This window comes from Esox lucius, chromosome 1 (assembly GCF_011004845.1).
Source record: "Esox lucius isolate fEsoLuc1 chromosome 1, fEsoLuc1.pri, whole genome shotgun sequence".
Taxonomy (NCBI): Eukaryota; Metazoa; Chordata; class Actinopteri; order Esociformes; family Esocidae; genus Esox; species Esox lucius.
This window is the reverse complement of record NC_047569.1, coordinates 33,975,096-34,105,587: the sequence shown is the minus strand read 5'-3', so window position 1 is coordinate 34,105,587 and position 130,492 is coordinate 33,975,096. Positions and strand designations below refer to the sequence as shown.

The 130,492-nt window shown below is 44.7% G+C and overlaps 6 protein-coding genes across 15 annotated transcripts; 1 reads left to right on the top strand and 5 right to left on the bottom strand.

Moving 5' to 3' along the window:
• Positions 1–9,048: 9,048 nt before the first annotated feature.
• rnf26 (ring finger protein 26) lies at positions 9,049–10,077 on the top strand. The gene has a single exon (XM_020045563.1). The coding sequence runs from the start codon at positions 9,049–9,051 to the stop codon at positions 10,075–10,077; it is 1,029 nt and encodes a 342-aa protein (XP_019901122.1).
• A 6,968-nt stretch (positions 10,078–17,045) lies between these two features.
• Positions 17,046–21,000, bottom strand: c1qtnf5 (C1q and TNF related 5). Of its 2 annotated transcripts, none has more exons than XM_020046874.2 (3): positions 20,887–21,000; positions 18,527–18,759; positions 17,046–18,354 (listed from the first exon to the last, which is right to left on the bottom strand). In XM_020046874.2, exons 2-3 carry the CDS (start codon positions 18,750–18,752, stop codon positions 17,819–17,821), a joined length of 762 nt encoding a protein of 253 aa, XP_019902433.1. In that variant the 5' UTR covers positions 18,753–18,759; positions 20,887–21,000; the 3' UTR covers positions 17,046–17,818. The 2 variants fall into 2 exon arrangements, with proteins under 2 accessions (XP_019902433.1, XP_012989448.1); XM_013133994.3 differs by having other exon boundaries at positions 18,527–18,764; positions 20,887–20,980.
• Positions 21,001–26,774: 5,774 nt separating this feature from the next.
• kmt2a (lysine (K)-specific methyltransferase 2A) lies at positions 26,775–62,216 on the bottom strand. 5 transcript variants are annotated; one of them, XM_034292813.1, is made up of 35 exons: positions 61,951–62,038; positions 56,945–57,107; positions 51,972–52,044; positions 48,458–51,885; positions 47,580–47,760; positions 47,153–47,387; positions 46,997–47,061; positions 46,457–46,912; positions 46,219–46,295; positions 45,860–46,102; positions 43,879–44,025; positions 43,346–43,444; positions 42,734–42,854; positions 42,323–42,436; positions 41,843–42,027; positions 41,551–41,724; positions 41,326–41,436; positions 41,044–41,117; positions 40,036–40,250; positions 39,849–39,949; positions 39,577–39,714; positions 39,152–39,310; positions 38,776–38,893; positions 38,230–38,308; positions 37,973–38,130; positions 37,636–37,857; positions 32,933–37,541; positions 32,433–32,501; positions 32,139–32,344; positions 31,886–31,960; positions 31,559–31,733; positions 30,617–30,724; positions 30,321–30,404; positions 30,045–30,174; positions 26,775–29,293 (listed from the first exon to the last, which is right to left on the bottom strand). In XM_034292813.1, the coding sequence occupies exons 2-35, from the start codon at positions 56,945–56,947 to the stop codon at positions 29,018–29,020; spliced, it is 12,708 nt and encodes a 4,235-aa protein (XP_034148704.1). In that variant the 5' UTR covers positions 56,948–57,107; positions 61,951–62,038; the 3' UTR covers positions 26,775–29,017. The 5 variants fall into 5 exon arrangements, with proteins under 5 accessions (XP_034148704.1, XP_010870258.2, XP_019902413.2 ...); XM_010871956.5 differs by lacking the exon at positions 56,945–57,107 and having other exon boundaries at positions 61,951–62,216; XM_020046854.3 differs by lacking the exon at positions 56,945–57,107 and having other exon boundaries at positions 43,346–43,441; positions 61,951–62,216.
• A 4,823-nt stretch (positions 62,217–67,039) lies between these two features.
• ube4a (ubiquitination factor E4A (UFD2 homolog, yeast)) lies at positions 67,040–85,076 on the bottom strand. 2 transcript variants are annotated; one of them, XM_010871989.5, is made up of 20 exons: positions 84,931–85,076; positions 83,851–84,022; positions 81,832–82,002; positions 80,991–81,103; positions 78,947–79,099; positions 78,580–78,739; positions 78,180–78,382; positions 77,391–77,582; positions 76,362–76,695; positions 75,107–75,233; positions 73,328–73,635; positions 72,140–72,272; positions 71,250–71,440; positions 71,033–71,133; positions 70,759–70,872; positions 69,819–69,993; positions 69,425–69,605; positions 68,767–68,914; positions 68,517–68,674; positions 67,040–68,300 (listed from the first exon to the last, which is right to left on the bottom strand). In XM_010871989.5, the coding sequence occupies exons 2-20, from the start codon at positions 83,978–83,980 to the stop codon at positions 68,165–68,167; spliced, it is 3,228 nt and encodes a 1,075-aa protein (XP_010870291.1). In that variant the 5' UTR covers positions 83,981–84,022; positions 84,931–85,076; the 3' UTR covers positions 67,040–68,164. The 2 variants fall into 2 exon arrangements, with proteins under 2 accessions (XP_010870291.1, XP_010870300.1); XM_010871998.5 differs by lacking the exon at positions 84,931–85,076 and adding an exon at positions 84,574–84,718.
• Positions 85,077–85,815: 739 nt separating this feature from the next.
• On the bottom strand, positions 85,816–96,404 carry pdzd3a (PDZ domain containing 3a). Of its 2 annotated transcripts, none has more exons than XM_010872011.3 (11): positions 96,290–96,404; positions 91,901–91,928; positions 91,697–91,758; positions 91,324–91,535; positions 90,485–90,689; positions 90,095–90,231; positions 89,747–89,951; positions 88,210–88,406; positions 87,851–88,069; positions 87,120–87,344; positions 85,816–86,485 (listed from the first exon to the last, which is right to left on the bottom strand). In XM_010872011.3, the coding sequence occupies exons 1-11, from the start codon at positions 96,303–96,305 to the stop codon at positions 86,453–86,455; spliced, it is 1,539 nt and encodes a 512-aa protein (XP_010870313.2). In that variant the 5' UTR covers positions 96,306–96,404; the 3' UTR covers positions 85,816–86,452. The 2 variants fall into 2 exon arrangements, with proteins under 2 accessions (XP_010870313.2, XP_019900998.2); XM_020045439.2 differs by lacking the exon at positions 96,290–96,404 and adding an exon at positions 94,064–94,169.
• Positions 96,405–98,053: 1,649 nt separating this feature from the next.
• On the bottom strand, positions 98,054–110,089 carry LOC105011746 (NLR family member X1). Of its 3 annotated transcripts, XM_034295707.1 has the most exons (9): positions 110,068–110,089; positions 109,801–109,959; positions 109,272–109,339; positions 107,223–107,329; positions 104,171–104,814; positions 102,529–103,958; positions 101,070–101,156; positions 99,142–99,393; positions 98,054–98,896 (listed from the first exon to the last, which is right to left on the bottom strand). In XM_034295707.1, the coding sequence occupies exons 3-9, from the start codon at positions 109,292–109,294 to the stop codon at positions 98,521–98,523; spliced, it is 2,919 nt and encodes a 972-aa protein (XP_034151598.1). In that variant the 5' UTR covers positions 109,295–109,339; positions 109,801–109,959; positions 110,068–110,089; the 3' UTR covers positions 98,054–98,520. The 3 variants fall into 3 exon arrangements, with proteins under 3 accessions (XP_034151598.1, XP_034151596.1, XP_034151604.1); XM_034295705.1 differs by lacking the exon at positions 110,068–110,089 and having other exon boundaries at positions 109,801–109,986; XM_034295713.1 differs by lacking the exon at positions 110,068–110,089 and having other exon boundaries at positions 104,171–104,799; positions 109,801–109,986.
• Positions 110,090–130,492: the final 20,403 nt, after the last annotated feature.

The following is a 130,492-nucleotide window of genomic DNA, read 5'->3' as shown; positions in this document are numbered from 1 at the left end:
GCCTCTTGGGGTATGCATCTGCCAGCTTTGCTCACATGGATTTGCTCATACTTCCTTATAGATTCTCTCTAGCTTTTTTGAAGCAAGTTTTGTCAGCGATATTTGGTGAACTTTGCAAATGTTATATGTGGAGGAAATTGCTATATAAAGTGAATTAGACAGCATTTTTGTTAATGTTTTCATACAGGGAAATCAAGGAAAACCAAGATCTCTTTTAGTGCAGTGTAAAATAATATAATATATAGAGAGAGAGACAAAAGAAAGAACAAAAAACATCCAAACACATGTATAGGAAGCCCACACATTAAGAAAATCATAGTTCACAGTGAAACAGTCTTTTATCAGACATTTGATGTGCCTTATAAACACCAATGCTTTGGATTTAAGTTGACTCTGCAAGGCATTCCATGGTAGTCTGCCGAAGTGGCAATAAAAGTGTATAGTAGACAATGTGTCTGAATGTTTGGTAATAACACACAGAGCTGCATGACATAATGAAACCAGCTTTTCAATATAAAAGCGGAAGCGTACATCTATAGCATGTCACCATAATCTAATACTGATAAAAAGGAGCCTGCACTTTTCTATGCTGAGATGACAGGCAATTTGTTTCTATAAAATAAACCAGCTTTTGCCTTTCATTTCTTAATTAGAAAGGAAGTCGTCCTACAACAGAACTATCCAGTAATATTGAGATTTTTTTTTTTTGACCTGCTGAATAGCATTTACTTTGCTTTATTAGCATTTAGCACCGACCTTAGATCAAGTGAATTTTTTAGGAACTGAAAAACAGACTGTTGATTAGAAAATGTTTGTGCAAGAGAGTTAGCAAACATGTACACTACTGCATCATCAGAATATATAATATATCATATTATGATATTAATAATATAATTAATATAATAATATTAATAAATCTGTTTGTTTAATTAATATATTATATTAATTAAACCAACAGATATTATTTAACATTAATTGACATGAAGATGAATCCTGGGGAATTCCTTCGTCAACTGTAAAAACCATGCTACGGACGGGAAAGTCCTTTATGAAGCTCCAAGCATCCTATAATCAAGCCAAGCCAAACTGTTTCATGAACCATTGACCCTATTGCTAACAATGGACAACCATCTCTTTTCCTTCCATGGACATTTGGAACTCCCTTCCTGACAGTCCCAAGGCTGTTCAGAATGTTTTGGCTTTTAGCAGGCCTTAAGATATTTATTAAACTGGCTTAACCTACTTTTATCACAATATACATATTATTAAGATTTATTAGTATTATTTATTATGATGCACTTTGAGTCTTTAGTCTTTTATAATTAAAGGGGCTTCAAAGGTGTAATAAATTATTATTTATATTATTATATTAATATTATTTTATCTTTACTGCACTTAAAATAAATACAAGCGTATATGACCAGAAGACATCTGCAAGTACTTTTTTGTCTATACAATTGTGTTTTTTAGGCTCTGGCTGTTGCCAGCAATTATAAAGCAGGCTGTCATAAGCTATATCTTGTCTGGCCATGACCATCTCGCAGATCATCGCAGTACAGCACTGTCATTGTGGCCAGAGGTTCAAATCCAGCGTGCAGCATTCTATAAATTGGTTCAATGTGGTGCAAATTGGTTCATTCATGTATGTGTTACCCCAGTGGGGTTGCTGGTCAAGTAGACTTAGTTCAGGGGATTTTGTGTGGGTTTGTGGCATCTGTTGGCTTTTCCCATGCAACCGTCATACACCCACAGACAATTTGGGGGACAGGGACTCAAGCCAAAAAAGGGTCTTTAATTCCAGGGTGTGACCTCTGTCCCAGCCTGGAATTAGCACTATTGGTATTGTGAATTGGTGAATTGATACTGTGCCTCCCAAGCAGCAAAAGATGTATTGCAGTTGGAAAACAAACTAAAAAACTTCCGTGATCTTTCATGCTAGCATCACTTTTTTGGACTGCATACTGGCTGAAGAGCTGGCGGAATTTTGATGACTTCAAAAGGGCACTATGCAAACTATTCTCTGTAGCCACCACACACACAGCCTATGTTATTTCAGTGAACAAAACTGATCGGTAAACATAGGAAGTATCAGTTCAGTTGAACATTTTATTTTTATAACAACAATGAAAACTATATTTTGAGGAATACACCATTGACAGGTATCTTGAAGTAAACAACGTGACTATTCTTAGTGGGAGTGGTTTGGAGTAGGTTTCAACTCTGGGAAAGAGTTGAATAATGGCTTGTTGTGAAAAATGACTACATGGGCCTTCAAGAACTCCAGGTAAGTTTCAAGTCACCCAAATATGTTTCTAGGTCAAATTAGCCCTTTAACCAGATCTCTTGATGTGTGCATCAAGAGAGACATGATCATCTAATGAAATCTCAAGGTACTTATAGGTTTGAGTCCGATCTAAAACAGATCTATCAAGTGTAATCATTTTAAGCTCAACCAACTGTACACTTTGGGAATTTGAGAATACATATACAGTGGGGAAGAACAAGTATTTGATACACTGCCGATTTTGCAAGTTTTCCCACTTACAAAGCCTGTAGAAGTCTGTAATGTTTATCAAAGGTACACTTCAACTGTGAGTGACGGAATCTAAAACAAAAATCCAGAAGTAATTAATTTGCATTTTACTGCATGACATAAGTATTTGATACATCAGAAAAGCAGAACTTAATATTTGGTACAGAAACCTTTGTTTGCAATTACACAGATCATATGTTTCCTGTAGTTCTTGACCAGGTTTGCACACACTGCAGCAGGGATCTTGGCCCACTCCTCTATACAGACCTTCTCCAGATCCTTCAAGTTTCGGGGCTGTCACTGGGCAATATGGACTTTCAGCTCCCTCCAAAGATTTTCTATTGGGTTCAGGTCTGGAGACTGGCTAGGCCACTCCAGGACCTTGAGATGCTTCTTACGGAGCCACTCCTTAGTTGCCCTGGCTGTGTGTTTCGGGTCATTGTCATGCTGGAAGACCCAGCCACAACCCATCTTCAATGCTCTTACGGAGTGAAGGAGGTTTTTGGCCATGATCTCGCGATACATGGCCACATCCCTCCTCCCCTCAATACGGTGCAGTCGTCCTGTCCCCTTTGCAGAAAAATATCCCCAAAGAATGATTTTTCCACCTCCATGCTTCACAGTTGGGATGGTGTTCTTGCGTGTGCTGCAGGATTTTAATCCATGACGGCGTAGTGTGTTACTAATGGTTTTCTTTGAGACTGTGGTCCCAGCTCTCTTCAGGTCATTGACCAGGTCCTGCCATGTAGTTCTGGGCTGATCACTCACCTTCCTCATGATCATTGATGCCCCACGACGTGAGATCTTGCATGGAGCCCCAGACCGAGGGAGATTGATTGTCATCTTGAACATCTTCCATTTTCTAATAATTGCGATGAGAAGGCAACAGTTGTTGCAATAAAATGCAAATCAATTATTTAAAAATCTGGATTTTTGTCAAACCTTAGGAATGACTCCTACAATTTTTGTGAGACAAAAAATATGTGTGAGAGCGACAGATGGTGCAGCCCCGATCAGCAGAGATGGGTCCAGTCGGTCAGCCCCTGTGGATTTCTAGCAACAATTAGCCAGACTTGGAAATACAAAATAAGCTCTGAGGTCAGACAGCCCAAACTCTTTATTTGTTCTGTTTATAGCAGAAGGAGAGGTGTGACTGTACACTGGTAGTGTCTATCTGTTTCCTGGCATACACTTGGTTTTTAAGCAGTTTCTAAAGGAGATAAAATGGAGTAGGGTGAGGTCAGTCAGCAGAAGGAGAAGCAAGATAATAAGAACATACATTTGCCGCCTAAAGTTGAATATTCGTCTGTAAAGGGATTAACTACATCCTCAATTAAACATGCCCATTCTAAAGCAAGTTTTAGCTAGGCTTCCTGTGTTTTGTGGGCCTCAATTCCGCTACCTCGGTACAATTTCATGTCACACCTATTCTAGCTTGACAGACTATTTCCCTCCTCCTCTAAAACACTTACACAGTAATGTGTTTTATTAATAGAAGACAGTTGAGAAGTGGCATTCAAATCCGGCCCTTTCGAAGCAAGTCCGGAGACATTCTTCCACTGCAATCCTCAAATCACGGACGGAGCCTCATGTTCTACCTCAACATTAACCACACCCACATGGGGGCCGGTTTTTGCAGACACGGATTCAGCCTAGTCAGGCACTTAAAAATCAAGTTCAATTGAAAGCTCGCTTTTTAAGTCCTAGGTCAGGCTTAATCTGTGTCTGCGAAACCGGCCCGTGGTGTCCCAGGTCAAAATAAGGCCCAGATTAGGGGGGTTACAATTAAACAATTGAGTGTAACTGGCTCCGAGTGCCAGATTTGAACACCACTGCATTAGTGATAATACAGACATGCATGTGTCAGGAGGTGACAAAGTGGCCGATTGGCTTTCACCTGTGTTTGATTAGTCGCTGATTTCAGAGAGGAGGCATCATCTGGTTGGTAGGGGAGGGAAGAAAACAGGAATGAAGAGGTTGTGATGAGGAACACTGGATTTTGTCCTGTTTGCTGTGGTGGCTGGTGACGTCTCTCAGTCGGTTGCTTTTTTTGGGAGAAGGATCTTTTCCACAAGTGGGATGTGGAGAAGAGACAGCATCCTGATTTTTTTCTGGTCTGTGTTACATCAGGCCTGCTGATTCTGGGCCAACTCTTTTCACTCTTTCCATTATACCTGTTTGCCGTGGGCTGGGGTCAGTAGGAACTTGGATTGGACATGATTTCATTATCCGAATAGTGTGTGTAATTGTTTGAATAGTAAGTGTAATTGTTTGAATGGAATGTGTAATTATTTGAATAGTATGTGTAATTGTTTGAATAGTATGTGTAATTGCTTGAATAGTATATGTAATTGTTTGATTAGTATGTGTAATTGTTTGAATAGTATGTGTTATTGTTTGAATAGTATTCGGTTAACCCAAATACATGTTTTTATAAACTGCCCATATCACATGAGCGCTACTACATAACACGTGTCGTAGTGGGCGCCATTCTCATCAAACAACAGCTCGATGGCTCAACAAGAGCGAGTGCGCATATGGAGGAAGCAGGGAAGAAGATCGTATTTATCAACATAACTCTGAGTTTATTGGATGGAAGAATCTAGAGAACCTAGTTAGCTACAGTCAGCTAGCCTGCTATACGCTATTTGCTTATCTCACCGTTGTCTGCACTCTCAACTGCCTTTAGATTCCACAGCCTGACTTAAACGTTGCGTTTTATGGCCTAATAATTTTTCTGTAGCTAACATGCATTCCGTAAATGCATTCCATCTTCCCCTTGAATAAGTTAACTTCTATCCACTTGCTAACAGCAGGCTATACGGTATGGGTGGTTGATGTGACATGGCTTTTTGTGGTTGCGAATGTCAAACACAAATACAATTTAAATTTGTCAAATAACTGTGTCATGTGAACATACTGAACATTCATAAAATTCATAACTTTTTCAAAAATGTTCAACCCAACATGAAAAAGCTCAAAGTGTGACTTTCCCAAACATGATAAACTTGAATAAAACTAAGTTAAATAAAATCTAAGGAAATAAAGAAATGGTATGCCTGGACTATTTCCCAACAATTTGTCCAGGCATGCTTAACAATTTATTCTTGTATTTCATAACTAATAGCTACACCAACTTGTGTTGCTGGCATCAAATATTTCTAGAAACAATAACATTCCTCAGTTTCAACATTGGATATGTTGACTTTGTATTATTTCCTATTGAATAAAGGGTTTCAATGCATCATTGCATTCTGTTTTTCTTTACATTTTACGCAGCGGCCCAACTTTTTTGGAAACGGGGTTGTACTTGTGCTACTATTCTTTATTAGTGTGTTCCTCAATAGAAATAAGGTTCTTCACTAGTGCTTTACAATGTTTAGTGGCACAACGTTTCACACTGTTGTTTGAATGTTCTTAAACTGTTGTTTGAATGTTAAATGCATAGAATACAGGTTTTTCCACTGACACATTGTAGTGTGGTTTGGTTCATCCTGTGGTGTGACATTATAATATTTCATTTGACATTCAGAATTGTGACCAAAAAAAGGCTTTGTTAGTGATAAATTATTAAAAAAATCTTGTACACACGAAATGTTGAAGAGACAAGTATTTTGTTAGATCTATAACAGTGTTTGTTGGAATTAATTTAAAATATATTGAAAGATTGAGAACAGATGTCTGACTTTGCACAATAATTAAGAAAAATATACAAAATGTAATGAATTTTCACAAGGATCTCAAGATAGTAATGATAAAGAACTATGGTAAAGTGAGTTTCTTAAGAAAAGTATACCGCATTTTCATGTTATATACAATAACTTTCATGTCACACCATATGACAATTTTAAACACTAATAGAACAAATTGGTGAATAAATTCAGATTCCAAACAAAATCTTAAAGACCACATATATATTTGAATCAGTATGACACAACTCAATTTTCATGTCTAATATTTGAATGAATAAAACAAAACCTTTTTTCAGACTTATATGCCAACCACCCATATATTGCGTTATTTTTACTGGGTAGGTGACCACAAAAAATAAAAAAATAAAATAATAGCATTTTTGTTTTGGTTAGAAAAATATTTTGAAAAATCTAAGTTCAGGTGTATTCATTTCAACCAAAAAAATACATAAATGTAAAAAACCTTTGGGGGGCAAAAATGAATACACACACGGGTACTCGAATACTAACTTAATTTCGGTTATTCGAATATTCGCCAATCCCTACTTTTCAGGGCTTGTCATTAAAACCTCAACAGTTTCTTCTTTATTTTTAGAATGTTTGTATCTAGTATAGTGCATATCTAGAATGGTGCATATCTAGTATAGTGCATATCTAGTATAGTGCATATCTAGAATGGTGCATTTCTAGTATAATGCATATCTAGTATAGTGCATATCTAGAATGGTGCATATCTAGTATAATGCATATCTAGTATAGTGCATATCTAGAATAGTGCATATCTATTATCATGCATATCTAGTATGGTGCATAGCCTAGCAAGATAGTACTTACTAGGAAGGGGAGGGTGGCAGCAGTGGAGGGCAAGCCAGGGGCTAATACTATATATAGATATAATATTAGTATTGGCTGAACAATTTATTTGCCCGTACTTGTCATAGCAAACCATACATGGCCGTACCCTTTGTTGTCCTGAGTTTCTGTAAAGACCTAAGCACTGGCAAATGCTCTAGGCTATAGTGACAGGAGCTAGACCCACTTTGGCCCTGTAACACATTAATTTCCCATGTCACACAAAATAAGTATTTTTCCCAACAGTTCTGTGCTTCTAGCTTAAACGGTTTACGTTTTACTGTATAACTTCTACCTAAGAGATGTATCCAGTAGGGGGCAGTATAGGGTCTAAGAAGGATTGGAGAAATCGACAGCTCGGGAGCATTGAGTGAGGGATGTGTTTTCCCAACACTCAACTCCAGTCACATCCTCTGATCTTATCACAGTTCCTTTCATACATCTTCTCTCCTTCCACACTTCAAGAGGCTTAACCTCAGCTGGAGAGGATGACCAACAGGCAAGGAAGGAAACTTGCTTACACGTTATTGTTCTGAAACACAGAGATTTATTTTATGGTCATATTATATCAGGTAAGGTAATGGGAGGGTTCACACAAAATGGAAAGGGTGTATGAGTCATCCTAATAGCATGAATTACACCAGTGGTTCCTAACCAGGGGTACTAGGACCCCTGGGGGTACTTGGCCTCTCCACAGGGGGTACTTGAAAACACTCATGACACCATAGACTTACTAGTGAAATTAACATGAGGGGGTACTGAAAGCAGTGCAAAAACATTTTGGGGGTACAGTAACTGAAAAAGGTTGGGAGACACTGAATTACACGATGATGGTTGTAAAATGTGTGATTATAGCAACCGATAATATAAATATATAACCCTAAGCTATCATCACAACCATCTAAATTAAATTAAGCTATTACTGTAAACTACTTGTATTTTATTCACTATAGTCTAATCAAAGGAGTAGCGCACTGACCGCTTTGCTTGCATTTTGAAGACGTTTGTGATTCAGCCTTTATATGAACCTCATTGGATGCAGCTCTGAGCAAAATCTTGCGGACGTGACATTTATTGGAGGAAGACCATGTGACCCAAACCGGAACAATAATGGCGGCCGCCTTGTACAGTTCGTAGCTAGTGGCTTGTGTTGTGACTTTTTGTCGTAACTTTGTCTTGCGTTGTTGCCGACTCCCCCCCCCCCCCCCCCCCCCCCCCAAAGGAGGATGCATATTTGAAGTCGGAACATGATGACGGTTTTCATCTTGTGTGCGCGATTCATACATTTATTCAACTAGCAAGTTAGACGTAGGAAAGATTTGTGTGTGTTAGCTACATAACAGGAGAGTTAGATACCAACCTGCCCTCGAGTTTGAAAGTAAACATCCGGTGAGTGAAGTAACAACGGTTGAAGGGCTGTTTACAGATATTATACATTACTTCTAAGTGTAATGGGCCCGACTAATGTGTTCTGCTGGCTTACTAACCAGCTGGCCAGCAAGTGGAGCAAGCTTTGTTGTTCTAATTTAATATGCTTTTTGAACCTAAGGAAAGTGGGCAACGCATCTTGAATTACAACTGCATAGCCATGTAATCTTTGCTGTGGAAATTAACCGAATACGGACAATTCAAGGAAATGTCTAAACAAGAGTGAAAACTTTGAAGATTCAGGTTATCATGGGTCTGGTAAACGCAGTCTTTTGTGCTATTGGGAAATGTTTCAACTTCATAACTTTCCTCCTCGACCTAAATTTCTTAATAGTCCATTCAGTGATACGGGTCCTGGCAGCATGTCTCACCTTTTTGAATAACTTACCTGTGTTACTGACTAACTCAATAGTGGACGGATGGAACCTCACTCTGTTCTTTGTGGTCGCCACGTTCGATGGCTTATCACTTCTGGCTGAAGGCACCGCCAGCATGTTCTGGCGCGGGCTGCATCTCCTAGCAGGTGTTCTGGACAGTTTAAAAATGGTTGGCTACTTTTCATCACATGTTCTCCTGCGTGTGAGGGATTTTTTTCACCGTGGACTGCTGTGTTGCCAAGGCTTACTGCGACAGGTGTGGGAGGGCTGTGGCGTTGCGGTTAGCTTAGCGCTTTACCTAGTCAACACAGTCATTAACCTGCTGCTCATTGGGACACAGAACCTCTACTCAGTAGTGGTCAGCGCGTGGGAAACGGTCTCCTTCCCCCTGCAGAAAGCTGTTGAGCTCATCCTGACACTCCTCACCTTCCTGTACAGCAGCCTGGTTGGAACCTCAGTCGTCCTCTGGACTCCCTTCAGACTAGCCCTGGAGTTCCTGGGCTTGCTTGGACACACCTTCCTCAATGTGTTCTTGCTTAACATCTACGGCCTTATCCTCATGGCGGCTGTTGTTTTGGCCGTCATCTACATGAACCCAGTGTTAACCCGCCATGCCGTCGATTACGTCAACTCTCTTCCCGCCCTGCAGCGCCTAAAAACCATACTCCGTCGCTTTTACCTGCTGGAGAGAGGCCTGTGGCAGAGGCTTCAGCAGCGGGTCAGTCGCCTGCACCAGACAATAACGCCAGTCTATAGGAGCATGGGAGTCAGAGCTGACCGCGCAAGGCAACCTGAGCCCAGGCTCCGAGAGCAGAGGGCTCCCCCAGACGGCAGGGCGGGCGACGCAGCGCTACACGCCGGTCAGCCACACCAGCTGATGGACGACCTGTGGGAGCTGGTGTTCCCCAGCTCCAGCAGCACGGACCGCCCTTTACAGAAGCAGTCCCCGGGGGAGGGGGGTTCAGGCTCCAAGGGACGCCCGGCCGACAGCTTGCTAACTTTGCTCAAGGAGCAGGAGGAGAGGAAGAAGTGTGTGATCTGCCAGGACAGTGCCAAGACCGTAGTGCTGTTGCCCTGTCGCCACCTGTGCCTCTGTCGGGGCTGCACCACGATACTGCTGCGCCAGCCCGTTTACCAGCAGAACTGCCCGCTCTGCCGTCACATGATCCTGAACACTATGGACGTGTATCTCTGAGGGGACGGCCGTGGGAGGGGCTTGTTGAGTCTCAGGGTTAGGGTGACTCAGGGTTTGGATGTGTGGGGACTGCAGGCTAGGTCTTGGCGTTCTACTATCCGAGACCGGGGCTCGTTGCCCACGGCTGATGTCTTAAACTGTGCCTTGTGTTTTGTCCAGACAACCGTGATGGTGCTTGCCTACATTTTTATACCGATTTACTGTTCCTGAACTGTGTGTGGACCTTTATTTTGCCCGTATGCTGATATTTTGTTGTAACTTTACCAACTTGTTTTGTTCTAGTGATGATTCCATCAATTCAGTCACTATGACCAATTCATTCCATTATGCTGGCATAGGAACACTACCTTATTTGTGCTCTGCACATTCCAGAAATGTATTCTATTTTTATTTTGTGTCAAAAACATTGAACAATAGTAATGGCTTTTCAAAGACCTTCTATTTTGTGTGTTTTCCAAAAAAAAGTATTGATCATACCTCTTTAAAATATCCATATAGAGGTTTACACCACACACTATCCATAGTTATTGAATTATTGTGCAATTGTTGGAGAAAGTGAAAATGTGTGTAATGGGCTGGTGAGTCATCATTGATATTCCTTTTTCTGGGGTGCCATTTTGAAATGAATTTTATGGATAGGCTCTGCATGTGAATGCTTTTGTGATCTAAATGGACCGATACAGCGGAATATTGTGAATATTACGTTTCCCTTGGGAAGCAGCCTGCTGCTGCATGAATATAGGAGTGACCCTTGGGACAGCAGAACTTTAAGGTGAACCAGAGTCACTGATGTCCTATGTTTGGCCATGGTCAGAACTACTCCAGATGAACGCTGACCTGCAGATCACCATGTGTCATAACACAGGCTCGTTATTCTATGAGATCGATCACAATTTGCCCATTACACCTTGCGAATTGGATCCTCTCGAACGTTGCGTTTGTGTAAGATTGACACTGTGTAGAATAATTACAGCTTTTGTTCCAGTCATATACATTTCCCTATATTCAGTTAGTGCTAAACATCCCATGTCAAACATTTTATTACATTCTGTATGATGAGAAATTACAGTAAATTGATTAAAATATGCATACATGAAACCTAAGCTATATTCTTAATGTTCCTTATTTCCTCCCAGGTCACCCCAAAGCCCTTTAAGCTTGTGTGACAGTCCTGTGCAAAGATACAGACAAATCCTAGGACACTCATGTTGCCATTCATATGGCTAGGTTTGTGTAGGATGACCTTTGGACTGTATGTCAGGTTAACAGCACATAGTGATGGGCATTGCAATAAGCCGAATATTGTGAATGTATGTGGCCATATTGGTTAAAGAAAATGACAAGCTTGCAATAAAACACTTTTTCTGTGTGTTTAAAGAAGTAGAATTGATGTATTTTCAAATATGATTGAGAAAATACACCAGCAAAGGGAAAGCTAGGTTTCTTTGAACTGATCAGGGCCGTGACAATCCTCCACAAAGGGAACAGCACTACAGCCAGTTCCACTTTACAGGATGCTGTGGTCATCATACTAGATCAAATCCACACTAGACAGCATCTTTTCAAGTAAGGCCGTTATTTCTTTTTTGATTAGGCATTTATAACTTATTCTGGTCCTCTTGAGAGAGATCCTGTAATCTCTTTCACATGAAATCCACTATTTCCTCTGACCATTACTGTTAATATTTAGACTTTAGAGACAAAAATATAGGGCAATGTTTCCAACAGTATTTTCATCTTGAAATAATTTCACACCATAGATGATGTTCAAGATTATATAACCTTTTTACCAAATTATAGGGATGTTTTCGTTTTTGGACATGAATTCAAAATTCAGTGTTTTCTGAAATATGAATGTCTCCAAATAGCTCAACATTTTATTAATGGTAGAAATGTTGTGTTGGGGACACAGTAAGAGATGTTTATCTAGCAGCAATGATAGGCATGCAAGCCCTTGTAATAGCATCTCTGAACGTGAGAAAGTAACCTTCCCCTGTGGTAGAATTCCCCATCTGTGACAGACTTGCAGAGAGCAGCTGGACGTGATGTGTGTAGGAGGAGGTCAGGATCGGGCTCTCTGGATCCCGGGGTCCACTTCCTGCAGAGACTGATTATTCACTGGAGGTTCAGAGTGGAGGTTTACTAGAGTTTACAACCTAGGGGAAATCTATCCCAAAGTAACTTCTAAGCATAAGCTACCGTTATAAAGTTTGGGGTCCCTTAGAAGTTACTTTGTGATAGATGTCAATGTTTTCGAAAGAAAAGCAATTTTTTTGTCCAGTAAAATAACATCAAATTGATCAGAATTACATTGTTAATAACTTGCTTCAGAAAGTCTTCAGACTATTCTTGTTCTGTTAAATCAAGGCTATTCCATATAGTACTTGCCAAGAAACTGAAGTACTTGTACAACGCTATGTACTACTTTCATAAAACTGCAAACTGGATCTAACCAGAATAGAAAAGAGGAGTGGGAGGCTCCAGTGCACAAATGAGCAAGAGAAAAAATACTTTGACAAACATTTGAAGGACACAATTATTATTTCAATTAAAAATAATTATTTCTAACATTGACAACGACAATATTTCCTATTGAAACTCATTTCAGGCATGTTTTCATGTAAAACAAGGACACTGTTAAGTGACCCCATAGTTTTGAATGGCAGTGTATGTGAACTCACTCAAGGTTTTCATATTTGCTTGTGACACCTGTCATAATTGTGTTACTGTTAAGAAAACTAAGCCAAAGCCTAGGCATTAGGGAAGGTTACTCATCTAGCGAGCATGTTTGCCAATCACCTTTGTAACACATGGGTTAAGTTGGAATTGCATCCAGCTTAGCAAAGTTGGTAGAGAGAAACCTGAAACCCCAGGGATATGAGTGTTTCCCGTAGGGGGCCAGAAAAAAAAGCACTCAATACTGTAACTTGCTCTGGATAAGAATGTCTGCTTAATACAGTACCTTGAATACTACATCATCTTTTCTCTAGATTGGAAGAGATGGAGAGGATCAATATGTGTGGTATTGCCTGGCAAGGTATTCATTACAGACAACAACAATCAGCAGTTTACATGCTTTAAAGGGGTACATGCATTTCTCAGTGCAGTGAAGCAGAGAGAAATTTGAAATTTGGTGTGTGTCAGTTCACCACGGTCTTCTTGGTTGAATGTGAGTGACCTGTTCACATGGTCCATGTTCTTCTACATTAAGTCTAACTGTTCTTTTCACCAAACCAAACAACCATTAAGCCTAAGCTGGTTCACTATATATACATTTTTTCTTAATCAGGATTTGTCAGGACTTGATCAGCAGTTGTTGGAGAACGGAATTGTTAGGCTTAATGGTTGTTTGATTTGGCGAATAGAACAGTTAAGCTTAATGGTTGTTTGATTTGGCAAATAGAACAGTTAGGCTTAATGGTTGTTTGGTTTGGCAAATAGAACAGTTAGGCTTAATGGTTGTTTGGTTTGGTGAAAAGAACAGTTAGACTTAATGTAGAAGAACATGGACCATGTGAACAGGTCACTCACATTCAACCAAGAAGACCGTGGTGAACTGACACACACCAAATTTCAAATTTCTCTCTGCTTCACTGCACTGAGAAATGCATGTACCCCTTTAAAGCATGTAAACTGCTGATTGTTGTTGTCTGTAATGAATACCTTAAAATAGACAACAGCAATTAGGCAGCTCCCAATGGAAAAGTTCATACAGTGCATTCTGAAGTTGGTGAAACACAGCTGTAAACAAACTGGACTAAAATACAAAATATGCAAAGTTGTCAGTACAGTATTTCATGAGCTGATGTAAAAGATCCCAGAAATGTTCTGTATGCACAAAAAGTAAATTTATCTCAGATGTTAAGCACAAATGTGGTTTAGACCCTTGTAAGGGAGCATTTTGCCTCATGCCAAGGTAATCCATCCACCTGACAGCTGCTGCATAGTTACCGAGGACAGTAAAAGGTGACACGTTATTTGACACGCAACACATTGTTGAGAGAGGCATGCTGACTAATTTCTCTACCATGAGATGCCTCCAATGTCATTTTAGAGAATTTGGCAGTAGCTTTACATCCACATGTAACCAGGCAAGTCCAGGACCTCTGCATCAAGCTTCTGAAGGCAAACCGAGACAGGCAATGAATTTGTGGGTTTGCATAAACAAAGGATTTTCCCACAAACTGTGAGAAACCTTCTTGGGGGGGGATCTCTGCATGTTCAATGTCCTCACTGCGGTCTTCCCCTGACTGCAGTTCAGCCATGTTACTGACTTCAGTGGGCAACAGCTCACCTGACTATTGGCAAGCTGGAGAACTATGTTGTTCTCCGCTGACACGTATATGATATTTGGGCAAGCGGTTTGTTGTGGTCAAGAATTGTTCTCAAATGAATGAAGCCACTGCTTTTGCCAATAGATGGACACCCTTTATTTTTCTTATTTTTTTGCCAAATGTAAATTTGACATGTTTTAAAAAATATTTTAAACTCTCATATACATATGCACCCTCACTTTTTAATACTGTGTTTTGTGTTTCCTATTACTTCTGAAATTGTGAAGAACTTTTAGGTTTTCCCTCACATGGCCAAGGACTAGTCTCACCGACTTGTTTGAAATGTTGATACAACACTGCCATCTTGTGGAGAAAGTAACTCTCCTCCCTTTATGTTTAAAAGTGCAACTGGTGGGAAAATACCATAATCAATATACGGCATATAAGAGGGTTTTGGAGATGCAGAAAGCACCAAACAAAGCAACAAATACCATGGGATGTTAATATGACTTGGATTTTTCCAGGTCAATGAAAGAAAATGTAAACCAATAGAGCATAAGAATATAATGCTGGTAAATGGCATGTCATGAAGTAATTATAAATTAATTGTAAAGTGATCTGACCATCTTAAAACAAGTGCATAAGTTGATGTGGCGCTAAATAGAATTTAATAGAAGCATGATGACATTTACCTCTATCTTTGAGTTGAGTACGTTGACAGTGTCAAACCTTCAATAGAGTCAGATTAATGCGGCCTTTTAGAAGCCAGTATCAGAATGTGTTGGGATCTAGTGTCTTAAAATATTTATTTAATTCCTTATTAAGTATTGAAACTCAGGCAAACCTCAGAGGCTGTCCCTTTGCCCATCTTCTTTTCTGTTTCCTTTTCCCCCCAGACGTTCACCCATACGCGTTATGTCAGCAAATTACATCACTGTCTCATTCATTGTTGTTTGGCATTCATACAGTCAGACAGAGATTCATTTCACAGGGCCTGAATTCTTCAAAATGAGTTTATACTGAGGGAAAGATTATCTCTATATTAATTTCATTTCTTCAGGGTAAAACATTTTTTTATGTACATTTTGAGACAAAGTAATTTCAACCAAATGTTTATGGCAAAGGGGAAACAGTGCCGTGTAGACCATGATGTTGTTAAGTGTCTTTCAATGTACTTTAAGAGACAAGCCCGTGTTTGGTGAAATCATTAACTTGGAGACAACATGGGGCCCCAGTGGAAAATAAATCAAAATTTTCTCTTCAGGCCTGTTGGATATTCAGAAATATAACTGCTAGAAAATGATAAAATATTGCTGGATTATAAATCAAGCTGTCTGACATGCACCGGGCCTGAATTCCACCCAAATGACCATACTGTAATAGCTTGAACATAGTACATTACATCACTTCTCTTGGCGTTGTTAGTTTCATTATCTGGATATAAATACCTTTAACCTAGGGCACCACCATATTTCCTGTAGACTGAATGGTGTCCATCAGATCTCCCAGCAACACCCAGATAACCGTGACACACAGCAACACTCCTGTGTGTCACCCACGACGGACAATACCAGAATACCAGTGCTAATGGGGTTGAGGTTAGGGTTATATTCTTTTTGTAGCAAGGATTCTACTAAATCGTTTGAATTAAAAGGTGTAGGTTTGAAGTGTCAATTGTTCTTCTAAATATTAATACATACAACCAGTGGCCTGGTACTGGAGCATCAAAGCATCTGTTCCCAAATGATTTGAATTGCATGTGGCATAGCCGTCCAACTTTTAGACCTTAAGTGACCCGGATACATGACTCGATTTATCCTAGTCATTTTGTTCCATGCCTGGTTGTTGTCTTGATGGAAGATCTACTACATATTTTGTAGTAGAGCAGCATTGAGATGGTTCGTTTTGAATACATCTCTGTGCAATGACGTTAATAGTTTGTGAATCACAATTTGTTCAGAAACCTAATGCCTCCCTTTCCACATTTTCTTTATCTTATCAGTACATTAGAGTTCAGCCCTATCCTGTTCCCTAATATTTGCTTCTCCTTTTAAAATGTAATTGGATTTGTAACCACCTCTTCATAACTTCTTTGATAAAAAGATGATACTTTGAGCAAAGATAGTGTCCGAAAAGGCATGGAAAGGCATTGTTGTCTCTCCCACCAACACACTCATTAAGTTCATTTCCTTCTGGAGTAGATTTGAAAATGAATTAACAAGGGGGCATCTATTCAGTCAGCTACTGGTGAAATCTATCCCCCCCCTCCCCCTCGTTAATTAAAAAGGATTGTTAAAAACTTACAAACCCTGTACTGTGTTTGTGTCTCTCTCCCACCCACACATTCAATAGGATCATTTCATTCTGGAGAAGATTTCAATTAACATAACTTTGGAAAATGAAAATATTCTTGAACACTGGTGATGCTTACAAGTGTTATATCAACAAAAAATCTGTAACATTTTGGTCAAAGACCTTTGTCAGGCATAGGATCACCATCACTCTTTGTTCAAAACATTGCAGTTTTTTTATAAACTATAACACTTATGCATAACAAGTGTGCCAGAATATTGTCCCACATATTTTTAGACCTAGATCACACAAACTCTAAAAGACACATGCTAACATATTTTACACACAGAGTAAAAGCCAGACACAGAGACACACAGAAATGACAAATTCTTTGTTGTATGTTTTAGTTGTGTGTTTGTATTTTTTTATTTATATTTCAGTTCATTTTAGTACATTATATACTTGTGTCTCTAAATTCTAAAGTGTTTACTAAATGTATGCAAATTGTGAAGTTTAGTTTGCCTGTAATGTTGTATTCGTTAGAAGCTGGAACCCATCAAAGACTAAATGTTGCTATAGTGTCATCTTATGGGAATCCAAATACAAAAAATAAAAAGAAACGTACAAGCACAGAAACAGTGTAAAAGGGACATTCCCTATTTAACAATTCCAACCAACTGAAGGAACCCACCCTACTAGTTTCAAAATCATATACTCTGTTTTAATGGTGGGCAAAATATATTTAATTGAACAATGATACATATAGGCCCAAAACTATGCTGAGTTCAGGGCCTACTGTATTGTTGTACAACAGCAGTCAAATGGCAAACCTGAAGCACAGTTGAACACAGGAATATACAGTAGTTCCCTTGATGAATCATGATAATACATCATTATGGTGCCGTAGATATTTCCCAAGTGCATTTTGACACCCTCCTTGAATTTTTTTATCTCTTTATATTTATCTTATTTTACCAGGTTGACTAAGAACACATCCCCATTTACGGCAACGACCTGGGGGGAGCAAGTAGGCCTTGCTCTGGGACAACAGATTCTCATTAACTACAATATATTTGTTTTATCATATTGCACCACCGCCGACTCATATTTTGTGTATTTCGCTGAGTTTCCTTACAACCTCACAGAGACCGTGAAGAGCGTGGTCCTTCTGTTATCTATACCACTTCTCCCTTGGCAAAGACCGCAGAATTCTTCCAGTCTGAGTGCACAAGGAAACCGCTGAAGGTGCTGTCAGTCTTAGAGCTGGAGTAGAAACCACTGTACTCCCCCAACGCCATCTGCACCCACACCTGGTCCCCGGGGATGAGATGGAGCAGCGATCCCCCGGTCAGAGACACAGGCTTGGGCCAGTTCCCGTAGAACTGGAAGTAAGACGCCGCCGTCTGTCCGTTCTTCATCAGGTCGAACTGCAAGCTGGCGCGGTAGACGGTCGCGTGCACCGCGAAGTAGTAGACTCCGGGCACCTTGCAGGTGAAGCGGCCTGTCTCCGCGCTGTAGTCGCCCTGCTCGTTGAGCGTCACCGCGTCGAAGCGCACGGCGTCCTCCGCCGCCACCGGCGTGGTGCGGCCCTCGGACAACCTGGCGCTGAACGCCGATTTGGGAGCAACGGCGCACTCACCCGACTGGCCCCTGTCTCCTTTATCCCCGGGGTCCCCCTTGTCTCCAGTGAGGCCCCGAAATCCTGACTCGCCTGTGAGCAGAACCGCGCAAAAAACTCAATGCTGTTACCCCTGTTGACCATTCAATAGCCACTTAATAAAGAGCTCGCTGAAACTGTAGGATGCCCACTGTTCTATTCAGTGAAATTGGTCCCTACAATGTTGTGGAAATAGATTTATGGTGCACGTTGCCCGTCACAGTACCTGGGTCTCCAATGTCTCCCTTTTCACCCTTCTCTCCGGGGAGGGCATCTCGCCCATCTCTCCCGTCTCTTCCGGGTTGGCCGGCACCACCATGCATCCCCGGGGTCCCTGGGATTCCCGGGTGTCCTGTACAGAGACTGGGTGGGATCTTGTTGTCATCCAGTTGGTGGGAGTAGTGGACCAGTAGAATGGAGAGGAGGCAGGGACATAGTTGCAGCGGTGTCATTTCAAAGCTGCTCTGGAGGGGACAGAAACATTCTCTGTGTATGTGAAGGAATGGGTGTTCTGATGTTCTGTTATCTAGAATGACCTCTCCAGGTGTCCATCCAAGAGATTATGTAACTCTTGTAGTCTCATATCGTCGGCAGAATAAAATCTAAATAGCTCTAGCTATCTAATACTCCGAAATCAATAGATATATAATTTAAAGAATGATAATATGAAATGAGGGCATATAAGAACCGGTCACAAGTAGAATTCAAAACGTTTGTATAGTGCCACTTTAAAAATGTTTTATTGTGATGGTTAGGGAAATAAGGGGGAGGGGAGATCAGAGGACTCCATATTGCATGGAGCCAAAGGTTTGGGAATATTGTACCTCCAGTACATTTAATGACAGTATACATAGCGGATGCAAGTATGGCTGATAGGCATTAAAACTGTAAAAGTATGGTCCTGTGTGTCTCAGTTGGTAGAGCATGGCTCTTGCAACATCAGATGTTTTGGGTTTGATTCCCAAGGGGGACCAGGTCAGAAATGTGTGCACTCACTACTGTAAGTCTCACTGTATGAGGCTGTCAGCTAAATAACTAAAATACAGAAGTCTAGAATGGAAATCCGAGTATGGCCCTACTGGCTTCTGCGTTCGTTGGCTTCAGCAGACTAACCCAGTTTTCAAAACAGCTGTTTCGCATTAAACGTCAATGAGAGCAGCACTGCCATATTGGAAAGCAATCCTTGTTTACACTGATCAAAACAAAAAGCTCAGCATTCATTCCGGCCTTCCTTTGGCATAGGATCAAGCTGGTCTGTCTGTACCGGAGTCTGAGGGTGTTGAAATTAGGGAGGGACGGCCCCTCCTCTTGCAGTGCTGGGAAACAGCAGCCAGCTGTGAGAGACTGAAAGACAGCGTGTCTGCCTACCGTCGGTTACCATGGGACTGCAGCACAGTCTGACAGAGCTGTAAACACACCGACACAGGGAATGACAGGGCACGTCTGCAGGCAGGCTGAGACTACAATCACTGAAGGCACCAAGGTCACCATGTGGTAGGCAACTGTGCAGCTTGATTATAAAAGACTCACAAAGGACTGATGACATTGAACCATGAAAGTCATAACCACAGTCAACCCATTTAATTGTTGTCAGATGTCTGATAGAATTGTCTACCGGTATATTTGCTGTTTGTTGTTTATTTGCTTCTATGGTGTTTGTTTGCATTTCTTTTTTCCCCCATAACTTACATGGTTCTAAGTATTGATTTTGCAGTTGAATGCTTTCAGCCGGATCGTCGTTGAAAATAAAAAATGGTTCAAAAACTAACCAAAATAAAAAAGAAATCTCTGTGAAACAACTTCAAGCATCTTACTGAATGGCCAGTAAAGGTCTTTGATAAAAGCTGAAATCCTGAAGAGACTGTCTTCCAGGGTAAAAGCAGCCTACTGAAGCCATGGTGAGTGGTACATTTCAAACACAGCTGACATGTTCTTTATGAGAGCATAAGTCCTGCACCACAGGACTGCACAGTGGAGAAACCAGCCAAAATCTTCTTCAGCATTCTGAGGAAGAACAAACAGTACTAACCTAGGAATCTGTAGACCATTTTCCTAAAGTCAGCAAGTCGAAAAAATCTGTTGTTCTGTGCTTGATCAAGAACGTTATCCCTAACCTGCTACTCCTGGTAATCAAACTGGATGAAAGTGTTTACTAAAAGTATAGTGCTGCCTATTTTTCTCTATGCTTGGCATCTTTTTGGGAAATTTTTCATCCGGTGAAATGCAGAGGTAGCATGTAAGCAGTACAACACAGAATGATAGTATTACACATTCCTGTTAATATAATGAGCAGCTGGATCACTTGGTAGATTAATTATTGATATTTAAACAGTCAATAGTCAATTATAGTCAATTATTTCCTAATTACAATAACAATTTATCAATGCAACTGCAAAACTAAAAACAGTGGCCGGTTGAAACAATAATCTATTATTTTTACTGTTACTTTGGCAGCAGAAGCTTCTCATCACAAAAAAACTTTTTTTTTTAATCATGGGTGGTTTGACCTTTCTTAATGTAGATAATGTTTAAACACAGCCAAAGTCATACATTTAGAAATGGATTCATGAGAAGTTTAAAGTTTACCAGTTACTGTCCAGTAGTCCTGAAGAGCAGACGTCTGCCTGGAGCTGAAGTGAAAACAGTAAAGGCAGCCTTCGGTACAGCCAACCAGGCTGGGAAAAAATGAGAACTCCCAGTCTTAAAAGGAAATGGTAATGAGAGCCAATTAGAAAGAGGGAGGGTGGGACAGCAGGACGGGGGCAGAGGGCAAAGGGCAGTGAGAATGAAAACGTTACAAGTCTCTCCAGAACAAACAAAAAAGGAAGAAAATAAGTCTTCAATATTGAAACCCCCCCCAAAAAAAGAGATAGAGGTTCAGAGCTTAGGAAAGCAGGAGAGAGTGGGGGAAAATGATGTACAATAAGGAACGTTGGCAGATTACACACAACTTGACGCTTAGAGAGTGGAGGAATTTCCCTCAAAACATAACCAGTAAATCTGAGGGCTGTGGTCAGGGAAATGGATCATTCTTGAGTTGTAGTGGTAAATACTGTCCTTAGACATTTGCAAAATGTAAAATAACATTTTAAATGTTTTTAAGACTCTTTATTACTGTTTATATTAAATAAGAAGATTTGTTAATAACACTGTTTTAGTGTGTCATATTGTTATAGTTTTCATCGATAATTTGGAGTCTAAGTCCAAAGTGTCACTAGGTGTTATGTCAACTGATATTTACAAAACAGCACCTGAACCCCTTTTTTGCTTTTTCACTTTATCACAATGATCATTAATCACATTAAATAAATATCTTTACAAATTACTATCAAAGCAACTAAAAAGCATGGGCTTCACAATGATGATGAGACTAGGATTTTTGGGGCAATAAATAAGATAGAAATGTTTATGGGAGAAACATTTGCTGGAAGGACAATTCAGAGTAACTGAAGGGACGCAAAAGACACTTATTTTATGGAACAACCCAACTGCTTCCAGAGACTTTGAAGAGTACTGTGAACTCTTCACAAATCATGAAATCCTAGGAATCTGAGGGTTTTTAATTATTTTCCTTAACACTAAGACAGTTAGTCAATTTCCAAGAGTGAAGATACAGGAAGTGACCTGAAACACGTTATCTTAGAGCAATGTTTTTCTTTCCAACGATTGTCTTTCGAAATTGTAACAAGAAACTTCAGCTGGAATTTAGTCCTTTTCTCCGGGACTGATTGAAGAACGTAATAGTCAAGAAAAACATTCCACGTCCCGTCTAACTATTTGCAGCCAACCATGAAGAGGTGGCTTGTCTCTGAACAATCACTCAGGATGATCACTGTTTTTCACACCAGCGTGCCTAAATCAGGCCACAGCATCAACACAACCTTGAGCCAGGAATCCATCCCTGCTGAGATGACAGAGCTACAGGTTCAGGTTGTAATAAACACACTAATGAGGCTTGTTCCCTTCCAAAGTATGCCCTTCACATTTCCACACATGGGTTTGGTTAAGTGTTTTACACAACAGTAATTAGAAACATTGGCCCCAAGAAGGGGGCTCTTTGAAACCTCTGACCATCACTTTTTGTTTTAAAACTCACCTTAGGCCAATTCACAGTTGCACAGAGGACTTCAAAAGACCCCTACAGAGAACTGCATTCATAACACCCAATGAGGTGGAGCAAAGTCAGTCATTGTTTCAATTCGCCTGTTAGACAATAATCACAATTTGGGCCCTGTTAAATAAACTGGTTAATTAAAAGATAAATATGCCACAGCAACACCTGTTGCTGTGGCATTTTTAGGTACAGTATTCATGGATAATTCTGACCTAATATGTCAACTTAACTTCAATGTTAGTCAACCAATTTAATTAGTCAACCAATTGGGATGAGGAATCTACACCTAAGGATTATCCTAAAGGATTATTAGGAACACCATACTAATACTGTGTTTGACCCCCTTTCGCCGTCAGAACTGCCTTAATTCTACGTGGCATTGATTCAACAAGGTGCTGAAAGCATTCTTTAGAAATGTTGGCCCATATTGATAGGATAGCATCTTGCAGTTGATGGAGATTTGTGGGATGCACATCCAGGGCACGAAGCTCCCGTTCCACCACATCCCAAATATGCTCTATTGGGTTGAGATCTGGTGACTGTGGGGGCCATTTCAGTACAGTGAACTCATTGTCATGTTCAAGAAACCAAGTTGAAATGATTCAAGCTTTGTCACATAGTGCATTATCCTGCTGGAAGTAGCCATCAGAGGATGGGTACATGGTGGTCATAAAGGGATGGACATGGTCAGAAACAATGCTCAGGTAGGCCGTGGCATTTAAACGATGCCCAATTGGCACTAAGGGGCCTAAAGTGTGCCAAGAAAACATCCCCCACCATTACACCACCACCACCACCAGCCTGCACAGTGGTAACAAGGCATGATGGATCCATGTTCTCATTCTGTTTACGGCAAATTCTGACTCTACCATCTGAATGTCTCAACAGAAATCCAGACTCATCAGACCAGGCAACATTCTTCCAGTCTTCAACTGTCCAATTTTGGTGAGCTCGTGCAAATTGTAGCCTCTTTTTCCTATTTGTAGTGGAGATGAGTGGTACCCGGTGGGGTCTTCTGCTGTTGTAGCCCATCCGCCTCAAGGTTGTGCGTGTAGTGGCTTCACAAATGCTTTGCTGCATACCTCGGTTGTAACGAGTGGTTATTTCAGTCAAAGTTGCTCATCTATCAGCTTGAATCAGTCGGCCCATTCTCCTCTGACCTCTAGCATCAACAAGGCATTTTCGCCCACAGGACTGCCGCATACTGGATGTTTTTCCCTTTTCACACCATTCTTTGTAAACCCTAGAAATGGTTGTGCGTGAAAATTCAAGTAACTGAGCAGATTGTGAAATACTCAGACCGGCCCGTCTGGCACCAACAACCATGCCACGCTCATAATTGCTTAAATCACCTTTCTTTCCCATTCTGACATTCAGTTTGGAGTTCAGTTTGTCTTGACCAGGACCACACCCCTAGATGCATTGAAGCAACTGCCATGTGATTGGTTGATTAGATAATTGCATTAATGAGAAATTGAACAGGTGTTCCTAATAATCCTTTAGGTAAGTGTAAGTTGTAGCTCTGCAAGAAGCCTGCTCCATTTGATGTTATTTTGCTCCCCTTTTACTGTTCAGGCCCACAGTCCACAATGGAATAATGTCTGAAAGAAACGAAATCTGTGCTTTGCTTTCAGCAAACATACACACAGCTCTGCATGTTATTCACATTTCACACTGTAGTCATTTAGCAGACATTCCTATCCAGAAAGTTTACTGCTGTCACCAATCTAAGGACTGCTGAACACACTGGGCGGACAGTTTAAAAAAGAAAAGGAGACAGAGTCTGAAGAGTAAACGAGACATGTTTATTATTTAAACTATCACTTAAATAAAAAAAGTGCATAGAAAATAAACATGATTAGAAACTTTTCTTTTTACAGTTATGTACAATTTTATTTCCTAATTATACATTCAACCTTAAGTAGTTTGTGGTTTACTATTGTGGTTTAACTTTCCTTCATTTCTGTGATACATGAGAGAACACTGATGAGCGACAAATAGGGAAAAATATTATAATTTTCAAGGAGCGTTGAGGAAGATTTGTTTGTAAGACAAAGACAAACCATTAAAATTTTCCAAGTCCTACAGCCCACTCCCCTTGATTTCACATCCCATGTGAGGCTGACAAGTTTTATACACAAGGAACAATTATAAAATTACAAATACAGTTATGTATTTTTTTTCCTCCAACTTCTCTCAAATCAGGTAACGACCTTGACCTGTAAATAAATTCAAGGATGTTTCCGATACACAAATAAATAAATAAAACTTATTTTCACCATCATTATTACTTTCTATGAAACAGTACATGATAAGTACAACCAAAGCTTCCGATGAGAATAGGTGGTAAGGGACAGGTGGGAGTAAAGAGTAAAATAACATTTTGGTGGGATTCATTTTTTTCCTGTTCTCCACAAACTCAAAACAATTATACCACATCAAGTAAGCAGTCTAAAATCCCTGTTAAAAATTTACAAAGAATAAAAACGAAAACATTCACTAGGACAATCAAACACAAAACAAAATGGCTGACCTCAAGAAGTTCACAACCACGTTTTACATTTACTTTTCTCATTACATAAACACCTTTTCTTTTTGCCCGGAAAAAAAAAACTGCAACGCTCCTGCCAAAGGAACGTACACAGGCACAGAAAAACTGGTACTGAATATCAATATACAAAAATGATGTACGTTAGTTATTTTAAATTGATACTGTAACACAAAACCATTATAGAGTTGAACATTGAACATTGCTATTCACCATTATAGATCTGCTGTTTGCTACTGTAACTAAGTTTGTCAGTCCATTCCGTATATTGTATAGATACTGAAGTACATGTCACTATTTATGTTGTTTCGGTATATGTTATGTATATATAGTATAATTACATGTGAAGGGCCACTGCTGTGGCATGGTACAATGAAATCCAAGCAACAACGGAGTCTACCTACCATTTAAAACGCTTGACTATTGAGTTGCTGTAATTCACCAAAGTATTGAAACATCTGAAGCTTTACTACCATGGATCTGTAGAGGAGCCCTTAAGGATTAGTAAAAGGATTACCGATGTTATCGTTGAAGTTTGTCAGGCTATTCAGTGTGACCGTTTGACGTTATTAAAATGCATTCCTTCCACACTCTTTTTCCCTCCGTAATGAAAATGAACAACTGTCCTATGAGGTCACCTTCCCTGTCTTTTCGTGGTTTTCGTAACTCAAAAACAAAAAACGCGATCGATACCAGAAACTCGTTTTTTTTGTTTCTACATTCATTAAAGACCTAGCAGCCGAATTCGGCGTGACTCTGTGCCGCTCACCCCAAGGTTAGTCAGGGCTGTGGAACGACAGAAAGCTGAACCAAAACTGGATCCCTGAATGAGCTGGCGAAGCCCAGGCTGCCATGTGGTGTTGGAGGGTGTTGAGGGTCGGCCTCTAAGTCGGTCCCTGTGTCCTCCCGTGCCAACTTTCAGTCCCAAACACACTTTGGGGGGGGGGGGGTTAGGGCAAGCAGAAGAACAACACTTTGCTGGGTGGACACAGTTCCCGAGGGAGTGTACAAACAGTATCTGTGCTTGTGGTTTTTAAACATAGGAACCCACTGGGTGTTCCGGGAGTACAGAGTTGTTTCCTATGTTAGATCAGTGCCTCTGTCACAGTGCAATGTGTTGGTAATGTTAAGGGTCCACCCAACAGCCTGGGCAAGGTCAGGGTCGGAAAGATTCTGCGATGGCCTTACAAGATATAAAGTCTAGAGTACAAGGCATAACGGATATACAAAAACCAATAAAACAAGAAACGGGACAAATAAAGTCACTGGCCTGAAGTGGCTCACTTACAGGACAACGTGAGCCAAAGATGCACAAAGCAGCAATTTAGTGAGCTTCGTTCGAGGTACGCAAGGAAACACATGCCTGTCATCAACCTATCCACTTCCTGCAAAATGATGTAGCCATGTTCTACTAGTCAGTGTTCTCTAAATGAAGCATGCTCAGTTACAACAAAGGCAAAGACAGATCTAGCAGGAAGTTAAAGAACTTAACTTCTTTTCCTCTTTCCTATATTTATCAGCTATGACGGAGGTTCTGAAAAGCTTTATGTGTAGGCCTATGTCTCATTTAAATACTCTAAAACAAGTTTTGTTTTTGGCTGCAAAGGTGTTTGTTATTTGGTTTTAAAAAAACAAAACATTGTTGAACGTTTCCCAATAATAAAATCAGAAACAAGATTGTATCTCAATGTAATCAAGGTATAGAACCACTGTCATTTTCTAATTCAATCTCTTTTTGGGCTTAGTTGTGCTCTATTTGCAGAGTAGCATTTCTTTTAATAATGACATCTGGCTCCTCGATCCTCTGTCTGCAAAAAAAAAAAAGAAAAATCCCTCCACTGATGAAGCTAGTTGTCTACCCTTGCTCAAAAACAAATGCGGTACTTAACAAGGGAGTCAAGTAAAAAAAAAGAAAAGATAAACGTTAACAATATCAATAAAGGCACCACCTTCTGACAGAAGAACCCAGCGGGGGACACATTTATGGGGCATGTTGGAGCACTGATTTGGCTATAAGGGTTAACCATGTTACAGCTAACTTCAGTCACGGAAGGGAGAAAGTCAAACATACAACGCAATACACCGAAAAAAAGCTTAACGCGAACAAATGACGTTTGCAGAGAAAACCAGATCTCAATGACCGGCCTAGGGATTGCGTGACATGTGGAATTAAGGCTGGAAAAAGGAGATAGAAGACAGCTATTCTAAAAGATCAGCAACCCTCAAGTGCATATAATAACAACAGCATGCTGTTAACCGTCATTGGAAATGTCCTTGATTGACTCAGATTGGCGAACAGAGCTACTGGTGGACTGGTGCTTGGCGGGAAGCAACAACGAAAGCTTCAGTCTTTGGAATTAAAAAGAAACATTCAGGCTACAAATAAAATGACAGAAAAAAAAATTGGCTTTAAAAAGGCAGCTCGAATAAAATGTAGAGACCAAGCATTAGTGTTTGTAAACCTCTATTTCCTACAAAAATGGCAATAAAATAAATACGATTTTTAAAAAATATAAATACCATCATTAAGTGCTATTCACTAGTGAGTGCTTTTCAGTCGTTTGTATAGAAAAATATACATATTATATACATTTTTTCAAAGCAAGCATGATATTTCTTTGCCTGAAGCAAAAGAGAGGGTGACAAGACTTCAAATAACTCAGTAAAAAAAACAAAAAAAAAACATTTCAACGCAATGAAATACACTAAGATAGGAACAATCTCAGTCTTCAAATGGGATCAGGGAAAATCTGATTCAGGGGATGAAATTTGGTTCTCATTGCTGAAGCCCAATTCCAGACTCTGTTCTAACCAACATTTCCAAAGACATAACATTCCACATACCTGTGTTATAAATCGAAGGCTCTGCCTTTGTCATTTTCCAATACAAAACCAACAGTATTAACCTAGCAAAAAAACAAATAAAAAAAAAGACCTCGTCCCACAGCTGTCAGTCCACCAGAATCTCAGCCGAGCTTGCTAGTCACGGCCAGGACTTTATCTGACGACCACCAACCAATACTTTGTCCGACAACAACTCAGCAGAAGTACACTCGTTACCAATGACAACACAGGAAAAGAATCTACGGGCTTCTTTCCTTCTATCACTTTGACGTCGGCTCCCTCTAGTGCTTCACTTCCTAACATCCTGCAACGTGTTGCTCTGGACAGGCATAAGAACTATTTACAGTGGCTTCAAACACACAGCGAAAAGTAAAAAAAAAAAAAATCCAAAGTAGTCCAAGCAAAGCATTATGTCAGGCCTAGGCAACCATAGTCCTAGAGTGTCGCAGGCCATCTATCCTTTGTTTGTTTAAACTGACCGTCACATTTTTCGGGAGGGGGAATTTAAACAATTCCTTTACTGATCGATTAGCTGGGTCAGTTGTGGTATCCTAGTTGGAAAACATTTCTGAAACACTTGTGGCAGTCCAGGAGAGGTTGCCTAGCCCTCACTTGCCTTGGATACTCTGAACGCTGCAAACAATGCACATTCCAACCGGAAGATGTGTATTAACAAATGAGGCCAAGAGAAAAGTGTCCTCTAATCAATTATATTACGTCCTCATTCTTTCGTCTAAAATGCGGAGAAACTTCCCTTCCCCAAATTGCACTTTGGTGTGTAAAATGGAACTCTAACCAGGTGGCAATTATTTTCTTTTTCTCTGAACATAATGAATGGATTCTATGCTCACAGACTTCAGATATCAACTCTATAAAAATAAGGTGAGGTGATATTAAAATCCAGAATGAAACTTCCCCCCTTTAGACAGTTACCATTTCCTCTCACTTCTAACGGTCTAAATCCATCCGATTCAAAAGAAAACTAAAGAACCGAAGAGGCACAATAACAACGTGTTCTCTTTCAGAAATGTCCCTTCCAAAAAACAGAGACCTGCCCATTTATACCTCAGCCTGTATCCCACCCTCTGCCTGCTGAAAACCAGAGAGGAAGGTACTGGAAGCGTCACTATGGTCTTAAACTAGGCAGTGCATGGTGGGCCCTGCTTCGCCAAAGTGCTAGAAGAACCACACGCCACATGGCGGTGCGGCGTCTAGTTTAGGAACTTGCGGCATTTCTTGGCTCCGCAGTTGCACGGAAGCTTATTGCCCGGCTCCTCGATGGGGAACTTGTAGTCATAGGTGAGCTCCTCGCCGCGGTAGATCTTGCGCATGGCGAAGATGACGATATGCTTCTGGCCTTCCACACTGATGACACGCGAGTAACAGTTGGGCTCGCACGAGTGGTTAATGAAGCGGGCAGCGTTGCCGTGCACGGTGGCGTCCACCACCTGGTAGTCGTCGATGCGGAACATGTAGCAGCCAACGCCCTTCACAGAGAGGGACATGGTGAGGAGAGTGAGTGAACATAACCGAATACCACAGAACAAGAACAATGGACCACAGGGTGGTGGTTGAGAAGTGAAATTAAGGAGCAATTTAGCTTTCAGCAATGCACAACATCATAACTTTCAGAAATGACTACATTATATAGAACAAACCTCCATCTCTGACAAGCGGAATACAGAATGAAGTCTGTTCTATTAATTAAATAGTGTGTTTCTCTGCCCAATTCTGTGTTGTCCAATTCACAATTAAGACCCTGATTTATTGCAGTAAAGCCCAGCAGACTAAGGACAGTCAAAATCGATATGTTTTCTGAAGCCCATCAGATGCCGTTGGGGTTCCAATAACGCTGCTCACTCAATGGGAGGTCAAGACTGGAATCCTTCCGTGAACTATCTGGTCCTCTCCCTCTATTGAGCTCACAGGCCCCCAAGGCATCGCCACAAGGAGTTTTGAGAGTATGATGAGACAAGGCAACTGTATTTTGTTCCTAACTCCCACCAAACCCGGATGGTGCAGGCCATCTGCACCGCCCCCTTCAAGACCCCTGTGCTAATCCGCCAGCAATATTCAAACCCTGGTCTCGCTACGATGCAGCGAAGTGTACGGCAGTGTCTTTAGAGCTGCACCATTCAGGGGCCTCCCCACAAAAACGGACGTTAGCAGCTCCGTTCAGACAAAAAGTGAATGAGTAGAGCCGACTGCACACCGAGGCGCGGACTCTCCTGCCCTTACCTTGCTATCGTAGTATTTCTCCCGCTTGTCGGTGAGGACCGAACGAATAACGTTGCCGGAGTACTCGATAACCATCTCACCCCCATCAATGTTCCTCTTGCAGAACAGACCTCGGCCATGTATGGCTGACCTGTGACGGGGAAGACGCACTGGATCAGTGACTGGCTGGTTTACCATAGGGTTTCACAGTTAAACCCAACAAAGACCACTGCACATTGACAAATTCCTTTTGTATTTGTGTCACTTGAACAACACATGGGCATATTCCGTCCTCACCTGTAGACCCCCACGGCCTCTTTGGATGTTCTGATCAGGTGGCGGAACCTCATAGCCATGGGCAGGTCCATGCTGGTGGCGCGGCTGGAACAAAAGAGTGGTTTGTGTTAGAACAAGACTGAAGGAAATACATTACATGGCCACTGTGAGCACACAGAACCAGGCAGAAAGGCTATCGTCAAGACTGAAGTAAACTGTATTTATAAAATGGGGGAAAACTCCATAGTACTCCTGAGTTTTGGAAGCAAAAATACAATGAAAACTAGAAGCATGACAAACAAAATGGAGTGACTCACCGAGCCGACTTGAGGCGTACCTCCTCCTCGTCCTCCTCGTGGGGGTTGTACTCAGGAGGCTGGCGGTGCTTGGAGGCCAGGAAGTTGAACATGTCAAACACAGACCTCCTGCAGAGGCAAACAGATGGAGAAGACACACGGGTCACATGACGAAAGCAAATACAACTCAACCGTCCAAACTCTTAACAATCGGAAAGGATCCCAGATGGTGACTCCAGACTCGTAAGCATAGAAAAGACGTTTGCCAGTAATCAGCTATGATCCATATTTAATAAAAAAAATAGTAAAGTATGTAAATTTTTTATGATTGGTGTGGGAAGCATCTTAACAGATTGGTGTGGGGGGCGTACCTTAAAAAACTAATTGGTGTGGGGGGCGTACCTTAAAAAACAGATTGGTGTGGGGGCGTACCTTAAAAAACAGATTGGTGTGGGGGGCGTACCTTAAAAAACAGATTGGTGTGGGGGACGTACCTTAAAAAACAGATTGGTGTGGGGGGCGTACCTTAAAAAACAGATTGGTGTGGGGGGCGTACCTTAAAAAACAGATTGGTGTGGGGGGCGTACCTTAAAAAACAGATTGGTGTGGGGGGCGTACCTTAAAAAACAGATTGGTTTGGGGGCGTAACTTAAAGGTACACCCCCAGACCAATCTGTTACCAATCTCTTAACCTTAAACAGATTGGGCTTGTTGTGGTCATAAAAAAAATATGAATGCTAGTACTTTAGGTATCAGCTTGCAACTGAATGTCATGTTTGTTGAGTTTGGACATACACAAGCAGAAGTGAATGAGAGAAATAACGCTATGATCAAATGTCTCCCTATCGAATGTAACTGTCTAGTGTTTCAATATTTTCATAAAACAAGGTACACAATTTCCAATGTGACAGTTCCTCCAAATAGGGTTCACTGGGTAAAAGCAGAGCGTAGTCTGGCCAATACCTGTGGTGGAGCTCAGCACGGGCCGAGCCGTGGGGGTTGATCGGGGGCTCCTCCGCCTCCTCTGGTTTGTGGAAGCGGAAGCGGTAGTTACGACAGTGTCTGGAGCCGCACAGCTGCTCCAGGAGGTAGACCACAGCGTCATGGAGGACACCGAGCATCCGGAGGCCGTTCACTCCTGAACGGGAGAAGAGGGGAAAGAAGAAAAGAAAGAATGAGGTAGAGACAGGACTCATGTGGAGTCCCTGTTAATTTTGAGCCTTGAAATGCGGTTGGATCTGTACGCAATGGAATATAATTAGAAGACAACTAATATTTTCAGTTTCTTACCTTCAAATGAGAGCTCTTTGAGTCTGGCATTGGAGCGGGCCTCCTGGACTTTATCGGTGAGGGACTTCCAGGCCTCTGAGTAGGACGAAGAAGAAAAGACGGGTAAGCTCAATTGAACCTCTGTATTAGTAACATTGAGTTAACTTAATCTGTGCAATGATTTTAACACATTCAACAGTCAACATCTGGCATCTACCTGCAACCGTACAACATGGAAACACACAAGAGCACACGGTCAGGATCTTAAATATACCTTCAATACTCTCACAGCGGATCTGGAAGCCGTCGTCGCTGCAAATTTCAAAGATGAGTCCTTTCTTGGGTTTGCTGTCCAGCGAGGACTCCCTGTGGCCAGCCTCCTGGTCGGGGTTGGCCACCACCAGAGACCCGGGGTTGGTCTTGTATTTCTCCTCAGCGAGCTCGCCGCTTTTTCTCGTTAGTGCGGGAGGTTCGCCAGATCTGGCAGTGTAAACACTGCAATTAAAATACACGTGCACTGACAAATCAACTGTGCGCAAAATGTGGGTGACCAGCCGGCATTACTCACCTCTTGTTGGTGCTCCTGTCACCGGATTTGCCTGTGTCCATGGGTTCGGGGGAGACTGGCTCTCTAGACCTGTAGTGGCAGAGGACATTCAAACATGGAATCATAGTGAAATGGTCATCCGGGAACACAGCCCCGTGAAAATATACATGCCCCATCAGATATTCTGCATTTTATGAATAGCTCCGGATTGAATGTCAGATATTAGTAGTATAAAGGTCTACATTTGGTGAGTCTTCAATTTGCTTGGTGTTATCAGTAGCCCCCCCCCCCCCCCCCCCGAATTAACCCAACCCAAAGAAAGGTATGGTTATTTGTCTGTTAAAATTCTACCATTAGGGAAAGAAATGTCAGTGTTGTAGTTACTGATACCAAAGGTTGGGTGACCAGTTAGAGTCTAAGCGGTCCAATACATTTTAGGTGTCACAACAAAAATCAGACGGGGGCTGCGCAGCAGGTGATGATTTCATTCATTTATTTGCTCTGTTATGTGAGAGTCTCACCCCGGCGTGGAGGGCCCCTGATCCCTCTGCTCTGTCTGCCAGCCCTTGTGCTTCTTTCCGCTGGCCTTGTCCGGACTCTGCCTACTCCGCTTCACTTTCTGCTTGCCTTTCCCCACGCCGGCAGATGATGTTGCTGCTGCAGCAGACTGCTCCGAGGAGGACCTGGATATAGGCACGGTCCGTGAGCTTTGAGAGTGGGAGCTCTGGGTCAGCAGCCCGACAAGCGGTCCACTACCAGAGTCCTGTGGGACTGTGCTGGGGGCCAGAGCCACAGGTGGCCTGGGGGCGTTTGGGCTGGCCTCGAGGGGGGCGGCCTTGTCTGTCAACATGCGGCCAACTGGACTCCGCTGCAGTTGGAAGGCGCCGCCCTCTGGGTCCACTGGTTGGCTGACGGACATGCTGATGGTCGGATGGGAGGGAAGCACGCAAATGCTGCTGGCGATGGAGGTCTGAACGGGGCCAGCCAGCTGAGACATCAGAGGGGCTCCCGGGTGGAGGACCATCTGTTGGTCTGGAAGGCTCAGGTTGTGCGGACCGGCCTTGAAGAGAAGGCTGCTGATGGGTCCTGTGATCTCAGTGGAACTAAGCATGGGGTTGCCAAGGGAGACGGAGCCTTGAGCAATAAGGCCCCCAGGCCGACTGGGCGGAGCCATGGACACCACGTTCAGCACGGCTGGCTGGTTGGTGTTGAGCCCTGAGACGGTGCAGGGCAGCAGGTGGGCGGACTCATGGCCGAGAATGCCAGGCTGCCCGCTGGTGACAGGCAACCTCTTCTGCAGCAGCGTGGTGGGCTCAAAGTACATGACTCCTGGTTTGGGTCTCTTGATTATGTTAGGGACTTTACGGTGAGACGTGGTGGTGGCCGCCGTGGTCACGGTGCCAAGCTCGACCAGTCCAGACTGAGACATTTGGGGCGAGGACAGGTTGATCAGAGTCATGTTGGTTCCCACTTCAGACGGGGCCAGGGTGGGCTGGCTCCTGGAGCGGGCCAGTTTCTTGGTTTTCCGCGGCTGAAGACGGGAGATGGGTCGCTTTTTGCCGTGCCCAGAAGCGAGGGCTGCCGACGACGTCGAGATGGAGGACGTGCTTGACACAATGGTCACATTGGGGGCCAGGTCGTGCCTCCGCCCGGCCTCCGTCACCAGGATCTGGGGCTCATGGGAGGGCACCCCGATCAGGAGGCCGGAGGTGGTGCTGGGAATGCCGGACTGGAAGCCGGTCTGAGTGGTGCTGGTGAAGGCGTGTATCTGAGGGTGATGGGGCATAGTGCCCAAAACTTTTCCCCCAGCTGGAAAGATTGTCTGGGAGGTAGTAATCCCGGGGGTGAGTCCTGTGGTGCTGACCGACGGGGCAATCTGGATCTTCTGAGTGACACCATTGGAAAGAGTCTGTAGGACGTAGAGGGGCTGCAGATGCTGGTTGACCACTATGAGCTTATCAGGGCCTGGTTTTAAATGAGAGGCGGTCTGCACAGTCGTGCTGGCCATCTGCGAGGGTCCGGGGCTGGCTGAAGCTGCAGCAGGTATGTATGTCTGTCCCTGGAGAGGCAGGGTGGGGGAGCTGGGCAGACCGGGGGTCCCTGAGCTCCTGGTCATATCCTGGTTACCCGTTTCTACCACCTGGCCCATGGCAGGACTGGTGATGCGTTCAAACTGCTCCGGAGTCATGTGACCTTCTCTCCCTTGTGACTCTTGGCTCCCGCCCGGTCCTTCCTGCTGGGTCTCCGGGGACACGCTGGCCCCGCCCCTCCGCTGCTTGTGCTCCCCTCCTTTCTCCGTGGCGGTCTCTTCCGAGGCTGCCATTGACAGCATGCTGCGCTCCGAGCCCTCCGAGATAAGCCCGGCGTGGTTCTGGTTGTTGACTGTGGGGCTGCGCGTGGTCAGGACCGATAGGTCAGAGGGCAACTCCAGGGGTAGGCCGTAGGGCTCTTCCACAGAGATGGAAGTGCTTGCCCCGCTCTCCACAGGTTCAGCGCTGGGTAGCGGCTGGGGGAAGTCCTCAAAGAGGATGTCTTTGCGGCGGTTCACATCCACCCCATAGCCCTCGTCCGGAGAGAGGAACTCTGAGGAGGCTGTCTCCGGCTGTTGCCCCAGGGCCTGCATGGAGGGCGTGTTGAGGACAAACTCCATGATGTCAGAGGGAAGGATGTTGCCGCAGTCGTCGCTGTTGTTGTTGTCCGAGTCCGACTTCAGCAGGTCGGTGCTGAGAGACAGCTGGGCTTCCAGGGGATCGGGCCCCTGGGATGACTTCACCCCGACCAGAGGGAGGGAGTTGTCCTTCTGGCTCTTCCTGCCATCTCGGCTGTTACCGCCGGTACCGCCACTCCCGCCACTCCCGCCACCCCCACTGCTGCCACTGTCCCCCTCCTTCCCAGAGTCATGCTCCAGCTTCTCCGCGTGCCTCTCCCTGCCCTTCCGCTTCCCTGTGCCCTTGTGGGAGGAGGAAGCTGCGGTGGCCGTGGCAGTGGTGCTCGTGGTGCTGGCGCTGGCGTCGCTCTCTGAGCTGTCGTCAACGCCGTCCAGTTGGCCGATCTGCTGGTGCCCCAGGAGGCTTAGAGAGGGAACCCCTTCAACGTCAACAACCCTCTCCTCCTCCTCCGCATTGTCCTTCAGGAAGCGCTGGAGCTGGGAGCCCCTGCCGAGGCACTGGTCGATCCCCTCTATGGAGGGCAGCCCGGGGCCAGGGTTGATGACGGTCCGGGTGAAGTTGTAATAATATGGATCTTTATTAGAGCACTGATTGTTCCTGCCATCCTCTTCTGCTCCACTGTCCCCCGAGGAGGAGGTACTCATGTCATCCGCGCCGTCCACCTGGCCTTCGGCAGAGCGCCTGCTCCCCCCTGCCCGCCTCTTGCTGGGCCCGTCTCCGCTGCTGCTGTAGAAGGGGATGTCCTCCTCGCCGTAGGAGCGCACCCCATAGAAAGGCGTCAGCCCGAAGAACATGTTAGAGCGTGCCCTGGCACTGCGCCTCGGGTAGCGCCGCTTGGCCGAGCCCGAGCCGTCGCTGTCGTCCTCGTGCTGTTTGTCCCCGTCTCGTCCCTCGTCCTCCAGCAGGGCTTGGTCGTCCCTGTCGCTAGTCCCCTCATCCTCTCTGCAGCGAGGGGGCAGGCGCTCCTCCCCGCAGCCCTCCGGGTGTGGCGGAGGGCTATCCGACTCAGAGCTCTCCGAGCTGGCTGACGGGGAGGAAAACAGTGCCGAGCTGGAGGACCTGCAGTGGGGGGGCCTCACCTTGCCGGCTGGACAAATGGAAGAGGTGGTGTTGGAGTCTGAGGAGGTGCCTACTGCTGTGGTCCCGTTGGGGTCGCTCTTCAGCGGCGCCAGGGCCGCCTTGACTATAGCCCGCTTTTTGTCTCTGGCAGCGGCGGCTTCGCTGGCTGTCGCTCTTGCTTGAACCTGCGACGCCCTTAGGCTTCTCTCAGAGGCTAGCCCGGGCTGCTGGAGGGCCTCCAAGCTAGAGCGGTTTGTCTTCTCAGGACTGGAAAACGGCTCGTTGTTCTTTGAGGATCTCTCTCTTCCTTGATTCTCCAGCTTTTCCCCGTCCACTTTGCCAGAGGCTTTGGTGCTGTTGCCAGTGGCGACAGGCTTGCTGTTGCTATTCTGAGAGGTTGGGATTTGACAGTGAGCGCTTCCACCAGTGCCTTTAGAGTTGTTACTGTTGAGCGTGGGATGTTTGCTACTGTTCTGGGGAGTCTTCTCCCTATCTTTAGAAGCCTCTCGGCTACTAATGTTACGGACTTTGGAGTGTTTGTCTTTGGTAGCGGGGGCAGTGTGACTGGAGGGGACTGCTGGGGTGGCTTGGGAGCCCCGTTTAATTATGTCCTCCTCGGCGGAGGCCCCCGAAGACCACAGGGGCTTCATGGCAGCAGCGGGGACTGGCCCAGACAGATAGTCTTGGGACTTCCTCCCACTACTTTTGAGGAACGGGGGCTGGGGAGACCCCGATTTACCAGAGTCTTTAAAGACCGGCACAGAGGCCACGCTGCCCTCCTTGGCTGTGCTGCTATTAGTTCGATCCTTGGACAGCGTGGTGGTGACACGGTGCCGGGACAGGAGAGTGATGCCAGCTGAAAGGTCAGGGTCCTTCACAGCCTGTTTCCCCTTCTCCAACTGGGAGCCGCTGCCCCTCTGGTGTCCAGTCAGGACAGCGGTACCTGGCTGTGGGGAGGACTGACTCGCTCCTGCCATCCCCGGGGACACTGGGGCAAGTTTGGAGTTCTCTCCCGCCGCCGGCTTCCCAGGCGTTCCTTCTTTACCACTGTCCATCTTCTTCTCAGAGACACTGTGGTGGTGTCGGCTGTGTTGAGGGCTGAGAGAGCTAGTCCATCGGCTCTGGGTTCGAACACTGGCAGGGGGCCTTCCCTGCTCAGTGTCCCTCAGGGCCAGATCTCTAGAGGCAGAGGAGAGGGGCGGCGTAGGGGTGGCGGAAGAGAGCAGGGCCAGCTGGTTCGTGGCGGCTGCTGACCCGGCCTGTGGAGGCGAGACTACCTTAGGACGGGGCTGGGGAGAGATAGAGGAGGTGCTGTGGCGCCGCAAGCCGATGCTCCTCAGGCCAGAGTTCAGAAGGGGGTCCCCCACGGTCACCACCTCATGGGAGGACTGGGAGGAGCCGCCTGCAGAAATACACAAAGAAATGTCAATGCATGTCTCCATGTGTCCATTAGAGCCCAAAACCACAGTCTGAGGAAAATGGGGTTGGGAGGGTACCTGGAGATGGGAGTGGCCTGGAGCCCGGGGAGCGCTGGCACGGAGGGGAGCGCTGGCACGGAGGGGAGCGCTGGCACGGAGGGGAGCGCTGGCACGGAGGGTAGCTGGGGTGCCGGTTCCTCGTGTATACCTTGGGAGGCTTGGGACTGGAGGGAAGCAGGGACAGGCGGTCCGAAGGTGTCGGGGAGTCAAACGGATCCAGCGCCGGGGACAGGACTTTGTCTGCCGGTGAAAAATCGATTGCCAACATCATCATTTAACAACCTACGGCAGGTAAACACTTGACCAAATCGTAACAATAAGTAATGCATCGATGCTGTGGTCCGGGCCCACACACCTGAGGACGGAGGAGGACTGTGGGAGATGGTACGGTTCTCCTCTGGAAGAGCGCTCTTCGTGTCTGGTTCTACCCCAGTGGGGCGGCACACCAGGATCCGGCAGGTGTAGACACAGCGCTTGCGGGCATCTAGTGTGCTCCAGTAAACCCTTGAACACCTGTGTCGGAAAAGAAAATCGATAAAAGAATCTTTCAAATCTGTCTTCAGTCATGTCACATTAAATCCTTCGCCTGAGGCTGGTGCACCGTGTTCTTACTGGTAGCCGATGGGGTAGAGTTTGTGCTTGCAATCCGAGAGCTCGGTCAGTATTCCAAGGCAGTCGATAGTCATTGAGCCTGCGAAAGAGAAGAAATGGTTACAATCCATCATACAGTGTTTCTCAAACTAGGGGTTGCAACCCTTCGTGTGATCACCTGATATGAAAAGGGGATTGTGAGAATCTGAGGGGTGAAAAAACAACAACACTGTGCCTGGCAATCTTAACTAGCACAAAGAACGGCCAACTGGGCCCTGGTAAAAAATAATGCACTATTGACTTAAGGTGATCCAGCACTCTGGTCACAGCCTTAGGGGCAAATGTACTGTTGAGGCATGGGTCAAAATCTAGCCCACTACTCTCTCAGCAGAAACTCTCTCCACCATATTTCTCCATTGTATTATCAAAATGAAGTATAGGGATGGCCAAGAAACCAAGTCATGTGTTAAAATAAGGGAGTATGGTGCCATTTGGGCCAAAGTCTATATGTGTCTCGCTTACAAAGGCTCAGTGTGTGGAACCCATAGAGACGATAAACACAAACACCTATCATCATGTGGATGTTATCGGGCTCAAGGCCGGTCAAAAACTTCCTCCGTAGGCTGATCCCCTCCAGGTCCACGAGCACCCTCCTGGACACCTCGAAGCCGGACTCAGACACCACCTGGGGGAAGGAATTCAGCACTTCAACCCTACAGCTCCACCACTGGTCCGCTGTGACCTCCGTTTGGCCCACCACAGCTACGACATTCGGAGGTCACGTGTCACTGCTAACAGAGTAATTGAATGTGCCGCATCTCCACCTTGACGCGTCCTATTCTCTACTCGCCAGGCGGTTTGTGAAACCGCAGGTAGATTTAGTCAAGTGGTCAGAGGGTAGGTGGGGGCCCTGAGACGATGAGAGATGCACTCCGAGTCTCACCTCCCCTTTGATGAGGTCCCGGTGGCGTTGGCAGTAGACCTTCTTGTCCTCCAGGAAGACACAGTGCCTCTGCCGGGCGCACATGAAGTGGTAGTTGCTTGTGCAGGAGGTCAGGCAGCAGCCCACTGTGGCCCCGGGTCGCTGGCAGTTCTCACAGCGCTGCCACACAAGCAGGATGTCACCGTTAGGACAACGACACATTTTCAACCAAACCCGTAAGCATGACAAGAATTCCAACGCACTCTCACGGACGGCACGCCGACGCCTAAACCCTTCACACGACAGCACCAGAACGGCGACATGCACTTGCAAGGGCAAAACTGATTCAGTGCGAACACGCACTCCGTGCCCGCTTTGTTATGCACGCCGATCGGCTTCGGGATTACCCGAAACCCCATTTTGACGTCTATCGTCGAAAGCCTCACCAACTGTTTGCCCCGGATCACAGCCATGTGGACGTTTTTCAGGGCGCCGTCATCATCCTCAAACACCTCTGCCGACCACAGGGCACAGTTGACATGGGTCCAGTCGTTCTGGCCGATGTACAGCAGCCGTCCGCCCTCCTGAAACCAGACATGCGCGCGCACACAGAGACACAGGCGCCTTAGAGGGCACGGGCGAAGGCTTCGGCAAAAACACGTCGTGATTGCAGGACGAACCGCAGGCAAAGTGGCGTTCAGCAAAACGCCAGACTTACGTTGGTGTTCTCGTCGCCGTACTTGAGACACAGCACACACTGGCGGTTGTCGTTGACGCCGGGTGGCGGGAGCAGCTCGGGGCTGTCCTCACGGCTCAAGTCTGGCGGAAAGAGAGACGCAGAAACATTGCGTTTAGCTACTTCTCTCACTGGGCGCTGCCCTCAAGTTGCATTGACCAACACTCACCATGGAGCAGAAGGGGTGGCGGAGGAAGTAGAGGGGAAGGCGGAGGGAGGGAGGTGGGGGAGTCAGGCTCCCCTGGGATCTTGGGCCGAGGGGCTGGGATGATTTTCTTCATGAGCAGGGGCTGTTCGGCACGGGCGATCTCCTCACGCTTCTGCCACTGGGCGTAGTTGTGGTCCAGGGAGGGGGGCAGCACGGCGTTGGGGAGGAGTCCACCGCTGTCAAGACAAACAGCTGTACTCAGGCCCTGGTGGAAGCTAGGCATTCCACTGAACTTCACCAACTACTCATTTACAACAGTGAACACTTTTATTCAAGGACAGTAAGACTATTGGATAGTGTCTAACACATGTTCTTCTCATTAGCTAAAAAATACTGTGCAATGACTGCACTAGTTTGTCACCCACACCCTCTCAACCCACACACACACCCACACATTTAGTTAATATTACAGCATTCAGTCAATAATACAGCATTCAGTCAATATTCCAGAGCATGAAAGATTAAAACAAACAGCCTTTTCTAAACCTCAATGTTTATTTTCAGCTTGACGGACTAATTGGGTTTACAAATTTAATAAGCCAAAACAGCAACCCCTTCTCTTAAATATTTAAATGAACTAATGGGAGATGAGAGGCAAAAACCACAGGCTGACCGCAGAGGTTCCATCAAAACAGAGTATGTGAGAGAGGACACAGGAGCGGGCCCCTTCTCACAATGGCCCGAGGGAGGACGCAGAATGCATGAGCGCTGGAAAGCTGATAGCCAACTAATAGATGGGACTTGGCTCAATGAGTGCTATCCGGTCCCTAGGGACCCTAATGCATCACAGAAACAGTGTTGAAAAGGTAGAGAACTTCTGGAACCTTCCCTAAGGGGGCTTGAAACCTTACATCTTCATCAAATCCTCCACATAATTTTCAACATGAGTGATTAATTTGACAGACTGCATGTTGACCCATCTGCTAGTGCCTTGACTAGTCCCATAGACACACGTCGCCATTCACCCACCTGCTGGAGACCTTGTGGGTTTCCCAGAACCTGGACTCCTTGACTTTGAACCAGGGAAACACGCGCTCCATTTGCTGCAATAGAGTCCGGGGATAAAGGCAAGTTAAAGATGCAGTCTGATATCTTGGAATTTGTTCTGTGTTGGATCAAGAGCTTTTCGCCATTTTCCTTCCATAAGTTAAAAAAATTAAATGGCAACAAATTGATGGGACAGCTGAAGCCAACTGAAACCGTAGTCAGGGTGTATGGTAGCAGTCCTGTGAGACAGGTCAATGTCCTCACCCGGATGAAGAAGGACTTGACCATGCTATTGGCCTTTCTGCTCTCTGGCTGCCCTCCGTCTGAGTTCATGGCTGTCTGGATGATCTTCACCATGTCGTCACTGAACTCCAGCTGAAAAAGAAATGCAGAGTGAGTGACACTGCCCTCCCAAGCGGAGTACCCCCCCCCCGAACGTGAAGGCGGGAGGTTGAGAAGGAACACAAAATGTGTTTTTTATCGACTCACCACAGACTTGTACCGACCGGCGTCCATCTTCTTCTCTACTGACTCCAGGTCAAGGGGGGAGTCGTTCGGAGGCTTGACCTCGGTCAGGACAGGGGGGTCTGGCCCCTCGGGGGAGCGGCGTGAGGGTAAGCTTTCCTCCGTCTCGGGGTTCAACTCAGGCGGCTTCATCACAGCCTGCGGGGAAGGGAGGGACAGACAGCCTAGATCAGGCTCCGCTGACCGGCCGCTAGACCCTGACCGGGTCATGTCCTGCCACACAACAAGGCCTCAGGGACGGCCATCCGACCCTCACCTGTCTGTAGCGGAGCAGGTGTGTGGAGGTGCGGGAGTTGAGGAGGGCGGTGAGGACCTGGCGCACGGAGCCCTGGAGCTCCTTCTCCAGGGCCGTCCTCCACTCGGCCGGCTGGCGCTCGGTGCACAGGGTGCAGGTGTAGGCCACGCTCTCCGGGAGACTGGACAGCAGCTCGTACATATCGTCTGGTGGCGGAACGCGAGAGAGGCACGGGTGGACGACTTTTCACGTGAGACCAAACACGTGACTCGGCAAAGCCGTAAAATTTTTTATAATAATACAAATAAAACCCCCCGCTGATAATTAACGACCTCTGAACTGATGGACACACTTAGCACGTTCAAATTGCTTTTTGAAGTCAGAGATTGAAGTGCAAAAGCTCCGAAGTGGTGCACGCTGAGCGGCTGAACCGGCCGACATGCCAACAGACAGCATGGTCCCCAGTGAGTACGGAGCTGTGAAACGAGAGGGCCTGCTCACCAGTGAGGTCTTCACACCTGGCATGGACCCAGTGTTCACATCGGCCACACTGCATCATCTTGCTCTCATAGTCATCGTCGTCGTAGCATTTATCGCAAAGGGGGCAGAAATTACCTGCAAAAAAACACAACGCACCCCACATCCCTATTCAACAGTCGCCGAAGGAGGAGTCAGATGTCATGTTCATTGGACCCCCAACGCAACAAAACCGGCCAAAGCCAGAATGGACCGTTGGGACTTCTCCAACTGTGCTGTTTTACCTCACGAAACATTTCAACACACTAACCCCAAATGAAACGCGACCAAGGTGGTAAGAGGTTCGGCGCTTTTGACTTTTTTGTGTGTTCAATAACAGATGTAGCCAGGGAGAGCACAGCCTTCTGGGTAGCGCAGCGTTTAATCACAACTCACCTTTAGCAAAGAGTTTGGCACAGTCGTGACAGAGGGAGAAGTCATGTGACCACTGTGCGTCCCAGGCCTTTCCGGGTTTCGTGGCCCCACAACTGTTACAGCGGACACACTTGGTGCATATCTGGACACAACAAGAACACAGGAAGTAAAGAAGGATTGACAAAATACAGAGCCAACACTGGTCAAACAATACAGTGGAGGTACAACATACAGGATTTCAACCAAGGGCGACTGTTCCTCTAACCCCTAGACCAGAAACACAACCCCAAGTCAACCTCCCCGTCCGGGCCACTAAACCTAAACACAACCCCAAGTCAACCTCCCCGTCCGGGCCACTAAACCTAAACACAACCCCAAGTCAACCTCCCCGTCCGGGCCACTAAACCTAAACACAACCCCAAGTCAACCTCCCCGTCCGGGCCACTAAACCTAAACACAACCCCAAGTCAACCTCCCCGTCCGGGCCACTAAACCTAAACACAACCCCAAGTCAACCTCCCCGTCCGGGCCACTAAACCTAAACACAACCCCAAGTCAACCTCATGGTTTGCCGGCCGATTACAGGCCGATGCAACCCAACTCCTGGGAAAAGGAAGACGGCGTGATGCGTACCCATACTCGTTTCTTCTTGCTGGGTCTGTTGGGATGGCTGGGTCCGAGGCACTCGGGGTGATAGCTGTTTCGGCACTTGTCACACTCAAGCAGCGGCTGCTGTGGAGAGAAAGAGGTCGACAGAAGCCAGTTGGCAACCTCATTCCTATGCATCTCTGCATATTGTCCTTACAAAGGAAATGATTCCATAACTTCTTTATTGGTGGAAGACACTGCGCATATGAAAAGGCCTTCATATTGATATTGGAACACATACCACAAAGCATCCTATACAATATTTGGTGCACATTTTGGTGCATGAGATCAGAAAGCAGGAGTGCAAAAAGTCATCTGTTTAAGGTATAGCCATTTGAACATGTACATCAGTGCTACAAGGTCACGTGGTGTAGCAGTATATTCCCTCCCAATCCTCTAACCCTGGGAAATTGTTTAGACAAGCAGTTGAGAGCCACAGCCACAGACGTTACTAATCGACCAATACGTTGCAGCGTGTGTCACTACCAGCTCAAACTGCTCCGACGGCAGAGCCTTACTTTAGTTGTATGGTGCTGGCGTCCACAGGTCTGACAGAAGCGGCAGCGGCGACAACACCAGTTCTCCCACTGCTCCTCCAGGGGGCGCTCCGTCTCACCCAGGCAGAAAAGATGGAAGGGCTCGCAGCACACCTGACAGAAGACAAACTGGGGAAGGAGGGAACAGTCAGGGATACACACAAACACACTAGCAGGTCTTAATATAAAGGTGAGGGCCAGCAATTTAATACCATCAAAAAAAATCAAAAAATCGTACTGAACCCCTAACCCTAAAACTTAACCTTTATGCCTGAACCTAACCCCTTTAACTTAACCCTTAATGCCTAAACGTAGTTCTAATTTCTACCTAACCCTAAACTTAAACCCAAGTCAGATAAAGCCTTGTCAGTGAGGATCGGTCAAACATTCGCACTTTGCATGATGTTCCTTTTTTCGCTACACTGACGACAGAAACGCATACGGTCTGTGTGGTTGGTTTGGTCAGTGAGGCTCAAGTAAGTGCATGGAGAGCACTAGCTACAGTTCTTAATGTCAGCCCCGGGTCTGACAGGAAGTGATGAAATGTCACAGGAGCTGGAGGGTGAAGAAGGTGATGACGAGGTGACAAAATACACCACACAGAATAATGTGATGGTACGTGACAGATCTGTTGGGCTGGTGGAAACTGAACAGCGCAACATATCCACTGCAAGCCAACTTAGCAAAACATGTGCTCTGTTGCCCAGCCAGGACCCAGCAACTGCAGCGAAGGGGTTTTTAGCATGGCAGGCTACACCACTGACCAGGGCAACAATGCTGCAACCCTTCAAGGTGGACACATGCCTTTTACATGATAATATAAGTAAAATGTGTGGAAGGCATGGATTATTGATTTCTAGAACACTGTTAAGATAACATAAAATTGTAGCTCAATATTTTGTATTCAGGGCATATCACACCTTTCAAGAAAAAGAAAAGAAATGGGGTCACGAAAGTCAGTTCCAACCATTTTAATGTCGGCATTTTAAAACGAGACCTACTAATGGCGATACCCAATGTGATATTAATTCGACCAACAAGACAATAAAGATTAACAAGAGTACTAAGCAAGCTGTGTGTTAATCATGTAGAATTACAATAAATAATATATATTTATATATATTTATAAACACACATTTTCTGAAGAATATACAACAAACAACACTCAATGAATGACCAAAGTCCACAGATAAATATAATTACAGCGTAGCCTGTATTATTAAAATGAGTTATTACAACATGGTGAAAGAAATTAAATTGAAATGGCATTTTTTGGTTTGGGGTAGGCAGCTGGACCAAGGGGTTCCCCCAAATATGAAGAAAAGCCAGGCCACCACATCCACTTGCAGATATGCATGACACAGACGTTCTATAGTCCTAAAACCTCCAACATTTACATCATTATACTGAAGTCAGTTGTCCCTCACTCACAGTTCAATTCAAAGCATGAGCCCTTTCTCCTGACTGGTGCACCGACGTCTCATAAAGGAATAGCCTTTTCCAGGGAACAGACTGGACAGAACATCTGTCACTGTAGGGTTTGGGCTCATTCAATTCCTGCAATGTTGGACCAGGCCCGATGACAACTCTCAACACCAGGTGCTGCCCTCTAAAAAGTGCTACCCTCAACTAAGGCAGTGAGTGGGCAGTCCAGTGGGACACATGGGTTCAGAAGGCTGTGAGAGATGGGTACCGCTCTGCCACTAGCCTGTCTGTAGAAGACTGCTATGGCTCTGAAAACACGGCCTGTGGGCTTTGACGTCATAATGCGCCGATGCCTGAAGAACAGGTTTCGGCTTCCTCAGCAGGGTTCAACCACCATGTTAGATTACACGAGTACCCCACTTGGGTCAATCTTCACTTTGAGAAAAAATAAGCTCTTCTTTCCCCTCATTTTTCTAGATGCAAGCAAGAGAAGGACACAGAGTGAGGTGGACAGACAGACAGACAGCTCGCAGCTCACCTCAACATTGCCACTGCTGGCACAGAGGAAGCAGACGACCCGCGGAGCGATCGGCACCGACGTGAGGACGCTAAGGCCTCCGGTGGCCCACACATTCTCCACATCATGGTCCTTCTTGAAATCCACTCTGATTCTGTGCACTCCGTCGCAGGGCGCTTTCTGCGTGGCAGTGCCCCCAGTCGAGGGAGTGCTCAGCAAGTTTAAAGTACTGCTCTCAGGTTTGGTGGCCAGCGGTTTCTCATGCTGGGCAGGAGGACAGGGAGAAATACAAAGGGGTCAGGGATGAATGGGGGGGGGGGGGGGGTGCAACGTGCGTACAGAATATCATTAATTAAAATGTGCTTTGGGAGCAGCCTTACCTTGTCTTTTGGTTTGGATTTAGATGGTGCCAGGACAGTGCGAGAAGTCTGCTTCTTCACGTGTTTCCCTTCAGGCGCTGAGGGCAAAGGTTACAAAAGCCTGACGGTTAGATGGGATCCTGTCTAGAGCAACTCAGTGCTTCAAACTTACTTCAATTATTCCTATCCCCCCCCCGGTATGGATCCTAAACGGTTTCCAAGCCGGTAGACATCCCAACGCCACGCGCAGGGCTCCTACCTGCAGCGCTAATGGCCGTGGCCAAGATCTGCTGCGGCGGCTTCTTCCTGGTCTCCGTGAGCAGGAGCCCCTGTGAGGGCTGCTGCAAGGGCTGCTGGGATTGGGGTGGGGAGGACACACACTGGGACGAGGAGGACGAGGAAGATGGGGGGGCGGGCTGCGGTGGTTTGCGCTCCTTCCTACTGGCCGACCCAGTGGACGTGTTTGCGGGCGGAGCGGAGTCTTGCCCAGGGACGAGGACACAACCAGGGGCTTCTGGGAGCTGGTCGTTTGCGAGGGTGGGGTCTTCCGACGGAAGGGTCTGTGGCAGCAGCTGTTTTTGTTTCTCCTCGACTGTCCTCGGGGGTGGCGTTTCGCTCTTTTTGCGAGGGGGCTCCTCCTTCAAAGGGGGCGGGCTCGGTTTGACACTGGACTCCGAGCTTGTTGGACCCTTGTTCTTCTTTTTGTCTTTCTTGCCTATAAAAGTCAGTGGTAAACCGGTGTGAATGACCAAAGCATCTCAGGTATTATGGCAGAGACTATACACAAAAAGCCACTGACCTTTCGCCGTCTTCTGGAGAAACATCTTGGACGGCATCCACTGCAAGTTCTGACACTTTCGGACCCTGCGACAAAGTACAGAAAACACAGAGGATCACACACCAAAACACTGAGGGAGTTTGAAGAGCTCCAAGACTGGGAGGACGTCCTGCTCACTTGCAGCACTGCTTCTTGATATTGCGGCCTCCAAACTTGGGCTTGTCCAGGCAGTTGGTGCAGACGCCGCAGTCCTCAGGGACCTGGCAGCCGGGACACTGCCCGCAGCGCCGCGACCGCCGGCCCTTCCTGGGTGCTGTCCCTCCCTCCTGAATGGTCTTGGTGTGCCTGGCAACCGGCTTGATGGGCGGGGACTGGGGCTCCGCCTCTTCCGAGCCCGCTACCGATGATTTGTCTGAGACAGAGAGGTAAGCATTCACAGCGCGTCATGGCGAGTACTCACAAGGCTTAAGAAACTGTCTCCGGAGAGAATATTCTGTTAACAAATAATGTTGGAGGAAGCATCCGACGCTTTCATTTCAGGCCATACGTGTGTGTGTGTGTGTGTGTGTTTGGGGGGGGGGGGGGGGGGGTTGACTTGACTCACCATCGTTCCCCATGGAAGACAGAATCTTTTCTCTTTCCTCCCACGGCAAGGCACTGAGAGTGGGCATGTCGTCTGGGAACACGGCACGGTTGCGGCCCAGGGCCACGGCGGCGCGGCGACAAACGTGTTTGATGCGTGGCCCGCGGACCGACGTCTCTGACGAGTCACTCTCTTGGCTCTGCTGAAGCGAAACACCATTCAATTCAACACAGCAGAACAGGACTTTGAATCAAAGTGCTCAAATGGAAGTGAAAGTAACGTAACGAAACAAACTCGCTATAAAAATCTGAATGAAAGGACTACTTTGTAACAGGGTTCTCCAGATACCACTACCACAGTGGCATCTTGACAAAAACATGTAAATCACATGTTTACTTTCCAACTTATAGCAAGGACTGTTCATACATAGAAGTTTTTTTTCCCCCCCAAACTATTGTCCGCTTCAGCAAAGATGGGTCTGTGTCAAGTTATTTCTGTGGAAAATCGATTATCACGATAATGCAGTACTGGTACTGTGACAGTAATGTAAACCGTCATTCTGCTGGACAGTATAAACATATAAACATGTATATAAACATGTATTTGATGTGTTTCTATGAAAGACAATGCTTCAACAGTATTTCTGCCCTCCTGTCGGCATTGTCTGGCAGAGAGGCAGCGAGGCAGAATTCCCCTTTTCAGGGACTCTCATGCTATCAAGTTTCAGTCTTTGTTCAAACACCCCGAATGCTATTTATGCACCAAAAAAAAAACTCCTGTCAAATGACTTTCTTCTGGTTGTGATAATACAGCGATGAGAGAGACCAAAACCTTCCTGTGGTAAAGATCAACAGAGCTGAGGGGGTGAGGGAAAGACAAGGGAGAAGAGGCCCACCAACCTGAACTTTAGGCTGGTCCGGAGACTTGAGTGACTTGCTCTTCTCAATCTTGAACAGCTGTGCTTTGGCCTTCTTCAGCAGGCCCACCACTCGCTTGTCAGCCACGGGCTGCTTCTCGGCTTGTGCCAGCATGGAGCCCAGGGACGGGGCCGCTGGGGCCTGCCTGTTGCCCGTCTGCCCCGACGGAACGCCCGTCTGTGGAGCGGCGGCACTCGTCTTCTCCTTCTCCGCGAGCTCAGCCTCTGATCCCCTCTCCAAGGGCCGGCCCTTTTTGGACAGACGGCTCTTGGTCAGGATTGGGGACGTAGAAGACTGAACTGAAGGCCTGTCAGCAGGAGCATTTTCGGCGCCCGAGTCCACCGACACAGACTTCTTCCTCCCGGGTGTCTTTTTAGGAGCGAGAGAGGCCAGAGCCTCCTCACCGTCCCTCCTCTCCACAGCAAACAGGCTGGGGGTCGTATTGGGAGACGCGTCCGGAGTGGACACCTTCCCCCTCCTCTCCCAATCCTTCCGCCCTTCCCTTTTGTTCTCCTTCTCACGCTCTCTGCTTTTCTCCGTCTCCCGTTCTTTTTCCTTGATGGGAGCGGGGTCCTGGGAAGCAGGGGCCATCCTATCCCTCCCAGCTTTCCCGGCACTACGGCCAGGCTCCTGGGGGCTGGAAGCCAACAGAGGGAAGCGTTGGGAAGAGGAGGACGAGGAGGCGGAGCTGCCACCCACGTTCCCGGCCGCCCTGCGTCCGTCGGGGGAAGGCCCGTGGGTGGGGAGCCCAAGGGCGCCGGGTGTGAAGGTGCTGAAAGGAGCGGGAGTTAAGGCACTAGTGGACAGAGAGCTGACCGACACCCCAGGCAGAGAGCTGGACGAGTTACTGGTGCTGCTGGCGGAGGCCGAGCCCGTCGGGACAGGTGCTTCAGAGGAGCCTTTCCCCTGAGGCACGCCTGGCTGGCTGCTCCGTGTGGTCATGGAGTGCGAGGGGGAGCGGGGATGACCGCGCAGAGGCCCCGGCGTGCGCCTCCTCCTGCGCCTCAGTGACCGGCCCGACTTCGGGGAGGACTGGAGGGGCGACAGCGAGCCCGGGCTACTGCCTGACGAGGACTGCAGTGTGACCGACTCGAAGATGCGCGAGTGCGCCTCGCTGGGAGTGAAGCGCGGGGCGCGCAGCAGGGGGCTTCGCTTCTGCAGGGGCGTCTCAAAGCGGGAAGAGTGGTGCTGCGGGTGGTGGTGATGGAGTGGCGAGAACAGACAAGTACCTGCCCCCGACCCGCCGCCCCCGCCGCCTGCCGCGGGGTAACCCGCCGGGGCGACCCCTCCAGCTCCATGGGGCATTAAGCCCACGTCTTGGGCCGTGAGAGGCGGAGGGCGGAAGTTGTCGAAGACGGGCTTGCGGATGAGGCCCTCCTTGGCGTACTTGGCGGAGGAGAAGTATTGCTGCTCGGTGCGTGACAGAGACGTCCAGCGGAAGGTGGGCTCTCTCAGGATGGACCGGCGCTTGTCCGGCACGTTTGACAGCACCGGCGACGGGCCCTGCAGGAACGGGGTGATCGTGTGGGGCAGGATCCAGGGGGAGTGGCCGTGATGCTCCCCGGTGTTGGAGCCCGACTGGGCCTGTTGTGGGGGGCTGAGGAGCGGGGGAGGCGGAGGGGAGGAGGACGAGGAGGCGGTGGAGGAGGCCTGTTGAGATCCAGCCAGGGTGGAGTTTGACATTAGCACTCCCGTGGCCGGGCTGATGATGGCCTTCTTCCCTCCGGCGGCCAGGCCTCCTCGGCCCCTGACCCCCAGACCGCCCCTTCTCATGCCCTGCCCCCTCCGACCTCCACGCCCTCTCTTCATTAGCACCACGTGCTCTGGCTCTGTCTCCGACAGCGGTGACGGGGGCCTGGAAGAGTACAGCATGCCCCCCTCCCTGTCTCCCTGAGAGGAGGGGGAGTGGTCGCGCTCGTCGTCACGCTCGTCCTCGGGCTCCGACAGGGCCTGCGTGCCCTCCGAAGCCTGGGAGTCGCAGGACGAGTCGTCCAGGCTGGGGCTACTGGAGCGGGAGGACTCGCCCGACGAGAGCTGCGAGGAGTGCTGGGACACGGCGCTGGAGCCACACGAGGCAGCGCTGCTGCTGAAGCGGCCGTTGCTAGCGCGGTTGTTGCTGAGAAGGCTGGCCGACGTGGCCGTGGCGCCCCCGGGGGTGACGGGGGCCGGGGGCGGCGGCGGCGGCAGGGCGTCGGCCGAAGCCGCGGCAGTAGCTGAGACAGCGGCTGTGGATGCCCGCATGGGGGAGGAGGCTGCCGAGGCAGGCTGGGTGGCTGCAGGAGCAGGCGGGGGGGTGTCCAACCGCGCCATCTTCATGTGAGGGGGCGGGGCGCCGAAGCTGCCCTCATCCTCGATGAAGCGCTTGGGGGTTTTGATGATGCGCAGTGAGACGGTGCTGACCACAGGCATTATGAACTGCCTGATGTTCTTCAGCTGTGTCCTCCGTCTCCTCCGGATGCCCGCCTCCACACCCACCGCCCCCGGGCCACCGATGGCCACCGCCTCCTTCTCCAGCAGTTTCTTTTTCTGAGCCCCTTTCTTGGCGCGCTGCAGCAGCTGCTTGGCGATTGCCGCGTCGGTGCGCTTCGAGGGCGGGACGATCCGCACGGGCTTGACGTGGCGAGGGCTGGTTCTCAGGCCCAGCGGCCTTCCCAGCTTGGAGGGAGAGGCCGAGGCAGGGGGCGTGGAGGGCGGCGAGGCACCGTGCACGTCGGGGCCGACGTCCTCCTCAGACGCCCTGAGCTCAGACCTCTGTTGAGGAGAACGGGGGCCCGTGTCCCTCTCCCGACGGGCCCTGAAAGCCTTCTGTTTGGTTTCCTCGGAGACGGAAGCTTGGGCGGCGGCGGCCTGGGCTTTGAGGCGCTCGGCCGACGGAGGCCTTCCTCTCCTGCGTCGGGGCACGCCAGGTACCGGAGCATTCTTCCTGGCGATGGCCTTGAGCCGCGACTTGAGCGGGCCAAGCTTGACCTCACGTAGCCGCTTCAGTTTGGTTACCTTGGACTCGCGGCCGGCTCTGGGAAGCTTGACGTCTGCTTCCTGCTGCTGCACAGAGCCCAGGGGCGTTCTCTTGGAGCCCTTCCTCTCGGTCTCCTCCTCGGCCATGTCCTTGCGGTGAGCAGCTGTGGGGCAGAGCTCCGGCCCCACCTGCTCGCTGTCATTGTCGTTGGCTGCATGACTACCGGGCTGCCAACTCTTCTGGGTGCCAGAGGCTGGAGGACGTCCCCTCCTCTTCTCTCCGGAGCCAGGCGGCCTCCCAGGTAGCCGCTTTGCCTTCTCCACAGGCCGTACCAGGCCCTCGGGTTTCCCATGAGCAGGAGAGAAGGACGAGGGTGGGGTGCCGGTGGCCCCTCTCTGTGCAGTCAGGGCCCGCGGGGGTCGACCTCTGGGCTTCTTCTGTGGTGTGGGATAAACTGGGACCAACACAATGGGTTTAATTATGTGGGGCTTAGCAAAATAAAACAAAGGCCACTTAGTCTTTACCAAAATCAAAACTCACCTTCCAATGTCCTTGGAGGACTCTGTATTCTCCTGTGCTCTGTGGCTGTACCAAACCCTCCAAATGTTTCTTCCTATGGAGGGGATAGAAACATCATTTTTGGGGAGATATACGTAAAGATTCAAAGTTCAAAGAGTCTGTGGCTTATGGTGGTCCGGCAGCTAAATTGCTGCCTTCGGTGCAAATGCACTGCTGCAGCACGAGTTCAAATCCAGCCCACTGCTCTGCCACATAAAACGTTAAAATATATTCTAAACATTCAGCAATGCCAGTGTCTAGGGCCATCTCAGCACTTGAGTCATCTGAGAACTGAAATCTTTTTAACTAACGCCCAATCTCACTTTGGCCTGGCTACTGACTCACTCCTCTCAGGTTCTAGAGCTTCCCTTCCTGTACGCTTTCCTGATTAGATGCAGTAAGCTGCTGGAGGCTCAGTCAGAAAGTTAAGCAGTCTCAATTTGAAACTGAGTAACAGACAGCGCTGCCAAAATTACAAGTAAGCCACGCCTTTTCAGCCCAAACCATAATTCAGTCAATGAAGCCATTTCCTGTTTTAGGTGAATGCTACTAATTAGTTATGCTCAGGTCATGCTTAGACCAAAAACAAATATTCCACCAACTTTTGTAAGTCTCTGTGGAGAACAGTATCTGCTAAATTACTTAAATGTGAATGGTAAAAGCTAAGACAAGCAGCTAATCACAAAGTTGATTATTAGTTGAAAAATTGCTAGAAATTAACCCATGGGATTGGTAAAAACAACATAAATTTAGCCTATGATAGTCACCGACAGTCATGAGGCTGCGTAAATCAAATTCAACCAACGGTTGAGCATGACATTAGTCTCTTTCTTTCCATGACGTGGTGTCCCATCAAGCACAGCAAATGCATCCTTAGTTGCTAGGCTGCCTGACATCAGTGGTGATGTCACCTACTCAGTCAGGTCTTCTAATGTGACAGAGGATGACAGGACTATTCAGCTTCTGAAATAACGCACTAGGTTAGAGATTTACTCCACTTTGCTCAAAACACTTCACTGTCAATGACAGTCCCAGCTTTCCGGAGGAAGCCCGTGTAGACATCAGAAGGCTGTGTCACTACAACAATCCAGCCAGTGTATGTACAAAATGCCTAATAGTGAGTTCAACAGAATCCAATGGCGATGTCAGTGGACTTGGATGGAAACCTTTTCCAGGTACAATGCAATCCTTTTGACCAGACTCTGTACAATATATACAGTCATGGGAAAAATAGTCAACAACATTGGCATAAAAACATTTGAATCCATTTATTTTGTACATTTATGTCTATGTCTCCATTACCATAAAGTGGGGATAACTTACACATCCTCTGTAGGGTTCTTCTAATACAGTTGTGCTCAGAAGTTTGCATAGCCTGGCAGAAATTGTGAAATTATGGCACTGATGTTGAACATATGACTGATCATGCAGAAAACTTTTATTGATGGATAGTGATCATATGTAGCCATTTATCTTCACAGGGTTGTTTGGCTCCTTTTTAAATCATAATGATAACAGAAATCCCCCAAATGGCCCTGAGCAAAAGTTTACATACCCTTGAATGTTTAGCCTTGAGCAGGCTAGACATTGGGCCATGGGGAGCAGACAGCAGAACTGTCAAAAGACCTGCGTAACTAGGAATGGAACTTTATAAAGATGGAAAAGGATATAAAAAGTTATCCAAAGCCTTGCAAATGCCAGTCAGTACTGTTCAATCACAAAATTCAGGGATCTCCTGATACCAAGCCAAGGTCAGGTAGACCAAGAAAGATTTCAGCCAAAACTGCTAGAGGAATTGTTTGGGATACAAAGAAAAACCCAAAGGTAACCTCAGGAGAAATACAGGCTGCTCTGGAAAAAGACGATGTGGTTGTTTCAGGAGCACAATATGACGATACTTGAAAAAAAATGAGCTGCACGGTCGAGGTGCCAGAAAGAAGCCTTTACTGTGCCAATGCCACAAAAAAGCCTGGTTACAATATGCCCGACACGCCTCACAGCATCTGGCACACTATAACTTGGAGTGACGAGACCAAAAGAGCTTTATGGTCACAACCATAAGCGCTATGTTTGGAGAGGGGTCAACAAGGCCTATAGTGAACAGAATACCATCCCCTCTGTGAAGCATGCTTGTGGCTCACTGATGTTTTGAGGGTGTGTGACAAGATGGCAAGATGAATGCATCATGTTATCAGAAAATACTGGCAGATAATTTGCATTATTCTGCACGAAAGCTGCGCATGGGACGCTCTTGGACTTTCCAGCACGACAGTGACCCTAAGCTCAAGGCCAAGTTGACCCTCCAGTGGTTCCAGCTGAAAAAGGTGAAGGTTCTGGATTGGCCATCACAGTCTCCTCACCTTAATATCATCGAGCCACTCTGGGGAGATCTCAAACGTGCGGTTCATGCAAGACGACCAAAGACTTTGCATGACCTGGAGGCATTTTGCCAAGATGAATGGGCAGCTATATGTAAGAATTCAGAGCCTCATAGACAACTATTACAAAAGACTGCAAGCTGCCATTGATGCTAAAGGGGGCAATACACAGTATTAAGAACTAAGGGTATGGATACTTTTAAACAGGGATCAGTAAAAAAAAATATTTGTTGCCATGTTTTGTTTTATGATTGTGTCATTCTGTTATAACCTACAGTTAAGTATAAATCCCATAAGAAATTAAATATGTTTTGCCTGCTCACTCATGTTTTCTTTACAAATATTACCAATTCTCCAAGGGAGTTGGAATCTTTTGAGCACAACTGTATAAACATTTAAATGTTCGTTTGTGCTTTAGAAGTCATTTCTGTGAGGCAATTTCTCAGATTTTGTGTGAAAATATTACATCCATGATGCCCATCGTTGTCCTAATTCAAGATCCGTGCTCAATTCAGCTACAGCTTTTTGACAGATGGCCTCACACTCTCAAGAATTATCCGGTACAATACGGAATTCACGGTTGACTCAACACTGGCGAGTCAGCCAAGCCTTGAAGCAGCAAGGCCCCATGCTTTATGGTTGGTATGAGTCTCCCCTGTTCAAAGGCAGTGTTTGGTTTTCAGGCATTGCTGCCAAACAACTCCACCGTCGACTCATCTGTCCAGACCACATAGTTCCAGGGTTTACGGTCTTCACCCAGGTGCTGTCTGCCAAATATGAGTCATGTCTTGATATTCTTTTTTGAGAGCAGAGGCAATTTCCTTCATGAACACCCATGTAGGCCGAGTGTCTTTCTGACTGTTGTCTCATGCACTTCAACATTAATTTTGCAAGAGAGGCCTAGATATCTCTTATTAATGTGACCCCTGGTTCCTAGACTCATCAACAATGGTTCTTGTGAAGGCCTCAGATAGGTCTTCTGATCTTGGCATAAAGTGTTACCACACACCATATTTTAGTTTAGTTTCTCAACTTTCTGGAAGGCTGGACTGCCCAGATTTTCTGATCAATTGCATCTGTTGTGGTTTACTTGATTCTAGTTCTAGATATTTTCTGATGTTATTTTCAATCACATAAAATTGTAAAGGTAGGGGTGTGTTAATTTTTTTGTATAAGCAAATTGCATTTATTTTATTTTAATGTCACAGATGGTTTCAAAGTGTAATTTACGTTGTGTGATTTGTTAAATTGGATTACCTTAATCAATGAATGTGGTAAAAATGTTGCTCAAATATTCCTGTGTCCAAATATGTAAAAAATGTAATGGGGTACCATGTTTCGGACAGAGCAACACATACATTTCCATACTAGCGCCAATGGGAATCAAACACACAACTCTGGCATTGCAAGATCCATGCTCTTACCACACTTGGTAAAGCAGGTCCAGTTAGCACAGTAGGGAGTGAATTTGATTCCTATAGAGGGGCCACAAAAACAACTCAACAAAAGCCCCTCAAAATTCTATAACATTTTGTAAAATTATGACATCTGCGAACCAAAAAAAAACTCTGCACTCTGATATACCTCACACTTTCATAAAGTCAACACTTCCTTTGCATCTTGAAAATGTCATCACACGGATGCACTAGACTCCAGTGGGGAAGGCCAGCATGTGAAGCCTAGCCTCTGGCGGGGGGACACTATGTGGAGCCTAGTCTCCGGCAGGGCGGACAGTACGTGGAGCCTAGTCTCCGGCAGGGCGGACAGTACGTGGAGCCTAGTCTCCGGCAGGGCGGACAGTACGTGGAGCCTAGTCTCCGGCAGGGCGGACAGTACGTGAAGCCTAGTCTCCGGCAGGGGGACAGTATGTGTAAACTGTAGCTGTGACAGTGTTACTCAACAACACTGTGATGGCACTAGGGATGTTTTATATCAGCATATAAAATGTGTCACACAGATCTGGGAAGTGGCCTTGGATTGATTCAACTAAAGACCTGCTCTGCTCCCTCAGAACTGGATAGAAAGGCAACATCACTTGGGTTCCACTAGAACCCCACATTTGTCAAACACAGCAGGGCCACAGGGTGAGGGTGTAACTGTAATTATAGATAGAAACAGGAGGCAGACAGACGGAATCCATGTCCTCCAAGAGCAGGGTGGCGCTCCGCTCCTCAAAAAGCCTGTGAAATTAACAGTACGTTTTATTGTGTATTTCTACGGTGGGCCTGACTAAAACTAGCCACAGTCCACAGAGCCTCCTCAGACAGATGATCCGGCGAGGCTGAAGGGATGATTAATATCGCAGACTTCCTTTGGCAGTCTTTTGTGTTGCTCCTCGTGCCGGAGGGGCGGGGGTGTGTCACTTCATAATCTTTATTTATAGCAGCATGTGGGTCTGCCGTTGAAGTCCCTTCGGCCCCGTTCGCAGAGCAGCTGCTGTCTAGCAGGGCACACACCAGCAGCCTTGACTACAAACTCAAAACCAACTGCCAACTTTACAGTCATTTAGCACTTTAAGAGAATATTAGCCATTGTACCGTCAGGACTCCAGCAAGCCATCTGGGTTAGCACACTGACCATTAATAGCGACCAGGCAACTCTTCTCGTGCTGCTTGATGTGTTGGCTGCCGGGTGCTAAGGGGCCGGAACGGAACGAGCAGTTCAGAGTTGCTGTGACAAACGTGAGTAGATCGATGAGGTCACGGCTCTGCCTCCCAGAGACTCGCACAGGCTCCTCCCCCTGCACGTGAATCACACCGCAAGATGTAAACAACAGAGCTAAAACACAGGAGGAAAGGGGGATGGGCAGAAGAGGAGGGTGTGTGTGTGTGTATGTGTGTGTGTGTGTGGGGGGGGGGGGGGGGGGGTTGACCACATGGGACATCAACTGGGCCTGTGTGTGCGCGCACGCGCGTCTTCAAGTAAAGGGCAAGGATGAAAAGGGGCTGGGGTTGAACACGCTCACACAGAAGCAAACCATATCCAAATCTAAACAAACCTCCCACACACTACAAGCCTCACACTCACTGTGCAGCAAGCCACTGCCTCGAGATGCACACACTTACCCCACGCCCACGGGCAGGAAGAGAAGAGCAGCATGTACAACGCAATAAGGAGCTTATAAGCATACATGGAGCCACCTGCTTTGATAGCATTAAACCGAGTTAGCAGTAAGCGAGAGGCACACAAAGTGGGAAGGCTTTCATGATTATTCCTGTGCTTCAAGGGGAAAGGTGGACAAGGAAATTGTGTGTTGTGGATTCACAGACCATATTCGCCTTGTTTTGTCCATTCACGTCCTTCATGCGGCACCATACATTGCTTCTTGCCGTTGCATGGTGTTAAACTGGGCACAAGACTAATCTTTCCTCACAGATAGATGACGGCAGAGCAACAGATCAGATTAATTTGCAGAAATGCTAACGCTCCTGGCTGCCATCTGGGCCTGTCCCCTGCAAGCACACAAGCATTGGGGCGGATGTAAAAGTGCTTTGAGGTACTTGGCTGTGCATCGCTATGTGGGTGTGTTTCAGTGAAGCAAAGCCCAGTATGACTGTTCATTAAATCGGACGATTACCTACAGAAACGTAGGGATGATGAGGCATGCGTTAGAATGCAAGCACTCTCTTCGTTGCTTGATGACAAGCGCAAGCACATGTCATTGCTGTAACCCCTCATCCCCAACTCTCCAAATCATGTGTTGCAACTGATCATTAACTCTCTGTCCTGTAATATTTGATAGCAGGAGTATTCAGCTACCAAACTTTCAGTGAAACCAAATGCCCAAGGAACCATGTCCCCTTTAATTACCAGCTGATAGATTAAGTGTAAACTTGGACGTTTAAATAATTCCATGCTCCGTGATTATCTTAAGATATGAGCCACTCTCACATCCCTGTAAGGTCAAATCACTACTAACCTAAACAACCAGTGTTTAGAAATATATTTAGATAAGATTTTACAAATGGCAGTCAAGATTAAATTGTCCCATTCATTCTTACAATGCAACTGTATTACTCAATGTGGGCTAAATCTCTGGTTTGCTGTCTAAACCCTGAACATAGTAATTTAGAGCAGACGTATCTCTAAAACCACACTGATACATCTCTGAGCAGCCAACTGAAGGGATAGCAGATTCATTCTGATTTACTATGGACAGTCTGTTTACACTCCCTAGAATTACAATGGGCAATGACACCACTCTGTACTGTATGGCCTTCTGGTGAAAAATTCCTACTAAAAGGCCACTGAGGAATTCCTGTTAGATTGCTCTGATCAATGACTGCAATGAGTCAGGGAAGAAATGTTAAGAACTCAAGTTATGAAAGGAGACATTCTGAGTGGCCACCAAAAGGTTGATATTATTTTCTTTTGAGTGCCGAAAGACTGGATAAAAGAATAAATAGAAAAATGTCCCAAACATACCTATCACCTTCATCTAGATACAGATGTGATGGCTTGTGTCCCCAACACCTCACAGCCTTATTGGCACAGAGAGACAACTTTCAAAAAACAAAAGCCTGGGCTGCGAGATGCAATGGGACCTGAAGTCTGGGAGACTCCCGCCCTCCCCTTCAGGTCTTACCACCTTTGTGGGGTCTCCAGGTCCCCACATCGATGTGGATCACACACACCCTAGCAGCCTTTTTCTCACCGCTCTGAAAGCAGAGGTGAAAACCCTTTGGCCGCCTGTTAAACCAGGATAAAGCAGTGGATGGGAGGGCCTGTGACTAATTCTCCTCCCAGCGTAGTCCCAGGGGGAGGAGGCTTCGCTCTTCACCCTTTGATATCCGTGTCTGTGCTCTTTCAGCCGTCTGCACTTCATGACAGCTGGAATAAAAGCAGACAAAGCTTCCTGCCTGGATCCACACGCTTTCCCTGGGACAGGAGCTCCACCATATAAATAGGGCAAACACCTGCTGGACCCCTTCCACCCAAACAAACAATTTAGCAAAAACCAGTGGGGCAAAGCATTTGGTTTGATAACATCTTTTCAGCTGTAAGGGATTGAGGTTGGTCTTAATCGGAATGGAGAAAGGCATTAAATTCTAAGCAAGACAAAAAGAAAAACCTAAATGTCAGAACTTTTTAACTGGCCAAAAGAAATGTCCCTAAATGACAAGATGGTTTAATTTATGCAACCTTAACTGTCAAACATAATTTGGCTGGATGAATGAAATAAATGTGTTAAAAAAAACAATTAAATTGCCTACAAATGTGTCCATTTGAACAACAACAGTCTACAAGCTCTCTATTGAGGGAACCCCAAAAGGCTTGGCTAATCTATTCTAAAGTGGCAGCTGTCAGAAGAAAAGTTGTGCTCCGACTGTGTGGCTGAAGTGGATTTGGGTCTGCCTGGAAGGAGGGGCTCAGTGTCCGGCTGCTCTGTGAGCTCAGCAGGCTACGATGAGCCAGAACAATCCTGCCCAGGCGCAACATCCACCCTGAATGAAATCACAATGCTGTGTTCGCAACTTCCACGAGCGGCAAGTTTCACTGGGATTTTGACCGTCTGCCCTAACACAGTGGATTTTGCGTTTTTCCCCTCTTTGTGTGGGTGTTGGGGTAGAGGGAGGGGGACAGGCTGATCCCCTTTCCTTGAAGTGTTGGCCCGGACTGCAAGACAAATGTTCAAAGCATTTGTCAACATTGAAGTAGAATCCATTACATTCCAGCTAATCTACTTGTGGTGGAAGACGTCTACGCAGACAAGAATTAATCAGTTACTGCGCACATTCTGAATAGAGCTTATAATTGTTTTATGGCAGTGAGAGTCTGGAGAAGGAAAATGACTAATGCCTAGAACACTAAAAATATGATCTAAACATAAAACCCGAATTACATATATAAGTGATCTAAATGTCCACTTAGTGTGTTGCATTTATCCAATTATATAAAAAAAGAACGTCTCAAAAGAGTTAACCACCAATTCTACAACAACACTGGGTCTACTCCCACTGCATTGAACGCGTGTTCATCTTGAGCAAAGGAAGATGGTAGTTCGCTAAATCTGAACACACCCCCACATCACAAGGTCCGTCTTTTTTAAAAGGCTGGTTGTTATTGTAGCTCGCGAGGTCTCTGTCAGTCCTAGAACTATGGAATTTGGAGCGGCACAAACATATATGATACTGGCGAATTATCCAAAGCACCCCCCTAAAAAATATTGCTCGCATAATACAGGTCATCTGCCATGTCCTCAATTCCGACATTATTTTGTTACTACGCACTGTGTAAAGAGGGCAAAAAACATGTCCACCTCCCATTTTCTAATGCATCAGCAATCGCTAGCTACCGTGGCGTAGTGCGTAGCATGATAAGAGGTTCATGAGCTAGCTAGCTAAACACTACATGTACTAGCTAGCTACAACAAAGCTAAATCCTAACCGTAGCAATCTAAACAGGACAATTCGTGTATGGTTTATCTTGCCAAACCGACCACTCGAAAACGTTATCTATAGCCTCTACTTGATAACTTTAGATACGTGTATCAAAGCAGAAAGACCAATAGTAGCTAAGTATCTGGCGAATAATTTAGCCAATGTAAATAGCCTTGGTCGAAGGTTAGCCAACATTAGCACTGACATCTCGCAACATGGCATGTTAGCGTTCATGGTCGGTTAGCTTCTGTAACTCCTGAAAATGTGTTTAATCAGAAGCTAGTGCTTGCAAAAAAAAGTAGATTTACAAAGTCAGTAAGACAATCCAAAAGGTGCATTACGTATAAATAATGTTATCCAAACAGCTGCTTTAGCAAAATAAGCAGAAAAACAATAAGACAGGTTCCTTGTCCTCCCCAAGTTGACATGTTTTGTTTTCAAACAAGACAGGAGCCTTGCCCGCTATCCGGGAGGTCCCATGTTACAGCGATAATGATGCAAAACTAGCATCAAGCAAGTAAGCTGGCTAGCAAGGCAGTAAGATTGGTTATGTGCAGCCTGTTATAGAAAACCCAATGCCCAAGGTTCTGAACTAGGAATATGTGAGAGTTGATAACGAGACGAGACCAGCTGGAAACAAGATACGGACTGTACTGTACATCTTTACCACTACACAACCAAACTAAATTTACCCATCTCCCATATGATCCATTTTCGCCTTGGTGGGAAAAATTGACAACTACCCCAGACAAACTATTCATGTTTTTATGAAATTGTGGCTACAAAGTCACCAGGCAACGTACGAACTATTCACAACACCAGTACAGTACCGTCAGTTGGTGCTACTCTGTTTAACCTAATCTAGCTTCTTAAGACTTTGTTGTGTAGAGTATTAGTGGGATGTGTACTGTACTGTTGTTAGTTACGGTATTGTTCGTAGGTAACTTCGCATGGATTTAAGTTTATTGATGGGCTTGATACACAGTGAACAGATAAAGGCCAGACAACATAAAGTTAGCAAGCTAGCTACCTGGCTATTAAAAGTTAGGTCACTCTTAACAACGAATACGGAGGCAGCATCCAACTCATTGATACTCAATACCTTTGGTAGTGTGTGTATGAACTTAACAGTACCTTCCTCCTTGCAGCCATATAACGTTTGCAAGCTAACAACCAAACACAATCAAGCTGGTCTTCCCTTACCTCCCCGCTGCTTGAACCACTCGTCTCCCCCAAAACATCCCGAAATGTCTGCAGGTTGCAACCGATAACAGAGGAGACCTGTAACGCAGCATCAAAGCCGGGCCCGAGCCCAGTCGTGTTCGGGTGTGTCCCCGTGCCACTTCGGATGGAGGCTGTGACCCGGATTCGGCCCGCTCTCCTCCCGGTACCTAAGTTGCTGCTCCCTCCGGGCCGAGCGGGGAACCGCCACCGACAGCTGTGCGCCATTTTACACTCTGCCTGCCTGTCCTAAGATCATAGAGCTCAGTGGGTTAGCCCTTAACCAGTATTTTACATAAACCACCGCCACCCTTTACGAAGAAATACACCCGTATCCATGTTGCGGGGTGGAAGTAAAGAGGCCCCGGAGATGTATTTCTTCAATGTTCATAGTCTTACTGCTTATAGCCAGATCATAGCTAAACAGGTTCCAGGGCCTTGCCCGGGAAAATACTTAACGGTCGTTAGCTACTGATGCTTGAGACATCTTTTAATCTAGCCCACGAAATGTGCGTTCGGACCGCCAGGGTCGCGTTGACAACTTGCCACGCAGAGCGAAGCTAACTGCGGGCATCTATGCTACTAGTTAAATAGTTTATCATCTGGACAAATAACTTACTTTTTATATAGATTTTTATTGTGCCTTAATTGTTACAACCTTAATTATTGACCAATAGCACTTGTTTTCGTTTAATCCCAGAAGAGAGATTGGAAACTATCTAAAAAGCGATATCATACCATCTTAGTTTTTGGTCAACACCTTTAGGTTAGCCATAGTTTGTTGATTGTTGATTCACCGTTGATTATTGTTGTTGCTTGAATTATGATCTATTGTGAATTATTGTTATTTCACTTATTCTTTGGCAGTATGTGTTATGTCATGCCACTAAATTTGACTGTTAAAACAAACAATTAACATGGCCTGCCAACTGCTTTCGTTTATTATGTTCAGGTCAAACTGGCAATATAGTTAAAACTATATCCTACGTTATTTAAAATATATAATATAATTTGAAATAAATAGTATATTTTAAGTATACTAAAATGCTATTTCCAATCATGTATTATACGTATACGAAAGCATGAAATAAGTGGTACCATTTTAACACACTTAAGTATACTGCTGTTACTAATACTATTGTAATAATATGTTAATAAATTTTTTTCTAGTGAAGTACAACTTAAGCCGTTCCAAAGAAATACACTTAGGTATTATACTTTTGTAATGGGGAACTGAGCTGGCCATATATTATCAACTTTAAAGGGTCAAACAACTTCAATGCACCATGGCATGCTGTTGAATTCTCACCCTAACTATAAAACATTTGATTAATTGGTGCCTTTAGTGCATTTCAGACCACTAGGGACCTTTGTAATCGGTTTTTCTTTCCCCTCACAGTTTTCTGATGTAGATTTCGCATTCCAGGTATGACCATAACATGGCAGGTTGAGTTGTATTCGGTAATACCGCTTGGTTTTAGAAAATATGCCTTGAATATCAAATAATTTGTCTTGTTCCATGGGCCTATTATTTCACTTATTTCAAGCAAATATCTCCTCAAATATACAGCTCAGGAAAAAGTTAAGAGACCACTCCTAATTTTTCTTAAATCAGCATCTGCACATGTAAGACTTCCATTCCAGTTTCTTTTAAATTCCAACACAGGCACACCTCATTTTACTTAATGAGGTACTGATTAGTTGATTACCTGAACCAAATCTAATTTAACAAGGAAAAGTATAAAAACCGCTGCTGTGGTCATCACTATCCTCTTGCAATAGGACCAGCTGGATGTCAAAAACAGTGCAAGTCATACCTCAAAGGTAATTTGAATGAAAAAATAACTATTCAGCATGACAAATAGTTATTTGTTGAGTGAGGAAATAAGGGTTCAATTCTGGCTTTACTGGTTTGCTTCCATCTGGAAAATGTCAAAGACGGCAGTTCATAAGAACAAGGTCAAGCAACAGACATTGAGGACAACAAAGCTACAGACTGGCAGAGGCCGAAAACGACTGTCCACTGACCAAGATGACCGTCAACTCATTCGAATGTCACTCAACAACCGTAGGATGACATCAAGTGACCTACAAAAAGAATGGCAAACAGCAGCTGGGGTGAAGTGAACGGCGAGGACGGTTCAAAACAGCCTCCTAGGGGCAGGGCTGAAGCCATTCATCAATGAGAAGCGAAGAAGAGCCAGGCTCAAGTTTGCAAAAGACCATAAGGATTGGACCGTAGAGGAATGGATTAAGCTAATCTTCTGTGACAAGTCAAATTTTCAGCCTTGCCCAATACCTGGTCGTCTAATGGTTAGATGGAGACCTTGAGAGGCCTACAAGCCACAGTGTATTGCACCTACTGTGAAATTTGTTGGATGATCGATGATGATCTGGGGATGCTTCAGCAAGGCTAAAAGTGGGTAGATTTGTCTTTGTGAAGGACGCATGAATCAAGCCAAGTACAAGGTTATCCTGGAAGAACACCTGCTTCCTTCTGCTCTGACAATGTTCCCCAACTCTGAGAATTGTTTTTTCCAGCAGGACTATGCTCCATGCCACAAAGCCAGGTCAATCAAGGTGTGGATGGAGGACCACCAGATCAAGACCCTGTCATGGCCAGCCCAATCTCCAGACCTGAACCTCATTGAAAACCTCTGGAATAAGTTGATCAAGAGGTAGATGGATGGTCACAAGCCATCAAAACAAAATCGAGCTACTTGAATTTTTGTGCCAGGAGTGGCATAAAGTCACCCAACAGCAATGTGACAGACTGGTGGAGAGCTTGCCAAAACGCATGAATGCTGTGATTAAAATCAGGGTTATTCCACCAAATATTGATTTCTGAACTCTTCCAAAGTGAAAACATTAGTATTTTGTTGTTGAAAAATGAATATTAATTTGTTTTCTTTGCATTATTTAGGTCTGAAAACACATTTAGTTTGGTTATTTTTACCAGTTGTTATTTTCTACAAATAAATATTCTAAATGACAATATTTTTATTTGGAATTTGGGAGTAATGTTGTCATTGGTTTATAGAATAAAACAAAACTTTTCATTTTACTCAAACACATACCTATGAATAGTAAAACCAGAGAAACTGATACATTTGCAGTGGTCTCAAATTTCTTTCCAGAGCTGTAGTTCAATTTTCTTAAAGAAAATGTTTGCAGTGTATCCTCAGACACACGTTGTCAAACCGTTCTGCTTCTTGTCACACAGCTCACTAAACCAGTAAATATTTGTCAGTAGAAAGAGTATGTGCTTAAGGAGAGCATATTCCCTGGCTAACAACCATGACTGAGCTGGCATGTGCAGATCTACCATAAGGAGTCACTAGCAGTGAGTGAATACATTTTAATACTTTTTAATCCTGACTTTTTTATCCAGGATTTCCTGTGGGAATCCAACCCATAAGGTTTGTATTTCAAGTGGAATGCTCTACCAACTGAGCTATACAGGGCTTTTATTTTGTAGATCTGGATATTTTGTAATTATATGTAAAAAAAATAAAAAATAAAATAAAATGCTTCAGCGGCTAAAAAGTTCATATACCATGAAAAAAATATCAAACATCCATAATACCTATTTACAGCCAGGCTGTAAATAGGTACACTGTAAAAAGTCATCAGTTAAGCTAACTCAAAGATCATGGCTTTTTTTACTAAATGAATCAACAGAATGGCACCAGCAAAGCAACCCCACACCCTCACACCTCCTCATCCCGTGCGTCATGATGGGAACTACACATGCGGAGATCATTCATTCACAAAGACACGGTGGCTGTAACCAATAATACAACTTGAACGCGTCAGACCCAAGGACAGATTTACACCTGACGTCTAACGTGCATTTCTCGTGTTTCTTGGACCATGCAAGTATCTTCTTATTGTGTCCTTCAGTAGTGTTTTCTTTGCAGTGGTTTTATCGTGAAGGCGTTATTCAAGCAGTCTCCTCTGAACAGCTGATGTTGAGATGTGTCTGTTACTTGAACTCTGTGAGGCATTTATTTGGGCCGCAATCTGAAGTGCAGTTACGTTTCTGAGGCTGATAACTGTGATGAACTTATCCTCTGTAACATAGGTAACTCTGTTTTTTTTCCCTTTACTGGGGCCGTCGTCATGAGAGCCAGTTTCAACATAGCACTTGATAATTTTAGCATCTGCACCTGAAGAAACTTTCAGTTCTTGAAATTGTCTAGATTGTCAGTGTTCATAAGTAATTATAGAATAATACAACACAGATAAATCAAGTGTATTCTACTCAAATATCAACATGTTTGACCTTAATGTCTTAAAATAATTATTGCTTATGTGAGCTGTTCTGGTCTTCTGTATACCAACCCTACCTTATCACAACACAACCCATTGGCTCACAGCATTTGTGGAAAGAAATTCCACAAATTAAGCAAGGCACACCTGTTAATTCAAATGCATTGCAGGTGACTGCCTCATGTAGCTGATTGAGACAATGAAAAAACTGCACAGCTGTCATCAAGGCAAAAAGGCTACTTTGAAGAACCTACAATATCAAATATATTTTAATCTGTTTTACACTTATTACTACATGATTTCAAATATGTTATTTCAGTTTTGCTGTCATCACTGTTATTCTACAATGTGTCAAATAGTAAAAATAATGAAATTCCTTTGAAAGAGTAGGTGTCCAAAGGTTTAACTGGGACTGTTTATCAGACACAATTTAGATCCTATTTACCCAAATACTTTCGGGTATATGACAATGCTGACCCCAGAGCCCACATGGATTGGGTAGTGATTATTTTTCAGTAGCAAACGATAAATTCTAAGGTAATGGTGATCTGTGAAATTAAACAGGCCTCATGATTAGGAGTCATGGTAACAACACAGAAATATTTTCTAACTCAATAGGATAGTATATTATAATCATAGTAAGTATTGATTCTTAGGGTAATTGAGGTCCAGTATGATATATTTAGAGGCGACAAGCACTTATATAATATGTATATTGTATGTATGTATATATAATAACCATACCTGTTTTGTCTGTTATAAGGGTACTACAAAGAGTAATATAACCACTTGTAGAAGATTTGATATTTTAACACATGAAAGCCTTTTTATTTATCAATCATAATGTACATTCAAAAGAAATCTGACAGTTAAAACATGGAAATATTGCATTATAATTTCACCCCGGTAATCAAGAAGTTGGTAGCACTTAGAAATGCATGCAATCAAATGGGTATTCTTTCACACATTCTAATATACTGTTTTTTTTTTATTTTTTACAAATGACACTTTCTTGCATTAAAAGTGTTAGATTCCAAACAAGAGTAACTCACATGTTACAGTTTTGTGAATATCCAAAGCCAATGACCTCCTAAATCTGCCACTCTCTATACCATCCCACTGCTTAGGATAGAAAACCTATCAATTGATGCTGCATGTATTACCATGAATGCAACAAAGTAATAACTTGAAAGATGTCTGGTGTCATTTGATTTAATTAAAGCAAGGCTTGTGGTTTTAGGCACCGATTCTATCAAGATTGGTTAACCCACATTTTCCTTCATGGTCATTATATGCTTGCATAACACATATTTCAAATAGTAAACACTAAATAACATTAGTGAATCTTGTTTAGGGGCATGTGTGTATTTTTGTGTATATTATATATATATATATATATATATATATATATATACACACAAACATACACACATATAACCTTAAGTTAAAGTTATGGTTACTAAAGGAACAGTGGGCAAATCATTCTGAAGAATACATCTCCAGAATACTTCACTACATTTAAAATAGAAAATGTTTGGCTGAGCTGATAATTATTTAGGAATAGCTAAACCACTACTGTCCAGTTAGACCAGTCATTCTGACCAGATCTCAAACCACTGGTGGTATACAATATTCTCTGATGCAGGAGGCAAAAGTCCACACCACGGTTGGGCTTATGAAGGCAGCGATGCAACACGGTTTCCAGCTCTACCTCATCTTCTCTCTTGGCAGTTTTAGAGACCCGGGATCTTCCACTGACCAGCTGGCGTTGTTGAGGGTCATGTGCGCTGCTTTGGAGGGAGATGCTATCCTCTCGCATGGGTTAAAGTCTGAAGCCTGAAGGCAAGCGCACATGGATGAGTCAAGGTGGATCATACTACAGTAGGTGTGGGGTGAGTACAGTCGGTTTGAGAAAATCCCAGGGTTAGCCACTGGGGCCTATCTGCAGCCGCTCCTGCTTATGCTGGGCTAGCCACTGCAAGATCTTCTGCTTCAGCTCCTCGTTGGGCCGGATCTGGTCCATGGTCAGAGGGCTGCGGTTGAACGGGTCCGTTTGATCGCTGTAGGGAAATCCAAATCAATTATTTGGGATGTCTCAGAGAACATGCACAGGCTAAGGATCAGTTTGGCCTTTGAGATCACAACAAATACGACTACACGGACAGAGGAGAGACCTGATCCTGGATCAACAGTCTTACTCCGAGACGTCCCATACGTATGGTTCCCGGGAAGGAAAACGGTATTACCCTGTAAAGGTGTCAGCGAAGTCGCTTTACCTGAGTAAGTGGCGTGCTATGGTGGAGCGATCGACCGTGACATTGGAGGAGGGCAGCAGCACCGGGTCCAGCATCAGTGTAGACATAATTGGGTCAAGAAAGTTGTCTGGTGCGTCCGCATACGTTTCCTCATCCTGGAGCTGTTGATCTGCATGAGACTGGGGCAGTCGATGGGCTCGGGTTAGGATTCAGGACACCGACGGAATTTCTCGTTAAGAGGACAATGGAGCATAGAGAGTACAGATCAAACCTTTATTTTGTCAGCAAGGAGACCGAAACCCACGATCATGTCTCCAGGCTTGTTGATCTTCTTCAGGACCCGGACGGTCTGAGAGAAGAGGGTGGGAGAGTAAGAGCGTCCATCTTTTGGGACAGTGGCACAGAAATTCTGTTCATCACTGCCAAAGAGAACACAGAGTTGGTTAGACGTGTGGCAATCCCACTTGATACAGGTGTTGTACAACAGATCAAATGGCATCAACCCAAACATGTAAAGCCTGGCCTCCTGTACAGTACTGTGCAAAAGTCTTAGGCACCTGAATGTTGAACTACGGATGTTCCTCACTCAAAACTTTCCTATTCAACTTTCTGGAAAGGAAAGAAAAAGGTGCAGTGGTCTCTTAATTTTTTCCGGAGCTGTGTGTATATATGTATATTATGTATTATTATGTATTATCTATTATTATGTATTTTTTTTAAACAAATTAACACTTACTATCCAAATAAATGACTTTAATAAAATTTTCAGGTGATTAAGATTTTTGCACATTGCTGTATTTCTAAAACCCTCTGAACAAGGGTGTGAAGTACAGATTGAAAAAGCAAGCACTCAAAAAAGATAAGCCTTGTCTGAGACAATATTCTTAATACACACACACACACACACACACACACACTGGGAAATGTACCCCAGATGAAGGTAGATGGTGCAGATATCAGAGACCAGTTGCTCGGGCTTGAAGTCAAACTCGCTGAAGTCTTTCACCTTCAAAGCGCCCATTTTGGGGCCAACCAGGTGCTGCAGGAAGTGATTGAGCATGGAGATAATCCTCTCAGCCATGAAGGGGTGCACAAAAATACCCTTGATCTCTGGGGTACCATGCAGAGACAGAATATGAGTTAATACTGCTTCTGGTTTCGCTAATTAATTGCACAGCGATATACGAATACACAAAATCAATGACTCAACCGCATTTTGTTGTGACACCTTCACACAAGCAGCGGTCCCAACGTAGATGGGGAAAAATATCCAAGATATTATCGAGTCATTGTGAATGCCTTCATATTTCCTCTGGAACGGACCTGATGTAAGGAAAGCTAATGTGCCGATGGTCTCATTGGACATGATGTTATGGAAGCGAGCCAGCTGCCCCAGCATCTGTAGACTGGACTCCTTCTCCCTGTGGGCATCGGGGGCCAGCCCCTCCCACTCGCCTTGGTCCTTCTCCAGCTGCAGAAGCTTGATCTTAGTCAGGTACTAACCAGAGAGACAAGGGCCGGGTCAGATATGGGTGGTGACAAAACCGCTACAACTGACACTGTGGCAATGTACTATATATTCATTCAACCTTAAGGACTGGTTATCTGGACACAGGTTAAGCCTGAATCCTGAACGACGCATTAGAAGTAGCTCTTGCTTTTTAGTCCAGGGCTTGCTTTCATCCAGTTGGGCCTTGTTGTGTTTAATAAAACATCCGCGGGCCTAGACCTGTGCCCGTGTCTCGTGTTGTTGCAGTGGATGCTTTAAAAAACGGTTTCAATGGTAGACTTGGGCCCTGAAACTGACCTACATTGAAATGCAGTTGCTCTGTGGTGTCATGGTATTCATGTCACAGCACTGTATAACAGCCTGTTCTGAACTTGAGCACGGCGCACAGGAACTTGCCTCCAACACTCCAGCTAATAGTGTTTATTTATTTATTTAACCTTTCCTGTAAAAGGTTGCCTCATTGAGAAAAATCATTGAGAGAGACCTGATCCAAACACGATCGCTGTGGGGAGGGTGACATTTATTAAGCAACTAGCAAATGTTTTCTTGTTTTCGTGAGGGAAACGCTGCACCTGCCTGTCATTCCTGCACCAAAAGTGGAACGGGTATTAATACCATTCCTGTCATTAAAATGAGCCTGTACTCCGATTTAAAGGGGTACTGACCACCCCTAAAGATCGTTATAAATCGATACTATATGTAACAAACCAAACGTGCTGGTGATGAATCCAAAACCAACGCTGAGCTCCTCACCTGTATAGCTTCGTCGAGTAGAAAGATGGCGTCATTCATCAGGAGATTCAGATACCGCAGAAAGAGTGGAGGACTCATGGCCTCAAGGTTTTCGGATGCATAAACAGCCAGACGCTGAAGTAAACAGCGTTCCACATTAGAGTTTGGGTACATAATGGTGCAGGGATTAAAGAGCAACACCTGCATGTGTTCTGCTGTCTCAAATAAGTATGGCTTTACATGTGGCACCACCTAAATAACAAAGACAAAAAAGAGGAAAGGGTAACTAGCTTGCCTTAACGCTCTCTCTGTAGCTCTCCTTCCCCCACATGTACTTGAGGATGGGATACATAGGTCTCCTGTAGTTGAACTTCTGTTCAAACTGGTGAGGGTCACCTGAAGATTAAAGTCACATCACAAAGGAACTTGAGCCTCATCAAAAACATTTCCATTCCATCACACAAACACATAAATGCATTGACACGCGCCACCTCGCACAGAAATAAACCCACCAGTGAATTCAATGTCCACAAACACTGCAATGAGTGCCTCAGCCAGGTAAGGGGCGTGGCGGTAGGAGCAGAAGACCCTTTGGCGCTGAAACATGATTGGCTGAGCAGTGCCGATAGACACTGCCTCCATATGAGGCATCACGGCCTCCAGCACTTCTGCCAGCTTTGCCCGCAAATGAGGGTTCTTCATCCTGAGTGGTTAAATAACAGGAACGTAATCTTAATGGCAGACGCATAGACATGTATACAACTTATTTAAGGACTTAGGATTTTGGTTAAAGCAACGAACACGTAACTCAAAAGTTGCTAGAATGAGTCTGAGTCGGCAAGATGGAAACCTGGTGTTCTGGTCATAAGCAAAACAATAAACCTTAACTGGTTTGGTAAGTTTCCCTGCTTAAGAGTCTCCTTAATGATTAAAATGCACATGTGTGCACTTTGAAGAAAGTTCATTCTTGGGGCATCGAGCAACTCAGTGAACAGACTTGACAGATCACTAAACATTTTATTCAAATAAAGGGCTTCAAAACCAAAAATGAAGCCTAGGAACATCAAATCCAGAAGAGTAACTGTGTTAACAGCCAATAAGAAACTAAATTATGTGTGGTGTGGGAAGATGTGTAAACATTAACCCAGGGGAACTATTTACAGACATGTCAACATAAGGGCTGGTGCAATGTTCCTTCTACAGAAATGAGAAAAACAGTAAACCAAAGAGGATTCCTCAAAGAAAAAAGGCTATTTTAGACTTCGGGGTAAGAGGTTATGTTTGAAAGTTAGGATTAAGGTTTGGGGTTACCGTTTAAGGAAAATAGAATCTTCGATAGGAATACATTATTGTTCATATACTTTAAGTTTGTTTTCTCGATGGCCGTCCCTCTCTTCCCTACCTGTCCACGTTTCCCATGAACATAGTGATGAAGTTGAGGACCTGCTCCAAGCTCTCGGCAGAAGACTCCAGGACCTCATCGGCGAAACGGCGGAGGAAGACGAAGAAATCCCCCAAGTTTTCTGCAAAGAACTCTGTAGACATACAAGAGTCCAATTCCAAATAAACAACCTCTCTGAGTAGTCATACTATAAAACCACTCACTGCTCCCGGTTAACCACCTGGTCAAAATAACAAATATGTTTTGGAGGACACGTCCTGATCTTAAACTCTCCCAAAAATTTCATTTTAGGCTTCCCATAACATATCTACTCAAGGTTGTAGCCAGTGAGGTTTTTGTCTATCCTGAACAAATCCTCTTTTGCCACTGGCCGTTTTAACAGTTCATCAGCCATTTGTTTATGACATAGATACAGTATCTATCAATATAGGTGACAATCATTCGAGGCTTCATTAGCGTTATTTTAGCAGCAGGATATTATGCTGGCAGCACTCAGATTTTCTTTATCACAATAAAAGCCATAACTGAAATGTATAAGGCAATATAGTTAACAATCTAGTCTGTGAAAAAGAACACAAGAATAACATTGGAATGGATATTTAAAAATAAAATGTACAGACAAGATTGTTAACTATATTAACTTATATATTTCAATGATGGCTTTTATTTTGAAAAAGAATATCCTGCTGCTAGAAGAACGGTAACGAAGCCTCAAATGGCCATCACTAACGATAACTGACTTTTCTGTCAAGTAAAAAGACTGTTTTATTTGAGACTTCCTATTACGTCGCAACGAGAAGTTGTAGTCAGCGACGTGTTTTCTGTCCCATAATGCCTTTCGACTGTTACGGGAGGCGAACGCGGGACCTGTTGTTCTGGAGTCTGCGTCTCTAACCACTAGGCTATTTAACAAGGGGTAGTCAGTCAGTCAGCCAGACAGTCACTCCCTCACTAAGAGACATTCGCTCTTCTTAGCCGGCTCCACTTACGCGGTCCGGCAAAAAAGGATCATGGTGACATTATATAAATTATGCTTAATGCTTTTACAAAGTTGACGGAAGGTTCCACATGCCAAGACAGTCACGTACGATTGTCCCGGTTGAATTCACAGAGAAAGCCAGTAAATTAATTGAGAAAAACATAGCATATATGAAATCTACAGTGACAGATGGTGAGGGGAGTAGCTACCTGGTACGTAACACAGCAGGCTGCTTTGTAGTGGTGCCAGGGGAAAGGAGAGCTGGACGTGCTCTGGCCCCTGGTTGTTGAGGCCCAGCTGGACCAGGAGCGCGGCGCTGGAGGCCTGCAGGTTGAGGCAGTTCTGCAGCATGCCGGGCTGGGTGACCGCCGCCTTGGTTGACAGGTAGACCGTCATGAGGCGCTCAAACTGCTCGCGGAGCTGCTCGGCTGCTGGGCCACCCGCGAGCTGGGCTTCCCGCCATGTGCCCTGCAGCCGGTGGAGGGACTGGTTCATCTTGACCATCTGCTCATGGAGTCTGGACACACACACACACACACAACACAACGGTCACAGCAGGCACAATTAACAAAAGGTACAGCTGTTATAATACAAGTTATTAAGAGATTGTCACAAGCACTCTACCAAGGAGCAGGTTCCCCCGGGACAGACTGATCCTATTTGGGACTCTATAAAATCTGCTGATGAAATCACGCAATCAAGACATTGAAATAAAAATACAGTGTTGAAAAAGATATTTAATTTTGCTAAATGCATTGAACATGAACTCTTTTCCAAAAGTCGATCACAAAATAAGAGCAGAATAGAATAGGAATAATAGAATAAGAACTAGCATAGTAGATCAAATCTTTCAAAATAGTTCTGAATGCAATGTGAACTACAGAGACAATGACAAGGCTTATGTGTTAGAATGCCATCAAAATTATTTTTCCATCCAGTAAGATTGTAAACTGTATCACGTATTTGGACTGTAAACTGTATCAAGCGTGAAGAGCACAGCTCAGCAACAAATCCTTCGGGTGCTTAATTGAACATACTGGATTTCTTTCCAGGTTTAAGTATTGTTATGGACTTAATTCATCCAATTTTGCCATTTCACTATTAAAAAAAACATGTTTTCAATGAAATTACACAAAAATAATCACAGATTAATAGATTCATACCAACTCCTGAACTGGATTATAATAAGACAATATCCACTTATATCCAATATCCACAAAATCTGTCTCAAGGAACAGGCTTAATCTGTTTCAGAAAAAACAAATGTAAGGCTAACAAAACCTGCCACTCCATGCTCCAAAGCTCATCATATCACTTTTGGCTGCTCAGGTCAGAGGGCAGAGCCTGCAGTGCAGCACCTTTGTTTATATTCTGTGATGGTTAGTGAGTTATTATTAGCCCAGGAGTTACAGTTTAAATATTGGTCAGCAATGGTGGACTACTTCCTAGAACAGAAACACAGTTTTAAATGTGATCAGCTAAAAAGCTTATTCATGCCAAAAGGGGCTGTGTTACATTTAATGAAGGCTTGAATATACAAATAATAAAGGTGTAGGGTAGCCAACATGGTTGTATTCTATGTAGGCCTTTATTTTGTTAAGTGATGTTAAAATTATTAAAATAAAACATATACAAGCTACTGAGGTATATCACAGAAAGCTATTTCTGTGTGAAATGTTATGGGATTTGCTCCACTGGGTTTGCTGGTGGAGCACTGATAGACCCAGTTTATGCTCAAATAACCACAAAAGCCTATTGGCTATTGTGTAAAACTGCAACAAATTGGGTCAGCCTCAGTGTTTTCACTGTAAACGTGTGCCTGAAGCTGCACTTCTAAGCCACTTTCTAGTTTTCAGGCATGAAATTTAAATGAAATTAAGGCAGATAAGAAATAGAGCGAAACATTCCCTACTTTACTTGAAAAAAACAAAACATTTGTATTTCACCATAATTCAACCTGTATCTGAATGCTGTAACCTGTCCATTACCTGTGGAAGCCCAGGTGCAGGGTCATTTGGGTGAGGATGAGGTTCTCAGTCAGGAGACTGTATGACTGGGGGAACTCCGGTGATTGCTGGGGGGGGATAGGGATGAGGCATGTCTCCTTGTCCAGACCTAATAATCAATGAGAAATGGAGCATTCTTTCAATACAGAATAGAGCAACAACTCAAATGACCCACACGCACGTGCACACAAACGCGCGCAAGTGCACACAAACGCACGCACACGCACACAAACGCGCGCACACGCACACAAACGCGTGCGCACGCACACAAACGCGCGCGCACACACAAACGCGCGCGCACACACACACACAAACGCGCGCACACACACGCGCGCACACACACTCACACAAACGCGCGCACACACACACAAACGCGCGCACACTCACACAAACGCGCGCACACTCACACAAACGCGCGCACACTCACACAAACGCGCGCACACTCACACAAACGCGCGCACACTCACACAAACGCGCGCACACTCACACAAACGCGCGCACACTCACACAAACGCGCGCACACACACTCACACAAACGCGCGCACACACACTCACACAAACGCGCGCACGCACACTCACACAAACGCGCGCACGCACACTCACACAAACGCGCGCACGCACACACACACAAACGCACGCACGCACACACACACAAACGCACGCACGCACACACACACAAACGCACGCACGCACGCACACACGCACAAACGCACGCACACACACACAAACGCACGCACACACACACAAACGCACGCACACACACACAAACGCACGCACACACACACAAACGCACGCACACACACACACAAACGCACGCACACACACACAAACGCACGCACACACACACAAACGCACGCACACACACACAAACGCACGCACACACAAACGCACGCACACACAAACGCACGCACACACACACAAACGCACGCACACACACACAAACGCACGCACACACAAACGCACGCACACACAAACGCACGCACACACAAACGCACGCACACACAAACGCACACACACACAAACGCACGCACGCACACACAAACGCACGCACGCACACACAAACGCACGCACGCACACACAAACGCACGCACACACAAACGCACGCACACACAAACGCACGCACACACAAACGCACGCACACACAAACGCACGCACACACAAACGCACGCACACACAAACGCACGCACACACACACACACACACAAAAAGGATGAATAGTCGCCCTTGGGCGAGGAACCTCGAGCATGAACGTTGCGGTTGCGCCTCTCTTCCTCGCTCAACTCCTTGAGGGCGCAGTAGGTGGGGTTGAAGGTGAGCAGCTTGGGCGAGCGCGGCCGACAGAAGGGCTGGCACAGCTTGAGCAGAGCAGCGCCCAGGTTTAGGAAGAAGGCATCCGAAGCGTACATCTGGAAGAAGATCTCAGGCATCTGGTTGGCCCAGATCTTAGTTCGCCCAGCATTGGCCTGCAAACAGCTGCCAAGCCAGGAGAGCAACAGGTGGCGCGTCTCTCCTGACTGCTGCAGCAGGTTCTTGAGAAGTTGGTGCAACTTGTCATGGAACTGCCCTATGAACTGGAGGAGCAGCAAAACGTAGACAGGTCATTAACTAGGCGAGAGTCGTCTACTCTAAAGCTACCGTTGAGTATTTCAACTGATAATAAAATGGCATGTCAGCAGTCAAGTTTTCAAGATGAGCTTTCCTTCCTAAAGACTTTGACGACTGCTGACATGCACTCTTTTAGAGGGATTGTACAGCAGCTGATAGAGCACGCCAGCGTTGTGGGTTGTATTCCCACAGGGGTCACAATGAAAAATTATGAAAATATATTCACTCACTACTGTAAGTTCCTCCACTGATTTACATTAGTGGAATAACATACCATATAAAAAATTACAGTTTTTCAGTGAAGTAAAATTTGAACACCACTGGAGTCTACACTTGTTCCTTGTTCCACTGATGTGTTTTTACAATCCGGTGGTGGAATATCTGTATCCAGCTTCCACTTACATTGTCAGAGGATAATTTAAGCATTCCTTTTTCATGTTCAATTCAGAATCAGAATCAAAAGAGCAATCATCAATGCAATGACACCATGTTATCGTCTGACGCCTGTCGAAATAGGGTTAAGACAAAGGGACATCGGTGTCGGGACCTTAGCATTAGGCCGGCCCCAGGCAGTAAGACTGATATACGCCAAAGTGGGATCCATTCCAGGTGGCACTCTATTCCCGATATAATACAGAGGCCGTTTTTCTAGTGCTCTTACCTGGTGTATGTTGGACTCCTGGACCTTCATTTCCTGTGGACTGGAGCGCGATGGATTGAGGAAGAAACTGTGGCCCTCCACCACCCCTGGTGTCTTCAGCAGGCAGGAGATATTCAACACTGTGCCGAGCAGGGTCTTCTGATACTGGAGCCCATTGTCCGGGTCTTTGGGTTGGATGTGTTCCACTAGTACCTAAGGGGGAAGACATTTTCCATTGTATTAACGAAAAGTGATCAAGGTTATTAAATGAGCCAAACGAATACAGTCGTCTTGGTCATTATAAACCGGTTATAAATAGAATACGGTGCAGTGAAAAACAATTACTGGTTCATATATTGACCCTGAATGCTATCTCAATCAAAACGAAATCTTTTATGAAGTGAAGTGACGTTTTATGTCATTTTTGAAATATGTTGCAGGCATCAAACAAAAAATTGGCATGTATTTTTCCAAAAACAACACAATTTCTCAGTGTCAACATTTGATATGTTGTCTTTGTACTATTTTCTATTAAATATGGGGATACATTTCCACATCATTGCATTCTGTATTTATTTGCATTTTAAGCAGCGTCCCAACATGTTAGGAAACAGGGTTGAACACTTAATGACAGGTTGTGTTACCTGTAGTTAGAATGACCGCAACCAAATGCTTCTTGAACATGTTGATACGTTTTACATCACTGTGAAGGACCTTTTTTGTGTTTCACTGCATTGTAGAATCAACTAACAAACATGGTTAAACAAAACATCTGAAAGAGTTACGGCCTTGTATTCCCCCCCCACCCACCTTAGCGATGTCTTTCTGTTGGCTGAAGTAAAGGAGCAGGTCCAGGTAGGAGAAGAGCAGAAGATGACAGAGGTCCAAGTCTTTCACACGGCTGTGGAAGATATCCAACACAGGCCCTATCACCTCCTTGAAGGTTCGCACCTCCTGGTCAGCTAACAGGCCAGCAATCACTTCCTCCACAAACTCTACCACCTCATCCAGCTCTGTGGTGCAAAATAAAAACATGTCCAGAAGCTTGTAGCCCCCCACACACAGCAAAGTAAGCAGCACACTCACTAGAACCAATCAACAAGTAGTCCAAATAGTCACAACTAGTTATTTCATCAGTGGTGGCAAACCTAGCTTTCTTTAGCTGTTGAGATGGAACTAAACAGGGACGTTATTAACCGAAGAGACTCACGGGCTCGGCCCACTCCCTCCAGCAGCAGATCCAGCAGCTGCTCGTACACATTCTGGCTGACGTAGATTTCGGGCGTGAGCAGGACCGTGCGTGTGTTAGAAACGGTCAGGTTCTTACAGCGTACAGCGTACGACAGCAGCTTCTCTGGCACCTTGGTAACCTGACAGCGGAAGGAGAAGATAATAGCACCGTTACACATTGTCATGTCTAGCATTACTCTGCACAGCTCAGTGCACATATATTCTCTAAACCGTCAAGGCAAAAATCACTGATGGTCGCACCTTTTCCTGACTCAATTGAGCCCATAATAAAAAAAAAGAAAAAGAAATTAGGAGAGAGTGAGTGAGAGCTATGTAGCTGAGCCCACCTCCTCCTTGGCTCTCTGGAAGCAGGCGTAGAGGAATGGTATAGCACACTTTTCCCCGGCATCTCGGTCAGCAGAGAGGTTCACAGCATTACATGAGGTCATGTAGATGAGGTGCTTCCCTGGTTCCAGGAGGAGCAGTCGGTTGAAGAGTGCCTAATGTACAAGAAAGAAAATCAGCTTAATTAGCCAACATTCTGAACTTCATGTACTCTATGCTTCCTGTGGAGCAAAAAGGTGCCATTATCTTTATGTACCCTCTGTCTTTTTCTTTTTACTATTTCTTGTTATGCCATCTACTTAAAATGCTTTTTTTTAACTTATTTTGCCAGGCAAGTTGACGGAAAACACGTTTTCAATGACAGCAACAACCAGTGGCAATTATGGAAAACTGCCTTGCTTAAAGACAAAACAACAGATGTAACAAAATTTTGGGCCACTGGTCAGATGCTCTAACCACTAGGCCACCTGACTCCCTTACTGAGGACGTGACAAATACTGTAGACCTAATAAGACAAGAAACAGCAGCAGAAAAGGAATCAAAATAGTTGCACAAAGTGAAAAGCATTAGAGACATTTACTAGGGATGGGAAATGTCAGGGACCTCAAGAAACCATATGACGGTGATACTTAAGTGAAGATACAATATACACATACACAGAGTTTAGCAATATGTATTGCAATTCAACATTATCAATAGTCATACTGTGAAATCCATACAACATACATACACTCACCTAAAGGATTATTAGGAACACCATACTAATACTGTGTTCGACCCCCTTTCGCCGTCAGAACTGCCTTAATTCTATGTGGCATTGATTCAACAAGGTGCTGAAAGCATTCTTTAGAAATGTTGGCCCATATTGATAGGATAGCATCTTGCAGTTAATGGAGATTTGAGGGATGCACATCCAGGGCACGAAGCTCCCGTTCCACCACATCCCAAAGATGCTCTATTGGGTTGAGATCTGGTGACTGTGGGGGCCATTTCAGTACAGTGAACTCATTGTCATGTTCAAGAAACCAATTTGAAATGATTCGAGCTTTGTGACATGGTGCATTATCCTGCTGGAAGTAGCCATCAGAGGATGGGTACATGGTGGTCATAGAGGGATGGACATGGTCAGAAACAATGCTCAGGTAGGCCGTGGCATTTAAACGATGCCCAATTGGCACTAAGGGGCCTAAAGTGTGCCAAGAAAACATCCCCCACACCATTACACCACCACCAGCCTGCACAGTGGTAACAAGGCATGATGGATCCATGTTCTCATTCTGTTTACGCCAAATTCTGACTCTACCATCTGAATGTCTCAACAGAAATCGAGACTCATCAGACCAGGCAACATTCTTCCAGTCTACAACTGTCCAATTTTGGTGAGCTCGTGCAAATTGTAGCCTCTTTTTCCTATTTGTAGTGGAGATGAGTGGTACCCGGTGGGGTCTTCTGCTGTTGTAGCCAATCCGCCTCAAGGTTGTGCGTGTTGTGGCTTCACAAATGCTTTGCTGCATACCTCGGTTGTAACGAGTGGTTATTTCAGTCAAAGCTGCTCTTCTATCAGCTTGAATCAGTCAGCCCATTCTCCTCTGACCTCTAGCATCAACAAGGCATTTGTTCCCACAGGACTGCCGCATACTGGATGTTTTTCCCTTTTCACACCATTCTTTGTAAACCCTAGAAATGGTTGTGCGTGAAAATCCCAGTAACTGAGCAGATTGTGAAATACTCAGACCGGCCCGTCTGGCACCAACAACCATGCCACGCTCAAAATTGCTTAAATCCCCTTTCTTTCGCATTCTGACATTCAGTTTGGAGTTCAGGAGATTGTCTTGACCAGGACCACACCCCTAAATGCATTGAAGCAACTGCCATGTGATTGGTTGATTAGATAATTGCATTAATGAGAAATTGAACAGGTGTTCCTAATAATCCTTTAGGTGAGTGTATATATACACACACACACAAACAAACACAAACACACACACATCTCCAATAATATCATGACATGCAACTGTATGGAGTGTTTGCCTGTCACTAAGCTACCTGCTCGATGTTGTCCATGTCCAACCAGTCTTGGCCATCCATCTCGGCAGCCATTTCCTCCAGAAAGACGCAGCGAGGAGGAATCCCATTACCACCCCTCAGACTGGGGTCACCTGTGGCAAAACAACAGTCAACTCTGAACGGCAGACTCCCTTTCACTCACAGAGAACATGGTCATTCCGGACTCCTGTATCCGGTTCAAGAGCGCTGAGCTGATGTGAGGTGACTCATTCAGCGTTTACGGGACGGCCCTGAAACGGGACACTGTGAGGCCAGCAGCACGGGAATACATTCGATTTAGTCAAATAAATTAAAAATGGACAGACAAGAGCTCCAACATTGGCCCCGCTTTCACGCCAGTCGGTGAGGGATGACAAGCTGGGAGTGCAGGATGAGGACAGGGATCAGGGACCTAAAGGCTCCCCGGATGACACAGCTTTGGAGTTTACTACGCCAATCAATCCTTATCTAGTGCACAGGCACAGGGTGACGTCATGAAGAGAGCACTGCCAGGAAGGAACGCTTGCGCTGTCATGTCCACGAGTTTGAAGAAGCTAAAATCAGACATTGACCATTCCTCAATCCAGCACCTCAGAGGAGTCCAGAGACAACAGAGGGGATTAAAGCAAAGGGGCGACAGAAGGCTTTAAAGTAAACCCAGGGATGTGAACGGCTGATTAACCCAGCCGTTGCTTGTGAATAAGGGACGGCTGGTAAACAAACCGAATGTACTTCAGTTCATATCACTACGCTACATGACTTCAGTGAACAAGGAAGTGGACAACAGATTCGGCGGAAACGAGGCAAAACCCGAAACACACTCCCACTTCCCGCTACTCACTGTTGTCCAGTGTGATGAGGAAGATCCTCTGGATCATGTGGTTGATGTTGAGCTGCTCACAGAGCTCCTGGCGCGACAGAAAGGAGCGGCTTATCTCGGCCACCGAGTCGTCATTGTCCTCGATGCTGTCCGAGTTCTCCGACTCCGACTGGCTCCCCTCCGAGTCATCCGCTGTGACACATTATGATGGCCAGCGAACACATGGAACCACGGGTCATTATCAAGCATCAAAAACCAGTGGGCTTGTAGCATCATATCAGTAAGGAACGTTGAACTTATACAGATCTAACTATAAACTGGGATGGTTCAAATCCTGTTGCAACTGAGAACGTATACCATGGGTATGACATGACAAGCACTTTATATTGCTCTAATTGCGTGGGCAACCAGTTTATAACAGCAACTACGCATCCCGCAATGCGCCGTGCCTAACAACAGCTCTTAGCCGCGATATATTGGCCATGTACCACAACCCGTCTACCTTATTGCTTAAATAATGTGCTGCACAGTTACATCTGGGGTGGTACACCTTAATACCTGTACGATGGTGGTAAGCTAAAGGGTTCACAGGACCCTACTCCAGCCCAGCATTACAGCACCAGTGACAGAGCTAATCACAGTCCTGTTGTGAACCCAATGATTCGAGTCATGTTCATGTAACAGCAAAGCTGGAGCTAAAGCCTGCAGGCCCTGCCACACTGTTTGAATTTCTAGAAAATGGCAGAACCTTCCACACGGAGTATGTTGCCAATTCTCATTAGAATAGATTTTGTTAAAAAAAAATATATATTAATATGAACTGATGTCAGTGTGATTGTTAGCAAGTTGTATGTTACCAACACATCAGTGCCATTCAATTACAGAGAACAAAATAGGGCGACATTATGGTCTCTCAGCAGTCACATGACATTAGGTTCCAGTAAGGACTCATGACTCCCGGTTTGTCGAATAGGTAGATCCTTAACATTCAATAAATTTCGGAGAATGTGGAGAATACAAAAATCGCATTTAAAATTCAATTTCGATCACCCTCCCGAGTACAACATTTCAAACAGTCCAGGTGGGTGAATACTTACTGAATCCACTGTACACCCTCCAAATTATGTTGTGGTTTGTCAATAATAACAACCAAAATGTTGCCAGGGTAACGTGCCAAGTAGATGTGGCGCGCATACAGAGGCTGACGCATCCATTCAGGGTAGATTACAAGCGTAATGAGTGTAACGCAAGTCATTGGGTCTGTTTGCATAGCTGTATCATGCCTTATCACAGCAATTTTTATTTTTTATTGACTTTGTAAATGTATTATTTATATTGTACACAGCTTCTACATTGTTAACATGAAGCTACAACATTATAACAGGGTTGTTATCGTAACCAATGTAGGCTGTTGATGTTATGTAGATTAAAAATTGGCTACCAACACATTTATAACAGTAAAGGTTTTGTAATGTCATATCTGTGGGATAAGTTCTCTCTTACAAAACGGGAAGTTTTAATCCTGAGTGCTAATCGGCCAACAGCCTTGGTATACCACAGGTATGACGTTAAATCACATCTTCCTGCCCTTGTTGTGTTTGTAACCAGTTTCTAAAAGCAATAAGGCATCTCTGGGGTTGCAGGCATATTTGCGCAAGGTGTCATGCCTTAGAACTGATCTTAACAATGCTATATATGCCACACCAGGTCATGCCTATTCCTTAGATGTACCACGGCTTTCAGCCAATCAGCACTCATGACTTGAAGCACCCGGTTTGTAATAATTAATTAGTTAACTGCTTTAGCACCCCAGGCAAAACACATGGCATGGCGCTGCATGAAGAAACTAAAGAGACACAAGGTGTGCTAAACAGATAGGCACAAGCCAAATTTCCCAAACGGTAAATTTGGCAAGCGCTTATTTAGTAGAAGTGTTCAGAAAGTGCAGTTAGTCCAAACCCAGCCCAGTTTGAATCTATTCTTTAAAACACAGACCCTTTTTGGGTTTGGTATTAAACCAATATTAATACACTAACTTACAGGGTGGATCACCGTGGTGTGAAGGTGGTTTCTGGCCCGATGCGAACTGCTTTGCATCGGCTAGGGAACCGAAGAGGGCAGCAAAGGGGTTGCGGGAGATGTTTTGGTTGTTGTTGCCCTGGTCTGTCATCTCAGTGGAGCATTGACTCCATCCACAGGTGCTGGCACCAGCCTAGTAGGACAGTAGATACACAGTAGTACTGGACACGTTGTACTTTACATTAAACGGCGTAATCTATACTCACTGTTTCAAGTCAGTCAATGTGAGGCAGTAGCTTATATTAGAGTACACCGGGAAATCCTTACAAACTTGGAGATATATAGAGGCTATTGGGGAAACCCAGATGGAATACATTTCTAAATTGTAGGGGAATAGCTGGGGAATAAAAAAATGCATTAATTTGCTTAATAACATCTATTAATGCTGTCTTGACTAGCACATATGTATTTAATAAGGATGTTCCCTGTTCATAACAGCTGTTAACATGGCAGTCGTCCATCTTATACTTTAGATGTTATACTGTTGATATACCAATTTGTAAACATTATATTGCGTTGAAAATGTCCTGTCAACGTCAACTGGTACTAAAATAAACCACCACTTGACACCTGTCAAACGTGGTAGTTAGCAACATACATAAACAACTAGGTTGCTAACTAGCAACTAGCTAATTAGTACCTGGCTAACCAAAAATATGACATGATGTAGCAATCACAACAAACCAAAAGCAGTTTCGTTCGTTCAACATGTGAACTATGCGAGGAATAGGAACGTATCTAGCCAACCAATTATTCTTCAACGCCTATAATCTTTTGCATAACTCGACTCGATGAGCACGCTTATAATTATGCAAGCTAACTATCAGTGAATCACCCGTTCAGCTCAATCTACGCTAGCTAGGTAGCAGCATTAGTATGCGTCGTATTTAGCTAGCTAACGCGGTTAACTAGGCTAGCAGCTGCACAACACATTATTAGCCAGGTAAGCTGTTAAAACCTCAGCATTTTGTCGGTTACATGGAAAACCTAACTTTTTTGAGAGATAAAAATAAATAATCGAATACCGGAATATTGTCATACCTGGAACAAAAGCAGATAGGTGTATTTCAATAAGTTAGAAATGCGTTTGTCTGCTCACAGTCAGATCACCAGTAAACACAGAGGCGTGAACACGTCATCAACAAGGGACAAGTGTTAAACCATGAAGGGCTGTATTTCGTATTCTGGTATTGGGTGCTCATGGTACCCTTGTCTGCACTGATTTGGTATTCGTTAACTAAACATTTGTTCTCGTGGAATGGAGAACAAACCTGGGTCTCGGACCTGAAAGGCAAATACGATATGCATCAAGAAAATAGGATTAACCCACTTGGTGGGAACTGTAACATGCCTCTCAAAATTCTTACAGAACGGGCTCAGTGCTGCCACCGTGATGGGGAAAGACACCGAATTATTTGAATGCATTTGGGTGTGACTTCTGTACCTACTACGGGAAAAAACATTTTTTTAGCAGGTTTGTTGATATCAAGGGAAAAGTCAATAGACATGATACACATCTATTTTTTTGCAAGAGAAAGATGGTTTCACTGAGCCTGAATAATTTTCATTAGGTTTATGTTTCGTCTCAGCCTATGGAACGATGCGCAACTACGCGTTGACACCTATACAGTCTATGGTTGACACAATAAAGTCTGATGACTAGCAATGATCTGTTCCGTATTGCAGTCGCAGCTACCCGTGGCCGTGCGTTCTATTGGTCTTACAGCCACCATCAATCTTCTGTCAGTAGTGTAGCAAGCATGAAACGGAAAGCAAAACCATGTCTCAGGCATGCAAGACAAATACTGTGGTAATCCACTTGGTATAAATAGTAACATGGCTCATACAACGACGGTCACTCAAAAATATTTAGCTTGCACTGTGCGACGTTGAAATTCTTTCAACCTCTACTTTTCAGAAATCAGCTTGGGAAGGAATTTGACTTTATTGTATTTAATTACATAAATTATACAGCATATATACAAGTAAAAAAAAAATTAACACAAAAAATAAACAAATGTTCTCTATACTAAAAGTAGATATACACATTATGATAACCTATGCAACTGTATGGCTTGTTAAGTGGTTATTGATGTTCAACGCCATATCGTTGTTGCATAAAATATTGATAATGGATTATTGACTTGTTTTCATGTAAAATAAACCTGAACTTCATTATGCAACTTTTACACATTGCTTGAGACATACATCAACAAACCTGTGCAATCTACTCTGAACATTTTCAGTGTTTCAGCAAATACTCTTACATGTTTTAGATGGAAGCAGACACTAATTCTAAGTCTATGACTCTAGCCAAAATAAATGCACTATAAAGAGAATTGGGTGCCATTTTGGGCAGCTGTTTATTTAATGTTTATTTCAGCCCTTTTTCTTTGGGTTGCATACAGAAGAAAAGGGAACATCTATCATTTCATAGATTTCTTCCATTGTCACAGGAATCAATAACTGCAGTTATATCTTGTACGTGCCAGGCCGTCCAGTGTTAGGTCCAGGGAGATGCCTGTTCTCTTGATGATAATTTTGAATATTTGTAAGTTTTCCATCATAAGAAAGCATCATTCATTTCCCCCGAAACCTGCAACACATGTTGACAGTATACCACCGTTAAGACAAATAGTTATATTCTAATTTGTTCTTAATGCGCTGGAGTCTGGTTTATAAAAGCAATAAGGCATGCAAAGAGGTTTTTGGTATGGCCTAAGGTCTGTATTCAGGCACATTGCATTCCTGAGAACTGATCTTAGCAGTAGTATATTGGCCATGTACTACACCCTCTTGTGCCCTTTTGTTTAATTATATATATATCACATGGGGTGTGTACTTTAAATCTCTCACCCATCACTGTACCTTTTGTATGAGAATGTGCTGGCCTTCACTGGCTCTGCGGAGATCAAGTAATTTGCTAATTAAGATTTACAAGGCCATTCTTAGTCATCTCCCATTTTACGTTTGTTCTAACATAGTCCAGTAAGACAACTGAGAAATATTGCCTGCGTTCCCAAAACTACTTGCACGCAGCCTCTGAAAATGTATGTTTTATTAGGAACTGTGGTAATCAATTCATGTTATTATTGTGTGGGACCTCCCTGTTGCTACTTTTTGCCATGTCCCTCTTAGAAAATAGAATTTTAATCTCAGTGAGGCTAAAACTGGTTAAATAAAGGCTAAATAAAAGAATGAAAAGGTCTGTGTGCATGTCTGGTCCTCACCTGATTGCTATGGAGAATGACCCCAGGAATGATTGGAAGTCCACTCTGTTTGAGCTTCTCATACCCTGACCTCTCCACAACCAGTAGTTTCAACAACGACTCACTCTTCTTTATCAGCATCACAACGTCCTCAAAGTGGAAATTCTCCACATTCTGCCCATTCACTTCCACAACTACATCCCCTTCCCATAGTCCAGCCTTGTGCCCTGAGCCCTTTGTCTCCACCTGCAGGACAAATAACAAAAATTAATGATAAACATCTAATTTAAAAACCTGTCCCACTCAAAAAACCTGTCCCACTCATTATATAAAGGGTTGTGGAAAACATAGCAGAATAGGAACTTTTGAATTATGATAGCTATCACTCATTACTAGAACTTTGGACACTGGTGATATTTTAAGCGGTTAATATATACAGCATGTAAACAAAAACTACGTACAGATGGGTTACAAATTTGTGGTAAAACCAACATTAAGTGTTTCAGTAAAGCATTGGGCCAGGAGCTTCAATGATTCTTGGCATAGATTCAGTGAGTCGGGGTAGTAGCAAAGGCCGTGTTGTGTGTTCGATTCCTACTGTGGGCCAGTATGAAAACTCACTAGCTCCTGTAAGGTGCTTTGGATAAGAGTGTCAACTAAATTACTTGTGTACATACCTATATAAGGCCAGAAACAGTGACTCAAATTATAACGAATAAATGAGACAAACAGGTGATGTTTTGGAGGATTACCTGTCCTATGAAAGTTCCTAGCTTGTGCTGAACGCAGCCCAAATGAAAGCCAAAACTTGATTCTTCTCTTTCCAGGACACATAACCTTGGACAGGGAAGTGAACCATGATTGTCTTTGGTCGGCTCATTCTGAACGTCAGTGCAAGGCAACAGTGTCCTCTTAATTCCCTCCGCTTCTGACCGGTGATCCTCATGGAACAGCAAGGGAGACAAACCCAACTGCAGCGGGAGACAGAATGAACAATGCCTGGATGGGACTCATCAACATCATAACACGTTCGTCACCTTACTCGAACGTCCTGCTTGAGGATCAGTGGCGGGTGAAAGTCTGCAGCACGTGGCCTCATCCGCTCACACACCTGCGTATAAAACTGCCTTCCGTTTACAGGGATGGTGGTGAGGCTCACACTCTTGCCACTCTTCCTCACTCTCCTGACAATCTCCTCATGCTCCATGGACTCCGAAGGCTGCCCATTGACGGCCAGCAGTAGGTCCCCGTCCTGCATGCCAGCCTGCTCTGCTGGGCTCCCTACATCCACCTCACGGAGAAGGTGAGCTGGAATCAACGGGGGAAAGGGATCTTACTGTAAACGTGTCCTGTTTATAATGTGCATTGTATGGTCCTCCAAGTTTCCCCATTTACTGTTAATTACTGTTTATTTGCTAAGAATTTAGTTATTTGTTACTTGCTATACAGCTAAGAATTGTTGTGACATAATAACTGAAACATATAAAGTGGGGAGAACAAGTATTTGATACACTACCGATTTTGCAGGTTTTCCTACTTACAAAGCATGTAGAGGTCTGTAATTTTTATCATAGGTACTCTTCAACTGTGAGAGACGGAATCTAAAACAAAAATCCAGAAAAACACATTGTATGATTTTTAAATAATTAATTTGCATTTTATTGCATGACATAAGTATTTGATCACCTACAAACCAGTAAGAATTCCGGTTCTCACAGACCTGTTAGTTTTTCTTTAAGGAGCTATCATGTTCTCCACTCATTACCTGTATTAACTGCACCTGTTTGAACTCATTACCTGTATAAAAGACACCTGACCACACACTCAATCAAACAAACAGACTCCAACCGCTCCACAATGGCCAAGACCAGAGAGCTGTGTAAGGACATCAGGGATAAAATTGTAGACCTGCACAAGGCTGGGATGGGCTACAGGACAGTAGGCAAGCAGCTTGGTGAGAAGGCAACAACTGTTGGCGCAATTATTCGAAAATGGATGCTTTTTTGACAGGTCGATTGACATTGAGATGGGTCGTGGCTGGGTCTTCCAGCATGACAATGGCCCGAAACTCACAGCCAGGGCAACTAAGGAGTGGCTCCGTAAGAGGCATCTCAAGGTCCTGGAGTGGCCTAGCCAGTCTCCAGACCTGAACCCAATAGAAAATCTTTGGAGGGAGCTGAAAGTCCGTATTGCCCAGCGACAGCCCCGAAACCTGAAGGATCTGGAGAAGGTCTGTATGGAGGAGTGGGCCAAAATCCCTGCTGCAGTGTGTGCAAACCTGGTCAAGAACTAAAGGAAACGTATGATCTCTGTAATTGCAAACAATGGTTTCTGTACCAAATATTAAGTTCTGCTTTTCTGATGTATCAAATACTTATGTCATGCAATAAAATGCAAATTAATTACTTAAAAATCATACAATGTGATTTTCTGGATTTTTGTTTTAGATTCCGTCACTCACAGTTGAAGAGTACCTATGATAACAATTTCCATCTTCTACATGCTTTGTAAGTGGGAAAACCTGCAAAATCAGCAGTGTATCAATCACTTGTTCTCCCCACTGTATCAGGCGGTTATGACAAGCAATTTCTTTAATGTTAGATTTCTGTGTGTGTGTGTGTGTGTGTGTGTGTGAGGCTCATTCTCACCAACACGCCCAGACGGCATCTTTTCTTGTCGTAACAGGAAGCCGTATCCATCTGAATCCTGGACCAGATGCAGCGTGTTGGGTCTGTGCGGTAGGTTGTGAGAGCCGGCCATGATGGGCAAAATGGGCAGTTTCCGCCGAGTATAGCTAGCTTCACTTTCACTGTCAATCACCAGAATGGTCACATGTGCAGAACACTTCTTCACCTGAGTGGCAAAGAGGTGATGAAGATGAGTGAGAAATGAACAACAAGTACCCATAGAGCAACACACATACGCAACAACAAACGCGCACACGCAACACCGCACAACTGACCTGTGTTTACCTGGAGGAGAGCTGAGGCACTTACCATTTTATTGAGAGCTGAAAAGGTGAGTGTTGACACCACGGCACCGTTGATCCACACCAGCCTGTCCCCATCACGCACCCCTGCCCTTTCTGCAGGACCGTCTCTAACGGTGCTCAACACGTATCCGCCTTTCTGACCTGGACTCACACAAACACATTTGCGCAATAACTTAGTCCTGGATTAACCAAGACTGTGAAGAGAAAAAGGGGTAGGATTGGTATGAGTGGCAAGACCACCATCGCTCAACGTGACCCATATCAACGTAGAGGCCTGGGTTCAACTCCCCCGGTCCGACGCCTCTCGATTTAACATCCCCACTCATCTGTCTTCCCGTCTCTCCCTATCTTTCCTGACGAAATATCCCAAGGGGATGAGAAAAGGAATAAGTACCTTCTATGGGGCTGATGCTGATCCCCAGTCCTAAGCCAGGGTCTCTGGTGATGTGGCATAGCCTGGGTCGGGAACATGTCTCTCCTCGGTAAGAACTGGTAAGGGCCTGGAGGTCCAGTCCCTGGGACAGGGCCTCCTCATACTCCTGCTTTTTCAAGACCAGGAGGAACACCTGCACCCCGCAAACCTGGATCTTTGTCACTACCTGTCAATCAGAGGACAACTTGCTGCACTTAGAAATAAGACCTGAAGTCAGAGCTCTGGACTGGCAAATGACTGTGCAGTTTGAAAAACATCACTCTCATTATCAAATGAAAGCGGACGACACTGTTGAAGACTTTGGAAGTGATGAGACGCTGAAGTCACATATCTCTCAAAGTCTGATTCTGCCCTTTACTCTCTGGATTGATGGGTGGCCTCCAACATGTTGCCTCCTAGTGTTTCAGCATAACGCATTTGTACATTTTCGCCGTCAGTTTGGCACAGAGCAAAGGGCCGGGTTCAGAGTTGCTCTTCAGTAGCGTAAATATAACAGGACAAAAAGTAGTAGCTAGAAAGATGTGGTTAACAGAGATTATTGCGCAGTGTCACAACGGTGGTACACCTGTCTTCTGATTTGTTAGGACAGCTGTATGTCTCAAGTTGACTCTTCCCTGATTTTATTTTTCCTTTTTGAATTAACCAATACGTAAATGGCCCTGGACCTAAAGCTGTTGCTGGCGTAAGTCTGGTATTTCCAACACTAGTTCTGACCCACACATTACACAGCTTACAGCGAGCCATCGCTGTGCCAAAACTGTAGGAGGCGTGTCCACAATGACTGTACGGGTGTTTCTCACCCTGGAGAACTCCATGTTGTCGACAAAGTCTTCGTTGACCTCCAGCACGTGGTCTCCTTCCCTGAGCCCACTGAGCTCGGCTGGGCTCCATGGATCTACTTGCTGGACTACATTGCCCCGGATGCCTTTCTCTGTACGCAGACGGAAGCCAAAACTCTGGCCCTCTTTGCATTTAATGTGGCACAGGCGGGGTGCTGGACTAGGGTCTGTTTCTGCAGAAGGAACAACATGTAGACACGAGACGGGCAACTGCGTGAGTGAACACCTAAATAGTTCCAGTTTATTCTATTTAGATTAAATTAACTATTTATATCATGGATGAGTGGTAAAATTTCGGATAACTATTTTTAACGGTTTCTTTTTTAACCCTTACCGGGGTCGTCTGAGATGACCAAAGCTGGATTGTCGATTCCCTCTTTTGGATTGAAGGTGAATCTTCCAGCAAGGGAAATGAGAGGGTCAAAGTTCATGATGTGAAATTTGCCTCAATGGCATATTTGTAAATGTGAATTTTTATGATAAACATTTTTCTCCAATCCCATATGTAACAAAAACATTCCAGGATTAATCTGCTTACCGCGGAAATTCCATTCCATCCCCAGTATCTATAACGACAGAAGAAGTGGATTACAACAAAAAAAAACGTTCAGTTTTTTTCCCCACCAGGAAATAACAGACAGCCAGGAATAACATGTGGCTGCGTGACCTTGGTTCAGCCTGCCAGGTAATTCATTTCTAAATTACATGTGTACCAGCGGCCTGGTCTGGATGCCTGAACACTAGGTGATCATTAGCTCACAGAAGTATTCATTCCAGAATCCAGCAGCCATCTGCGTTTGCATCGTTAAATTAAATCCTTTCAGATTACTCTGACGGGTAACTCTGATGAGTAAATCCTTTCAGTTTACTCTGACGGGTAACTCTGATGAGTAAATCCTTTCAGATTACTCTGAAGGGTAACTCTGATGAGTAAATCCTTTCAGATTACTCTGAAGGGTAACTCTGATGAGTAAATCCTTTCAGATTACTCTGACGGGTAACTCTTATGAGTAAATCCTTTCAGATTAGTCTGACGGGTAACTCTGAGTAAATACTTTCAGATTACTCTGACGGGGTAACTCTGATGAGTAAATCCTTTCAGATTAGTCTGACGGGTAACTCTGAGTAAATACTTTCAGATTACTCTGACGGGGTAACTCTGATGAGTAAATCCTTTCAGATTACTCTGACGGGTAACCCGTTGTGATGAGAGAAGTTTGTCAACATTTAAAGTGCGGACATACACTCACCTAAAGGATTATTAGGAACACCATACTAATACTGTGTTTGACCCCCTTTCGCCTTCAGAACTGCCTTTATTCTACTTGGCATTGATTCAACAAGGTGCTGAAAGCATTCTTTAGAAATGTTGGCCCATATTGATAGGATAGCATCTTGCAGTTGATGGAGATTTGTGGGATGCACATCCAGGGCACGAAGCTCCCGTTCCACCACATCCCAAAGATGCTCTATTGGGTTGAGATCTGGTGACTGTGGGGGCCATTTCAGTACAGTGAACTCATTGTCATGTTCAAGAAACCAAGTTGAAATGATTCGAGCTTTGTGACATGGTGCATTATCCTGCTGGAAGTAACCATCATTTAAACGATGCCCAATTGGCACTAAGGGGCCTAAAGTTTGCCAAGAAAACATCCCCCACACCATTACACCACCACCACCAGCCTGCACAGTGGTAACAAGGCATGATGGATCCATGTTCTCATTCTGTTTACGGCAAATTCTGACTCTACCATCTGAATGTCTCAACAGAAATCGAGACTCATCAGACCAGGCAACATTCTTCCAGTCTTCAACTGTCCAATTTTGGTGAACTTGTGCAAATTGTAGCCTCTTTTTCCTATTTGTAGTGGAGATGAGTGGTACCCGGTGGGTTCTTCTGCTGTTGTAGCCCATCCGCCTCAAGGTTGTGCGTGTTGTGGCTTCACAAATGCTTTGCTGCATACCTCGGTTGTAACAAGTGGTTATTTCAGTCAAAGTTGCTCTTCTATCAGCTTGAATCAGTCGGACCATTCTCCTCTGCCAAGGCATTTTTGCCCACAGGACTGCCGTATACTGGATGTTTTTCCCTTTTCACACAATTTTTTGTAAACCCTAGAAATGGTTTGTGCGTGGAAATCCCAGTAACTGAGCAGATTGTGAAATACTCAGACCAGCCCGCCTGGCACCAACAACCATGCCACGCTCAAACTTGCTTAAATCAACTTTCTTTCAACATTCAGTTTGGAGTTCAGGAGATTTTCTTGACCAGGACCACACCCCTAAATGCATTGAAGCAACTGCCATGTGATTGGTTGATTAGTTAATTGCATTAATGAGAACTTGAACAGGTGTTCCTAATCATCCTTTAGGTGAGTGTACATCGTGTTAACGTAGCGCTAGGTCTTGCCATTCATCCCTCATTATATTCTTCTCTGTTGGAAGCATTTTCATTGCAACATGGCGGCTATCATCATAGTTACTGTAACCTGACCTAATGCTTAACATTAGCAGGAAGATACCCACACACCCCTGAATGCCAGGCCTTATAGAAGCATTTCTCTTAAGTGACACTGCACACACACACACACACACACACACACATGCACATATATAACCTCTGGGACGGAGAGAGGTCGGTGCAACCTGTCAGGCTGTTAGCGGTGACATCTGCATTGTCCAACAACAGAAGTTTGATACTCACACGCCCCTAAATGCCTGGCCTTATCCAACATTTGTCTAGAATTCAACGGTACACTTCCTCCTCGCCACATGTTCTGGGCAGGGAGAGGTCTGCGCGGACCATTACCGCGATGTCAGCGGTGTCATGTTCCCGCCGATGTGCTGACTGTCTGTGTTCTAGCTATGGGAGTACTGACCAGCTTTAATCACAGGACCGGGACTTTAATAAAGACCAAAGCTGTTCAGCTTTCTCTTGTCCTATAAGTAGACAAGGATGTAGGACGCATCTTTATTTTCCCTTGTGGATTCTGTGAGCACTGGGTCTCTAGCCATTGATGCAATCTTTACTTTCAAGTAGTACCTTTTCCCCCTCATAATTAAATGTAATTGGTTGTCTGGTCCTGATGACCCCGTTGGACGTGACGTCCTGTTGACCTGCGTGATGTTCTACTCTACTAAAGGTTGTAATTGGACTTTGCACGCTTACACCTTTGGCAATGGGAGGTATGTAATTCCACTGAGGTTAATATGGAATTATTGAATCACATTCTGTAAGATAGAATATCTATTAATAAAGTACTGTTTTATATGAATAATTACACGACATGGTTGCTGCATAACATTTTGGGACATTTGGTTTATTATTATTGGTAGTGTTAGTATTAGTAGCAGTGGTAATAGTAGTTTAGTGTTATGGTACTAGTCGTAGGCTAGTTGTAGTGGCTAGAGTAGTAATAGACTAGTTGTAGTAACTGTAGTAATAGTAAGTTAGTGTTATAGTACTAGTCGTAGACTAGTTGTAGTGGCTGGAGTAATAATATACTAGTTGTAGTAACTGTAGTAATAGTAAGTTAGTGTTAGTGTTCTAGTCGTAGACTTGTTGTAGTGGTTGGAGTAAAAATAGACTAGTTGTGGTAGTGGTTTTGTTTTTAAATTAGATTAGATTCAACTTTATTGGCACTGAACAAGTACACGTACAGTACAATGAAGTGCAGAAATGGACTAGTAGTAGTAGAAGTATTGTTAACACTTTATTTTGAGGGTCCCAAAAGTGTGTCTGTATATGCTCTACCTACTGACAATCAGTAACATTTCAAATAACGATCTACTAACCCTTACTCTAAAGTTCACCTTTATCCTAACCTCAACCCTTATCCCAAACCCCTCAAACTTAAGTCTGGACCTTGAAGCCAGGTCCTCTCCGGTTTTTCATTGCAGGGGGTTATTAAGACCTGAGACACCAGGTGGTTGCAGTTAATGATGAGGTTGACCTGACCTTGTAGGGTAAGAGTTGAGTACCCCTGCCATAAACCTTGTAAACCTAATCCTCACCATAACCATAGCAAGCAGTTGCTTATCAACAGAAATTTGGATTGAAAGTCAACAACATTTCTCCAGGTCCCTTAAAGTCATGTGGTGGTGTATTTTCCTCCACTGCACATCTGTACATTCTGCTTGTAACATACATATACTTAATACTTTGAAAGGATCTGCCCTCTTCTATTTGCACTTCTGGCTAGATGCTAACTGCAATTTGTTGTACTGTACATTGACTGGTACTTTTTCAACAGCAATAAAGTTGAATCTAATCTAATATAACACAGTCTTTTCTATAAACAATCATTGATTTTTTTTTAAAGTGGGTGGAGGATCCCAATATGCCCAGATACTGAGTTTTCTAACTCCTATGAGGCTTATAGAAGTTGCTCCCAAAGTCGGAATGGTTACTATTAATAGTTACTACATGTCAACAGTAATGTCTATATTATGAATATTATTAAACATGCAATATTTATAACACTACAAGTCGACAAATTAATCAGTCAGCAGGCAGGACTTAGAGAAGAACAATAAATGATGATTGATCACAAGGTGCAAAAATGACTGATAAACAGGAAGGATAAACCCGTGTGGAACCTTTTTCCTATTACGTTAAGTTGTCAATTAAATAGTTCAGTACAAATATTGTCTGTTTCACACCACTGCTGTACATTCTCACACACCTTGCACTTAGGTTTCGAACCAACTGCTCAATAACACCCCGCAGATCACACTGACCCCAGCGCACAGAGAGAACATGCCAGAATACAGCTATTCCCAAGCCGATTGTGACATAAAACTCATGCCCTAGACCACTGTAAGCTGACTTTTGGTTTGACACGACACCAGAGACTAGCTTGAAAAAGTTGTCGCGCTCTCCCAGTGATATCTTCTTGCCCTTGTTGGGCCTACGCAGAAAAACCCTTACCTGGGGGGTACTTCATGACTGCTGGACCTCTGGACGTCCTGGCTCAGGCAGGTACTGTGGAGGGGCAAGGTACACAGCAGTACGGGCTGTTTAGACTCTTCAGTTAGAGACGGTCACTCCCTCCTCCTCCACCACCACTGCACCAGGCATCCTGGGCTTAATGTTTAAGCCAGCCCGTGAGCAGCGGCGGTAACCCATCACAACACTTCCTGTGCTCCTTACATAACAGTGTTATCATATGAAGCTTTATGAGCCTCTAATCAAGGTTAAACCGATGTCGACAATTTGTCTGTAAGAAAATGAAATGGTTCTCAAGAGGTAGCTGTTTGACTGACTAAACAGAGAGACAGGATAAGAAAAGCAATGAGGATCAATTGTGGAGGCTGTGTTTAATTTCATTACATGTATAGTAAGCATGGTGACTTTGATTCGGACATATTTCATTATTAAAAATGGTTCAGTCAACACATTGTGGCATCGTTAGGGTGACTAGGCAGGTAAAAGCTTCATTCAATGTAAAGACACTGGAAGGCAAGAGCATCGGCTCCCAGGGCACTGGCCAGAGAGTTCATTCAAGGTTACCAAAAAGATTCTGTCAATCCGATATGAACAAACTTGAAACACAAGCTCTAATCCCAGTGGGAGTCTTGAGGTTTACTCATATATACATCAAATAATATAACATCTACAGACAAGTCAGGCCGTAGACTGAGGTGCTCTCTCCACCTTCTCTGGAGTGCTTCCTCTTCAGTCCTCCACTGGCAGCAGGTGAGCACGGTTTAACTGCTGCTGCTTCCTCAAGCCACCAGCAGGTGGCGCCGCCGGGCTGGAACTCAGTGGCCTTAGCCGCCAGTCTCTTCAGGACACTACAACATACACACGGTCATTGCTTCTCCATTTTCTGTGAGAGCAAAAACAGTCTAGAAGTCTGCAACATTGAAAATACAAGCACTGAATTCCTCTGGCCCACGCTGAAATGCATTTTTACAGACGAGAACCCCTTCTGTTTTGTTCAAGGTAAAATCGATGTGGATTCAGGTAGAACTACCTGGAGACTTGGCACCTCTCCTGTAGGGGGATATAACCATGTGACACCCAAAAATTATTAGATAAAGTGAGGTTGTGGAGTGCAACTAAACCTCCCAACTGATTTTGGAAAGCCATCCTTCCGACTTCATCTTGCTTGCGAAGTTAGAACAAAAGGGACTAGGGATGCAAAGCAATTTATTTTACCTGGGAAACGATCGACCACGACTTGGCCAACATATACCTGAAGTATAGACACTTCTGAAGACCAAACGTATTCTCCAATCCTGCCTTCTTGAACATAGACGCATAATTTTACAGCCATTTAACAAAAAACAGATTTTCAGAGACATTTCACCTACAAGCCAGGCATTCCTGACCACTCATCTACGGACGCATGACAATTTCAATCTTAACTTAAGCATCTACAGTGGGGAGAACAAGTATTTGATACACTGCCGATTTTGCAGGTTTTCTCACTTACAAAGCATGTAGAAGTCTGTAATTTTTATCATAGGTACTCTTCAACTGTGAGTAACGGAATCTAAAACAAATATCCAGAAAATCACATTGTATGATTTTTAAGTTATTAATTTTCATTTTATTGCATGACTTAAGTGTTTGATCACCAACCAACCAGTAATGATTCCGTCACTCACAGTTGAAGAGTACCTATGATAAAAATTACAGACCTCTACATGCTTTGTATGTAGGAAAACCTGCAATATCGGCAGTGTATCAAATACTTGTTCTCCCCACTGTATGTTCTCAATATGACTGTGTGATGGTTAAACGTCCATCAAAGTAGCTAACCAGTCAGGAAACAGGACCGTTAAGCCAATGCTAATTTATCTTGTGGTACACAAGTACATTTTGATATTAGCAATGAATCTTGTTTAGAGTATTTCTCATGAAAGTCGGATAGTCTGTTTTTCTAATTGACACACACCAATACAGACATACTCAAACAAAGAAGGACAGATGTCCAACAAATATGCCTGTGTGTGTTTCAACGTAAGAGGATATACAACTACATTTTGTAGGCTTGAAAAGGACACTTTCTTCTAATATATACCATATATTGTTGCATTATTTTGCATAGGATTGGTTATCCCACTAATTGGCTGTCAAACTACAAGTATCCAGAGCAATGGATATGTGGATTGATACTAATGGCTCAACTTTGTCAAAACAGACATTGCTTGTCAATTACTTTGTCCCCTCTGGTCCCCTTTTACAGCATCCGCAGGTTCTCCATGTCCCAGCATCTGCAGGGTCTGTCTGACACCATTCTCCACCCTACGGAAGTGCATCTTCTTCCAGAAGCTTGGCGCATGCTGCTTGCCCCACTCTAGGTCCTGGAGGAAGATCTGCAGCTGCTCTCGGACCCGTTCCCTCTCCCAGGACAAGGCGTTCTGACGGATCAAGTTTAGGATGAGGCGCCAGTTCTCTGAGATTTCTGTGCCCTCGGTGACCGAGGCCAGAACTTTCACTCGTCGGCCTGTGCCTCCCTGCTCCAACGAGAGCCCTCGGTCACACAGCAACAGCTTCCCTTCGTTACTGAGAGGATTCAAGTACAAGCTGAGGAAACAATAGAAAACATTTAAACAAAAGCTTAAGGCAGTGATTCGTCTGCGTAATTCCATGGCAGCTTTTGGCTACGCTCAAAAACATTTATTAAGACAATTAAGGACTCCTTGGTTGTTGTGTCATTCCGGGTAGTTTACTGGCATATCAGGTGTCTTCAACTTCAAGCTTGGGAGCTTATTGTGGTCCTCCTATATTGCGATACCCACTGCATGTCGGCGCGGTGCTGCTTAGCTTACTGCACAGTGTGGATGCTGGGGTGCTCTCGACAGGCATCCACCAGCGTCAGAGCAGCGCTGTCCCCGATGTTGTTGTACGCCACATTGAGCTCCTCCAGGCCTGTGTGCTGACTGAGCTTCTCGGCAAGCTTGCAGGCCCCCGCGTTGCCCATGCCCGTGTGCATTAGGGAAAGCTTCCTGAGAGACCGGTTCCCTGGAAGGGCGTCCAGCAGGTAGTCAGCCCCGGACTCCAACAGGGGATTATCACACAGTCTACAAAGTACGGTCACAGGACACAATTAGGATTCATGGAGGCTGACTGGTTTAGACAGTGTCTTACCTTATCGATGTAATTCTATGTACATGTTCAGTTGTAAACACTTAGGGTTAATAATAATAAAAAAAAAATTTAATAATAATATTTAAAAAGTAGATGTGTATTCTGCCCCTGTAAAACTGATTCTGATTACAATTAATTTTACCTTTTGCGCAATAGATAAAGCAATAAGCAAGCAAGCAAGCTTATTTATATAGCCCAATTCATAGAAAAGCAATTCAATGTGCTTTACAAAGAAAAAGAAAAAATATAAAAATACAATAACATAAAAACAAATACTCAAATGAAAACATCAAAACAACACCATAATAATAAAACATAGCATGAGGAAATATAAATAGAATATAAATGGCTATAAAAGCTATAAGGCTAAACAGTGCGGTTAAGTTAAGTGCTCAGTCATAGGCGCATGAAAAAATAAGTGTTTTTAACCTGGATTTAAAGATTGATACGTTTGGGGCACGTCTAAGATCTTCTGGTAGTTTATTCCAGATGTGTGCAGCATAACTGCTTAACGCAGTTTGACCACGTTTAGTTTGGACTCTATTAGCTGACCTGTGTTCATGGATCTAAGAGCCCTGCTCGGTTTATATTCTTCAAACATATCAGAAATTTATTCGGGGCCTAAACCACTCTGTGATCTATAAACTAAAAGCACCACTTTAAAATCTATTCTGTAACTGACTGGAAGCCAGTGCAAAAATATAAGAACGTGATGTGCTCTGTTCTCCATGGTCCTGGGTAACATTCTAGCAGCAGCATTCTGAATGAGCTGGAGCTTTTTTACAGTCTTTTTGGTGAGTCCAGTTAAGAGGGCATTACGGTAGTCAACCCTACTAGAGATAAAAGCATGGAAGAGCTTCTCTTGGTCTTTTTGGGACACCAAGCCCTTGATTCTGGCTGTATTTTTAAGATGATAGAATACTGTTTTGGTGACCGCTTCGATATGACTGTTAAATGTGAGGTCTGAGTCTATCAGAACACCAAGATTACGCACTTGGTCCCTGGTTTTTAGGGCCAGAGAATCCAGCTCTTTACTAATCCTAGTTTTTGTTGCCAAACACAATCATCTCTGTTTAATCTCAGTTTCTAATTGTAGACAATTTTGGTTCATCCAGGTATTTATGTGCTCTATACAGTGACAGAGTGAGTCTATTGAGCTGTTGTCATACGGTTTGAGATCTAAATACTGATCCCTGGGGAACCCCGCATGTCATAGCCACCCATCAGATTCAGAATTACCAATGGTGACCAAGTAACTCTGGCCATCTAGATAAGATTGGGAGAGTCCTACCCAATTTTCCAGCCTATCTTGAAGTGTATCTGTGATCTACAGTGTCAAATGCTGCACTGAGATCTAATAGAACGAGAACTGTTATTTTATAGGAATCAGTATTCAGCCGAATATCATTTAAAACTTTTACCAGGGCCGTTCCAGTATTGCATCCAGTTCTCTTTTTTAATAGGGGCTTAATGGCAGCTGTTTAAGAGACGTTGGGAAAATGCCTGAATGCAGAGGGCTATTAACAGTTTGCTGTAGGTCCATTGTTATAAAAAAAAGGCTGATGGCAGTGTGTCGAGGCCATAGCCTGGTCAAGAGACAGTGGCTTACTGTAAAGATCTAATAGTACAGTTGGGGTCAAGCAGAAGATCTCTCAGGAGAATGCAGGACTCAGGACCCAGGCAGTTAAACTGGAGACTGAAGACAACAGAGAAAGAGAGACAACTTTCATAAGCCCACATACACATTAGCCTGCAAAGTATGGACCTCATGTACTGATGAATAAATACACAACCACATTTCCAAAGAAGTTGTGATGCTGTGTAAAAACCATCAGACTACTCATTTACGCACGTTTCAAAAGCCAGCATCCGTAATAGTATGGGGGGGCATTAGATCTGTGAAGGCACCAATTCATGCTGAACAATATATACAGGTTTTAGAGCAACATACTGTGTGCTGCCATCCAGAAAACATCTTTTTCAGGAAAGGAAAGCAAGAATGGATATAAATTTCACTTTCAAAAACTACATCCATTGGTCTCCACAGTTCCCAAATGCTTACAGAGTGTTGTTAAAAGAAGAGGTGATGCACCACAGTGGTGTCCCATCCTCGTTTCTAGATTCCCAATCATATCAACCACATTTATTCTCTAGCCTTACAATCTTGCCTTGTTCTTTTGATCTCCCTTGTTTTTGACTTTTGTCTGCCCTGTTATTATGGTTTTTGGATGACGTTTTTGTATTCATAAATTTGGCACTCTGTGAATCCACCTACTGTGTCTGGAGATTCATGGCAAGTGGTAAACATGCCCCTGTCCCAACTTCTTTAAAGCGTCTTGCTGGCATCAAATTCACAATGGGCATGAGTTTTTCCAAAAACAATACATTTCTCAGTTTCAACATTTTATATGTTGTCTTTGCACATCATTGCATACAGTTTTTATTTGCATTTTATGCAACGTCCCAACTATTTGGGAAACAGGGTTGTAGATAAATCATTAAACACAAATTAAACTCCATTTTGCAGGGATCCATTCAACTACACCATGCTTTTATCATAACCACAAACAGAGTGCTGCATCAAATAGATACTGTAAGTTATATGGTTATATTGTGGCTAATAAAGTCTCCCTGTACTTCCCATGAGTGCCCAAAGCATAACACAGGGAGTATACATTTTATGCAGCAAGCCCAACATATTTAAGTAATAAGGACAAGCCCACCATATCTTAACCCTAAAATTTACTAGATGGATTAGGTTAGGACCTGATATGTAAATCATTTTGTAACAATGATTTGAAGGCCTTTTCTGGACAGCAGGAGTCATTGGAGCATTTAGAGTGTTATTGTTAAAGCTTTAAGTGACCTTAAATTTACCACCTGTATTCTGAAAATTATGATGAGATGGGCTATGTAGTAGGATCAATACACTGGTAATATTGTTCTTACTGTGGTATGTAGGAATTGTTTTACCATAGACAGATGCTAATGGTCAATCTAGAGAGAAATTCCCAAGTGCACAGAAGAGGTTGACTTATCAAAATACCACAAACCAGACATTGTCTCACTTGAGGTTGTAAGTGTGACGAAAGGCAGACAACAGCATGTCAAGCAAGCTGTCCTTCAGGTGACAGGAAGACAGGTCCAGCTCCTCCAGGTAGTACTGCGAGGATGTACAGTCCAGAACAGAGCCCAAGACCAAGCACTTGAGTGGTGTCAAGCGCACCTTGGACAGCTTAATTCTCTGGATGGAGAGCAGGACCTCCGCAGTAAACCGTGGATTTTGGAATTCATAGAGGAGAACCAGGAAGTCCATTAACTCCTCTGGGGGCTTCTGCTTGACAACATTTTTGTCCAGCTGCTTCTTTAGAACCTCGGTGGTCTGCGATACGGTGGTTCTTTTGATGCCACAGCCCAAGTGCTCCAGCAGAATCCGGTTACTGTAGTTCAGGAGGCCGCCCTTGAAGATGGGGTAAAGTTCATAGGTCGGGCTGTTCAATGGCCCCTTGGGCTGGGGGCCATGAACTCCAAGCAGACTCTGCTCCAACTGGTCCAGAACATCCTCATTTAAGTTTTCATCACGGTGGAACATCTCTGATGCAATGTTGCGAGCGATGTGGCCTTTGCAGTGGCTGTTGATCTTCTCATAGAGGCTAGGGAAGAGCCTGAGCAAGTTGAAGACTGTGAAGATCTTGAGTGATTTGAACTTGGAAATTATGTTGAGGAAGGTGTTAACATCCTGGCCCCAGTGCCCAAAGAACAAACTCACTCCTTCGTTCAGCTTCTCCAGAACCGTCTTCTTCTCGCCAAGGACCACGTAGAGGGCAGCCAGGTACTCTTGCATGGTGGGGATGGCAAACACGTAGCGCTTATCCTTCTCATTGACCTCTGACCTTTTGGTCCTGACACAGGGCACCAGAAAGAAGTCAAGGATGTCGGTGCGAAACACAGCCAGCTGATGCAGATCCTCATCTGTTTTAGTTTTTCCCCCCACAAACTGTTCCAGTTCCTCCTCAGTGAAGGAACGTTGCTTTTTCTGGACTCCCTCGTAGGCTAGCTTTCCCACAGTGCAGACCACATGACGCATCAACGAGTTCTGTTTCCTGAGAGAAGGTACACCTGTACCCATATCCAGCACCTCTCCGCCAAAGATGAGCCTCATGAATCTGGTATAGATTCCGGTAAGCGTACATATCGGGGCCTTAGCATCAGGGAAATGTAAAAGGTGGAGGGTCGAACAAGTCAGCCAGCAATAGGAGGGTGAAGAGCAGGCATCCTTCAACTGGCTGTCCCTCTGCAGGGCAAGGTAGAGCTGATCAGTGGGGGACAGGGCCTCCTGGGTCTTTGGGTTTTCTCCACTCTGTTGCAGCAGTCGGCTTGCAAAGTATGCCCGCTGGCGATCTGGGTCACAGAAGCCACATATTTCAGCCTTGTGTGTCACATACTTTGGAGGAATGCTGTCAAGAGCAGACAACCTGGTGGTGACCAAAATACTGGCCTAAAAAATGTAGATATATTATAGAATAAGTATACTGGATTTTAAAAAAGACCTATAATTATTCACAACCTAGTGTTTTTTTTTTAATATGATAATTCTAACAGCTTGGATTGTAGGAATAAAAATTTGACATACAAATTGACAATACACATTTTCAGCACATCCAAATTGTAATGTATGTAACTGACCCAAGGTAGGTTCTAGGCTCTTACCTCAGGCAGCATGTACTTCCTAAGCAGGTTCACCACCACTGCTCCAGGTGGGAGGGCCTCGTTGGGGTCACTGCACAGCTCTGTGGAACTAATACGGAAGTCCAGTTTCATCTTCTCAATGCCCTTGAAAACAAACAGTACGTCCTTGGCCTGGTCATTATCTCCACTCAGCATGGGGATATTCTTTAGGTGCAGATACTTCCTGCTGACCAGGTCTCTAAGAGACGTAGACTTGGATAAATGGGCGAGGTCTTCACCGGAGAAGGGCACCAGTAGTTTGAACTGGGTTAAAGTGAGCCCGGCGCACCAGTCTAGAATCAGCTTCCGCACCACTGTGCTCTTCCCTGTGCCCACAGCCCCATACAGCAGCACGTTGACACCCTTCTCCCTACTTACTTCCTGGGTGGGTTCAAACAGCTGCTCCACAGTGACTGAGGGGCTCTCAGACCCCTGAAATCCATTGGGGAAAGGAATTGTCAGGGGCCCTTTCCACTCCTCTGGCTTCTTCTCTAAGATGAGGGGCTCCACATACATGGTCTCAGGCGTGAAGTAACCCCCAAACTGCTTTTCCTCCTGAGGTATATGATTCATCCATAAGGTCAACTTCTTCTTGTGGATCTCCATGGGATCTGTGAAGGAGAGGCCTAGTATATAACAATGCAGTTGTGAATAAAAAAAACATTTTCAGAGACAAAGGAACAAGAAACCATGCAAGCCTAATTCAAGTGGCCCGCAATAGAAAGATTTGACATCTTGAGATTGGATCCTGGGTCACCCACGTGAAAGGCTATGTTGTTAACCACTACACCACAGAGCTGTACATTTGCTTGCCGTCAGTATAGCCTCTTGTCTATACTGACTCCTGGCATGTATATCTTGAACAAATCCTCTTTTGCCACTGGCTGTTTTAATAGTTAATTGGCCATTTGTGATTACATTGATACAGTTAAACTGATTAACGTTTCTTAGTAAGTTTACCTCCACCACAAGTAGCGTCTACGTATGCCATTTGCCACTGGCCGTTTTAACAACTTGTTAGCCAGTGTGATGGCAATTTCTAAAGTCCAAACTATTTACGAAAATGGTAGGTAAGACAGAGGAAAACTCAAATGCACAATAAACAGTTTTATTCTTGCAAGGAGAGAATACACAGGTTACAAAGTAACAATGAATAATCTCTAAATCAGTATAGGAAATGCATCAGTATATAAGGAGGGAAAAAGGGGTGTGGTAAGATGCTGCCCCTCTTTCCCATGTCAACCAAACACACACCCTTTGTTCTATCACATGTCCTGGGCTTGACATAAGGGACATGGTGTCTTCCCTCATGTGATTAACTTTCTTAACCCTTAAGGGGGAATTAAAGCATCTGAGCAACCTACTGATAGGTAGATGATTAACCCTATAATTACTCGTGGCCAAACAAGAATGCCCCCTAGGACAAAACCCAGATCCCCTCTCCCACACTCCTCTATGCATTTAAACATTGGAACTCAGTCCTTTACTCAGAATATATTTTATCAGGTTACAGAAATGTCCCTAACACCAGTAACAAGCTTTACCGGTATCTACTAACTTACTGGAATAGTCATAAAAATTTAGCAGTTGCTAGCGAGTCTGCCAAAGCTATTTCATGGCATAAGAACTTATTTTTTTTCTTCATGGCAAAACAACATACTTTTTTCTTTCATTCGTGAATGACATTTATACAGTAACTATCAATAAAGGTGACGATAACTAACTTTTTCATCAAGTGAAAAGTCGAGAGAATCGTTGAATTTACCAGAAATAATTAATAAACGTTGTTGCTCTCAATAGAAACGTTGCTGCTTTCAAAGTCTTCCACACTAAGCCACGGCATTACACGTTTCAGCAGTCGCTAGACTCCATTGAGGATTGTGTTGAACTGACTAACATTTCTTATTAAGTTTACCCTAGCGTCTATGAACTGTATTGCTTTTTCCACTGGCCTTTTTAACAGCTTATTAGCCAATAATAGGCTTACTGGTATCTACTTACTTCCTAGGAATAATCATAAGAATTGAGCAATTGCTAGCGAGACTGAAGATTAACTCTTCCATGCCCGAAACAGTTGCAATATAACCGTATACAGTTTTAGTTAAGGCTTACTATAACGTAACTACATTGTTAAGCCAGCAAATATGTTTGTCTATCCTGACCCAACACGCATGCACGGATGCTTCCTTCGCAAATCCACCCGAAACAGTTGCAATATAACCATAAACTGTTTTATTTCAGGCTTACTATAATGTAGATATTAATGCTTTTAGCCAGCGACATTTTTGTCTATATGGAATAATTCATAATACGTACAGTGCCTCGCCTGCGCGGACAAACGAACTTGGGACCTATAGTTCACAAGTCCGCTTCTCTAACCACTATGCTATTTAACAAGGGGTAGTCAGTCAGTCGGCTGGCCTGGGAACGCCTCGGTGTCCCCCCGGAAGAGCTAGAGGAAGTGTCTGGGGAGAGGGAAGTCTGGGCATCCCTGCTTAGACTGCTGCCCCCGCGACCCGGCCCCGGATAAGCGGAAGAAGATGGATGGATGGATAGTCAGTCAGTCAGTCACTCAGTAAGAAACATTCGCTCTTCTTAGCCGGCTCCACGTACGTGGTCTGGCAAAAACAAGCCAAACTTTTTGCAGCTTTATTAGGGAAATAATGGCCATACGCAACATTACTCAGTTGGCTATAGAACTGAGTAATAATGTTGTTATGACCTGTGTATTTACCTTCTAGCTGACCAGTACGGTATGTACAGTGCAGGACACGTAGGAGCACATAACTTCACTGGTCCATTTTCTAACCCCGATGTTACCAGGTGTGAATGACTGAGAACACGTTCTCACGTTCAGCACTGAACTGGGACAAATAAAGGTTAACTGCCTTGCTCAGGGTCAGAACAACATACTCTTCACCTTGTCGACTTGGGAAGACAGCAACCTTTACGGTGGCCCAACCTTCTGAACTGAAAATCGACCTGCTGCCCCGATCAGTGATATCGGACCGGTTTGATGACGAAACTGACTTACCTGTTTCAGTTTGACTGGAACAGAAAGACCTTGAATGAAATCCACTCGCTGCATAGGAGGAAGAGTAATTCCACTTGTTCCATTGACTTCTTGGAAGACTAAGATTTCTGTGGGTGAGAGACGCAGCTCAACAACAGCGACTGCTTTTCTGCTACAATATAGCTGCGTCTCAAAAGAAAATTATATTGTGGAAAGTTTTTTTCCGTAGTTCAAATCAAAAAGTGACACCTTCATATATTCTAGATTCATTTCACAAAGTAAAACATTTCAAGCCTTTTTTGTTTCAAATCTTGATGATTGCAGCTTACAGCTCATGAAATGTCGATGTGAGAAGAGCTCTAATAACCTAATTAACTACCTAAGACTTCAGTACACAGAGCCACAATAATGGAGAAGACTGCTGACTTGACCGTCCACAAGGAGGGTACGCCACAAAAGGTTATTGCTGAAAGGGCTGGCAGGTCGCAGAGGGCAGTATCAAAGCATATTCATGGAAAGTTGACTGGAAGGGAAAAGTCTGGTAGGTGCACATGTAACAGGGATGACTGCAGCCTTGATGGGATTGTCAAGCAAAGCCGATTCAAGAACTTGGGGGAGCTTCACAAGGAGTGGACTGAGGCTGGAGTCAGTGCATCAAGAGCCACCATACACAGACGTGTCCAGGAAATGGGCTACAAGTGTCCCATTCCTAGTGTCAAACCACTTCTGAACCAGAGGCAATGTCAGATGCGTCTTACCTGGGTGAAGGAGAAAAAGAACTGGACCGTTGCTCAGCGGTCCAAAGTCTTCTCTTCACATGAAAGTACATTTTGCATTTAATTTGTAAATCAAGGTCCCAGAGTCTGGAGGAAGAGTGGAGAGGCACAGAATCCAAGTTGCTTTAAGTCCAGTAAGAAGTATCCACTGTCAGATTTGGGGTGCCATGTCATCTGCTGGTGTTGGTCCACTGTGTTTTATCAGTCCAGAGTCAATGCAGCAGTCTACCAGGAGATCTTAGAGCACTTCATGCTTCCATCTGCTGACAAGCTTTATGGAGATGCTGATTTCCTTTTCCAGCAGGACTCTGCACCTGCCCACAGTGCCAAAATAACTGGTAACTAGTTTGCTGCCCATGGTATTACTGTGCTTGACTGGCTAGTCAACTTGCCTGACCTGAACCCCACAGAGAATCTATGGGGTATTGTCAAGAGGAAAATGAGATCCACCAGACCCAACAACACAAACGAGCTGAAGGCCGTTATCAAAGCAACCTGGGCTTCCATAACATCTCAGCAGTGCCACAGGCTGATTGCCTCCATGCCACGTTGCATTGATGCAGTAATTTGTGCAAAAGGAGCCCGATCAAGTATTGAATGTATAAATTAACATACTTGGGAAAACGTTGCAGGTGTTTTGAGTTAATTAGGTGATTAGGGTTCTTCTCAGGTCAACATTTCTGTATTATAATGTTTTATTCTAATATTTTGAGAGACTGCATTTTTGATTTCCATGAACTGTAAGCCGTAATCATCAAGATTGAAACAAATATTTCACTTTAAGTGTAAGAGAATCTAGAATATATGAAGGTGTACATTTTTTATTTGAATTACGATATTCCAATTTTTTGAGATGCATTGACACTTTAAAAAGCTATGTTTTTTCAAAAACCATTATATAATATCTGTAATTCTTGCATGCACAAAATAACCCAGCATGTCAGTAGTAGCTAAACCTGCTGACATGGTTGGTTAATGTTAAGGTTCAGCAATCTCATAATACACATTTCCCTACCTCTGCAGGCATTGCCGGTTCTAGGCATAAACGACATAAGCGGTCGCTTTGGGTTCCCAACTGCTAGGGGGCCCCAAACAGCTAGGGAGCACCTGACACTAGGGGAGAGGGAGCTCCTAATAAAATGTTGCTTAGGGGTCCCAAAAGGCTAGTGCCGGCACTGTCAGTAGGCAGTGCATGTCAGGACAGGTAAAATTTTATGGATTTTTACAATGTGTGGGGAAATAACTGGTTTGCTGGTTCCAAAATACTCCTCTCTGGAAATTAAAGTTGACAAACCTATAGAAAGCACCCATCTTCATGTTAATATTGATTGACTCTCCTAGTCAGGGGGATGAGGTTCATGTCTGAAAATAAACATAACCACATATTCAAATCATTCTCAGTGGGTTTTTAATCATATTAATTATTGTGAATTATACACACACATACACAGCGCTGTAAAAAGAGACCACTGCACTTTCTTTTTTTTCCTTTCCAAAAAAGTTGAAAATGAAAGTTTTGAGTGAGGAACAGAAGTGTTCAATATGCAGTGTTCTCTTAATTTTAACCCTTCTGTTACTCACTCAAAACCTTCCTTTTCGACTTTGTTGGAAAGGAAAGAAAAAGGTGCAGTGGTCTCTTAATTTTTTCCGGAGCTAGGTATATATATATATATATATATATATATATATATATATATACACACATACATAAATAAAAACTGAAATATCATAATTGGTAGCTTGCCAACCCTCCTTGTAAAACCAATTCAAAATAAGCTCAAGTGTAACCAATCAACTTCAAAATAACACACCAAGGTAATTACCTCCAACAGTTTTTAACTGTGACAACATGTAAGTGATTTACTTGTTTTCAGAATCATGGTGGTGGTTTCATCATATTATGACAATGTTTCTCATAACATGATGCTATTGGGAGATGTAATTCCCTCTGCAGGAAAGGTATAACAGCAAGGGAAGTTCACCTTTAAGCATGATAATGACAAGAGCATACAGACAATGTTTTAGTTTGTTTGTACCTTTATGTGAAAGTGAGAAGTTAGATCTGAGATACATGTTTGAACTTGCCTCACCATCTGCAGAGGACCTCTTCCTAGGCTTTCAACAATCACAACTTCCATAGAATAGATCAGTCAATTAATCAAGAACTGTCCATGAACTAGGCATTCAGTAAACACTCAACACATTCACAAGAAAGCTTGAATGCTTGACCCGGACTCACCTGTTCAAAGTATTTCACATCATGAGTAAACTTGAAAACTCTTTTCACCAGTTGCTCTCTGTGTCAACGAAACATCATGCATGTCACCTTCAACATGCCATTCCTATTCTTTTCTTCAGTGTATCTTGTAACACACATATATGGCTAATAGGAAATCGTGCTGTTTCACTTCCAATAACCAGCTGCCCAGACTGGCAATGACATGAAAACAATTAGAGATATGCAGTCCCAGAACCAACAAGGCCATGTAGACTTCTCCAAATCAACTGTAACAGCATCCCTGTGCCAGCCAACCCTTTCCAACAAAGCTCCTCCCCATTTATTATATCCACCTATATCCTTCTCTCTTATTCTGGTCTTTCCACAGAATTTCCGTCACGTTTTCTAACCAAAGGAAGACCCACCCAGAACAAATATGGAACATATGAAGGTCCTAAGGGCACATACAAGGAGCAGGAGGAGATTTACTTTCATATAAAGAGGCATTAGAAAACACGTTTGCAATCGTGGACACCCGCACACAAATACGTTTTACTAGCGCAAACGTAACCTTCGATTATTAGGGCAACCAGCAATGGATTTTGAAAACGTAAATGAAATAAATAAAATGTGACTATACATCTGCACCCATAGCTTAAGTCAAAGTCATCAGCAGCCAATGCTAACCAATGAACGCAATTGTCTGAGATGCAAACCAGGCAGAATCACATGGCCTACCTGTATGGACAGAATTGTGTTGGCTACATCAAAGGCAATCATCCTTTGGAGTAGTGCTTCCCAACACACCTTTTCTCCTCAAATATCAGGATAAATTGTATATAATGTTTTATCTTGAAGGCAGTTTCATGTTACAGCTATCTAACAAATGTTTGCCTAATCTCCTAAACAATTCCTGTCTGAGTTGTTCAGTGCAACTCTTTCTGGCATTGTTCGGTGCATTTAGCAAATATACCTTAACTTGAAAAAAACTTGTCACCTATCATTGTTCTCAGAAAGATGCTTTGATAATAGATAAATAAATCACTAATATTATCGTAGATATACTGTACTCTGTTTTTCCAAGCCACCCAACCAACCAAAATTAAACTACGATTCATCGGTCACTAATCTGGTTAAGCGCACCTACCTATGCTCACCTGATGATCACCCACAACTGAGGCGGCAATTGTTATTTTCATTCAAACATTCAAAACATTTTAAAAACAAAATCAAGCCTGCTACATGTCTTAATTATTACCTGCACCTAATATTTTTCAATTGAAGCTATCCAAAAGTAATCATACATTTTTTCAAAAGTATCTCTAATCCGATTACAATATTTTAGTTGGTAACGTAACTGATTACAGTTACTGATTTTGTTCCCCAACTCAGCATATAACCTATGATTACACCCAGAACATACACACCTATTTCAATTCAAATCAAATTAAGGTTGAATTATTTATAATCATTTCTAAAATAAATTGTATTTTTTGAACACTAACCAGACACCAATGTAAAAATAACGGGATAGGTGGAAAAATAAACGAGCCAAACGAGATTGAGAATCTTTGCGGTTTCTTTATAGGTTTTCTTTCCTGATAAGTCTGTTGGTGGTCGGTTGCACTGTTATCATCCTTCGGTTGCTTTTCTTGGCAGGGAGTTTGCGGTAAATCTCTAATCAGTGGCCTCTTCAAAAAAAGCTCAAGGAATGGCCAGCTTAGCCAGGTTTTCGTGCCAAAAAAAGTAGCGCAATAACGATAACAGGTGTATGCAATTGTTCTCTGTCAGTACCCTATACACCAGCCAGGCAGAGGTTGTCCGCAGGGTGCTACTGTAACCAATGTAGATGTATTGATTGTATGAGTTAGTGAACTGTTGTAAGCTGTTGTAACCAATGTAGATGTATTGATTGTATAAGTTAGTGAACTGTTGTAAGCTGTTGTAACCAATGAAACAAAATATTAATTGTTTGTAACTGTGTTGAAACTGAAGGTGCAAGTAGGAGAATAGGAAACCCTGTTCAAGCGGTTGCCGGGGAGAGAAAGATTTAGTATATCTGTCTTGTGAGAAACAGGTCACAGGTCAGAGACACACACACATAGTCGGACAGACAACACAGAAACCACAAGGGGGGCAAGGGGATACTTGCAGTTATCCTATAAGGAATAGAACTGGGATTGGGCCAATGGCACACTTGCTTTGTAACTTAACGCCTCTATCTTTTGGGGCATAGTGGAAGTATAAAATGATGTGTTGACTGTTGATCCTTAGACATTGTGCGGCGACACCTTGTCTCCAAAAGCTTTTGTAATAAACGGAATATGTGGAATATGTGTAATAAACCGAAAGGACAAGATCCCGGATACAGGCGGCCGAAATGAGCTTTCTCCGCAGGGTGGCTGGGCGATCCCTTAGAGATAGGGTGAGAAGCTCGGTCACCCGGGAGGAGCTCAGAGTAGAGCCGCTGCTCCTCCACATCGAGAGGGGTCAGCTGAGGTGGCTTTGGCATCTGTTTCGGATGCCTCCGGAACGCCTTCCTGGGAAGGTGTTCCGGTCCCGTCCCACCGGGAGGAGACCCCGGGGAAGACCTAGGACACGCTGGAGGGACTATGTCTCCCGGCTGACCTGGGAACGCCTCGGTGTCCCCCCGGAAGAGCTGGAGGAAGTGTCTGGGGAGAGGGAAGTCTGGGCATCCCTGCTTAGACTGCTGCCCCCGCGACCCGGCCCCGGATAAGGGGAAGATGATGATGATGATGATGGAATATGTGGTACGGTAATTGACCTGACTCCTGGTGTTTTATTCTCCTTTCCAACAAACCAACTCGGGGAAGTGTTAGACTTCAACACCTATCAAATCGAACTGCTTCAAGTTGCAAAACCTTTAATTTTGAATGACATGTTTTTGCTGTGCAGAAAAGGGCATCAGTTAATTATATATTTCTATATTTAATATATTTTTTAAATGTATAAATTACACTGTAGCTGCGTTATCCGGTATAACCGTTGGTGACAGTGACAGACAGTTGACGTACAGTAATAGACGCATAGCCAATAACCTGTCAGATGGCTAATCATTCAAATTTTAATATTTGAAAATAGTTGTCAAATACTCATATTCAGAGTTGGTCATATTGCTTTCATCTCTTTAGAAGCCGTCAGTCATCGACATACCCTTAAGTTACAGCCTTTCAAAACTAAAATCATGACGAGAATCTTTGCTTCAGGTCCTCGTGTCCGGAATAATCTAACCGTAATGAAATCAAAAAATGATAACCAGAAATTGTACTGCAGTAAAGTTAGTTTCACCTTGAACATTCACCAGGCATTTGGCGCTTCAACGATGAATTCAGTTAATCTTAGTCTCATTGTGATGATAAGGCACAGGTTTCAAACTGATTCCATGTAGGGCCTAGCCTAGCGTATGCTGGTTTTTGTTTTTTCCTTTAAGTTGGTTCCCAGTTCAGACCTAAACAACCAGGTGAGGGTAGAACTAACCAATTAGTGACCCAATTATTATTATTCAATCAAGTACAAGGTAAGAACGAAAACCTGCAGACACTCGTCCCTCTGTGGGACCGGTTTCACATGCCTTATCACACAGTCCCACAGTATCACACAGTACGATGTAGCACAGTCCTTATTATAAGACTGTTTTCAAATATGTACATAGCCGAGAGAGGGAAGTGTTCTCAGTGCTTGGACTGGGCTGCGTTCAATAGTATAGAAACGGTAGCCTTCTAATTTAAAGATTAAATAGCTGCAAATCCCATAAACCAATGACTGTATTCTAAGTCACGATAGGAAGACATGTTGGGAAAAAAATATATATTTATGAACAGAAAGGTTAAAATTAAGAGAACACTGCAAATTGAACGCTTCTGTTCCTCACTCAAAACATTCCTTTCAACTTTTTTGGAAAGGTAAAAAAAAAGGTGCAGCGGTCAATTGTTTTTCCAGAGCTGTATATAGCATCTACTTTATGGTATCAAGTACTATTATATTCAGTTATTTACATTTAAAAGTGTACCTCTCATTTCGGGGAAGGTAAGCCGGTACGTTTGTTGGGTTGGGTTGTTTTTTCCCTTCTTGTCAGTCTCCCACCCACCCACGGCTCAGTGCTCATCCGATATCGTTGGCCCATGTCTACCTGCAGGCTCGCTGCTCTGCACCAATGACGTGAAACATTGCTGTACTTTAGGTAAGTGTTGTCACATGAATCATAACACTCGTTAAAGCAAGCTTGAAAGTAATAAACACATTGGTCATTTAAATTAGAACTTTATCTGTGTATTTTCAGTTAGTTATTGGTCTCTCTAACGTTACAGTAGTTGACTACAGTACTGATGTCATCCGGATGCATTTCAGATATTTGGAAGTGGATGATGGAGAACTTTTTGCTTTTAAACTGAAAAAGAGAAATGCTCCTTTTAGGACCCAAGAAACTGTAGATGTAGTGATTGTATAAGTTAGTGAACTGTTATAAGCTGTTGTAACCAATGTAGATGTATTGATTATATAAGTTAGTGAACTGTTATAAGCTGTTGTAACCAATGAAACAAAATATTAAATGTCTGTAATATGAACCGAAACTGAAGGAGCAAGTAGGAGAATAGGAAAACCTGTTCAAGCGGTTGCCGGGGATAGAAAGATTTAGTATGTCTGTTTTGTGAGAAACAGGTCACAGGTCAGAGACACACACACATAGTCGGACAGACAAGACAGAAACCAGAAAGGGGGGCAAGGGGATACTTGCAGTTATCCTATAAGGAATAAAACTGGGATTGGGCCAATGGCACACACTTTGTAAGTTAACGCCTCTATCTTTTTGGGCGTAGTAGAAGTATAAAAATGATGTTTTGAATGTTGATCCTTAGACATTGTGCGGCGACACGTGTCTCCAGAAGCTTCTGTAATAAATGGACGTATAACTACGGTAATTGCCCTGACTCCCTGTGTTTTATTCTCCTTTCCAACAAACCAACTCGGGGAAGTGTTATACTTCAACAATTTGGGGGCTCGTCCGGGATTGGAAAGAGGAGAAGGAATTCGATCTTGTCCAGACAACCTACGCGAGATTCACAGGTTCCGAGCTGGCTCATGATAAAGGTAAGCAGAGCCTGTTATATCTAAATCTGCATATTGGCTATGAACTAAATTGTGGACCTGTGGAAAACGTATTGGGAGACTGGTTTAAATTCAGGGGGTCAGGGGAACGGTTTGTGAGTTAGAGTCTAACTATAAGTCGGGTTAGAGGCCCGTTACCGGTGTGTGAGTTAGAGTCTCACTGTAAGTCGGGTTAGAGGCCCGCTACCGGTGTGTGAGTTAGAGTCTCACTGTAAGTCGGGTTCGAGGCCCGTTAATCGTTCTAGGGTTGACTACCCTACGCCACTTCCCGACGGGGACGGTGGAGAGTTGCGAGTTAGAGTCTCGGCAACCAGTCGGGTTAGAGTCCCGAGGACTTAGGGGCACCTCGAAGTATTTATTGTGTGTAAAGGGTCCCGGGGAGTTTTAGAACTCCCCAAATTCTGTATCTGGGTTAGAGTCCCGGGGAGTTTTAGAACTCCCCAAATTCTGTATCTGGGTTAGAGTCCCGGGGAGTTTTAGAACTCCCCAAATTCTGTATCTGGGTTAGAGTCCCGGGGAGTTTTAGAACTCCCCAAATTCTGTATCTGGGTTAGAGTCCCGGGGAGTTTTAGAACTCCCCAAATTCTGTATCTGGGTTAGAGGCCCGGGGAGTTTTAGAACTCCCCAAATTCTGTATCTGGGTTAGAGTCCCGGGGAGTTTTAGAACTCCCCAAATTCTGTATCTGGGTTAGAGGCCCGGGGAGTTTTGGAACTCCCCAAATTCTGTATAAGAGAACTGGGTTCAAGTCCCAAAAAGTGTTGGGTCAGGGACCCGTTCAGCTGGGTTAGAGGCCCGGGGAGTTTTGGAACTCCCCAAATTCTTTGTAAGAAAACTGGGTTTGAGTCCCAAAAGTGTTGGGTCAGGTACCCGTTAATCATTTGTTAATTATTCTGAGTCTGGGACTCACAGTAACGTAAGTCAGGTTGAAATGAACGGGGAGTGTGAGAGAGAAGTTGATGACGATGGGCGGTGTCCAGGCACGGGAAAGTGGAAACAATTGGGGATACAGGTGGCAAATGTAATGACTGTTGTAGGCAGGATGGACCCAATTCAGAAAGAAAAAGAAGGGATAGAAGAGAAATTGCGACAAGTGGTGAGTGAGGCAGGATTAAGGATGGAGGAAAGGAGATCATTACATGTTATTTTGTGGAATAAGGAGAAGGAGTGTTCTAAAAATCGAGATAGAGTTAGAGACAAGAAGGAAACAGCCAATTTGGTCAAGAGAGGGAGATATAGAGAAAAGGAGAAGGAATGGGAAAAGCACAGAAAAGAATGGTGTAAATTAGCAGTGTGGTGTCAGGGCGTAGACCATTTGAACAAAGAGAAAAAGGGACAGAAAATTAAGGAGAAAAAGGGAGGAGAGATAGAACCCCTAGCATATGAAGATGACCTGGTGGTGCATGGTACCGTGTACCATTATATCCAGCGTTATGTTTAGAGAGTGGGATATTGTCTTTAGACACACAGAACAGCAAGCCCATAACTCAATTCACAGGAAAGCAAGATAAGAGAAAATTAAGTAGGAAGGCGGAGTCAGAGAGCGAGACAGACACTGAGGGGGAGGTGAAACCGTTCAAGGCAAGGGTAGAGAAAGAGGAGCGAGAAGGGGAGACGACTAGGAAAGAATAAACAAGAGGAGATTACTGGGGCCATAAAGAAAAGATCAGGCCGTACTAAAGGCAGGTTAGGTGAGGACTCAAGGTCAGGGTCGGACGATAGTGACACAGTAAGAAGGACCAGAACTAGGCAGAAAAAAGGGAATTCACATAGAGGACGGGTGGTACTCACGGGCAAAGCAGTAGGGAGATGGACTGACTCAGACGAAGACCCCGACACAGACAGTAGTGGAGACGGGAGTAAGGGAGACGTAGACGTATACCCTCTGCCGCGTACGCCCCCACCAGAACATAAACTACACCATGACACAGTAGAATCAATTCAAAAGACTCAAAATAAAATGTATACGCGGTCACAAGCAGGGGAAGCTGGTTGTGCTGGGTTTCAGCTGCCTCTCTTTAGAGTGGGAGGCGGAGAACCGCGATATAAACCATTGGAGCTGGGACACGTACAGGCGCTGGTAGATGAATTACCCCCGATGGGAGAGGGTGGTGGACTATGGTTGTCACAATTTGATAAACTCACAGCTGGTCAAATGTTGGCACTGGGGGACTGGAGGGCAGTAGTCGCCCGAGCCATGTCCGCCCAGGCTATGACTGAGATAGAAAAAGGGGCCGCCACTAGGCGGAGCCCTGACGACACTCCTTTCAGTCAGGTGGTTGGGCGCATAGCCACGGCCCTGAGGGGACGATTTCCCTTGCCCGCTGGGGCCCCGATGCCCAAGTTACCTTGGGAAAAAGAGCAACACCCTAGACAGTATCTAGAAGCATGTAAGGACACATGGGCCAAACACACAGGGCACCACCCGGGGAAGGGGGGTCTGCAGCAGGAGTGGTTTAGAAGGGCGGTCTTAGAGGGACTTCCAGAGAAAATAAAAGAGGCAATGATGGCAAATCCTGACTTGCCGGGTAGTGAATCACACGTATGGGAAAGACACATAGTACATCATTTACAGAGGGCAAAAGATGAGGAGACAGAGAAAGACAAACAGATACAGGGACTGAAAGAGAACCTGTTGCGCTTACAGCTGGGTGAAGCCAAAGGGAGGCTCAATGAAGGGAAAAAGAAACACAGACAGATGGCAGCTCTAGGCTCAGGAGAACCTGACACACCCGATTTATACCCTGTTCCCACATGGGCACCCCAACCTCACGGTGGCCGGGGGGCATTCACCGCGCCCTACCAATCAGGGAGGGGAGGTTATGGTAGGGGGAGGGGGCGGGGTAGAGGTAGAGGGGCTCCAGGAGCCCAAGTCCAGTACGGAGTCTGCTTTACGTGTGGTGACCCGAACCACTGGTCCAGAAACTGCCCACAGAACACTGCAGGGGGCAGAGGATACCCAAACCAAGGGGCAGCTCCAGTTCCCAACCCACACGCCGTCCCACCACCTAGTGCACCTGGCCAATACCCACTCTCTTATGAGGGAGGGTGGGACCAGGAATGACGGTCTACAGGGAGGGGAGGGGACAGCGGGGGAAAGGCAGACCCTATGCTGTCCCTGAATGTCGACGGGAAGGACTTCTCTGGTTGACACAGGGGCCACTTTTTCCACCATCACCGCCCCTCCCGTCACAGGACTACTATCCTCCAAGACAGTGGAAGTTGTGGGGTTTGAAGGAGTGGGACAGACTTTGCCAGTGACATTTCCTCTTAAAACGATACTGGGTAAACAGGCCCTCAGCCATCCGTATGTGGTGTCGACAAACACACCAGTGAACTTATTGGGGAGAGACTTGTTGATAAAACTGGGGGCTAATATCTTGTGTTCTCCAGATGGACCAACTGTCACGTTACCAGACGGGACATCGACTTCAAGTGGAGGCCGTGGATCTCCCTCCTCGAGCCGTACTTTCCTCCGCCAGACCCCCCACATGTAACCCTATTTTATGATCGACAGGGCGATGAGGTGTATAGAGAGGGGTTTGGGGATGTAGTGTGTGGGGACACGTTACAGGTCGGGTCTAAATTCATACATGTAGGCCCTGCATCCTAAACACCAAGCAAAAGACCTGGGGCCCATGGTTAAAAGGGCGGTCAAATGTACTGATTGGACACTCACTCAAGCGCCAAACGTATGGTACTCACACAGCTGTAAGACGTAAAAATGGTACACCTGCATTGACCTGGCTAACGCTTTTTTCTGTCTCCCACCAGCAGAGGATATTCGTGATATTTTTTCTTTCACACATAGGGGTCGACAATGGAGGTACACGAGACTACCACAGGGGTTCGCGCTTTCCCCTGGCATATTCAACCAGGTACTGAGAGAAGCGCTGCAGGGATGCTGCCTGCCGACAGGGGTAACTTTGGTCCAGTACGTGGATGACCTGCTGCTGGCGGCCCCGACGGTGGCCGCCTGCATCCAAGCTACAATGACAGTCCTCACCAGACTGGCTGAGAAAGGGTTCAAGGTGTCAAAAGAGAAGCTACAGCTGGTAAGGACGCAGGTCTCCTTTCTGGGCAGAGTAATCTCGCAGAAGGGAGCGGGGCTTTCCCCAGCTCACCGCACAACCATCCTCCACCATCCTAAACCCACTACTGTTCAGGAAATGCTATCATTCCTAGGGCTCACGGGGTACAGCCGCAATTACATCCCAAACTATTCAGGGCTCACAGAGCCTCTTAGAGCGCTAGTTAAGGAGCAGGGAATGCGTAAACTTAAAGCCACTCTCAATTGGACTTGCCCGGCTGACCAGGCCTTCATTTTGCTGAAACAACAACTAGCCACCGCAGCTGATCTGGCCATACCTGATTACGCAAAGCCCTTTTTTCTAGATGTTTCTGAAACAGGGCAAGTCATGAACGGGGTCCTGTTTCAGAAAAAAGGGGGAGATAGGAACATCCTTATGTACATAAGTGTAGGATTCGACAAAACCGAAAGAAGGCACCCCACCTGCACACAGCATGCAGCGGGAGTAGCGAGACTCATTCAAAAATGCGCACACATAGTGATGGGGCATCACCTTCAGATACTCACAACACACAGTGTAGTGGCGTATGTAAATTCACAGATGTTCACTATGACTTCCCTCAGGCAACAACACCTAAGCAAAATTCTCGGGGCTCCAAATTTGATTTTCACACATGAAGGGATAAATATTGCAGACCGAATGGGGACGGGGCTACCACATGAGTGCGCGCAAGAGGTAGTGAGGGAGAGTAAGACACGAACCGATCTGGAGGCAGAACCCCTCCCAGGGGCAGAGGACCTCTTCACTGATGGGTGCTGTTTCAGACACGAACAAGACGGCCTGAGGGCGGCTTTTGCGGTAGTGAAACTAACACCAGAGGGTTTAGTCACGCTGAAAGCAGAGAGGCTCCAGGGGATGCAGTCAGCCCAGAGAGCAGAAGTTAGAGCACTAATAGAGGCCCTTAGACTGGGCCAGGGAACAACAGTAAACATTTACACAGATTCGGCATACGCAGTAGGCGCAGCACACGTGGAGCTAGGACAGTGGTTAAAAGCTGGGTTTAGGACAGCAGGAGACAAACCGATTAAACACGAGGCAGAGATGAGAGAACTAGCTGAGGCCCTAGACCTGCCCGAAAAGGTAGCCATCATAAAATGCAAAGGACACGATAATTCAAATAGTGTAGTAGCTCAGGGAAACCAAGCGGCAGACACAGCAGCAAAACAGGCAGCAGGGTACACTCCGCGAGTGATGGTGGTAAGAGCAGAAGAGGAAGTGGGGTGGGGAGAAGGCCCTGAGAGAGATGAGCTAGTGAGACATCAAAAGGGGGCTTCCCCACAAGAGAAAACAATTTGGCAACAGAGAGGAGCAACAGAGACGAGCGGGCTCTGGAGAGGGCCAGACGGTAGAGTAATACTTCCACCAGCCATGCGGGGAGATACATTTGCAGAAGCCCACGGGTTGGGCCATGTAGGGCCAGCACAGATGTTGAGGAACCAATTATGGTAGACATGGTACGTAACTACACTAGGACATGCACCATCTGCACACACCACAATCCAAAACCGACGATCAAACCTGAGATGGGGGCGTTCCCCATGATGACGAGACCTGGACAAGAGATAGTGATAGACTACACTGACATGGGGGAAACTGTACGGGGGTGCCGCTACATGTTAGTGTGTGTGGACATGTTCACAGGGTGGCCAGAAGCCTGGCCAGCAAGAAGGGAGGACAGTCAGACAGTGATCAAGTGTTTAGTGAACCAGTACATTCCCAGACACGGCTTCCCAGAGAAAATCAGGTCAGACAATGGGACTCACTTTAAGAACAGTGATTTACAGAAGGTAGAGAGCTTATTGGGCCTAAAACATGCTTTTGGCACTGTGTACCATCCACAGTCCCAGGGAAAGGTAGAAAGGATGAACCAAAACTTAAAAAACAAGTTGGCTAAGATATGTGCACAGACTAAATTGAACTGGGTAGATGCACTGCCACTGGCACTCATGACGATTCGATGCTCGTTAAATCAGACCACTGGGTTCACCCCATACGAGCTGCTGACGGGGAGACAGTTTCCAGGACCAGCCGCGGGGCCTGCGGTCCCGGAAGGGGAAAAGTTTGATGAATTGCGAGCTCTCGTTTCAGAATTCACCAACAGAGTCGGAGAACGGAGGGACCTGCAACCGCTGGACCAGAACCTGCCCCAGGCGGAGTGGGTGTTGCTGAAGGTCATCAAGCGGAAGTGGTCGGAGCCAAGGTGGAAGGGTCCTCATCAGGTGGTGGAGAGAACGAGCCATGCGGTCCGCCTGAGGGACAAAGGAGAGACGTGGTACCATTGGAGTCAGTGTACACCAGCGCAGGAGCCAGGGAGGTCGCTAAAGGACCTCATCCAAACCGGGAAGGAGGAGCTTTCCCCCGCGTGGACGGAAGGAGGACCAACACCAGCCGGACCGGTGCCAGGAGTGGACCACAGGACACGGCAGGACCACGAGCGAGTGAAGGAGACAGAGGACGGCGCCAGGGGAATAGACTCTTAGGGGAAAGAACTGAAAAATACTGTAACTAAAGGGGGTTTAGGACACCGAGTGGCTCATACCACTCGTACCAAGATGACAGGGTTACAGAGAAAGGTCTGGGGAGATGATAGTAGAATGAAGTAGTATATGGGAATTGGTAGAATAATGATATGTGTGTTGTGTGTTGTTACAGGTTTCCCAGGTTGGCATTGGTTCTTCATTCCCCCAGCGAAGAGGTTCGTGACCCCACCTGAGGACACCTGTTTGAGGAAATTTGGGGGATTGAATTGGACTATGTCAAGGGGTCGCATACGAGCATTCTGGGATAGATAATCCGCTGGAGGAATGGCTGACCTCGATGTTCGGCCAGTGGAAAGGTTTGATAATGTCTGTTCTTTTATCGCTTTCTACATTTGGTGCTATAATGGTCACTTGTGGGTGTTGTTGTATCCCATGCATAAGAGGGCTTGCCATGAGAGTGATTTCTACAGCCATTGAGAAGGCTCCAGGATCGCCATCAGGGATGCTGATGCCTCTACTGGAGCAGCATGACCCGGGAGAACTGGAGCTTGGCGAATAGGGGTGATCTCTCTGGGGAGAGATCAAAAGGGGGAATTGTAGATGTAGTGATTGTATAAGTTAGTGAACTGTTATAAGCTGTTGTAACCAATGTAGATGTATTGATTATATAAGTTAGTGAACTGTTATAAGCTGTTGTAACCAATGAAACAAAATATTAAATGTCTGTAATATGAACCGAAACTGAAGGAGCAAGTAGGAGAATAGGAAAACCTGTTCAAGCGGTTGCCGGGGATAGAAAGATTTAGTATGTCTGTTTTGTGAGAAACAGGTCACAGGTCAGAGACACACACACATAGTCGGACAGACAAGACAGAAACCAGAAAGGGGGGCAAGGGGATACTTGCAGTTATCCTATAAGGAATAAAACTGGGATTGGGCCAATGGCACACACTTTGTAAGTTAACGCCTCTATCTTTTTGGGCGTAGTAGAAGTATAAAAATGATGTTTTGAATGTTGATCCTTAGACATTGTGCAGCGACACGTGTCTCCAGAAGCTTCTGTAATAAATGGACGTATAACTACGGTAATTGCCCTGACTCCCTGTGTTTTATTCTCCTTTCCAACAAACCAACTCGGGGAAGTGTTATACTTCAACAAAACCCAATATGATCTCACAGTGATCCTCGGCGGTTGTATAGTTGTATCCCCCCCAAAAACGGTGAGAAACCTCGTCGTTACCCTCGACCCTGACCTCTCCTTTGATTAACATATGAAATATATTATCAAGAGCTGCTTTTTTCTATCTTCGGACCATTGCAAAAATATGAAAAGTTTTATCAAAAACGGACGCAGGAAAAAACAAATCCATGCTTTTGCCATTTCTAGATTAGATCACAGCATGTTCTTCTCTCTATTCACCCTGATAAATCAATAAACTTCAATTAGTGCTGAACACAAAAAAATGTGAACACATTACTCCAATACTAGCCTCTTTACACTGGCTGATTTTAAGGTTTTATTGTTAACCTATAACGCAATACATGGACTTGCTCCTACTTGCCTCGCTGAAATTATCCAGCCATACACGTAACTAGTGCTGTGCCAATACAACGATTTTTCACAATATTTTATGGATATTCTGATCTCCAGAATCGATGTTTATTTATTATGCTGTCGACAGCCATTAATGTAGCTGTCGTGTGACAATATAGTTGTGTAACTACCACAAAATCGACTGTATTGTAGATACAGTAAAATCTACTGTACAGCCTGTTACTGTATTCTCATGGATGTCATCGTTAATAAGAAACCAGAAAAGGGTATGCTGTCATTTTACTTTTCTTTGTTTTATTCATTTCCTTGCTCAAAATGATAAGGCCAAGACGGCCACAACTTTTTTCGTTAGAAGAGATTGTTTATGTGTTGTTTGGTGATACAAGCTTAGAAATGTCCTTGAAATTATGATCATGTTAGCTGTTAAGACCTTATTTGACTGCAGGCTCAATCGCGTCGCGTTTTATGCAAACTTAGATGTTCGTTCTTTCTATTGATTGTTAATGGGAGAAAACAAATTCTATTATTCCAAATTACATTAATGTGTTGTCAAATTAAAGAAGAGTACTTGCTCTTTAAAACAAGCTTTTACAAGCAATTACAATTAGCTTGTAATTGTTATTTGGTTTTGGTTTTTGCCCTATGTCTGTTTGAAATGTGTGTGAAAATATGATTTATTTTGAGATATTTCAGTTATCAACAGCAGCATTCTTGAATTATTTTGGGGTCTAAAGGGTTACATTTAGAAGTTCTAAGTCATTTCATATTGAGTGGTTATTTTTTTCCAGACCGCATAAGCTTAGCCGGCCAGAAGATCGAATGTCTCTTACTGAGTGACTGACTGACCACACCTTGTTAAATAGTGTACTGGTTAGAGGAGCAGACGCGGCGAAGCGATGTACGTATTTTGAATTATTCCGTATGGACGAAAACTTCGCTGGCTAAAACCTCCAGTGACTACATTATAGTAAGCCTCCGTGCATGTGCTTTGGGTCAAGATAGACAAACACATTTACTGGCTACAACATAGGCTACAGAAGTTACGTTATTGTGAGCCTTAACAAAAACTGTATACTGTTATATTGCAACTGTTTCTGGCATGGAAAAGTTCATCTTCAGTGTCGCTAGCAATTGCTCAATTCTTATGATTATTCCCAAGAAGTTAGTAGATACCAGTAAGCCTATTACTGGCTAATAAACAGTTCAAACAGCCAGTGGCAAAAGCTAACAGTTCATAGACACTATTTGTGGTGGAGGTAAACTTTAACTTTATCACTTTAACTGTATCAATATCATTCATGAATAGCCAATTAGCTGTTAAAACGTCCAGTGGGAAAAGATGATGTGTTCATGGTTAGACAGGCGCTATACTGACACCTGTTAACAGTAGAGCTCTGTGGTGTAGTGGTTAGAGATACAGCCTTGCATTTGAGTGAGCTGGGTTCAAATCTCAAGAGGGCAATACTTTTTATAGTGTGCCGGCTGACCTCTGGTTTCTTGTTTATTAGGAGTTGCTCATGGGCATTAGCTAAAGGTTGTCCTTTCAAGTATATAGCCTAAAAATATTTAAGGTTTTCTTTAGCACATCAGTAAGTATCGTGATTCAGTTGTGATATCGTGATGAATCGTGACGTGACGTGTATCGTAACTTGTATCTTGAAGGTACTTGCCAATACCCACCCCTACACGTAACCTAATATCGCAAGGCCTTCTAATTTTACCTAAAATTTCAAAACAAACAGCTGGAGGCAGGTCTTTCTCTCATAGAGTGCCACAGCAGTGGAATGATCTGCCAATTAAAGTTAGAAATTCAGATTCAGTGCAACCTTTCAAGTGTCTATTAAAGACTCATCTCTACAGCATCGTCTATGATTAAGTGCAGTCTGGCACAGGTGTGTGAAGGTGAACGGAAAGGCTTGTTACTGTCCACCCTTGCTGTCTTACCAGGTGAGCTCTCATCGCCACTGGGATGCCCTCCCTGCAATGCCATTCGAGCCACTGGCTTGTTGTGGTCTCTCCATTGCAATTGGGGTGAACTCTGCCGGCAATACTCAGCCCTCATTTCAGGGTGGTTGTGGTTGGTTGATGTCCCTTTGATGGTTAATGCTTGCCAATGTGGGTGGATTAACTTCCAGCCTGTTGGGCCCTGTCCAGGGCCTCCCCTGGATAGGGCCACAGTGTCACTGGACCCCCCTGTCTCAGCCCCAAGGTCTTACACTGCTTTATTATTGTGCCGGGGGAGTAGGGTCAGTTCTCCTTCTCCCTGTAAATCCTTGTAAACCTAAGGAATGTTCCTTGTCTCATTTAAACTTAGGAGAACATGAGGTCTTGGCCCACACCTCCCGAATACCAGGCTCTAAAGACTCGTTGCTGCACCTGTCCTAAAGTTCCTGGTTGTGTTGCAGATCAAGACAATACCGAACGATTCCAACTGCCAGTCTGCTGGCAGTTGGACTTTCTATAATAGTCATGGGTTTTCTATAACAGAACAGTGCAAAAGTCTTTAGTCACCTGACAATTTAAGTCCAACAATTGCAAAACTATTACAGCAGAAGGTAACAGCCATGGTGGACTTACAGTAAGGCACTGTAGTGTAGGACTGAAATCCCTTCCATAAAGCCTATTACAAAACTATTACAGCAGAAGGTAACAGCCATGGTGGACTTACAGTAAGGCACTGTAGTGTAGGACTGAAATCCCTTCCATAAAGCCCGTCTGCCTTGCATTACCTACCCACCCAAAACTCGTATTCTGGCCACATCCCAGCAAGCTTGCAGCACAACTTTTGTACTGACACCTGCCATAAAGGGTAACCCCTTTTAATACTGGTTTTAAACAAACTGGTTCTGGCACTGCTTTACAACGTCTTTCAGTTGCTACATGTACATGTCTACCTCGGGAACCTCACTGCTTCTCTCCCTGCATTTCAGTTGCACATGCTACCTTAAGCTTGTGATGTGCGTACAAGATATGACATGATCATGCTTCTGTCATTTGATCTCTGCCTGCCTGCTTCAATGTTATGTCATGTATGTGCTTCAATGTGGCCTCTGCATGTGGCCTCTGCATTTTTATTCTTTTTTTGTCAATTTTCACTGTTCTATTGCTTGACCTGTTTTTATGTCTTTGTAATTTGTGTTTGCTTGTTTGTCTCAATTTTGTGTTATCTTGTTTGTATGTCTAAGCTCTTGCTTACATCTGTTTTACTTGTAATGTATTTATTGATGTATACCTATTAACAACTGGCTGGGGACTACAGCTGGAAATTAGCCGTAGAGGCTAAAGCTGCTCTTTTATTGAAAGAGGTTGTCCACATTATTATAAACCAATAAACTAAACTAAACTAATTAACTTTGTATTCATTGCACATTTAGAATTGCCATTTGTACTTGCATTTGCCTTCATTGCACGTCTATATATCCCACTTAACGTAACATACATTATACTTAACATTTTCTGCCTTCTATTTGCACTTCTGGTTAGTTGCTAACTGCATTTAGTTGTACTGTACTTGTACTGTTCAGTGAGAATAAAGTTGAATCTAATCAAATCTAATATATCTATGGCCAGCCGGTGGCACAATTCCAAATTAAATACATTTTCTTTTACACCAAAATGCCGCTTGTCTGGTGACATCACCAGGCAGTAAGTCAGTTATTAGATGTCTAAACGTCAATGCCAATAAGAGTTAATTTTAAATATTTCATCAGAAACAACAGTAACAGAGCGCAAGTTAAAGACGCTGAGTGAAAACAACTTTCTCTGCAGTGTAATTTCCGAGTCATTCATTAACCTAATATTATTGACAACCAGTGTAATAACGCTAAGCATGTAACAAACTGAGATTTTAGAGGGTGTTCAGGTGATTAATGGCCTTATAGACTCAGCCAGCACAGCTAGGTTCCTGCCTTATCGCTAGGTTTATTTAAAGACACTGCAACATTTGTATTGCTTGCTCTCTGGGGTTAAAGGCAGTGTATCTGTATCGAGCAGAGTGGCTGATGTAATAAGGGCATTTATAAACAGTGTTGGCCCAAAATACCTGAACTAAGAATCTGTGTTCCCCAGCGCACTGTCTGGTGCTGCAGGCCTGTCTGGTGCTTTCAGGATCATTGACCATATTTAGTGTTTCCTTTAGAAAATACTGACATCTAGTGGACAAGTATGACATTGCAGACAAGTTGTAGTGACTGAGCTCACCATCAGGAACTTTGTGGTCTGCCTGGTGGTCAACATACTACCATTAATTTAAATACTGAATAGGTCTTATAGATATACTGGTTTGCCAAATACTTTACATTCTGAGGTCAGTGCTGGTTCTGCAATCTTTTATTAGATCAAACTTTTGAATTATATAAAATGTCTATTTAATTGATTTTTTACAATAAACAATTGTTTATTATAGTCAGTTTATATGTATTGCTGATTTGAATATATTTCCATCCATCAGCTTCCTGATTCTGTCTGGGGTCCTTCTTGGCCTGACTTCCACGGCAGTAGTCACATGATGTCTCCCAAGTCGAAACTGTCGAGATGAGGCCCGAGAAGATGTGCATTAGAGGATTAGAATACAACATGGATCAACACTGGTTCTATGTTTGAATTTGGCATCATACCTGGTAAATGATTTGCATACCGATCAACGAACAAACAGGAACTAGAGCAGGATGAAGTCAGGCAGGACCAGGGTAAAGTAGGGCAGGACCAGGGTAAAATCAGGCAGGGCCAAGGTAAAATCAGGCAGGGCCAAGGTGGAATCAGGCAGGACTCGGGTGGAATCAGGCAGGGCCAAAGTAAAGTAAAGCAGGACCAGGGTGGAGTAGAGCAGGACCAGGGTGGAGTCAGGCAGGACCAGTGTGGAGTCAGGCAGGACTAAGGTAGTGTCAGGCAGGACCAGGATGAGGTAGAGCAGGACCAGGATGAAGTAGAGCAGGATCAGGGTGGAGTCAGGCCGGACCAGGGTGGAGTCCGGCAGGACTAGGGTCAAGTCAAAGATGACCAGGGTGAAGTCAGGCAGGGTCAGGCTGAAGTCAGGCAGGGTCAGGCTGAAGTCAGGCAGGGTCAGGCTGAAGTCAGGTATGTCCAGGTTGAGGTCATGCAGGATCAGGGTGGTGTCAGGCAGGATCAGGGTGGAGTCAGGCAAGATCAGGGGGGAGTCAGGAAAGATCAGTGTGGTAGCTGACTAATTCCCATGCAAATTGAGTGAAGCCAGTGGAGCCACTTAGGGTACAAATAGCTGACTAAAAGTCAACACAAGGAAGGAATACCCCAAGAGAAAATTTATTTTATAAAGCCCCTTTAACATCAGCAGTTTTACAGACACCCAGCCTAAAACCCCAAAGAGCAAGCAATAACTGTTTTATATACACGGTGGTTAGGAAAAACTCCCTAATAGGTTAAAACTTAGGAAGAAACCTAGAGAGGAACCAGACTCTGAGGGGTGGCCAGTCCTCTTCTGGCTGTACTGGGTGAACATTACATAGAATAATATTATAATTATTAAAACATGCACGTGGGCTGTGTCTAGAGTCTATAAACAGAATCCAAGTCAGCTGCATGTCCAGGTGGACAAGGACAGGAAACATCAGGTGGGGTGAGGGCAGTGGCAGCTGGAATCATCAGGCAGCAACATAAGCTGCAGCACAACCAGGAGGACTTTGGACAGGGACAGCAAAGAGTCCTTTGGGCCTGGTAGTGCTGAGGTGTGATCCAGGGGCTCATGTCCTCCTAAGTTTAAACAGAACAGGAAGAAAAGGAAAGTTAGAGACACGAGTTACCTTCCCACCTGGCACAATAAAAAAGCAGCATACACAGAGACAGGAGGGTTTAGTGACACGGGCCCTATCTGAAGGTAATCCCAGACAGGGCCAAACAGGCAGTAAGTAACTCCACCCACTTTGAACTTAATCATTGTCCATGCTGAAGAAATGTTTGGAAAGAGTCTCTAACCTTAATCGGGAGATCATTCCACAGTAGTGTAGCTCCATTGGAGAAAGCCCTGCCTCCTGATCTGATTGTAAAGATGAAGGTCTCCTCCTCGCAGCACGTGTCCTCCTTCTATCTTGAGTGAGCAAATGTAGCTCACTAAATGTAAACACAAGGAAGGAACACTCCAAGATCAAGGTCTTCTTGTCCCTACACTTGTCCTCCTTCCACCTTGGATGACCTGAGTGAAAAACTGCAGCCTCTAAGGGCAAGAGTAGTTCACTAAAAGTCAACACAAGGAAGGAAAATGTGAAGATGATGTTCTCCTCTTCCATGCATGCAACTTCTTTCCTTCTTGTGTGATATGAGTGAACAACTGTAGCCTCTAAAGGCACAAGTAAATCACTAAATATCAACACAAGGAAGGAACACTTCAAGATCAAGGTCTTCTCCTCCCTGCGCCCGTCCTCCTTCCACCTTGTTTGACCTGAGTGAAAAACTGCAGCCTGTAAGGGCAAGATAATCTCACTCCAAGTCAACACAAGGAAGGAAAATGTAATGATGATCTCCTCCACCAAGCCCATCCTATATACACCTTGTTTGACAAGAGTGAAACACTGCAGCCCCTAAGGGCACAAGTAGGTCACTAAATGTCATCACAAGGAAGTAAAACTCCAAGATGAAGGTCTTTCCCTCCCTGCGCTCGACCTCCTTCAACCTTGGTTGACCTGAGTGAAAAACTGCAGCCTGTAAGGGCAAGAGTAGTTCACTAAAGGTCAACACAAGGAAGGAACACTCCAAGATGAAGATCTTCTCCTCCCCGCATGTGTCCTCTTTTGTTTACATGAGTGAGCAACTATAGCCTCTAAGGGCACAAGTGGCTCACTAAAAGTCAACACAAGGAAGGAACACTTCAAGATCAAGGTCGTCGTCGTTTTCCAGAGCTGCCTGTATTACAAAGAAAAACCCAAAGGTAACCTCAGGAGAAATATAGGCTGCTCTGGAAAACGACGGTGTGTTTGTTTCAAGGAGCACAATACAACGATACTAGAACAAAAATGAGCTACATGGTTGAGTTGCCAGAAAGAAGCCTTTACTGTGCCAAAAAAGCCTGGTTACAA

Coding starts and splice junctions, on each gene's coding strand:
- kmt2a (XM_010871956.5), bottom strand. CDS start 62,196: ATGGCGCACAGCTGTCGGTGGCGGTTCCCCGCTCGGCCCGGAGGGAGC. Junction 38,309..38,775: donor TAACATCCACATGATGATAG/GTGTTTGTGTTT, acceptor TCTCTTTCGCAG/GCTCAATGACTATCGACTGC. Junction 32,345..32,432: donor GACAGGAGCACCAACAAGAG/GTGAGTAATGCC, acceptor TTACACTGCCAG/ATCTGGCGAACCTCCCGCAC.
- c1qtnf5 (XM_020046874.2), bottom strand. CDS start 18,752: ATGACACCGCTGCAACTATGTCCCTGCCTCCTCTCCATTCTACTGGTC. Junction 18,355..18,526: donor GGGAGACATTGGAGACCCAG/GTACTGTGACGG, acceptor TTCTGCTCACAG/GCGAGTCAGGATTTCGGGGC.
- ube4a (XM_010871989.5), bottom strand. CDS start 83,980: ATGACAGACCAGGGCAACAACAACCAAAACATCTCCCGCAACCCCTTT. Junction 72,273..73,327: donor CCTGCTGTGTTACGTACCAG/GTAGCTACTCCC, acceptor GTATGTCTACAG/AGTTCTTTGCAGAAAACTTG. Junction 68,675..68,766: donor TCCTTGCTGACAAAATAAAG/GTTTGATCTGTA, acceptor CGACTGCCCCAG/TCTCATGCAGATCAACAGCT.
- rnf26 (XM_020045563.1), top strand. CDS start 9,049: ATGGTTGGCTACTTTTCATCACATGTTCTCCTGCGTGTGAGGGATTTT.
- LOC105011746 (XM_034295707.1), bottom strand. CDS start 109,294: ATGAAGATGGGTGCTTTCTATAG. Junction 107,330..109,271: donor AAGATGGGTGCTTTCTATAG/GTTTGTCAACTT, acceptor TCTCACCCACAG/AAATCTTAGTCTTCCAAGAA. Junction 104,815..107,222: donor TTCCAGTCAAACTGAAACAG/GTAAGTCAGTTT, acceptor GTTATATACTAG/GCCTCTCCTTCACAGATCCC.
- pdzd3a (XM_020045439.2), bottom strand. CDS start 94,133: ATGTGGCGAGGAGGAAGTGTACCGTTGAATTCTAGACAAATGTTGGAT. Junction 91,759..91,900: donor GATGGAATGGAATTTCCGCG/GTAAGCAGATTA, acceptor CCTTGCTGGAAG/ATTCACCTTCAATCCAAAAG. Junction 90,690..91,323: donor ACAACATGGAGTTCTCCAGG/GTGAGAAACACC, acceptor TCTGATTGACAG/GTAGTGACAAAGATCCAGGT.